Source organism: Plecotus auritus (genome assembly GCF_963455305.1).
Source record: "Plecotus auritus genome assembly, chromosome: 5".
In the NCBI taxonomy this organism is placed as follows: Eukaryota; Metazoa; Chordata; class Mammalia; order Chiroptera; family Vespertilionidae; genus Plecotus; species Plecotus auritus.
This window is the reverse complement of record NC_137776.1, coordinates 142629796-142751691: the sequence shown is the minus strand read 5'-3', so window position 1 is coordinate 142751691 and position 121896 is coordinate 142629796. Positions and strand designations below refer to the sequence as shown.

General features: G+C 40.2%; 1 protein-coding gene across 1 annotated transcript; it reads right to left on the bottom strand.

Annotated features, from left to right (window-relative positions):
- Nucleotides 1-17161: 17161 nt before the first annotated feature.
- Nucleotides 17162-84094, bottom strand: GDA (guanine deaminase; the record flags this gene model as incomplete). Its single annotated transcript, XM_080669396.1, has 14 exons — nucleotides 17162-17232; nucleotides 18431-18458; nucleotides 19622-19749; nucleotides 23374-23520; nucleotides 29801-29868; nucleotides 32167-32264; nucleotides 34011-34118; nucleotides 36709-36816; nucleotides 37991-38018; nucleotides 39644-39749; nucleotides 42118-42205; nucleotides 50443-50614; nucleotides 53712-53800; nucleotides 83972-84094. 14 exons carry the CDS (start codon nucleotides 84092-84094, stop codon nucleotides 17162-17164), a joined length of 1362 nt encoding a protein of 453 aa, XP_080525522.1.
- Nucleotides 84095-121896: the final 37802 nt, after the last annotated feature.

Sequence of the window (121896 nt, the reverse complement as noted above, 5' to 3'; positions counted from 1 at the left end):
AAATGATTTGTCAACTAAAAACCATTATAAAAATATTTGTTATTAAATGCCCATTACAAATTGCTCTCAAGTTTCTGTAAGAAGGGGATAAGTAAGAACTTGCAGGAAAATTGAGAAAAATAAATGGGGGAAATTGTGAAGATATGGACAAGTCACAAAGCCCTTTAAGTATTTAATAACCACCTGTTAGACTCTCTGTTTACAATAGGTGCTGAATAAATATTATTGACAATAAGCAAAACTGAATTCTTAATGAAAATTCCCCCCAAAGTGAGAAAAAAAATTATATTTTAATTTAAGGACCCAGACATTTGTTCATCATTTCTATGTAAATATGTTAGCAGAGAAAATGCAAACTTCCCTATATTATTTCTATATTTTATTAAAGGAGCAAATGAAAAAAAACTCAGTAACTGCCCCCCTCCCTCCCATTCCCCACAAAAAAATGGAAGCTCCAATAGAACAGGGATTTTGTCTGTTTTATTCACTGACGTATCCCCTGTGTCTAAACCAGCAGTGGGCAAACTAAGGCCCGCAGCCGGATCCAGCCCGTTCGGCTGTTCTATCCGGCCCGCGGAGCCGAAAGAGCCGAGGGTTCTCTTGTTCTCCCCTCTGCTCCTTCACCAGCAGCAGTGTTAACATGGCAACGTCGGGAAATACGGCCGCAGCTCCTTCTTCTGAGTGGGCAGATTTATATCCGCCCATTCAGTAGAAGGATCAACCTCTCAATCTTCCAGAGGCTCCTTGTAATGCCCGCGGACGCGTCCCCGACATCACCCTGGGAATGCGTAGACACGTTATCGTGGTGATGTAGGGAGACACGCCCCTGGAGAGCACAGTATCAGAGCATTAGCTAAAAAGGAGACCAACAACACTGTTCCCACTGAAGTTGCTGTTTTAAAGACCAAAAACCTTTCAACCCAGTCTACATTGCCATCTACATCTACGTCCTGGGCATAATTTGGAAGTTGCACTAAAGAAAATGTTTAATTTACTGTTTACACATTTTGTTCTTTTCTATTTGTTTTAGTTTTAAATTATTTTATTATATTTAAGTTTAATTTGAAAGGCTTTTGTACCTTTCCTTTGTTAGGCAATTTTATTTTGCCTTTGCCATCTTCAGTATAAGGTATGTTATTGTGCTATGATTCCTCCATTTTTTGAAGTTTCAAATTATAATAATTAGCGTTTACATTCTTCTTGTTAAAATGTTTGAAATGAATAAAACTATTGAAATTAAAAAAAAAAAGACCGTACCCTTTTATGTAATGATGTTTACTTTGAATTTATATTAGTTCACACAAACACTCCATCCATGCTTTTGTTCCGGCCCTCCGGTCCAGTTTAAGAACCCATTGTGGCCCTCAAGTCAAAAAGTTTGCCCACTCCTGGTCTAAACCCAATGTCTGGCACAGAGCAAGTGCTCTATCTATCTATCTATCTATCTATCTATCTATCTATCTGTATAACTAGATCACTGCTGTAAGCTGGGGGCTAGTTTCCACAGATAATTTACCTTTAGGAGACTCACTAACAAGGTCCATGCTTGCCATTCCAATGAGAAAGAAGTCTTTTGTTTGTACATATAAGACCCTGTGCCTCAGTGATTAAGGTTTCTACTTAAAAGTTTTGAATGAAGCTGGTCTCCCTCCCAGGAGGGTAAGGCTATGCAACTCACACAGACTTTTGGCCTTTAAGTATATGGTCTCCCACCAGCAGAAGGAGAATTACAAGATCAAGTGTTTCTTGTTTTAAGCGAATTTATTTTAAAAGGCTCATTTGTATAAGTTATCTCAGGTGATTAGCTCAAATCACAATAAAACAGGCAAATGATACTACCTCCATTTTGTGCAAAATGAGAACTACAGGAGGAAAGTGATTAAAGAGTAGTAATGGGGGTGGGGCTGGGGGAATAAAATTATAGTTGGGTCCTTGTCCTTAGACCTACTTATCCCACCACGATGTATGCATGCAGTCATAATAGTTTGCTCATTAGTTGTTTTTCTATGGAAATACGTTTACATATAAAAAACAAACAATTACTTGGACTAAGTCAAAGCACCTTCAATTGAACATAGATATTACAAAAATGTATTCAAATGGCATAATTTTTGTCTTGGGTTTCTGGGTAGTTGCCTCATCTTCACTTCCACCCTCCCAGCCCCCCTTCCCCGCCCCCAAGTGTGCTTGAACACAGCTTTGTCACTAGTGTCTGGTTTCTTAAAGCTAAGCTCTCATTACCACCTATTTTTATTCTTTGGGAAAACTGTTTTCTGACTTCTTGTCATAAATTTAAGGATTAACTTTATTTCCTATTTCCTGCACTTCTAAGCAAATTACGGTAGTAATAAATGCACAGAAATTAAAGGCTATGAACCAAAAGTAAAAAGGCTGTGGAATCTTATTTTGAAGGAATTTCATTTCAAAAGCATGCCCTCTGCCGGAATAGTGGTGGCATGACATCTGGAGAGAAAATTAGGAAGAACTGTGCAGTTCATTAACTGTGCAGTTGAATGTCCAATCTGACACCCAAGGGCTTTATTATCATGTAACGACCAAAGAGCATAGGTCGTGCTGCCTGTTCCAATGAACTTCGATCACATAGTCCAGAAAATGCAGTTCAGGAATAAGATAAGAACACACTACTGAGTTCTCTGTGCATGTAAAATTCCACCTTAGACAGAAATTTTGTTTCATAAATTATTTATGACAACACTTTAGAAGCAAATAAAAAAATCACCTCTTTAAAACAAAAATTTAAAAACAGGAATTGCAGTAGTGAATATATAGAAAAATTTCCTCTCTCTACCCTGCCTGGCAAACTCCTATTTGTTTCTCAGGACCCAGCTCAACTATCATATTTTCTTTAAGCTTAGTCATATTCTCTACAGAGGATTAGCCATGTTCTTTTCTTGGCAATTATGCAAGAAAAAGAAATAAAAGGCATCCAGTTTATAAAGAAAGAAGTAAAACTATCACATTTTGTAGAAGATATAATCTTGCCTATAAAAAAATCTTAATAGATACATATAGAAAATAAAAGCAAAAAACAAACAAAAAAGAAATACATACACACAAAAAAACTATTAGAACTAATCAACAAGTTCAGCAAGTTTCAAGATACAAGATCAATATGCAAAATATAGTTGTATTGTTACTTATTAGCAATGAATGATCTAAAAATAAAGAAAATGATTACATTTACAATAACACTAAGACAATAAAATGCACAGAAATAAATTTAACATGTTCATAGATTAGAAGACTTAATATTACGATGGCAATACTTTCCAAATTAATCTATAGAGTCAATACAATCCTCATCAAAATCCTAGCTGCCTTTTCTACAGAAATTGACAAACTGATCTGAAAATTGATATGGAAATTCAAGGGACCCAAAAGAGCTCAAAAATCTTGCAAAAAAAGAACAATGTTGGAGGACTCAGACTTTGTGGTTTCAAAACCTACTACAAAACTACAATAATGAAGACAGTTTGGTCCTAAAATAAGGGTAGACAAAAAGATCAGTGGAATAGGATTGAGAATCCAGTAATAAACCCTCACATTTCTTGTTAACTGATTTTTGACAAGGGTACTGAGACTGTTCAATGGAGAAAGGATAGTTTCTTCAACAAATGGTACTGGGGCAATCGAATAACCCCCTGCAAAAGAACAAAGTTAGACCTATCTTATACCATATACAAAAATTAACTCAAAATGGATCCTGGACTATAATAAAAGTGCTCAAACTATAAAACTTAGAAAACATAGAAGTAAAATTTTTTTTACCTTGATTAGGCAATGGCTTCTTTGATATAACACCAAAAGTACATATGATAATAGAAAAAAATAAATAGTACTTCATCAAGATTAATTTTTTTTTTTTTTGTATTTTAAAGGACACCATTAAGAAAGAGTGAGAAGAGACATAGAAGTATAGAACAGACTGTCGAATTTCAGAGGGAAGGCAGGGGTGGGTGGGTAGGTGGGTGGGTGGGTGTGTAGAAAGAGATCAACCAAAGAACTTTTGTATGCATTTTTGCATAACCCGTGGACACTGACAATGTGGTGGTGAAGTCTGGGGTAGGAGGTTGGAGTGGGCTAGATGGGGTCAATGCAGGAAAAAGTGGGACATATGTAATACTTTCAACAATAAGATTTAAAAATAAAAAAGAGTGAGAAGACAACCCTCAGAATGGGAGAAAATATTTGCAAATCATAAGGGACTTGTATATAGAATATATAAATAACCCTTACAACTCAACAATGAAAAGATAACCAATTTTAAAATGGGCAAAATATTTCAATAAAAATTTCAGAGCTTGTTTTTTGTTTGTTTGTTTTTTCACAAATCCAGATGATGTTCTATTAAAGACATATTAAGCAAGGAGTTTAAATTTTGGAAACAAGTCTATCCACAGCCATAGAGTTGGGTTTTTTACTGGTCAACAAGAAAATAGATTCAGGAATTCCTGAAAGCATGAAGCTTCACCCAAGGGGATGTACGTGACTCAATGGGCTTTGAGTTTGGTTTCATTAAGGTTAGCAATTTTCAGCCATGAGCCTTTCCCACCCACAGAGTTGACCTTGAAATTTTGTTGGTGACAAATTTTCCCATAAGACTTCAAGGGTTACTGTCCTGCTAACTGGGCTCTTGGCCAGCTTGAAGTGAATTTTGACCAGGAAGCAGAAATAATCAATCTTTCAATGGAAAATTTCTAAAGAAAGACTAGCCATTTCATGGTTCTATTTTTGGGAAGGGGCACTATAAAATATTCCTTGACTCAGCCAAGTCATGAAAATTCTTTTGACGTCCTTCATGTATAGGATATCCTATGAAGGATTTCTGAACATTAAGACTTTCAGTGCAAGCTCTCAGAAAATCATGTTAACATATTCATGTCTGCCCTACTTACAAGCAAGATGGCATTAAATAGATGGGTGAAGTGCTTTCCAACAGGCCCTGTGCAAAGATTGTATTCACTGAGTTGACGTGAAAGCAGTTGTTTGAAGTGCAGAATGTATTTTCCCAGAGAAAATTCCTCAGGTGACCGCCTCATCGTGGTTAGCAGGGGACTTTCCCAATTTCAGCACTGATAGTCCTACATCCCAGAACACCCTTCATTCCGGAAAGCCAACAGTCCTGGCAAACTGAGACAGCTGGTCACCCTACTTATTTCTGATAGTTATGCTTCCAGATTAGTTGATGGAAGAAGCCCTTGGTATAGCTGAAACTTAGTCCTGATCATGGCGAAGTTCCGAATCATGGATAAGATAAGATAAAGTGCGGTGATGTACTTGAGAATTTCAGAGCTGATGAAGGAAAAGCCAGGACCGTGAGATGGCAGTATCACACAACATGCTTATTGGGCTGCAAGAGAGAATACGTCCCTCACAGCAGGAGACCTTCCAGAGGCAGCAGTCTGGGGCCTTCACCCAGAAGAGGAAGAGGGCCAGGGAGGCCTCAGGGGAAAAAAGAATTGGGGAAGGCGGTATGTGTCCAGGCCATGTCATGCAGCAGCAAGGTAGGGAGTCTATGGGTCAGAGAGCTCCAAAGGGCAGCAGCCGTTTGGGGGCTTCTATAGTTACGGAGCTTATCTCATGTATGGCCAGTAGTTGTTGCATACAGTTTCATGAGGTATGCAAAGCAGGCAGGCTCTAGATTGCTAAGAAATCTGTTTATTTGGGCTATACATAAACCAATCGGATGTGTAAGAATTTAAGTTTGTGGTGCTGGTGGACTTCAGGCTTTACAAAAGCCTAAATATACGAACCAATATGCAGACCTACCTCACCATTGGCCCATTTGTATAGCATATGCATCTGGCTTCCCAACCGTGGGTATCCGAACATCCACCTGGGAGAACAAGGATGTTCCTCTGCAGCTGGCCTTCTGCCTCGCCCTTTCCTCATTCTGGTTCTTCCTTCTTCAAACACCAGTGAGGAGTGTCTCCTGTGATCTGGGGAGAAAGATCCAGCATAAAGTTGAAGGAGAGGGTGGTGACGAGGGAAATAGAGTTACCGGTGGATCAGGAGTGCTGAAGTAAAATAATAAGACGGGCTGGGGCAGGAAGAATGAACCAGGGCAGGACATTTGATGTGAGGTACAAAAATGTTGTCCTAGGCATGAGAGGAACTATAATGGGGCCTGTAAGTCAGGCCCCGCCTGCACCGTAGAGATGAGCATTGTAAACTGTTTTTATCTTTATCCAGACTGTCTCCACATCCAACCCCCACCTTTTTTAAAAATCCTCACCTGAGGATATTTTCCCCATTGATTTTCAGACGGAGTGGAAGGGTGGGAGGAGAGGGGAGAGAGACAGAGAGAAACATCCATGTGAGAGAGACACATTGATTGATTGCCTCCTACACACACCCTGGCCAGGGCCAGGGATTGAACCCGCAATCGAGGTACGTGCCATTGACTGGGAATTGAACCCACATCCCTTCTGTCCGAGGGCCAACACTTTAACCACTTAGCAGCACCGGCCAGGGCTAGCTCCCTTATTTATGTGCAGGAATACTCCACTCCGTGGTGTCGGTGGGATGTGGTTCCTCAATGCTCACGAAGGAAACTCAGGATGAACTCTTTCTACTTCATGCCCCTTGAAGAGGTAGGGGCACATGATGCAGGGTGGCCCATCAGATGCACAGGAACCAAAACTGAAGGGCACTTACAGTCATGCATCCTGATGGTGTTCCACAATGGCGATGGCGCCCGCCGTGTTCAGCATTCGGTGAGCTACTAGAAGCGTCAGCAAGGCCTTGAAGAGACTGTTTCTACAGCTCACGTTGGATGGGGCCTGATTTCTGGGCCTGATCCTCCAGCCTCTATGATGAGTGCTTAATGTCATGGCCTCTTCTTGACCCAGAAGTTGTAAATTTCTATGTCTCCAGGCCAACCCAGATCTCTCCTTAAAGTCTTAGGCAAATCAGGTAATTTTTTCCCCCTAAAGACAAATTCTTTCCAGGATTATCAATCCTCTAAATGTAATGAACAGTTTCCATCACAATAAGTAAATAGTATAGGTACCAAACTCTTTTGATGGACAGAAATAAAAACATGAATTAGCAAATATAAAAACATTTTTATTGACCTGCAGATACAGTAATTTTAGAAATGCAAAATAGTTGACACTGTTTTCAATTATTGTCAGAGCAAGATGTTCGCAACATTCATATAATTAGATAGAGTGGCATTGTTAATGACTCTTCAGATAGGTACAAATTTAGTCACACACTTTAAAAGTTGCAGAGACAAATCAATTTAATTTGTTTTATTCATTTTCTGGGTTTAGCATTAAGCCATACCCCAATAGAATAAAACTACCAGATGTGCTATAATTTACATTTTTGCACACAGTATACTTTCTGAGCCTGCCTGTACATCATTATTTAGTATTGTGATCGTGTCCATTGTTTCTTAGACAGGAGGGCATTAGTCACATTTATTATCAGCTGAATGGTTTGACTCAAAGGGCAAAAATAAATCACACTCAACCTGAACAATTAAATATCACACTTTTAAACTGTGGCCTGTTTAGGTTGCAAAAGACACTTGGTCCTAGCTACCTTAACTATCCCTCCTTTCCAGGAGAACACAATGTCAGAAACATTGGGAAGTGTGGCTCCACATTCTCTCTACTGTTAAATTAGTAGGTTTGGAGGATTATGGTCACATCTGATTAGCAGTGGGATATGTATAATTTGTGTGTGATCTCTAACGAATGGCTTATATGTGATCATAAAAACAAAACTCTGCAGAAATGTGTCAGTTGCAAACCAAAGAGAAGCCCCCAAATTTTGGTTCAGTTGGAGGCTCAAATCATAGGGTATTCACTGCTGCCAACTAGCAGTTCAAACAATAAAAAAACATATAAAGTAAAATTCAGGAACCTCTCTGCCTGCCCTCCTTCCTCAGAGTAAGCCAATGCTGTATATATTCAGTATGTGCTATATTTGCTGTGGGAAGAAAGCACACGGGGAGAAGTGAGCCAGGCTGGAGAGTGGGTCTGCAGCGTCTGGGACTCCCAGCCACACCACCAACGCCTGAGGGAAGAGCTAGAGAAAACACGTGGTGCCCAAATGTGGAGAAAGCTGTGTTCCATTGGCATCTAGCAATGGACCAAGGGGTGGGAAAGTGGCTTTCCCAGAACCTAGTGGAGAGGCCCTGGAAGCCCCTCTAAGCATGTTTCTCCAGCACCCTCTACTGATAAAGTTTAGGATTGAGCCAGACAGAGGAAGAATCTGTAATTAAAGGGCCAGGTTACATTTTCACAGATCAGACAACGAAGTGTGAATTTGAAGTTGACAGGCAATTACTTGATAATTGCCATAACACTGTACATATTTATCCATCTGTTAGAGTTATGTATTGGACTTGGAAAAACATCTCAAAGCAAAGTGGCTTGAAATAACCACTAGATGGTGCACTGGATAAACATTCTCTCCATCTTGCTGGACTGCTTGCAATCTTACCTGGTACTCCAAAAATGGCAATTTTATATCTTGTACAAAAGGCCAGTTTTATTCACTTTGAAATAATTGTATTTATCCTAGAATTTTAATTACATGGAATTATGTTATATTTTAATTTAATTAATCACTTTCTAATGATCTCGTTGTCCCAGAATGAAATGAGCTGCTTCAAATAAGTTCCTCATCAATGGAGGTATGCAAGCAGAGGCTGGAAAATCAGTTGGCAGGGACAAGCTGGGGACAGGATGACACTTTATCTCTAAGTGCGTTTACATGTATTTTCTAATTTTCTTACATAAGCAGAGTACATTTACTTGCTTAAACATCTCACTCTCCTAGTATGTCCTGGGACTCTGCCATCAGCGACTCCTCCCTAGTACCTTTACTGAAGGGAAGTGAGAACCGAGAGCGGAGGGCCCCGGGGTCCAGGAGGATGCCAAGTTCAAGTCATAGGTGCCCCTATGTGTGTGGAGAATAGAGCCTCAGAGAAGACTTGGGGTTGAGGAAGCGGCCAAATGCCTGGTGAAATGATAGTTGTTTCTTTGTTTATCATTCATTCATTTAAGAACAAAACAACAGTGTATAACCTGTTTCTAAAGAATTCAGTCATCATAGGGGGAAAAGGCTGGAGAAGATTTTAGTCTGGGCTCTTTGATTTGCAAGTGACAGAAACAAAGTTGGCAGTAGCTTAAGACAACATAGGATATTGAGTTAGCCCACAGAGTGGCAGAGTGGCAGGAACTACAGCAGCCTTGGGATCCCCAGTCGGAGCAGGGAGCCACCCTGCCCAAGAGCTCTTCGGTCTGTCTCTAGTCTCTGGGGAGAAGCTGTGCAGTGTTTGCTAATGAGCTATCTGCCCCATGAACAGGTAAATGACCCATGTTGCACAGGAGGCTCACAGTTTCTGGACTCAGCCAGTGCCACAACTTCTCTCTTCAGCAGTTCACACCTGTGATCACACCTGGTCCTTGTCATCACCAGGATGGGCCTCTTTACTACACTCTACCTGTGCCCTTACCAAGGTATCTATTCATAATACAGATTCATGGGCCCAAGTCCAGACTTTGAATCAACATACTGGGGACCCTGATGGTCACTAGACTTGTCCATCTCAACCTTATCTTACCTTTTTCAGAGGTCAAGTTCTTTATGCTGAATGCTGTCCAGAATACACTTTTGAGAGTCTTCACAATAAAAGTAAATTCCTATTCTTCTTCTCAGCTTAGATGTCAATTCCTCTGAGAAATATTCACCATTATCCTTTGCCCTCTGTTCTTCTCACTCACAATATACCCAACACACCCCAGCTTTTCTCTCTGAGCCCCCTTAGGTCTCTGTACATTTGTCCTGAATTTAATGTATTGATTTGTCTGCATAGTCCCCCCACACCTACCATCCCAGACTGAGTTTCTCAAAGGATGAATGTTGTTTTTAACCCTCAAAGCTGGCCTGTGCCTGGTATCTCATGTGCACTTAATAATCACTTGAATGAATATGGTTTAAAATTTATCAACCTCATGATTAGTTAATGAAAATTACTTAATTGACTATGATTTATGCTTTCTGCATGTATGGATTTCTATCTTTTTAAAAAAGCAACTAATTTCAAGTATTCAATTTTACCAACATGTGAAAAGCATGAGAACAGCTGTGTACATTTCAGGGTAGCCTGATTGATTGAAATTTCTTTTAGAATCAATTATGCCATGTTAAATGGTCCACAGCACCACAAATGACATTAAATGAAGCTTTTATATGCATTTAGGTTGATCTCTTTCTTATTTTACTTGGGTGGTAATTTTATACAGAACATGATTTTGTGCATGTTTCTACATAATGGGGTTTCTTCCTCCTGTAAGTTACTCTAAATAATCACCAGGATGTGCAAGAGATTGCACAATTGTCCTGGACATTATATATATATGTGTATATATATGTATATGTATATGTATATGTATATACACACACACATATATATGTATATATGTGTATATGTGTATTTATGTATATATGTATATATGTATATATGTATATATGTATATATGTATATATATATATCACTGAGCTTAAAATAACAACTACCCCAAACAACCTAAATTCCATAGCTTCTCTTTTACACCCATACTACTTTACTCATGAAGACCATACCTGTTATCATACATATAAGATTTCCTGGATGCATAGCATGCTATTGCATTGAGCCAAGACATGTTCATGATACTGAAGGGTTTATTGTTGTTATATAAATTAATCCAGAATACATAATTTGCCAGGCCTGATTCCTCTTTCATTGTTCTGCCAGCAAGAAAGTTTTTATGAATTAAAGAAGTGCATTCACTGCTTTTTCTGAGCCTCTTAATTTATCCTTGGAGATAACAAAAGCCCCTCATGTCATTATCTATGTGCTTCAGTCAAGGTTTTCAAAGTACTTTCCAAACACAAAGACATCCCTATCTTTGTTCCCCAACTCAGGTATGGATGGAATCAATTTTTTCAGGAAGAAAAAGAAAAACAAAACACCAAAGCTGTTTGAAGTCTTTCAAGTGCTCCAGGAAGCACATTTAGAAAAAACAAAACAAAACACAAGAGTAAAACTCTTCCTTGGGTTATTCATTTGGGGGCTGTAGCTTCATTTGACAGCAGGAAAGGCAAGTCTGACTTGGAGAGACGGCCCAAGATTAAAAGGGCAGAAATTAATTTCACAGTGAAGCTACAAGTGTCAGATTTCAAGCAAGTGTAAGAGAACTTCTTGTTATGTGACTAAAGAATAATCCTTCTAGGGCCTTTATTTCTCTTACATCAGATTTTACTGCTATCAATCTAATTTGCGGTAGGGCTGAAGATGGGGAAACCGACGTTTGCTTCATTTCCCATAGGGATGGGCAGAATCTAGGCAATTGAAGGGGGTCCAAGTGGCCTGAGAAAAACTCCATGCCATCTGTTTATATCTTATCACTTTTTACATCGAGGCCAAAATAATAATAATAATAATAATAATAATAATAATAATAATAGTGTGTTGTCATTTTTCTGAGTTACCACTGAAAATTTTCCCAACAGAGGTTTTGCTATAGAGAATGTTTTTATAGTGACCTTCCTTCCTACCTAAGATATAGACTCAACTAATATAGAAGCATGAAAAAATATGTAAGTATGACAAATTTAATGTAATTTTACCATGATGGTGTAGGCAGACTTGATGGTAAAAGCACATGAGTGTGAATTAGTGAAAAATAAAATTAATTACACGTTAAAATAATGTTCTATCACATTAAAGAACAGAGAATTCTTCACTTATCCCATTTTAAAATATGATTTAAAAAAAAACCCTGCTCCTGTTGGTGACAACTACTTGTGAGTCCTGTGTCTTTAACTGAGTGGCTTCCCCAATGGAGCCTTAAAACACCCTACCACTGGCCTTGTTTTATGTCTAAACTTTACTTTATTTAAATATTGGATTTAGTACCATGCAGTAATTTGCATGTATCTATTAATTACCTATTACAGAACTCAGAGCGCCTACAATGTGTAAATGAGGCACACATTTTGCAAGATTATGCACATAAAGATTCTCTTCTAGGTATTTTAACTAAGATATTCTTTAGGAGGAAGAAAAAAAAGGGTGCTTAGTAAGTGCTTATAACATTGAGGGTGAATTTATAGACCAAATATAGACTCTCTTATGCTTCATGTTATAAATAAAAAATAATGAACATAATAGTGCCCCCCCAATCAGATTTAATCCTTACAGGATAATTTTATATACAGAGAGATTTGTAGCATCACATGATTAAGGTTCTAAAAACTAGACTGATAAAAATACATTTAAAATTATTTTTGCTTCTGTTTAGTGTGTATTCGTTTAAACAATAACTGCTCTATGGTGAGCACTCACTTTGTCCCCGGTGCTATCTCAAGTTCTGGCTGTGGATTCGTTTATTTGGTCCTAATGACTCTAAGGCAGGCATGCATGTCCTGCCCAAATCACAGGATGGAGGCACAGAGACTGAGCGCATAAGCTCAAGGACACTGGAAACTGCTTCTGCGCAGGTTCAAGAAACCAAACATAATTAAACAGAACAAAAATAATTAAACAGATAAAATATAAAAGAATAGGACAGAACAGAATAAAAGAGTGCAGAAAATAGCCCAGGCCATCAGAGATAGGAAAATTGTTATTTTTGAGATTTTTGTTTTAAATACACATGTATGTGTGAACTAATTCTTTTTTTTTGTTGTCGTTATTAATCCTCACCCAAGGATATTTTTCCATTGATTTTTAGATAGAAGATATAGTGGAAAGGAGGGAGGGATAGGAGAAAAAGAGAGAGAGAGAGAGAGAGAGAGAGAGAGATGTGAGAGAGACGCATTGATTGGTTGCCTCCTGCACACATCCGGGCTAGGACCAGGGATCAGACCTGCAACCCAGCTATGTACCCTTGACCAGGAATCAAACCCGGGACCCTTTGGTAGATGGGCTGATGCTCTAATCACTGAGCAACACTGGCCAGGGCATGTGAACTAATTCTCGATGTTTAAAGCATTCTCGCTCTGGGTTGTGGCTTAAAATATATATATAATATTAACTATGCTGAAATCAAAAGCAGTAGCATTATGATTCTAAAGCGCTAAACATTAGACTTTAATTTTTAAAAGCTATCTACTAGTATAGTGATTATCGTAGGTTGGGAGACATATGTTAGCCTAAGGCTAAATATTCTGTTCTGGTTTTTAAAATTCATGTTAAAAGAAGAAAAACATTGTAAGATTAATCCCCTTCTATCAGATTGATAGAACTCACAACAAGAAAATAATGTAAACACAAAATCGCATTTATTTTTTTTTAAAGCACAAAGGAGCTCACTCTGCACATAAACAATAAGCAAACCACACAAATTTTGAGGAAAATGTCCCCAAGAATACATACATATATATATATTTATTCTTCAGAGCAGCGAGCAGGAATTTGACAACAATGTGAAGTGGTTTTCAATAAAGAATGCTTTCTGACAGGTTTTGAGGAGGAAATGGACAGGTAAATTCTGCCACATAACATCCGGTACTCAGTCTCTTGATCCCCAAGGATGGTGAAAGCCACCTTGGGATTTATATTTAGCTTCATCATTACTCTGTTCAACGTTTGCATTTCACTAAATCTGGGCCAGAACTAACCCCTCAATGCTTGCACCCGCACACTCAGGGCTGTGGGAGTAAAAGGGAGGAGATCCTGGGCATGAAAACACACATGGGGACCAATGCCAGGGTTTCATAATGGTGAATATTCATTTGTGCACCTCTTTCCATGATTTTCCTGTAAGGACATGAAAGTGTCTCAGTGTTCTAAATCATACCTAAAATGGCTAGCTTGATTGGAAACTGCAAATGTCTCTTGTAAGCCTTCAGAAAAAAAAAAAAGAAAAAATTCACAATAATGCATGCCATTTAAAACTTATGGTAAGACTTTGGACATGACACATTTATTAGTCCCCCTTTTCACAACTCAGAACACGCTTATTAAACATGTGAATGTTTCTGGCATCATCATCAGCTTTAAAATGTGGACAACAATGAAACGATGTCCAAGAGGCTACAGAAGCATCTGATGCTGCATCTCTTCCATGTGTAAGACAGACCGGATCCAACATGCCTTCCAGCTTGCCCTTAAGGCTTTCTGAGATGCTTCTGAGATGAAAAGATTCAAAGTAGGAAGAATGTGGAAAGGAGTGAAGATTCAAAATACATCCCTGGACCTCACACCCATTGTTTCCTCTCTGACATCTCAGCTTTAGCTGCCAACAGGAATATGGAAGGCACACTTCACAATCAGCAAAGCACCCAGGAGTGTTTCCCCACCGCCTTCCTTTCTTAACTGTGCAGAACTCTCATGGAAGTAAAACGGAGAGTCAATGGGGTTTGACGCTCATGGTACCAATTTAGAAAGACCTCCTACTGCCATGAAGGGAGCTTATTCCAAGGTATCCTCCTAGATTCTCAAACCTTTGACAATTGAATCAGAGGAAAAGCTGGGAGAATAAATGAGGGAGCTGAGCCTCCTCGTCCTCAGTTCACAAAGAGTAGGACAACCTCTCGTGCCCTCCTCCACGTTTCACTCTCTTTTGAAAATTAAATTCATCTTAGCTGATTAGCCTGCTTTTGTGTTCTAATTGCAAAAATATTCTTTTAAATGTATGGCAGTCAATCCTACTGGATATGTTTTGGCCTCTTAAAGTGCATTCCATTAAAAACACCACAAAACCTGAGGCAAAAGAGTGTAGGGGGGCTGATTAGAAGTTTTAATTCTTTCCTGTCAGAGAGCAAAATATTCAGACACGAAGTAACAAATAGAATTGGCTGGGGATACTGTCTCCCCACAATTCAGGAAGCCAACCCACATTAGGCAAAGGCCACATTTCAAAGTGCAGAACATCTGAGCCCATGTATGGCTAAGGCCTGAAGTACTGCAAAAGCATATGCACCATTCAGGAACACGGCACTTGGAGGATAAAGCTCGTAAGTTCTAAGTGATGTAGGAAGATCAAAGCACGTGTAACATTTCAGTACATTCTATATTTATTAGACAAGATATTCAGGTCTTAACATACTATCAGGGCTAAACTTAACATTTGACAAAGTGGTTGTATATGGCCGTTCTTCCTGCTTCTGACACTACACTTATTTATATTTACTGCATATGAACCCTAAATCTAAACGAAAACTGATGGTCAACCTCAAAATGTACACCCTTGAGGAAGGTAAAAGTATAGGATCTTGCAAAGGCTGGGGACAGCTGCTGCCTGTTCGTGAATCTTGAACAGCTCATCCGAATTCTTAAGCCCACTCATGTGGGTTAGACACCAGGTAATCGAGTTCCTGTGGCCCGGATTAAGAGAGCAGAAAACGCATGCTGGCACTGTAGAGAAATGGGGAGAAGTCTGGTGGGCCATCTTTGACATGGCTCAGGAATTCTGGAAATACAGTTACTGAGACTAGAAGTTAGATTTACTGAGTTATTTAATATCCAAAAAAAATAAATAAAAATCTGTCACTGAAAAAATCAGACTAAATATTTGTAGTCAAGCATAATCAAATCTAAAAGTGCTTCCACAAAGGAAAAAAACAACAACAACAATAACTGGGCAAATTACTGCTGAGTAAGTATTTATTCTCATAATTATATGAGAATAAAAATTATATGCAAGAGGGAGAATTTTGTCCTTAGTTCTCTATATATGGAGTTACCTCTATGGCATAAAGTTCTCTATTATAAGGTATTAATAAGTGCTATGAAATATTAAGAAAATCTACTCCTTTTCCTTGTTGTTTATATTATTTGGAATTAAAGGAGAAAAACATAGTATTTAAATAGCATTGACATCAATACTTGTAAAGGATTTATCATAGTCATAATTTGTTTTTAATTTTAGGTTATGGGAAAGTACACTAATTAGTTAGGAGGCATAAAAATACTCTTTGCTTAATCTTCTTAGGTGTCTGGTACAAATTAAGTCCTATTAATATAAACATTATATGGGATGTCTACATATTTTTCATTATACTAAAATTCCAATGTCCTAAAATTCTTAGGAATTAAAAGTATAATAGGATAAAATTGGGAAAATAGAGTGCTTGTGATATACAAGGTTTAAAGATTTTTAATGATGTTTTTTAAGAGGATTTGCCTTCATTTAAAAGTTCTAACAGACTGATCTGAGTATGAAATTGCCAGCTACTACGGCATAGTCCTTGGGGAGACTAGGCCATTGCAATGAAACCCTTCCTTTCAGTATTGACAGCTAGTGAGTGCCCAGCACTTGTCCCAATTTATGAAGACTTCAGTCTACACAACAGCGGAGTATGGAATTTGTTTCTCTTCTAATAAAACTGAAGTAGTAACAGCATCACACAGTTATATGTTAAGGTGACTTAAAGTACACAAAAATACAACTATTTATGCCACGTAGTTGTGTGAATACTATTCCTAAGAGACTTTAAATCTTTACTACCCAACTTCTGTCAAACACTTTGAAGCACAGAACTATATTAAGAAAGCACGTGGCATTCAATTTCTGACAATTCATCCCCAAAGAAGGCAAAGCACAACAATAACAAGTCTCTGAAATGCAAATTCCATTAAGTGCAAATTTCCAGAACACAAAGTCAACCTAGAAACACGTTTTAAATCTCAACGAGTTCTCTTTTTAAATTAATAAGCTCAGTATATAATTTTCAAGCAATCTGAAATGATTTTCCAATGTTTGTCTGTAGTCTAACTTTTTCTCCCTCATAAAAATATATTCACTGGTTCATTTTCCATATCTAATTTTCATATTTACTAGCTCAAAATATCGAACCTCACAGGAATATCTTTCCTCTTCACATTTCCAAATATTAGGTAGATTTTACTTAAATCTCATAATAAGAACACCACTAGTCATAACATTCTCTTATATTTAAGCTTAAAGTAAATCTCAACAGCTCAAAAGGGATACATTTTGAATCCTCCCAACCAGAGATTTGAGAATTAGTGCATCTTCCTTCGATTTGTCAAGTGAGCACTGTAAGTAAGCACACAAAGAGACAGTCATCCCAAGAACAAGGTACTATTTTTTGATGTTCTAACTCCGCCTGGGCACCAGGAGGCGCAGAACCACGCTACCAGGAGAACTTGGAGACGCCGAGGGTCTTAGACTGAGCTTGAAAAGGGAACCACCTGCTTTCCGCCCACATAAACCTCCTCAATATTCCGGTCATCTCCTGAAAGAAAAATCATGGAACCGTTTTGTGTCAATTAGTATTTTTAAAATGTATACGGAGTGTCCCCCCAAAATGTATACAACACTTGCACAGCTGAGAGCTCAATTGATGTTTCTTTCTTTTCAGATTTAACCCATTGGAATATATAATTATTCAAAGTGTACATACATTTTTGGGGATACCCTGTATATATATTTTTGTTGTTGAGAATATTAAAGATGTCCCCCATTTCCCCCCCTCTTTGTCCCCTCCACCCAGCACCTGCCCCACCCTAGGCCTTCACCACACTATGTCTGTGTCCATGGGCTATGCATATACAGTATATATATAAGTTACTTGGTTAATCTCTTCCCGTCCCACTCCCCTCTGAAATAAGTATTTTAATTGCCCCTGGGAGAGATTTAAAAGCAAAACACACTTCTAAAAGAGAACATAAAAAAGACGGCCTTTGTTTCTCTCAGATGGTTTAAAATACAGACAGGGGGACATGACCAATAGAAGATTCTGCATTTAATTTGAGGACTGGGGTCTGAAATCTGCCCCTAAGGCAGAAATCACATAAAGTTGAAGTGACCCCTATCACTGTCCTTTCAGCTGAAGTGAGTGGTTTGCCTTTCTAGCCCCAAATGTAAAGGAAGTGCTTAGCTTTACACCCCAGAATCACTTAGCGTGGTGAGGTGAAGGACCTGCAAGAACTGAGCTCCACAAGGAATACAACCGGTGTCTCTCCCATCCCAAGTTCACGCAGGGCTCAGAGCACACTCCACGGAGTGGGAGGTAGAGTAGAATCTTGTACATTATTGATTTTCCTCCCTCAGTAAGTACAATGGAATGTGAGTATGTGAAGAAGCATGTGTGAAAAGATTCCACCACATCCTTATCATGAATACAACCTGGTAGGGCAGCCTCGGAATAGAGAATGAGTGTAGGAGGAGGATGCATGATCAGCCATCCCCTGGGCCTGCCACTCCTCAGATTAGGGTTTATGACTGTATGTTCTAGAGGAGCATGCCAATTTCACATTGTGTCTTTAAATATTGTGCCATAAATGGACTCCATGCTGAAAAATGTTTTTAAAAAAAGCAAAGCAAATGATCACACACAGGGTTTTACATGTGGTATCATAAATGCAGAGAGTCATACCCAAGATAGAGACAAAGAAAGATTTTATTTAGCACAGAGACATATTTCTACTTACCTAGATAGAGAAACTTCTGGATAAAAGCCTAAAATGGAAAATAAAGGTAATAATAAGAAATAGTCATTTTTGTGCATTTAGAAAAGCAAATTCATAGTCAGTAGAGGGTTGGCAAAACCCAGAAATATAAATTCATTTCTCAATGGTAAAATCTACTTTTATTAATGAAAAAGAAGTGGTCTTTTGCTTAAAAAAAAAATACTGGCTATTAACAAATGTTTATCTATTGCCTGAAAGTTCTTGGTATATAAAACCATGGAACCTTTAGAACAAAAGTGTTACATAAATTAATTTAATGAAATAATGCAAATAGTTTAAGACATGTATAAGAAAAATGATTAAATGAATAGGGCTGAGCCCTATTCCAAGAAATCCATTCTAATAAAAGAACAAAAGAATAAATAATATAAAAATAACAATCAACCTGAAATAACCCAGCATCTTTCTTCTAAAAATCCCCTATATGTTATATTTACATATTTACTTTGCTAAGTAAATATGTAAATATTTATAAATTTATAAAGGGTAATTAATGTTTTTAGAAAAACTCATTATCTTATAACTAATTGTTATTAAAGTAAGAAGAACCAGTTTATTTTCTATATAGGGAAACATTTTATAATAAAAGGAACAAAGTAATAAAACTCATTTTCTTATAATTGAGAAAATCAATGTAGCATTGTGGTCAATCAACAGACTCTGGAAGTCATGAAGTCCTGGGCTTGAATCCCAACTCTGTCAACTAATTACTAATTACCAGCCATGGATCCTTAGATAAATCACTTAACCTCCCTTAAGCCTCGCTGCCCCACAGATTACATGGCAATATAAATAGTATCTACCTCTCATAAGAGTTGTTTTGATCATTAAATAAAAGTTACATATGCAAGTGCTTAATGCTATACCATCTAGCACCTAGCAAATGTATTCAATAAGTGCTAGCTATATTATGGCTTCTTATAGCCCAAACCATAAAAATATACAAATATATTCAAAATACAAATATTCTATTAGTACCATCATTGCTAACATTATTGTCATGAAATTATGTAAACTTTTAAAAATCTAACTTCCCCTCTTTAGAGTCTCTTGTATTCCATTAAAATGTTTGTTTCTATTTTGTTTTCTGCAAGGAAGCTTCTGTGATTACTTCAGGAAATAGATGCCTTTTGATTAACTTTTTTTACTTACGTCAGAAGTATCACCAAAATCCCCACAAAACAGGTCAATGGGAGAATCAGATGCTTTGGGATTGATCAAGAGGGCATCAAATTCCTTGCCCACTTCAAAGTTTCCAATTTCTTTATCAAGCCCCAGGGCTACAGGGTGGAATAAATTAATAAATAGTTAGTATTTTGAGCCATCAGACCATGCCAATGTCCCAGTTTGCAAGGACAGAGTCAGCCAACATGTCACTAGAAAAAAAATTAATATCTTAATAGTGAAGCATAAAAACTCTCTCATTCCAACAGATCACAAGACTTGGACTTACAGAAATCCGAGTAAGCACAGGGAAAGCAAATCTGAGAATAAAAAGTTCCCTTCATCACCATAATCATAATTCTGATAGTGTCTCTCTATTTTAGCTCTATCAGTGCACGTTGTAGTCCAGCTGGTCTAGGACTTTCATTCATCCCTCCAAAAAACGAGGCACTTGACAAAATATCTTTTTTCTTTTTGCCTCCTAGTCTCCCCCACAACATTCATATCCCTGTCCTTTTGGATCTTTTCATTTTATGAAATAGCTGACAAGATCTATTTTCATGGCAGTGAAATAAACCTAAAATAAATAAAAAATAATTATCCTTTTGCACATTAGCCAATGCAGGCATATCCATCATAAGTTCCTTAGTTTAAATCCTTGGAAGAGAAAAAAATCACTTCTGAAAGTAAACAGATGCTCATGACTTAAAAGTCTCAATCCTTTTAAAAGTAGACCAATTTCTTTGCAACTTCAACAATTTTCTGGTTGCCAGAAAAGAATGGTTTTCTAAAACAGGGCATAGGTTGATATGTCTATTAATTAGATCCACCTCATGGCTAGAATTCATGTTCCATGTGTGTTAGACGACAAAGAACATCTCTTTCACTAACATGATTTAGTTTCACAAGATGGGGGTAGTTGACTTTCCTGGTCAATGAAGGTATTGGATCTTGAGCTCAGGAAAATCTATAATTTGAGAAAGGTGTGCACTGAGGTATCAAATGGAAGCATGCATAAAGGGAAGGTCAACTGGAGTGCAGCACTTTTATTTGAATTCTTACATGTGTTTTTTTCTATTCTTCCACTGTCAGGATATGTCCAATGTGAAAATACTGGATGGCATGTCCCTGTTAGACAATATCTGATACATTATATTTCTACTAGAGGCCCAGTGCACAAATTCATGCACAGGTGGGATCCCTCAGCCTGACCTGCAATCGGGGCCAATCGGGGCCATCTTGCCCAGTCTTGATCAGGACCAATCAGGGCCGGCTGGCCAGGGGAAGAGACTGAGGGAGGTTGGCTGTGGGAGCATACTGACCACCGGGGGGGGGGGGGGGGGGGCTCCTGCATTGAGCGTCTGCCTCCTGGTGGTCAGTATGCATCATAGCAACTGGTACAATTGGTCATTTGGCCAACCAGTCGTTAACAGTCGCTTAGGCTTTTATATATATAGATGGATGTATGGATATGTATGGGCAATGCGCTAATCACTGAGTTAGAAACCCTACTTATTCTGAAAAGGTTATTTAAAGGGCACCTCTTTTATTCTTAGAAAAGAAAGATTTTTTTTTTCTAAAATTCTTATAGGAAGACAAGGGAGCAAAAATAATTAGAAATGTTAAAAGCAGTTAGGTAACTTCTATTAATAGTGTGGAGAAGGACTGAATGTAATAGAAAAAAATCACTGGAAATTCTCTCCTCCTTCATTCATGTGCCCTCGACAAAGAAACATGACAAACATGTTTTTAATAACTGTATTCAACATAAACTTGTGTGTTTAAAAGACCAGATAACCAGGTTCATTTGCCAGAGTCTGATAATATATATAAACTAACTGAGCCATTTATTGGAACCTGGAGAGTTCAGGCATGAACTAACCAAAGAAGACATAATTGCTTTTGGTGGATTTGTAAATGGACCTAGTTAACATCATTGCAATAAGGCCCCACTGGGCTGGTAAACACCTCAAATGTATTTCAGGAAATACAGTTTCGCTGCCTTTAGAGTGCATGTTGGCTCTGGGAAGGGGATTTATGCAACATCTTGAATATAAAGGTCGTGGCAAGCCAGGAAGATGCCACACTTTAAATAGGAATCCATTCATCTTGTTTCACTCTGACTCTTATAGAGACACAAGTTAAGGAGAAGAAATTCCATAACAGTAAGCCCTGCAGCCAAGAAAATGGATTTGGAAGCTATACAACAAGGCAGAAATGAGTTGGTAAGCAACCTAGGCTGGCTTGATCAGACAGAAAGAATCGTGATGAAGCAACTCACAGAGAGCCTAGAAGAAAATAGAAAGGCACAATTTAAATACAACTCATTTGCACCATGAAAATAAGATGATTGACCAATTGCTTGAACTCGGATGCACAAACACAGTGAGGGTGGGGGTGAGGAGCGCCACACTTGTTAAAAGAATGGTGACTTAGAACATGGAACGTCACATGAAATGCTAAGACTTTGAAATGCAAGGAGCATGTCCTCTACTTGGTTTTCTTGAAAGGTTCTTATGGCATTCATCATAGCCCCAAGCATTCACAGAAGAGCCAGCAAGTTTCTCTTCACAGCACAGTCTTGGTTTTCATCATCCTCCATTTTTAAGACCCAGATTAGCTATATGTAAATCTACACATATATCTATATTTGTCTTGATATTTATGTTGTTATTTCTCACAAGCAACCTAAGGTTTCATGCTATGTTCACTATCATTCATCTAGAATACACCATAATGCTAAAGTGACTGAAAGCAATACAATTACCAATTTCTATTTTTTCCCACAAAAATAGTTACATGTGAGAACTGAGAAAAGCTGGTGAACAATATTTGCATATCAACCCACTATATTTCAACATCTCTCTTCACTTAAAGAGACTTGGGTAATTACTGTACTTAATTACATAAAGAATGCATACCCTAAGCTGGGATTTACACGGAAGGTATCACAGTGAAAGGATGAGAGCCTATACTCTGGCATCAGATTTTGGATTCAAATCATGGCATAGCTTGAGAGCTGTGTAAGCTTCCACCAGGTACCTTGTTGATTAAATAGAGTTAATAACAGTGGTTGGAGGTAAATAACAACATACGTAACGCATGTTGCATAGTGCCTACCACACAGTAAGAGCTCTTTGCTATTATTTTTATTTTTTAAATATATTTTTATTGATTTTAGAGAGGAAGGAAGAGGGAGAGAGAGATAGAAACATCAGTGATGAGAGAGAATGATTGATTGTCTGCCTCCCACACACCCCATACTGGGGATTGAGCCCGCAACCCATGTGCCCTGATAGGGAATCGAACCGTGAGCTCCTGGTTCTTAGGTCAACACTCAACCATTGAGCCACACTGGCCAGGCATATTTTTACTATTAGTATTATTCTCATCATATTCATTTGGGCAATAGAGTGTAGTACTTGACTCAATGGAAAAACTGATTATTTTAAAGAACTTGTATGCATGTGACCAATGCAAATAAATCCATTAAAATAATTAATATGATAACTGTGTATTAAACATCTCTTCTGGGAAAGAAAGGGAGCATCCTGAAAGAATTATCCTCCATCACTTGCTTGAACATGGACTTATTTGCTAAGTTTGAGGTATGCTATGTGAGATGCAACCGTCATGAATATTGGATGCCTGCTGATGCCACTATCATGTACCTTCATAATGCATCCAAGGACACAGATTGGAATGGTTGTACATTGTTAGAGGAAAAAAAGGGTTATTACCTTGGCTGCCTCCGAGAGTCGCTAGTCTGAATACCTCTTTGAGGGTGAGGCTTTTCTCATTTTCCTTAGTAATTACAAGGGTATTGGAAACCATCACTGCTCTTCTGATCGCATCAAGAATGGAAGGTGAATAACCACCAGCCACATCTATGATAGATAAAATAAAGCCAGAACAGCAACCTTATGAGATAAAGGGAATATTAAGTATATAAGGTTGAATTTTTAAATTTTATTTTTCAATTACATTTTATAGTCAACGTTATTTTGTATTGGTTTCAGGTGTACAGCATACGATACTATACATTACAAAGTGCTACCCCCGATATTTCAAGTACCCACCTGGCACCACACATAGTTATTACAATACTAGTGGCTCAGTGCATGAAATTCGTGCATGGAAGAGGGGTGTTGCTCCTCAGTTCAGCCTGCACCCTTGCCAATCAGGGACCCTTTGAAGGATGTCCTACTGCCGGTTTACAGGGATCAGTCCTAAACTGGCAGTCAGACATCCTTCTCGCAATCTGGGACTGCTGGCTCCTAACCGCTCACCTGCCTGCCTGCCTGCCTGATTGCCCCTAACCACTCTGCCTGCCGGCCTGCTCGCCCCCAACTGCCCCCTGCCACCGGACTGCTCACCCCCAAATGCCCCCCTCCGTCAGCCTGATCACCCCCAACTTCCCCCCATGCCAGTGTGCTCGCCCCCAACTGCCTCCCCTGCCAGCCTGCTCACCCTCAACTGCCACCCTGCTGGCCTGCTCACTCCAAACTGCCCCTCCCCCGCTGTCCTGATCACCTCCAACTGACCCCCACTAATGGCCTGCTTACCCCCAACTGACCCCCCTGCTGGTCTGCTTACCCCCAACGGCCCCGCCCCACACCAGCCTGATCACCCCCAACTGCCATCCCATCCTGGCCTGATCACCCCCAACTGCCCTCCCTTCTTGGCCTCTAACCACCTCTACTTCGGTCCCGCCACCATGGCTTTGTCCAGAAGAACGTCGGGAAGGTCTCCTGGAAGGTTTCCCAGTCTAATTAGCATATTACACTTTTATTAGTATAGATTATTGACTACATTCCCTATGTTGTACTTTACAGCCCATCACTATTTGGTAACAACCAGCTATTAATAGGTAAAGTGTTTTGTTTGTTTTAGTGACAGATATTGAGTCTTTAATATACTTCAAAGAAAAGATCTATACACCCAGACTAGACATAGACTAACATGCAAAGGAATTAAAAACCTGTAATTAGTGTCAAATGTGCACCTGCATTAGTTTCCTAGGGTTTCTGAAACAAGTTACCACAAATTTGGTGGCACAGGACAGCAGGAATTTATTCTCTCACAGCTTTGGAGGGTCAAAGTCTTACATCAAAGTGTTCACAGGGCCATGATGTCTATAAAGGTTCCGAGAAGAATCTTCCCTTGCTTCCCTCAGTTTCTGGCGGCTCCTGGCAGTCCTTGGCTTGTGGCAGTGTAACTCCAATACCTGGCTCCACCTTCATCTGTGTCTTCCATCTGTGTCTTTAAGTGTCTCTCATTTTCTCTTATAAGACACCCATCATTGGATTTAGGGAACAATTTATTGAGAAAACTTTGAGAGCTGTCGTCTTATTATGTTGCTGCCTTACAGGATGACTTAATCATCCTATACTCTGCTGGTTGTTATGTTAATAAAGTTCCAACAAAGGAACAATATTGTGCAGATCAAAAACGAAACCCTGGACTATATAAACCATGGTATTTTAATCAAACTTTTCTTCCAGGGATTTCCATTGTGATAGTAACTTCCTGATCTCTGCCCAGCTGGGTGAGCTCAGTGGCTTCTCCTCCCTGAAACTCATTAGTGCAGGTAGAATCCCCACCTTATCATATAATGAGAGGCCATGTGATGGCGTGAAAAGAGAGACAATGAACACATTTTGCAGACCTGGTTTTAGACTGTGGATCTGGAACTTTTTTGTTTTGTTGACCTCTGGTCAGTTACTTAGTACCTGTGAACCTCCATTTTCTCAGAAAATAGAAATAATATCATCTATTTTGACAGTTGCTGGAAAAATCCAATTGAGTAACATAATTGCTAGGGAATGAGGACTTAAGGGTAGAATATGCATGGGAAAATGGTGGAGAAAAATGGATGCATTTTGTCAGAAATCTATTCCCAACCCATGCCCCTCTATGGTCATGATAAAGAATGGCATTGTTATTTGTTTACCAGAGTCAGCATAAGGACCAATATTTATAAGAAGACTCTAAACAAACCATAAAAGAGTAAAAATTTGAGCCAGAGGGCAATGAAAAGATAAAAGGAAATGATTTTATATGTGTGTGTTAACTTCTTATGCATTCATTCATTTATTGACAGTCACTTACTGAGCATCTTCTATGTGTACAAGTACTCATAAATGAAACTGATGGGCTCCATATGAGCTTACCAGCTAGTGGAGGAGGAAGAAAAGAGACAAATAAACAAACAAGTATTAAGTATAAATTGTGTTCAGTTAGTGACAGAGAAGATGGAGGTGGAAAGCTCATGTAGACAGAATGGTCAGAGAAGACCTCTTCAGGGTAATTTAAACTAATACAGAAAGGAGAAGAACTAAGCCATGTAAAGAGAGGTATAAAGGGCATTCCAGGCAGAGGAACAGAATGCACAAGGATTGTTTTGGTAGAGGGAGTGAGATTCATAAAGGGAACTTAAAGATAGCCCATGTAGGGAGGTGAGAGTGTTGGGAGAAGAGGCTGGGAGATGGATGGGTGTCAAACATGCAGAGCTTTGTTGCCTTGTAATGAGTTTTGCACATTTAAAATCTCTCTGAAGGGTGGTAAGGAGGAGGTGAAATGGCCATATTTTTCATTGAGATTCTTTTGAAAAGAGAAGACTGGATTAGCCCAGGATGAATGAGATGGATTAGGAAGCTAGTGCAAAAGTTCAGGCCAGAAACGATGGTAGCTTGCATTAGGGATTGGTGGCTGATATGGAAAAAGAGTATAGATTCAGAGGCTGTAAAGGAGTCATGAGGTTAGACATTGTACTGGCTTAGACATGGGGGAGAGGTGAGGGAGAAGAAGGTCTCAAAGACGGTGCCCAAGTTTCCACTTTGAGAAACTGAATTTTCTGAAAAGGAGAACTATTTAAAATAACCAGGCTTAAATGTATTTTGGGATATAATGAACTTTGGAGGATCTATGAGGAGGGGGTCAAAGAAAAAAGAGAAACTAAGCAACTGAAAATACAGGTTTGGAATTCAAAGAGAAATCTGAGCTGGATATAAAACTCTGAGTGATTTACACACATGTAATCATATAAAGCCATAGTTGTGAATGAAGTCTCTTAAGAAGAAAGCATAAAGTCAAAAGAGGAGATAGCCTAGGACTGAGCCTTGAATGGCCACGGAGAGGAGAAAGGACCTTCAGAGAAGATAAGGGCTGGCGAGAGAGGAAGAAGGGAAATGAGAACAGTGCGGTTCCACTGAATCCGATATAGGACTGTTTGGACAAAGGAGAGAGTAGTCAACTATGGCAAATGCTGCTCAGAAATCCAGTATAATAAGTACAGAGTGGTGTCCTTTGGAGTTGGCAGCAAGAGATCACAGGAGTAATAGCTCAAGGGAGAAAGGACAAGGATCATTACCATGGATGGTGGGGCAAAAAGCCAGCCTGAAGTGGGTGGAGGAATGGAAGAGTGCCTAGAAAATGGTAGTGGTGTGGGTCCCCACTCTTCGAAGAAGTTTCGCTTTGAAGGGGAATAGAGAGGTGGGGTAGGAGCCAGAGGCGGGTGTCTGATTAAAAGAGAGGTGTTTTGTGTGTGTGTGTGTGTGTGTGTGTGTGTGTGTGTGTGTTTGTGTGTGTGTGTGTGTTTTCATTTCATCACTTAGAAGATACTAGAGAATATGTGTGTGCTGTTAGGAATGGTCCAGTAGTGAGGAGATAATGATGATGCAGGAGCGTTAGTGGTCAAAGGAATTAATTTATTGAGATACTGGGAGAGGGAGAGAATACAAACACACCTCAGGGTATTTTAAGTTTTGCCTTAAATTGAAGGAGGGACTTTATGGAGGATGGGCTGTTATGAGTAAAGTGGTATAAACACTCTTGTACAACTCTTTTTGCAAACATGCATGTGCATGTCTCTAGCGTAAATTCCAAAATGGAATTACTAGGTCATATGTAGATTTATATTTAACTTTTTAAGAAACTGCCAAAGAGTTCTCCAAAGTGGTTGTGCATTCACCCTCCCTCCAGCTGTGTATGAGAGTCTACATGCTTCTTATTCTTTTTTTTTCTTTTCAGTTTAAAAATTTCCTTTTCCATCACAACTTGTGGTCTTTTCATAGTGCCATGTCTTCTTGTACTCCAAGGATGATGGTAATGTTCTGAAATTTCTTCTGGATCCTGAAGTAAATCATTTGCAGAAATATGCTCATCCTTTTATTCTTTTTGATACTGTTTTCTCTTGCTTTGCAATATGTTCATTAAGCTTCCTATGAGTTTCCTCTAATATGGAGCAAGTCAGCACCTGCCTACACTTGATACAGATACAGTGAATGACCTGCTTTTGGAACTGCTCTCTGTCAATGATATCAGTTTAAATAATATTCTAAAGTCTACAAATGAAGTGCAAATTCATACACAAAAGTCACATTTAGGAAAAAGTGGAGCATAGAGTGGCTACTACAGCAGAGATGATGTGAAATGCATTCTCCAACTTAATAAGCAAATACATCACATTTAAGCAAACATTTGGTCAATATACCAACATTGCTCTTTCCCTTGTAAGCCAATCTTTATTGACTAGTACGTGTCAGATTTTTTTCATTTAAGCCTCAAAATAAGCTTGTAAGATAGATATCATTATGATTGTTGTTATTGTTACAGAAATTAGAAATTGAAGCGTTAGAACATTAATTTGTTCAATGTTTTACAGCTAATAAGTGACAGTGAGACCTTTACCTAATTGTTCTAAGCTATTGCTACACAATCAAAAGCCAAGAACTAGAAGTTAGGTGATGAATTAAACTCATAGAGACCAAACTCTCAGAAAATCTGAAAGCAAATACCTACCTTATTTTGCATGTCTGCTAAATTTTTAATTAATTGACTATACTATGTAACGAAAACTTGTGGCTATTTTTTCCTTATCTATTAGAGCTTTTCTGTTAAGGTAAAACAGCCAGTTTCCTGCCTTAGCACCTGTGACTATATCCAGGTATTACATGATCTCAGCGATTCAAGGCTTAAATTAGAATTTTTTTTAAAAAAACCAATTTTTTTTAATTCATGTAAAATTAAGGAAAACTTCTACATTAGCATACCTATTTAAAATATTAATAAATCTCTTTGTGTTATTGTGTGTCTTACCAAGAAATTGCTTGGTATAAAGCTTACTGAGACTTGAGTTATTCCTGACCATCATTGTCAACAAGCAAACATTCTCATGCGCTTGAATATCAGGAGGACAAGTGCATCAAGAATGGAAATAAGCCCTTGTGTCCTACACCCACTTAAAAAGAAATTTATGTCCTAGCTGGTTTGGCTCAGCAGATAGAGCGCTGACCTCTCATCATTGATGTTTCTATCTCTCCCTCTCCCTTCCTCTCTGAAATCAATAAAAAATATATTTTTTAAAAATTTAGTTCATTTACACACAATAGTAAAAGGTTCACAGTTGATACGCCTGGACATTTGGGTCTGACGCATGCTTTCAAAGTTAGTAGCACTGCACAAAATCAGGAAAAAAATAATTAAAAAAGAGGCACCCTTAATTTATCAGCCACCGAGAATGTCCTTCAGCCGAGCAAGCATCGGACTGCCTGTGAGAATGGAATCTCATTTTGTTAAATACTGCTTACAAGGAAAGCAAGATCTTAACATAACATAACTCAGAGTTCTAGACGCAGGCATGAATTGAGTCTGCGCTTGCTATGGCAAGGCCAGGTAATTTTCTTTTGAGACAGTATTTGTGATGGCACATTTATTGAAAACTAAAAACATACAAATGCAAACTTTTAAAGCCTTGCCAGAGGAACAAAACAAAAGAGAAAAAAATCAAGGACTTCTTTGAATGAATCTCTAAAACACTAGAGAAGGACCTATCCTTTAGAGCAAGCATGTCAAACTCAAAGGCTAACACGGGCCAAATAAATGAGGCATGTGGGCCATGGGCCACGAGTTTGACATGCTTGCTTTAGAGCCTCTGACAGTAAATGCAGAGAATAGCTTTCAGAAGCTTAGTGACATCAAAATGTCTTCCTTTGCATGTATCTTCTCACTGCTTCCAATCTCACTATTTTATTAGCTCAAGATATTGTTACCAGAAAAATAAAACTAATTTTTTAACATGGAAATGCAATCTGAAAATTAGTCACATTAGAAAGTTATGCACTTAAGCAACCACTTAGCCATGGCCCCAAATGGTGCACTACTAACCTGTGCCCAGCCCTATTTTCACATCGTGTTTCAGCACTTCTAGCACATTGAGTAAGCCGCTGGTGAGCCTGCAGAGAGAGGAAACTGTCAGAACCAGGAGACCTACGTGGGCCCAACAAGAGAAGCACCCCAACAATAGTGATGGAGATGTCACTGAAACTTGTGTTCTCCGTCACATCAGCTCTAATGCTGACACACACACATTCATCAGATCAGAACAGCTGAGTCCTGGATAAAAACAGACCAAAGGAGCTTAACTCCTGGCACAGAGGTTACTAGTAATCTTAGGAGGGTACAAAGAAGCAAGAGCAAAAACAGGGAGCAGGGGAGCATTTACAAGGAAAAATAAATGAAGAAATGAAATCTTGCAATTAGTCCAAAAGTCTTACCGGTCTTTAATATTTTTTTAACCAACCCATCCTCCTATGTTAGGAAGTAGAAATGATAAAGCTTTGTCTTTCCTCTCCGTCTCAGATAATTTGTTACCCTGAATGAGTAGTGACTTTCAAGATGAAAGAAAGGGAGTATAACTGGAAAAGGGGGTGCGGGCTGGTGAGTCCAGGCCTGCCAGTTCAAATGAGGCCACTGAGGACAGCAGAAACTAGGAGAGATGGTTCCTGTGCTGAATTCTGGACCTCGTGGCCCAAGCTTAATAGATATGCACCTTTCTAGAGAAACGAAGGAAAACTAAAGTGGTACTTAGAAGTCTGAGAAGATGCAAAGGTCAAAGTGGTCTGCTCAAAGACACACATGATTATAATTTTCAAAGCCGCAATGTACACGCAATAAAACTCTCAAAGTTGTTGGAGAAAGAATAACAGTGGCCATGTAAATAGAAATGTATCCGTAAAGAAATTTAACTTCAGACCTTAATTTGGATCACATTTTAGTTTAGATGTTGTGTAACTAACGGATAGGGTGTTAAACCCTTCCCCTCTCTGGCCACTAGATCACAATTATGATCACTAAGCTGTATATGGGCAGAATTCCCTATCATGTGTTACCACTCGATGTCTCAAAACTGGAAGCCTCTGGAACCTCTCAGAACATTCTAGAAATAAATTGCTATGTTTCTTGTACCTTCCCATGCTGCCACTGACATAAGTATTTCATTCACGAGGTCCCTAGACTTCTAACTGGCACTTCCAACTCTTTGCTGAGGGCTCTCTTCAGCCAGTAGAGCCTGCTCTGCCCTGGTTTGGGGAAGGTCAGAAATGCCAGGAAATCAATGCCTCTTCACCCCACCCAGCGGTGCCCCAACAATAACTGATGGGTGTTTGGGTATAACCACCTAGGTCCCCCACCCCTTGGGCAGAATGACTTGGAGGTCTGCTTTGGACACGGACTTCCTGGGATTTCCAGAAGGGTTAGACTCCGGGAGCCCATGCAGGGAACTTGGTTAATGGTGCACTCTTTGCTGACTTCCTTCTCTTCTCTGTCTTACCCCCGTAAAGGTGTTTCCTGAGATCACCTCCCCAATAAGATGCTTGTATATGAATCCTCATCTCATGGTCTACTTCTGCAAGAACTCAAAACAAGAGAACACAAAGTAACCCTCGAAAAGATGAAAATCCACCCTACATGCCTCTAAAAGGAAGCAGCTCTGTTCTGGGTTAACTAATAAACAGAATGGAGAGTGCCTTCCTGTATCTAATCCTGGACCACGAATTCTTAACCTAGCATCCATGGGTCAGCATCATGGGATCTATGAATTACCTGAAATTAGGTGCAGCTTGTTTATATCTCTGGACTTTTTTTTTTTTCTGAAGATACAGGCCATAACTTTCATCTGATTTACTTGTGAATATATAACCTTTCAAAACATTAAGAACCAGTTATAAATAAAGCTTTTGCATTCTGGTGAACTATAATAGAGCAAGGTCGCTCTCACGTGAACTGGCATCCTGCCCAATCCAGCAGGTGACATACACCGTATGTAGGGTGTTGATTTCCAGTAGCACTGCATCATTTCTACTAGCGTGAGTGTTTCTAGCAGTTTGCACAACACAGAGTAATGGGAAGTGAGCAGCTCTCCCTGGAACACCTGCTGGAGTATGTGCCCTTTCAGGCCCTGCTGTCAGTTCTGAATGCTATTGGTTCTGAACTCTTTCTGTTGTATTTCCACTTTCCTGTTTTGCACAAACTCAGAAATTTTAAGAGATGTGGTGCTCTTCAAAGACATACTCTGCAAAAAATGCCCTGTTAAGTGCTTATTTTCTCCGCAGACGCAAAGGTAAGCGCCTATCTAGTTCCCGTCCCAATCAAACATAACTATAGAAGGGAGATACTGAAGGAATGACTCAGAAAACAAAGACTGCTGTTTTGCAACTCAAATGTTCATAATCTATCAATCATTGCCTACTTACGATAAGTTAGAATTGGGACAATGTGCGATCGCTGCTCCTCGTTCCCTGAAAACATCCAGTTCTTCTGCAGAAAGGTAGCAGCCATGTGCCATCACTGTCTGGAAAGAAGAGTGTCCTGTGTGGCGTTTACCACTTAAAAATACTTCAGTTAGTCCTCACTCACAACAAGACAGTATAGGCACAGAGAGAAGCTGTGACATCTAGACCTGCTCGCATGTTCATGAAGATGTCTGCAAGCATCTTCACAAGAACATTTATGATTACCTGTCTGTATAAAATCACTCAGTACAAATCACATCTCAAAAAGGCCTGTAAAGACATTGGATTACAAAAGTTTCAGCACATGTGTAGATCTTATCATTTTCTTTCTTTCTTTTTTTAATCTATAAAATAAGGAGGGTTGATCCATGTCATCTACAGCATAGAACACCCATCCAGTTTGAAGATATTGTGATTCCTTCATCTCCACTTTAGAAAATAATCAAGTTACTTTCTTTTCTAAATCTAGTGGGCGTCTGGTGGGGCTGTGTTTGTTCCTATTCTAATCAGAGCTTTCTAGAAGTAGGCTTTCCTTTCTCAGCACATGGAAGCTGTGGGAGTGATCCTGGAAGGAGTTGTTCTTTAATTCTGCCCCAAGTTAGATATAGGAACAATGGACTTGACACATAACCAAACACACTTTCGTTATTTCATCACCTATATTTTACATTTTCATAAAAATTAAGAAATGTAATATCTTATACGCATGAATTAGAAGGTAAAATTGATCCAAGAAAGCAGGCACGTAAGAGACTTCTCTTCATTTTCAGGCTTGGTAATATTTGTGGGTTTTCCTGAATAAGGCTTTACTCCTTCAAAATTCCTTTGTCCTCAGTACAAAAACTGTATCTGATTAGCTTTCTTCTTTAGGAAGCATGGTTTGGTGGCCACATAATTATTATTAAAATATAATTTTCGTAACCTCTGTGCAAAGCAAAGGAACATGCAAATTGAAGGTTAATGTATTAATCATATGGAAATATATGTTATGGAGGATGAAGATTAAGGTGCAGCATGTATAAGATTTATGCAGAATATTAGCCTTTCAAATTAGTCATAGCCACATTTCTGTTCACCAAGTCCCTAAGAATTTATTTGCTACCATAGTTAAGGCCAAGGCCAAGGGGTATCTTGTTTTAATGAGGTCTCTGCTCACTCACATTAATTTTAATTAACTTAAAATGGTTTAATTATAAAAACAATACACATTCATAAAAGCAATCTTAAAGTGTTTAAAAATACAAAGTAAAAAGTCCTTCTGCTTTCTCCCTCTGGGAGAATAACCTTTAACATTCAATATGTGTCTTCCACTCAATTTTTCTAGGTAAGCACGTATTCACACATATACACACAGAAATCAATCTTGTAAGCCTGTGTGCCTCATTCTTTGTGAATGTTGGATAAAATTATAATTATGTAAATTCTATCATCTAAACAATCCCCCATGAGAACCATTTTTTAATTTTCATATGTAATTAACATCCCTATTCATATTTCTTGCAGAATGGATCCTCAGATATGGTCTGCTAACTCAAAGAAATGTACAGTTATATTCTAATAAATACTGACAAAATGTCCTTGGACCAAATGACATTCCCACCCTCAATGAAGCCTTTAGATTTATTTACCAGGATGAGAGTTCAGGCCCATTTTTAACTATACACACACACATATATGCATGCTCTGAGCTTTACTCTAGGCTGGAAAATGCACACATCATAGAAGACTGAAGAGCGCTACTGAGATCTTAGATTTAGATATATAGGCCCTATTTGACACAGATCATGTCATGAAATGCAACTTACCTTATTTGTCAGAAGATTGTTTTTATCATACACATCTGTATAGTTTTTATAACTGGGGTATAAGTTTTCCACAGCTTTAACTTCATCAGGATTTTCACTTATATGGCTCTACAAGAAAAGAGATAATATTTTCAATTTTTAAGGTAAAATGTCACTAGAAATTATACTTCCTACCCCAAAATGTTATGGATGGTTTCTAACTTGTCTATGTGAGGGGCCACATAGAAAGACAATAAAGACTGTACATGTGTTTTATTTAAAGCAATCATGTGACAAAGAAACTATGAATATGTAATTACACAAGCATATAAGGTTCTAACCCATGTAATGTTCCAACAAGGTCTTTTCAAATTCCAAACTATAATAAGAACAAACAAAAATAAAAAGTATTCCTTAAAGAGAGTTAACAGCCTAGCTATTTGTGGCCATCTATTTCTTCTGCTGTTGTCCTTTAAGAAAAGAGGCCATCAATAGGACAGATGGCATCTTTCACTCACAAGAAAACTGGATTTGAATAAATAGAGCTGAATTTTAGGACAAGTTCTGACCCTAGTCATGGGTCTTAGGGTGAGTCAGTTCTTTTATTTAGGCCTCCATTTCCTCATCTCTCAAATAAAAGGGTTTGGCTGGATAAGCAATTTTCCAACTTCTTTTAGCTTTGGCCATGTTATTCTGATAAAATTCATCGAAATCCAGCATGTAAAAGGCATAAACAAGTTGCCTCTCAGAATGAAGCAGGGTAGGGACTCTGGGACTCTGTTTCCATTCTGTCCCCTTTTTGGGCTTCCAGAATGAGTTCTTCTGCAGAAAACAATTTGAAAATAACAGAGCTAGACAATCCTGCAGTCACCAAGAAAGAGCCCGTGAAGACTCACATGCAAGCAAAAAAAGTGAGTCTCAGCTCCCACACCAGCCTCTCTCCAGGTACCACAAAGCAGGAGAGCACGTGAAGGGTTTCAGAAACAAACCTACCCCTAGCCCAACACAAAAGTCATTTCAGGCCAACTGGTGGTGACTATATATTATGGGAAATAACTCATGAGCAAGCTACCACTTCCAAGAATAGCAATGCCATTTCCCTTTCTCCACGAGCATAGCCAAATAAATCATAGAAAAAAACAGCAATATTCTAAAAAACAGTCTCCCACCTATGGGATGAACTCTATCCTTGTCCTTGAGGAAAGCCCAGGCCACTGAAGAAATGCAAGGGCACCAGAAGAAAGGACAACCAGATGATTTGTGTCATTTTGATAAACTTGAGTAGATAGACATACAGACAGACATACACCCCAAGCAAGGATATACTTGCTTTTGCTGTGTGTTGATGGGGTTCAGTATATACTGCCCCAAAATATGGCATCTTGGCATATTGAAAAATGCCATATTAAGGTAAAGGAGTTTGATAACGGCCGAAGCAGGACGGTCACTCAGATGCTTCTCTCACCCTTCCTTCCCCGAAACAGGTCATAAAACCCACATGTGAGAGGAGCCTGCCTACACCTGGAGGAAAAAGAGCAACCTTATCTCTAATGACAAAGGGGGCCAAGAAGAAGCTGAACAAACAGGGCTTGCTAAGTTTCCTACACTGAGCCCATATCCCTTCCCTATCATATTCCTCCACAACCGTGCATTCTTCATCAAACCTGTAATGTTAAAAAATACTCAGGTCTAACCATTTCTCTGGGTTTTCATTTCCTATGAAGGGTCCTGTGTCATGTAAAACTTACATTAAATACATTTGCATTCTTTCCTCCTGTTAATCTATCTTTGCATTTAGTTTTCAAACCCAAACAGGAACTCCAAGAAGGTTGAAGAAAAACATTTCCCTCCCCTACAACTGTGGAATTAAATCAAAAATTCAAATATCCCAGGCTGCAAACCACCCCCCCCCCAACCCACCTACATACACACAAACAAACAAACAGAAAAAGAATGGGGAAAGATGAGAATGGTGAATGAGACCTATTAAGATAAACCTTAAAAAAAAAAAAAAAAAAAAAAGAACCACCACCCTCCACCCTAAAACTGATAAAGAATCAATGTGTTACCTTTCCCCTGACTGGCCCTTTGTTATAAGATAGTCAGCTCTTACCAGGGGAAATTTTAGTGCAGTATATAATGAAGCTTGGATGGAGGAAGGCGAGTTCCCAACTTCCAATTTTAACCCAGCTGGAAGCTTTAAAACGTGTTTTATTCCTAAGTTGCACCTGCTTAATGACAAAGTAATATATACTTTTTTTGTTCCTTGTTTTAAATTAAGAAACTTGGAACAAAGGGGCTTTTAAATGCATTTTGTAAGGTGGAAATGAGGTTCTTATTCCTTCTTAAATAATAGGTGGTTCCTTCAAAAATGAAGGGCTCGAATGCTGAGAAAGCATCAAATGAAAGAGAAGCAGAAAAGAAATGCATTAAATGTATCCTACAGACAACAGGGGGCCAGTCTGCCTTAGATCTTGCTGGATTACTTATGATAGCCTCATCTCTGCAAGCCTGATCAGAGATGATTGAGAGGAAATGGAACTTCCGGTTTCTTAGCTGAAAAATTAAAGAATTAGATTTAGGTGACGTCTGTAAGGACCTTCCCTGTCCCATAACTGCTACATCTCTAGATCTCAGTAGAATTAGAGATTGCCAGAATGCAGGATAATGAGAAGCCTCGCAGGTCTGGCAGAAGCACAAACAAGAGAAAAATACCCACCTGAATGTGCAAATCGCGGGTCTTCGCGATGTTTCCAAGTTCGGCCAGCATCGTCTCAGAGCAGGAAAGGGCAAAACGTGGTGTCACTATGGGCTTCACTCTAGAATACTGAAAATAGTAAAAACCAGTGGATAAGGAAACTATTGATACCCTGAATGTGTAGCATACCCTGAATGCATATCTTACATCTGGGTAATTTTATGTCTTGATATTTGGGGACAGTCCTCCTTTCTAGGAATGGGTGGAAGTGCTGGGTTCATGGAAATGGCTCATGGCTGAGGACACAGAATATATTTTGTAGCACCAAGTTCAATGGAAGAAGAGCTTGTCCCAAATGATAGCCACCCCTGCTCCACATCCACAGCAGGACTCTGCTGAGGCCTGCACTGGTGGCCTCCATCAAGAGAAATGAGAGGCAGAAGAACTTCTAAAGGAGAGATCTGGGAAACTAGAAGGGAGGCAGTGGCCTATTCCCCTTTCTATGTGCTGGCCATGGCATCCCCAAGGACTGTTCTGTAGCAGAACTGGCTCTGATGTCACCTGAAGTGAGGGTCTGAGGAGGGAAGAACTTATAGAGGGATGGAGAGAATAAGTACCCACAAGACTCCACCGAAGTCTCCCAAGATTAGATGGAAAGAAATTCCGAGGTTCCCTGTGGTTTCCAATCAGACCTCAAAAGATGGGAAGGGAAGGAAGGGTCTGCAATTTAAGAGATGGCACCAGGGAACCACGAGCCAGCCTGCTGGAGATGGAGGCAGAAAACAGCACTGCCTCTCTAGGCTCACCAACGCCAGGGCCTACAAAGGGGAGTGCCTGGCTGAGTGCCCGCAGGCCATGTGACATGCCACACATACAAATGTGGACCAAGGCAGCCTGTGGCAGGGGCATCCGGGCTGGACACCACCTGTGTTTCAGATCAGATCCAACAGGCCACCGCCATGATCAGCACAGCCAGCAAACATCACGCTTCACTTTCCAGTTGCCACCAATCTGTCCACAGCCATGGAGCCCACCCCCACCTTCCCACAGATCAGCCCAGTGAAATTAGACGGTCCCAAAGGAGAGGAAGAGAAAACCACCAAGAAAGCAAAAAATGCTTGACCTCACTGAGCTGAGTTGACAGGTCCTCTGTGAAAACAACTTGAGGTTCTAGGAAAATACTTCTGCATGCATGGGGAGAAGCCAAATGCACACAGATCATTCTCTGCCAAACAACTTAACAATGAATCCTACGACTAAGACAAAGGCAATCAAAAAACAAGCTGGGAACAAGTTTACTTACGTTCCTTTGGAGCATTTCTGACACGAATCTGAAATAAGGCAACAAATGGGAAGTTAGAAAATTTAGGCATTTTCAAAAAATTTTTTAAAAAGAGGTAAACACAAAATTTCCATGTCCCATTTTCCATGCAAACACTCTAACACTGCACACGTTTCACCACACTAATTAAAGATGAACAAGAAGTAATTACTCTGCTTTCTCATTTGCAGAGATGGAGTGCAAAGTCACAGAGAAATGCAATGTTATCATCTAACGTCAACTGGGCTGTTCATGAGTATTCCCACGGCACTCAAGCCATTCTACCAACTTAAGTTCAGGTTGGGGGAATACTGCAAAATGTGATGCTCCAGGGATGTTAACATCCCTAAATCCTATGCACTGGAGGCATTTAGAAGCTATGGGGCTCTCTATTCCTAATTTCCCTAAAGTGGAAGCTACTTGCTTACACAATATCACCCTTTATTTCCACTGGGATTCTGGAGTAAGGTAGAAGACAAAGGTTGTGAAACAGGTGGTGATGGGGGTGGCGATCTTACCAATTGTATCTGCAGGGATGGTGGTATCTGCATGACCCATAAAATGATTAATTCTGCCCTGGCTGGGAATATTTATCAGCTAAGCTTCCTGTCTTCTGGAAGTCCTTTTTCCTTTGTTTCAGAATAAAATGTGAATTAAGGTTTACTATGACCACAAACACACATTCATAGAAAAGTTGAGCTGATGGCCAATGCTAAGGCGAAGGTACACGCTTCCTTTTCTCTGGGGCAGGTAGCAGCTCCTGAGCCTCCCTTTTCAGAGGATACACTTTAGGTAAAAGAGGTCTGGGGAATCAAGAAAAGTTGGACTTCTAAAATTTGCATTGGGATATGTTTGGTCTTGGGAAGATTTAAATCTAAAGAAATTTCTTCTATGTATATCTCTTGGGTGTTGAGTGTCATAAAACACAATTCCTTGTCAAATCCTCAAGGCACCATGAAAAAGCCATTAAAGAAATGCAGAAAAAGTACTTATAGGATCAGTAGAATATGCCAATGTAAGATAAAGAGTTCAAACCCGTGTTGCTCAAGAGTCAACTGTAACTTAAGGAGCAGGCCACACACACACTTAAAGCAAGTCCAACATACAGGAGAAGACCAGATCTATAATAAAGGAGAGGGAGAGTGTAAATCATTCACTTCAAAAAAGAATCCCTCATTTTACAAAGGGGCTTATCCTAGGACTCCTATAACAAGTTCCCGCCCAGCTGCCATGGCTCAGTGGTTGAGTGTTGACCTATGAACCAGGAGGTCACCATTCAATTCCCAGTTAGGGCACATGCCCGGGTTGCAGGCTTGGATTCTGCAGGAGGCAGCCAATCAATGAGTCTCTCTCATCACCTCTGTTTCCATCCCTCCTTTCCTCTCTGAAATCAATAAAAATATATTTTAAAAAAACACACACAAGTTCCAAGAAGCTTTAAGATATAATTTAGTATACAAAAATAGTATGGAATGCAATGGTTTCCTTAGGACCAGATCAATTTCATAAAGTTGGGCAAACCCACACTGGAACATGTGCACATCCCGCCTGGTTCAGAGAGGTTTTCTCTCTCCATCTCCAACTCCATCAGTGCAGCAGAAGGACCACTCACAAGACAAATCAAGATGAACATACCTCTCTGTTTCCTCGATTGATTCCTCAGTGGTTTCCTTGTATTCTGGAACAGTGTCATTCATATCCATGCAGACTTTGCCCACAAATGCCCGCTGCCCAAATTTATCTGTGAGGCACACAGAAAAAGAACCTAAAGTCATGTGTCTTTCCCACACAGGACCTTCTCTGAGCCTTTCAAAAACATGTTTAGATTAAAATCATTATGAAAACTAGGTGAGAATATGAAAGATTACCGATTAAGAACAATAACAACAACAAAACCCCCCTAAGTTCTATAAGTAGTAAATATTCTTCCACCCATCACATCAACCACCCCCTCCCCAACTCCCACTTCTAGGCTGGCCAGGTAATAACTGGGTGTTTTTACTTATTACTCAGTTTTTTTCTTTGCTTACACAGTTTGCCTATATTTTTACTCAAGTCCTAACTATCCTTGTTCCCATTTTATTGCCTGGAAAAGAGAGGGCAGCCTCCGATCTGGTGTAACACTATTCGACCTTGCCACCTTGTTTCTTGTCTCTTCCTTCTCCTTTCTCCAGGCTCCCAATCTCCCTTCTGTCTTCTACTCTACCACTGTCCTGCGGATGGAGTCCTTCTCTATACTCTCCCTCTGTTCTACAGAAAAAGCAGCAGCATCTAGTGATAAGGAAAGGGCACTGGAGTTAGACAGAATTGTTGGATTTGACTCCTTATTCCAAGATAGTGGATATTATTTGCTTAAGGTCTAAACCTATATGTGTCCAGTGTCCTCTGCTATGTGCAGGGTTAGAAGGAATATATCTAGTAATATATATAAAGTGCCTGGCACATGCTTAGAAAAGATATTGCCACTATTCTTAACTGTAGCTTTGCCAATATTATTATCTGTAAAATTTTATTTAGTCCTACTAGCAGCTCTCAACACTAAAGAACCTAGTCTAGTTAGAGGTTCTAGGAAGTCTATTTCAGCTAGGAAGTTGACTCTACATTGGGCAATGTTCATTTTTCTTAAAATGTCTCCACCTGTCATAAGAATCTCACAGAAATCTTTCTGCCTTTCTGTTTCCCTGTAATTCATTTTAATAACTGGCCATTAGATTGTTCTTTCTTAAAACAGCGCCTTGATCACATACCTCACCTGGCATCAAAACCTTCTTTGATTTTTTGATGCATATTCAAATCTCTCCACAGTCTGAATCCTCCCATTCGCCCAACCCCCTCTCCCACGCACTTCCCAGTCCTCGTGTAATGAATCCTGTCCTCCAGTTCAGCTACTCTGTTCCATGCTTCCAGTGTCACTATACACATTCCTGTCTTCATGCCTTTGTTCATGTTATTTTCCCTGTCTGAAGGACATTTTCTCTTTCCCCATCTTATTTTCCCTTTAAAGCCAAGTTTAAGACTCCCTTCCCTTCCATGAAGTCTTCCCAGATGTTCAGTTCTGGATTCTCTCTGTCTCCTCCCAAATGGCAATAGTTATTTTCAGCAGCATCTTTTAGGCCTTTGACATCAATGACCTAGTCTGCAAGCAGTAGCATCAGCATATCAGCCAACACCATTTACTAGCACCTGCTATGTGCTGGGCACTGTGATGGATACAAGTTTCAGAATCATCGACCTAAATCAAGTTTCCTCTCTCCTTACTAGCTATGTGAGTTGGGCATGTTTCATAGCCTCTCTGAGCATCAGTTTATCCATCTGTAACATGGGAACATAATAACTACCTTGGAAGGCTGTCTGCAACTGAGCTGACATAATCCATGTAGAGTGCTTTGCACAATGCAAGCGTCTTAATAAGAGCACTACAGCTCGGCTAGCATGGCTTAGTGGTTGAGAATCGACCTATGAATCAGGAGGTCATGGTTCAATTCCTGGCCAGGGAACATGACTGGGTTGCAGGCTCGATCCCCAGTGTGGGGTGTGGAGGAGGCAGCCGATCAATGACTCTCTCCCGTCATTGATATTTCTCTCTCTCTCTCTCTCTCTCTCTCTCTCTCTCTCTCTCTCTCTCTCTCTTCCTCTCTGAAATCAATAAAAAATATTTTTAAAAAGTGCACTACAGCTGTTCCTAAAGTTACTGATCAATGTGTGTAGTTATTAATCAATTAATCCTATCTGGCTCTTGTGTTCCCAGCAATTTGCACAGTGCCCTAAGTCTAACCAACAGCCAAGATATATGTCTGCTGATTATAATAAACTGTTGCCATTACTAGAATTAATAAACCTGCTCCAAAAAGCCCTAAGCTAATACATAAAATTCAGACCTATACACATCATTCTGGAACCAAAAACCATAAGTGAATAATCAAATTACCTAAATAATAAAAAACATCCAGGGGCCACAGTAATACAAAGACACCTAATTACTTGCAAGGAATGCAATGTCAAATTTTAGTAATTAAAAGGCAAGATTGCACATAAGTTTAACTCCCTGCCAGACATGGTTTGGCTGGCTTTGCTGGATGTACCCATAAAGTGTGCCTTCATCTCCTCACCTGTAATTTCCGCAAGGAGCAGGGATGAGTCAGTGTAAATTGTTGTAAAGTAACAAGCTGTGGTTGTTCCATTCTTCAGTGTTCTCCTCTAAAAATACACCACAAAAACCATAAGTCGCATGTGCCAAGAAAGTCACGTGGCTATACAGATGAAAATAGAATTCTAGGTCCCAATTTTAAAATGTTTTTATTTAAAGATATGCCACCTCGATATGAAATACAGTTCACATAAATGGCAAAGGTACTGATATTCCAAAAGTGTGAGCTGGAGGAGAACTTGATATTTTTGATTTCCTAGATTCATAGTTCTGTGTTGCAGAATTCATTAAATAGGATGCTAATTAATTCCTTATCTTTTAGGTTTGGCTGAGCATATGCAAACTTATTGCATCTGGGAGTGAATAAAGGATATTTTTCTGTCTATTACAGGGTAAAATAATTTAGCCAGACTTCTCATTCAAGCTGGCAGATCGGTCACATGCATCTCTTTCTCTTCCTTAGCGAATTTCCACTAAAATAACAGTAAAAGAGTACAAAATTTATTCACCATCAAGAGGAACATAAGAAGAGACATGAACAGAAAAAAACATTTCAACATCTCCTTGGAACACAAAGAATATGGAAGAGAACCTGAAAGTAACTTAGGAAGAGAGAGAGAAAGAGAGAGAGAGAGAGAGAGAGAGAGAGAGAGAGAGAGAGAGAGAGAGAGGCATGTGGTTGTTAACAGGGAATTGGTTCCAAGTCCGTCTACAGAAGACTAAGCCCTGGGAGGACCCTTCTTCTTCCTGTTGAAATCAGCCCATCACCCCTAACCTGCTCCTTGCAGGAGAGATTTACTCTTTGTAGAAACTGAGTAGTATTTGGAGTATGTAAGCCCCAAAGGACAAGGCAAGGCATAGTCTGAAAAGAAGAGGTTGAAGAGAAAATCTGGCTGATATCCAGGGGCCCTTAGTCAGCTTGCTAGAATGCCACACGCATTACTACCACCACTCCTGGCATGACTGAAGGACTCTTCCCTAGCGAAGATGAGTGGCTCTACAAGAAAGATGTCCTCACAATGACATGTGGGGCCCACAATTGAAAAGGCTATTTACTTCTTTCACTGTTCATCTTAAACTGAAGTTCACTAGTCAACAAGAGCTACCTCCACCCAGAGCTTCCGATCGACATGTTAGGGCATCACAGTTAAATGTGAAAGTATCAAACCAAGATGGCGGCATAGGTAAGCACCTAAACTTCTGCCTCACACAACAATTTCAAAACTACAACTAAAAGACAGAACGGACACCATCCAGAACCACAGGAAAGCTGGCTGAGTGAAAATTCTACAACTAGAAGGAAAGAGAAAAGCTCACAGAGAATTGGACATACGGCAAAGGGTCTTTGTGCGCGCAGAGAAGAAGGGCGGCTGAGAGCCTGGCTGACTTTCTCTGGCGGAAGGGGGAAGGAAGCCCCCGACCACACTGAACCCCAGTTCTGACTGCACTGAACCCCAGTTCCAGGCGAGCCCCTGGGGACCCATGCTCTTGTGGGGGGAATTTGGACTCTTGGGCGGAGACTCGGGAGCCAGGGAAGGCAGAGGTCTGAAGGTGCGCATGTGCCAGTGTGCACAAAGGCTGTGGAGGTTGCCACAGGCTTTCCCTAGTGGAAGGGAGTCAGAAGCTACTGACTGCACTGAGCCCCAGTTCTGACTGCACTGAACCCCAGTTCCAGGCGAGCCCCTGGGGACCCACACTCTTGTGAGGGGAATCTGGACTCTCGGGCGGAGACTCGGGAGCCGGGGAAGGCAGAGGTCTGAAGGCGCGCACATGCGCGCAAGGGCAAGGCTGACGGGAAGCCAAGACTGTCTGCTCCGCCCTGAGACTCCACCCCATCCAAGCTGAGCACAGAGGCTATTGCAATTTGGCAAGTCTAATCCTATAAGGCTGTCTCCAGCACCGAACTTCTCCCAGCATAGACACAGCTGATCCTTACAGCCAACTGGCCTGGAGGTCAATTCCTCCCAGTGATACCAACAACAATCAAGACTTCATTACAACAAGGCTGTACACACAGTCCACAAAGGGGTGCACCAAGAGTGTCCACCTCAGGTTAACTGGGGAGGCCGACCCACTGGGCCATATAGGAAACCTAGCACACAAATCTACCCTACCAACTCAGGGAAGCAGTGAAAATGCGGCGTCAAAGAAACAGATCACAAACGAAAGAAATGGAGGAAAACAAACGACTGGATATAGAATTCAAAACCACGGTTATAAGGCTTTTCAAGAATATCCTAGAAAAGGCCAATAAATATAACGAGACCCTCGAAGATATGAAAAAGGACCAACTAGAAATCAAACATACACTGACTGAAATAAAAAATATTATACAGAGACCCAACAACAGACTAGAGGAACACAAGAATCAAGTCAAAGAATTGAAATACAAAGAAGCAAAAAACACTCAACCGAAAAAGCAAAAAGAAAAAAAAATCCAAAAAGTTGAAGATAGTGTAAGAAGACTCTGGGACAACTTCAAGCGTACCAACATCAGAATTATGGGGGTGCCAGAAGAAGAGAGAGAGCAAGATACTGAAAACCTATTTGAAGAAATAATGACCGAAAACTTCCCCCACCTGGTGAAAGAAATAGACTTACAAGTCCAGGAAGTGCACAGAATCCCAAACAAAAGGAATCCAAAGAGGACTACACCAAGACACATCATAATTAAAATGCCAAGAGCAAAAGACAAAGAGAGAATATTAAAAGCAGCAAGAGAAAAACAGTTAATTACCTACAAGAGAGCACCCATACGACTGTCAGCTGATTTCTCAACAGAAACTATGCAGACCAGACGGGAGTGGCAAGAAATTTTCAATGTGATGAATAGCAAGAACCTACAACCAAGATTACTCTACCCAGCAAAGCTATCATTCAGAATTGAAGGGCAGATAAAGAGCTTCACAGATAAGAAAAAGCTAAAGGAGTTCATCAACACCAAACCAGTATTATATGAAATGCTGAAAGGTAGTCTTAAAGAAGAGGAAGAAGAAAAAAGTAAAGATAAAAACTATGAACAACAAATACATATCTATCAACAAGTGAACCTAAAAATCAAGTGAATTAAAAACCTGAGGGACAGAATAATCTGGTGAATATAATAGAATCAGGGGCATAGAAAGGGAGTGGACTGATAATTCTCAGGGGTAAAGGGGTATGGGGGGGTTCATGAAGAGACTGGACAAAAATCATACACCTATGGATGAGGACAGTGGCGGGGAGGTAAGGGCAGAAGGTGGGGTGGGAACCGGGTGGAGGGGAGCTATGGAGGGGGGGGGGAGGAGAAACAATTGTAATAATCTGAATAAAGATTTATTTAAAAAAAATAAAGAAAAAAATGTGAATGTATGGCCCAGCTGGCGTGGCTCAGTGGTTGAGTGGCAACTTATGAACCAGGAGGTCGTGGTTCAATTTCCATTCAGGGCATGTGCCCAGGTTGTGGGCTCCATCCCCAGTAGGAGCTTGCAGGAGGCAGCCAATAATGATTCTCTCTCATCATGATGTTTCTATCTCCCTCTCCCTTCCTCTCTGTAATCAATAAAAAAAAAAATCTATATTTATAAAAGGCTAAGTGACCATCGCATCTGAAACAACCGAATGGACGACCGAACAGGCTGTGTGGGTTAGTGAGGGGAGACCAAACGACCGAGCAGCAGGCTGCTTGGGGCGACCAGGCTGGCGGGGGGGGGGGGGGGGGAGGGCAGTGAGTGGCAACTAGGCCAGCAGAGGGGGGCAGTGAGGGCTGATCAGGTTGTGGGGGGGCCAGTTGGGGTTGACCATGCTGGCAGGTGGTGCAGTAATGGGTGACCAGGCCAGCGGGGAGGGGGGCACTAAGGGGCGACTAGGCCGGCGAGGAGGGGGGGAGTTGGGGGTGCCCAGGCCAGCAGGGGGGCAGTTAGGTGCGATCAGGCAGGCAGGAAGGAGAGCAGTTAGGAGCCAATGGTCCTGGATTGTGAGTCAGACATCCCCCGAGGGGTCCCAGATTGGAAAGGGTGCAGGCTGGGCTGAGGAGACCCCCCCATGCACGAATTTCGTGCACCGGGCCTCTAGTTTTAAAATAAATAAATAGGTAGATAGATAGATAGATAAATGAGAATGTATGTTCAAAGTTTAACAGACTCTGGAGGAGAGCTGCTATGAAAAGGAGAAGGGGGAGAGAAAGTCTGGAAAAAATAATGGAGGAAACAGTCAGAAGGAAGCTTGACTAAAAACAAAAACAAAAAACTATGATTACGTTCAGAAAGAATTAAAGAAGATAATCGCATCTACAAGACAAGAACAGAATGCTATGAAAATAAAAGAATAAGAGCTCTCCAAAAGTAAACATTTTATAAGTGAAATTTGGAAGTCAATAGAAGGGTTGTAGGGTAAATTAAAAGAAAACCCCTCGGGAAAAAAAATACTTTGAACTTAAATAATAAGGAAGAACATACCCTATATCCCAAACAGCAGTCTCTATTCTGAGTCAGCCAAATGTTGAAGAAAGCAAATGAGAGCCAAGTGACATCGTTGGTTAGTTCCAAAGGTCAAGAGAATTTGAAAAGTTGGATTTTTTTATGTCAGTCTTTTCAAATTTTAAGACACTTTGCATATGAATAAAATACATCTGGCTGCTAATAGAGGATGATTAGAGCCTGTCAGCTAAAGACGAGGATGAGCCCTCTATCAGAATCACAAGTCCAGGGGAAGAGCTAGTACCAGAGACATCAAATTCAACCTCCAGCAACTCTGAAAGTGTCTGGATTCAGTGCACTCAGTAAATATTTACTGAATGAACACCCGAGGAAGCTGAATTACTAAGCAACAAGAGACATAAAATCAATTTCCTATATAATAAAAGGTTAATATGCAAATTGTCCCCTCGACTGGGAGTTCGACCAGGAGTTTGACCAGGGGGCAGGGTCGGCCAGCCAACCTCCCACATCCCTTCCCCCTGGGCCGTGCACACATTCGTGCACCAGGCCTCAAGTTCTTAGATAAATAGAATAGGACATGGTGTCCTTGCAAGAGGACAGGCTATAATAACAGCAGAGTGAATGAAGGACTTGCAAAATTAGACCACGTGTTCTTTAAGAGCATATACAGGAGCGTTAACATTTTTCTAATAGGAGTTACCAAAACGAAGAGTAGATTGCAGGGAAGAATATACTCAGAGAGAAAGAGAGAGAAATAAATTTCCCAAATTAGAAGAAAGACAGTAGTTCTCACACTGAATAAACTATGTATGAAAGATAATGAACTGAAAAAAAAATCTATAAGTGAAATTTCAGAACATCCTGAAGGCCAGCAAATTAGCCAGAATAGAAAGATAATCAGATTGACATCATCACATTAGATGCTGATGGGAAAATCATTTCAAGTAGAATTCTCTCTACAGCAAAAGTGCATCATCATTCAAGAGTCAGAAGAAAGTAAAACCATTTTTGGTAATTCAAGGATTTGGAATGTTTATCACCCACTTTATTAAAAAGGGATTCCAAGAAAATAAAAAAATGAATCCAAAAGAAAGACAGGGGATCCAAATAGCAAAAAAAAAAAAAAAAAAAGTGAAGTTCATTTTTAAATTAAGTGCTGATGTTGAAAAATTATAAACTGGAATGAAATTAAAATAAAATTTAAAATAGCAAATTTAAAAGTTAAAACTTATTTTAAATTAAGTGCACGTGGTAAAAAAATAAACTGAAACAAAAATCTCAGGTGATATATCACAGAACATGGTGAGGAGGGTATAACATGAAGAAGGGAAGGGTCTGTAAGATTCTTGCCTTGTATAGAGGAAAATGCTAGAAGACTTGTTTAACACTTTTAACAACTTAGTCTAATAGAGATGTAAAAAATGTCATGTCAACAGAGAAAACACAATCTTTAAAAAAATGTACAGATAACTATAAAAATTAACCTTTTGTTGGGTCATAAAAAATAATGAATCACTTTTCAAGAAAAGTAATCATACAAATTATATTCGCTAACCAGAGTAACGTGAAACTCAAAATTAAAACAGAAGTATTAGCAAACATTTTCTAAATTCTCAAAATTTTAATCACTTTTCTAAAATCTGGACTTGAAGGTGGAATCAAAGTCGAAAATTTCAGTTATTTAGCAATGAGGACAATGGAAATATTACCTATGGATGTAAAAAAAAAAAAAGAAAAAAACGAACAACTCTATGGTGCAAAACTGTGGTCTTGATTGCCAATTTGTTGAAGTATAGAACTGTTTTCTGAAGGAGAGAATAAAAAAACAAAAATGTCTGGATTCTATTCCTGGATACTGCCTTAGCACCCCGATACATTGCCAGGGGCAGTCTTCAGCCCAAGGACAGACTCTAGTTAACAAATCTGAACTTTCTTAGCCATAACCTTGGCTCATGCAATTCTCAAAGTGTGTGGGCCTGCTCATAATCAGAAATATTGGATGTGTGAACTGCAAATACCTGTTGAGAATAATACCTATCCTGTACTCACTGGCATCAAATTCTTACTCAAATCCCTGATTTAAGAAATAAGTCTATGGCCATACCACCCTGAACATGCCCAATCTTGTCTGATTTAAGAAATAAAATTTATGGAGTATGGCCTGGAGGGAGTATCTAAAACTACATGTTCTAGATACTCCCTCCAAACATAAAAGATGTACATATCTGGATTTTTTTTTTACCTTGACAGTATATATTTTGACATCAGAGCATGTAACTATATTGGAATATTTCTCTTAAATGTCAGTATGATAAATAGATATGCTTTACCTTAACAACTGTGTTTTTTTAATCATATAGTATAAAATTCAAAATTGATTTTTCTCTCTGGGTTACCTAGACATTTAAAGCCAAATTTGTGACAAACTCTAACAAATGCATGGATCCCCATGGCAGACATTTACCTCTTGGTTTTATTTTATTTTTCCTCTCCCCTTTTTTCCTTTGCCATGCTTTTGTGACTCATTTTCTTCTGTTGGATACTATGCAATTTTAAGATATCTCAAACCCTTTTTAGAACAATGCAAGGTATAAATAAATTTTGAAAATAAAAAGCTTTGGTGTGGTTAACACAATTCATTAACACAATGCAGCTCCATACACAACTTTAGTCCTCAGTTTTTCTGGTGTCATGAGGATGCATGCTAAATATGAAAACTCACATTTACACTGAATTTATAATGAAGTGAGGCAGGTGTATAAATGATAGCACTTGCTTTATTCTTCAAAGCTTGAGTGACACAAAACCAGGAAACTGGCAGGATAACTGGGTAGTATTTAAGGCTTACAATATTGCCATCATCACATAGCCATCACTTTAGGAGAAAATCCAGCAAAAATGCAGGATTATTTAGAGTGTACTGAATGATTAGAGGCAGTGGTCAGATAAGGAGGTATGTGCAGCTTTATTTCGCAACTGCAGAAGCTGTTTCTGGCTGCTAAGTGGGTTGGGCATAGGGTTGGGGCAGAAAGATGGGAAACGATTTTCTTGAGAGAGTGAAAGGAAGGGTATTTTTGGAGTCTTCAACATACAGTCCGCACACACTACAGCCACTGTTCAATGACTGAACTAGCCCCATAGTTCCCTCTAGTGGTGTTAATGCTCATCACAATCCCATATGCCCAGTAAAGGGACCATCCTATTTTTCCTCCTTGCAAAGTTACCAAAATAGCATGACACCCTTCTAACTGCAGTTTAAATTTTTAATTTTTAATTGCCTTGGGTATTTTTTAAAGCAAACACATAGAATGCTTTCCATCTGTCAGGTACTATTCTAAGAACCTTACAAATATTAACTGGCTTAATTATCATAACAATCCAGTGAAATAGATTCTCTCTCTCTCTCTCTCTCTCTCTCTCTCTCTCTCTCTCTCTCTCTCTCACACACACACACACACACACACACACAAACACACACACACACAGAGATGGGGAAGATGAGCTGCAGAACTTTCCAAAGGTTACTCAGCTATTCTATAGGGTCCCCAGAACCCTATAGAATTAGCAGGAGTAAGGGAACACACATATGTATTCAACCCAAATTTAGTGAAGTAACACACAAAAAGTAAAACATGGAGAGTGATGAGAGCCCATCCAATTGGGGAATCTGGGAATCTGAACTGAAGTTTGCTCTTTGCTAGTAACTAGCTGTGTAGATGAGGTGGTCACAAACTCACTGGGCTGTGAAAGAACTAAAATAAACCTCTGTAGCCCATTCTAGCCTTACCTGCCTGTGTTTTATGCTTAAAACATGCTCCCAAGAAATGGATGTTTCTACAGGTGACCAAACATCATAGCCCGGCACTTACGACAACTCTGGTATATACTTCTTCAGCGAAGTCCAAGTTCTGGAACTTGAGTTCTGTAGGAAACGTGTACTTGGTCAGCCACTGCAGAAGCGGCAGGTCTACGTTACTCCCAGCAAAGGAATACTGAGAGGCATGGATGTGTGTATCAACCAGCCCAGGCATGAAGAACTCACTGGAAATAAAGATGAGAGAAAAAGAATGTAATAGCATCTTTTGTCATTTTCCATATGTTTAAATCATGTTTTCTCTTGGCCATGATTGAACTGTTCATCCCACATCCATTTAGAGCTGATGCAAACAGATGACTGAATTCATCAAGTATTTAGAGATCAAGATAGAAAAGCGAAGCTCTGCTAGGAGAGAGCTAGCTCCTACGTTGAAATGACGGGTGTGAGGTTAATCACAGATGATGAAGGGAGGAAGAAGCCGAGGAGAGGGCCCTGAACACAAAGGACAGGTGTCAGAGAAACTGCTGGACAGATGCAGAGCTTGCTTTGAAAATATTTGGTAGTGAATGTTGCAATGGTAATGTAGGGGAGGAGAGAGAAAGCCACATTTTGTTTTCCACTAGGAGAAGTCCAAGCATGCTCTGAAGGTAGCAGAGATAAAAGAAGTAAAGGAGATAATTCAGGGTGCAAAGTCTTCCGAGGCGACAGAACACCAGAGACTTATTGCATCAGAAATGTGATTTTCATCCAGAAAAAGCTAACAATCCTTTTCAGGAAACAGGAAGCATTGTGGAAGGCTTAGTAATAGAAGCATTCACATAATCAAGGTCTAGTCCAGGACTTATATTACAGACATTTGTACGTGCTAGAGTGTGGTATGTGAGATTAGAGGTCACAGAGCCCCAAAGGAAGCTCAGGGATGCCAAGGTCATTTTTGGACGTGCAGTTTGTTAGTGGTCCAGCCAGGATTAGAACTCAGTTCTCTACCGCAGACCTTACTTATAGCTAAATCATAGCCATCAAAAGTCAAGCTGCAGGCAAAGCAGAGATGGGACTTAGAAGGTGAAGCAGAAAAGGTGAAAAGCTGTCCTTTCTTCTTTCCTCTTTTCACTTGACTTAATCACTGTCATAATTCCCTTAGAAAATCTCTACTTCCACCAGAAAAGAACATCAATTTCATATTTCAAACCTGTAGTGCAGGCCAGGCTGTCTCAGAACCGAAGGAAAAAGAACAATGTGTGCCCTACATACGCTTATTGAAACATTCACCTGTCTTCTAACCAAGTGGAAAACCTTAATAAAAGCGTTAGAATTAAAACATACAACTGTCTGTCTATAAAGGCCTGAGTTACTCAATCTCTTTGAACAACATCGTTAACCTGCTCTGGGAGCACAGAGCTGTTCGAAAACCACTCTTTTCTTGCACACAAAAAATACAAGGATATGAAACCAACAACATCCTGTCTTTATTTAAAATTTTGGCATTTTGTTCATCACGGATTTTTTTTGCATTAATTTTGATTTTTTTTAAATATTGCATTAAACTGTTACTTATATTGATTACTGAGTTTTTGCCTACCCCACCCCCCATAAATTCTGTGCCCAGGGTAAGTGCCTCACTCGTCTCACCCTAATCTTGGCCCTGCCAACCACTCTATGGTCCGTGGCCACAATCTGAACCACTCCTATCAAGGCGCTGCTCAGAGTTGCAATTTTCATTTAAAAAAAAATACACATTGTGCTGAGATAGACCTGTAGATACACAGAATCTATGAAACAGAAGATCAGAGACAGCATCTTCGGTGGTATTTTAATACTGACTTAAAAAAATTCAAACGCATATATCTTACGTGTTTAATATGTAAATCACTTTGCATTTTATATATGATTTTTCTTCAAAGACTTCAGTCATCCCCTAAAGTTTAACTTTTTTTCTTACCTTACCTCTTATTGGTGTTTTGTGCTTAGAGGTTCCTTTGCATCTTCATTTTTTTTTTATGATTTAATTCCAAAAGCAGCCTCATAAGGAGGGACTAAAAATGTGATGACCCACAAATGTGTTCGCCCCCTCCCCATCCTCCAATCACTTCACCATCCTCTCACCCCCTCCCAGCCTCCATCTTACCCACTCCCACGATTTCTTCTAACCTCTCATTCCCAAGGCACGCAAGCCTTGTTCCTCAACATTTATTCTCATGAAAATCTAGCAACAGGAAGAAGATGGTAACAGCAGAAGTCACTGGAATTATCTCCATGCTCACCGGATTCATCTCTATGCCCACTGCAAGCATGCAGGCCAACAGGGAGGCAGCAGAGAGAGAGAAGGAGGTAGGAGATGTGAGTATGAATGCAAATGTAACAAAACTTTATGGCCAGTTACCTCCGTCTCTCTGGACTGTCCCTCTGCCTTAAAGCCTTAGGGGTAACACAATTCACAGATCTGCTGCAGGGGACACTGTGGCCTAGGACAAGCCTTTTGCTAACAGCCTAGGAATCAAGCTCAGAGAAAGGAAGTGGCTTGCATTACAGTGAACAGCCACAAGCTGTAGCATGAAGATTCACACCACGTGTTCTAATTCCTACTTCAGTGTTCTTCTCATTACATTACTCTAAAGTCACTTTCCAAGTTAAGATGTTTTTAGAATGAAAATGATTTTGATTCACTTGGGAACTTTCACTGACTTTGGAAATATATGTGGCCTGAAACAAAATTAAATCGTTGAGTTAAAAAAGAAAAAGTATCTCCAAATCAAGTAGGCTACGTAGAATGTGGCCAATCACAAGAAACACGTTTTGAACAAATTACTTAAAACTACTAAAAATAATTGGAATATGAAATCGCAGCTCAAATGCATTTTTAGAGCTAGACCTTCCTTGACCATGCTGTCAGAGTTATTGCTCCCCAAATCTCCCTCTATCCTCCCAACAATGATCTCTATCATGCTCTTTCTTTATTTCCTTTACAGAAGGCTCACAAGCTAGCACTGCCATGCTTCCGTATCTGTGCACTTGTTTATGGTCTGTGTTCCCCAGGGGCTGTAAAGGGCTGTAAACCCTGCGAGGACAAGGACTTTATAGACTATTTTCACCTTCAAATCCCATTTCTTGCACATACTAAGCTCAACAAATATGTGCCAAAGAAGTAAATGAAAGATGGCAGCCTCCAGTAGTCAAAGTTTCTGTCCCTGTTCTCTACTTACCTCCCCTTCCCACCTCAACCTTAAAAAAATAAAAACGCCTCTTTGTCTCTCAAGGCAGTTTTCTTATCATTTGAACGAATTAATGGCATCCACAAAAGGGAAGAAGTTGGCTATGACTTACTGTTGGCTCAGTTCTCTTATCTCACACGGCTTGAAGCCCCATTCTTTGGCCAGCTTTTCTTGTTGAGATGCTTCTTCTAAAAACACTATCTTTAAAAGAAAGAAAGGAAAGAATTACAAATTAATGAAACATCATTTGTCACTACTAAATATCTAAATCTTTTAAAAAGAGACTATACTATAGCTGAGTTAATTTCAAAAGGTAGTTGATACCAAATGGGCTTGAGTTTAGAGGCAAAATGGCAGGTGTTTGCCTTTGCTTGCCCAAAGAAGTAAATTGCATGGTATTTCTTCTTCTCTACCATTCTACAGATATAAGTATGGCTTCAAAATTCTAATTTAAAGATACAGAGTACGAAAAATGGCTAATTGGGCCCTGGCTGGTGTGGTTCCATTGCTTGAGTGCCCCCCAATGCACCAAAGGTGGCTGGTTCAATTCCTGGTCAGGACACATAGTCAGGTTGTGAGTTTGATCCCAGTTGTAGGCAACAGATCGATGTCTCTCCCTCACATTGATGTTTCTTCTCTCTCTCTCTCTCTCTCTCTCTCTCTCTCTCTCTCTCTCTCTCTCTCTCTCTCCCTCCCCCCCCGACCCTTCCTCTATAAAATCAATAAAAAAGTTAAAAAAAAATACCGAATTGATATTTTATTCTTTCCCAGACCTGAAAATGATTACAGAAAACAATTGTTTATAGAAGGTATACCTCATTACAGATGACTGAAAGATTTTTGTTAGGATATTGTGGGAAACGAAAGTCCAGAGTACCCTAGTAGTGTATCATTGGGAAATTTATTAACACTGAATATAACTGCTCATAATTGCCTGACAATTGAGTCTTAGCATGAACTATGTTGTTCTGATACTAGATGTCTGCTATGTTCTTCTAGTACTGTGTTTGAGACACAAAAAGAGTGATCTTTTGTGTTACACTTATAAGGTCTGAAGCCCATGAGCCACAGCTGGGAAACCTCAATGGATCTCTTAGTTTTGCAAACGGCGGGTAACACCAGCACATACTTCACAAGGCTATTGTGAGGCCTAAATATGAACATTTAAGCAAACAAGTTAGCACATCCTTGGAACATGTTAAATTTTAGAAACATGATACCTATTGTTGATCATTTTTCAAGTATAGTGTGATTGCTTTCTCTATAAAAATGGATTACAAAGCAAGAAAGGACAAGGGACAATGAAACATATATGCAGGGAATACCCTGTTTCATTTTTAAATGTAATATTGTGAGAAAAAAACATTTCATGGAACATGAAATACTAAAAAAAACACACCTATAGATAAAATGCATCTAGTTAATTAGAAGCAAGGCAATATATGGCAAAAAATTTTGTTTATGGAACTGAAAATAAACTTCTGTATTCATTGAAGATATCCTTTTTTAAAAAATTAGAATATTTTTAGAAAAGAAATGAAGATGTAATTCCTACAAATAAGGAAAAGTAATTTGATGATTCAAAAAATACACTAGAATAAATAAATATCAAAGCAGATACATAATTAATGAAAATAGCTAACAAAGAACAGATAATATCTGTGCTAGGTAAAGAGCCCTAGAGCATGGAAAAGAATGGACCATAAAAACAGAATTTGTTAATATGTCTCAGACTGATTTACCATTAAAGCAATCAATCAATAATAAAATATTTGTAAAACACTGTATTCCCACATTTAAAAATATATTTGAGATAAATGTTTTTGAGAAAAATATAAATCATCAAAATTTATTCTGGAGAGATAGGAAAACTGAATGTACCAATAGCTTTAGAAAAATCTGATAAAGTTTTACTAACTCTTTAGGAAATCATATGGTTCAGAACAAATGCATATGTAACTTTAAATTTTCTAGCAGCCACACTAAATATGTGAGACAGAACAGGTAAAATTAATTTTAATGATATGTTTTATTAAACAACATAGATGGCCATGATAAAAGATTACCATGTCAAATTGAAATCAATATAAAATTATTCATTTTATTTGGGGGGTATTCCAGCTTTAAATTCCCAGGTGTATTTTGCATTTAAAGTATATTTCAACTGAGTTGCTAAATTTTCATGAGAAATATTTTATATATTTAGATTTTATGTAATTTACAAAAAGTAGACTCACATAAATAGGTTGTTCCAAAAACACTTAAAAGTTTTTCAAAACTGAGATGAGTATCACTTTTTAAATGTAAAATTAAATTAAAAATTAAAATAAGAAATAAAAAAGTTAGTTCATTGATCTTCCTAGCCACATTTCAAGTGCTTAATACACTGCATTGGACAGCACTCATTCAGAGAATTTCTTAGCCAAGTTTTTTCCAGCTAACAAAGAAAGATAATGTCTGTGCTAGGTAAAGAGCCCCAGAGTGTGGAAAAGAATGGACCTCTATTTTTACAAAGCTAGCATAATCCTCATAACAAAACCTGACAAAGCACATGCAACACATACGTAAACACATACATACAAACAGAGAGGGAAAATTACAAGCCAATGCCATTTGTTATTTGATAATATGGGTGCAAAAATAATCTCAATGATATATTGGCAATAAAAAGCAAAAGTATATTAAAATAATAATTCAGCATGTCTGCATCATGTAAGCCTCAATTATTCTGACCAAGCAAGACACATCTTCTACCAAGGTATAACAGATTTTTAGTAGTTAGGCAAGAACCCAACTCCTTAAAGACTGTTGGAATAGCCCTAACTGGTTTGGCATGATGGGGTCTCTCTTTTCCGCGTCCAGCACACGTAGAGGGGCTGGGGATTGAGGAAATATGAAAGAAAGAGACAAGACAACAAAATGGAAGGGAAAAGCTGGGAACCGGGTGGACCGCTGTCCTCTTCTGAGGGAGAGACAGTGACCCATAGCCCATAGAGCATGTTTATTTTATACCCCCAAATACCAGGAAGTTTCACCAAAAGTCAAGACAAAGGAGATTATTTGCATTCTTGAGTAGGCCCGAGCATTCCTGGTGCTTGACTGGATTTACATATCAAAAACTCTCTACCAGACACCTGGGCTGAAATGAAGGTCAAGCTGATAACACCCTTGCCTTTTTGGCAAAGCATGTTCCCAGGGCGTGGCTTTGCCTGTCGCCTTGGGTTCAGCTGACAATAATTAAAGAATGCCTATGTGCCTTCCCAGGCTCTCTCTACAGTTTGGCTCTGTGGATAGAGCGTTGGCCTGTGGACTGAAGGGTCCCGGGTTTGATTCCGTCCAAGGGTACATGCCCGGGGTTGTGGGCTCAATCCCCAGTAGGGGGCATGCAGAAGGCAACCAATCAATGATTCTCTGTCATCATTGATGTTTCTCTCTCTCTCCCTCTCCCTTCCTCTCTCTCTCTATAAAAAAAAAAAAAAAAGACTGCTGGCATAAACCCACCCACCCTCTTTACTGTTATCTTCAGTTGACACTCAAGCTGGAATTTCACCTGCTCCTCGCAAATACACCAGGGATCTTGATCTGTATCATCATTTTCATTAAAGTTCTGTGTTCCTTGTCCCTGACTGAGCTCCCTCCCACCCCTCTCCACTTATCAAAACCCTTCACTGCAACCTCTTGTTACTACCCCTCCATAAGCACCAAACTCTTCTATCCGTTCAGTATGTGCTCTGAGTTCCTCCCTCCTAGTAGCTGGGGCTCTACCCCAAGGACATGGCTTCCCCTGTGCTTCTCAAATGGCAGGTATTCAGACATCAGGCTCAGGCAATGAGTTTGATGCCTTTGTTACCCACCAAGGCCATTTCCAAACCATTTTTCCTTCAGCTTCTTGTAAACAAAGAAGGATCCTCTAAGACCTGCCCCTTTCAGCTTTCAAGAACATCTTTCCTCTCTTTTGTTGTTCTTCTTTACCAACCTTTCTCTCATTGTTCAAATCTGTTGATGCCTGCCTCACACTCTTTCTTTCCACTCCACACCCTGCTCTTTCTTCCTTATATCAACCTGGACAAGCCTTTTGAAACCATGGCCAGCTACTTCCATGAATTCATCTTCAGTCATTTGTTCATGAACAAATGAAGTTCATGAACTTCACATGATAACTGCTCTACCTCTAAAACTCCCAAATCACAATTTCTTATTTTACCTATGTGTTATTTCAACTACTCCAACCAATCCTCCATCTTTTTAAGGCAATCTCCCTTTACCTTCTCCCCTCCACTTTTCCTCAGTTCATCAGCGGTCTTCTTTCACCATTTTCCTTGTCCAGCTTAGATTCTACTATGTATCATTTTGTACTGCTTATGAATTTTAGTTAACCTACCCCTGGCACAAGTTCAACCCTAAATCAACACAACTGCCCCCTCTTCTGGGTTGCATGCACATGGTAAATGGAATATCCACTCATCAAGCTCAAATGTGCTACTACCAATGCCTGTGCCTGGCACCCTAAGATATTTCTTTAGCACTGTGGTCTTTACTTTCAATAAAATTTACAGGAGACCTAATTGCTTATCTGCTGACGGATTATTAAAAATATTTTTGATGATAGATTAATATATTATTTTTATCAAATAACTCAGGAGTTCAAAGAATTGAGAGATATTGCTCCTCCCATCACCATCTACTTGATTTGTGTGCAAATAATTCTGAGCACTTTCTCCTGTAAAAATAGAAAAATTAGAAAAAAATGATGGTGCTCATATTTCATTCATTCTATGAAGTAACACTCATCTATAGATATATTTATGTGGTTGGAGTAAAAAACAGCCTTTTAATTTCACATTTAACAAATTGCCTTTCAACATGTGTAATATATATTTTAAAACTTCCTTTAGGTCCCAGGAAGTTTTAAACATTTAAATTTACAAGCACAAATTTTATTTTACTGGTTGGTCAATAAAAGACGTTCAAGTGTAAAACTAGATTTCATTAGCACAACCCTGTAAGGAAAGTAGAATAGAATTAGTAATTCAAGGGACTACATAGCATTTTAGATCTTTAAGGAGCAGCTAGCTTATGATTCTTAGAAAACAGGTTAAAGTAGATATCAAATCACTATACTTTCATTCCATCAGACACATTAGAAAATAATGTCACAGTGTCCATCAATAGATGAAGAGATAAAGAAGTGGAGGGGGCCGGGGAGAGAGAGAGAAACACCAATGTAAGAAAGAAACATTGATTGGTTGCCTCCAGCATGCTCCCTGACTGGCAGAGAGCAAACCCGCCCTTGACTGGGACTCAAACCTATGACCGTTTGGTGCACTGTCCGATGCTCTAATCACTGAGAAACACTGGCCAGGGTTTGAGATTTATTTTTAAGAAACCTCTAAAAATGTTTTGGAAAACAAATATGGCAAAACTACAATGGCAACGGGTCTTTCAACCTGGAGTTACCTGGGTTTATGTGGCCCTTCATTCACTTATTCAAGCATTCACCTTTAAAAGTGCCTATTATGGCCATGGTCTCCTCTTCACAGCCAGAGACTAGGGGGACTGGCAAGCACATACAGCAGTCATTAAAAAAACAAATTTCATAAAATCATAAAGTCATAGATGGTGCCAGCTGTCAGAAACCTTTCCATCTGACCCCTTTGGTTTCCAGATGAGGAAATTAAATCCCTTCTGTTAAGCCATGCCTCCAAACGTTCTCTTACTTGAAACTGGGACTATTTAGGATGAGCAATAACGAGAATGTCAAGAATACTAAAGCCAAAAGCAGATGAGTAATGACTATCAGCTAAAGAAAAAAATATCTGCAAGATAAAGGCTTCAAACACCAGATGGCCAATCTGGGCAAGAGGCTTGTTGCTATGGAACAGAGTAAACTGCTCTTCAGGCCATTGTGAAATAGCTCGGCCATCCAACAAAATAAGGTAAGATATATTGCAACCCATTACACAAAATCCACTCTTAGGCACTGTGATGGGAGATAAAATCAGATAAAAATATGTGGCCTCAAGATTTCTGAAATTTTGGACACAGATGAAAATTGCCATATTAGCTCAATTCACCTCAAACAGATTAATGGAAAAGAAAGATGAAGTGAGATTGCCTTAAAAAAAAAAAAAAAGTCAGCCTATCAAGGTAGAATCAAGCAAATTCATGTTACAATGTCACCAAAGGGAAGCATGAGGTACTTAGATGTTCAGGTCCAAGATTCCTATTTCACAGGTAAGGAAAGGGACCAGGTAATGTGAATTGGCCAAGGTCACAGAGCAGGCCAGGACTATCTGCTGGACTTGACCCATCTTCTCAGAGATTCTTCCACATCTCTATGCCTGCTTCTCTAACAGTATAAACCAACCTCTGATGCAGGCTCCTCATAAGATGCATGCAAATTGAGACTGCATAATTTGTGGCTTATGCTAGTGTTCCTAGGAAGCATTATTTTAATTTATGATTGTTTGCAACTTGTAATAAATTTCAACAATTTTTTCCTTTAAATTCAAGGCATGATAAAATACTCTTAGAAAAGTACAAATTCTGGCAGCCTTACAAGCCCCACTTTGCTGTAGAAAACATATATTTTTGATAGATAAAACAATAACTTTAGTATTTTTCTGACCTCTATTGAAGACATCACCAATGACTCATTGGTATTTAGTAACTTTTTATTAGAAAAATAAGGCAACATGTTCCAAAATGATGTCTGGTAATAAAAATACTTAAATGTACTTACTCTCTTCAAGACACTGCCCTATACACTTTACATGTATTAACTCATTTAAACCTCGCAAGACCCCTTAGAGGTACATACTATTACTAGCCCCATTTTCAGATAAGAAAATGGAGGCACAGAAAGGTTAAGTACCTTGTCCAAGATTATACAGCTGGTAGGTGGTAAATCTAGAATTTAAACCACTGTTGGCCTCCAGGCTGGGGACAATTAATGCTACATTTTAAAGAACTGTCTTTCATACAAAAATAAATAAATAAAACAGCCCTCTCCTTCCTTTATTTTATTTTTTTATAAAATATTTCTTGGTGCTTTTCCTTTTCCTTCTCTTCCCTTAATATAGCTCAGACTGGTGGGCCTGATGAGGCCAGGAATGTAAAGGTAGTCAGGTCTAAGGGGGTGATTAAGGCTGAGAAGGCTGATAGGTCCAGGGGAACTGGGCTGGGGAAGTGGAGAGTCAAATACAGAATAAGTGGGCAGGGATGTGGCTGAGGAGATAGCCACCAGGGTCAGGAGACTGATTACATATGGGGTACTAAGCAAATATTTTAATATATTGTGGATAATGAGAGCCAGGCTTCTCAGAAGGGAGTTACAAATATGGAGTGCTAGAAAAAAATCTATGTTATTGAATTTAAATGAAAGGTATTTGTGTCAACTCGTGGCTTTTTATTTATGTAGATCAATTATACATAGATATATGAACCAGGAGGTCTCAGTTTGATTTTACATCAGAGCACATGCCAGGGTTACAGGCTCAATCCCCAGTGGGGGCTTGCAGGAGGTAGCAGATTGATGATCTCATCTTTGATGTTTCTAGCCCTTTTTCTCTCTCCCTTCCTCTCTCTAAAATCAATAAAAACATATTTTTTTAAATGAGCATTTGGCATCATTTAATAAATTTTTCATGTGAAAATAATCAATGACTATTAAAACTAGTGGGTGAAAATTCATTGAGCAACAGGATATTTATGTAATTTCAAATTCTCTCTCCATAAAATTTTATTTTATAGAGTAAAATAGGAACTTTATGGTAGAGAAACCTGGTAAATACTACTCTAATCAAGTGAACAAAGTTAACATCAAGAGTAATGGAATAAATTGTGTGCCTGCTAATAGAATGCCCTGAGAAGAACACAGAATCACTTCTGTGATACTCAGGCCAAAAAAAAAAAAAAAAAAAAAAAAAGCATAAACTGCATCTAACCATGATAAAACACAAGGCAAACCCAAATTGAGAGACATTATTTTTTTTTAATTAATCTTTATTGTTGAGATTATTACAGATGTTCCTCTTTTTTCTTCCCATAGCTCCCTTGCACCCAGTTCCCACCCCACTCCAGGTCTTCGACACCCTATTGTCTGTATCCATAGGTAATGCGTACATGCATATAAGATCTTTGTCTAATCTCTTCCCGCACCCTCCATACACTCCCTTCCCTCTGAGAATCATCAGTCTGTTCCATTTCCATGCCCCTGATTCTATTCCATTCACCAGTTTATTCTGTTCATCAGATTTTTTATTCGTTTGATTTTTAGATTTACTTGTTGATTGATATGTATTTGTTATCACTTTGTTGTTCATATTTTTTATCTTTACCTTTTTTTTCTTCCTCTTCTTAAAGAATAACCTTCAGCATTTCATATAATACTTGTTTGATGGTGATGAACTCTTTTAGCATTTTCTTATCTGTGAAGCTCTTTATCTGCCCTTCAATTCTGAATGATAGCTTTGCTGGGTAGAGTAATCTTGGTTGTAGGTTCTTGCTATTCATCACCTTGAATATTTCTTGCCACTGCCTTGTGGCCTGAATAGTTTCTGTTGAGAAATCAGCTAACAGTTGTATGGGCACTCCCTTGTAGGTAACTGTTTTTCTCTTGCTGCTTTTAAGATTCTCTCTTTGTCTTTTGCCCTTGGCATTTTAATTATGGTGGGTATTGGTGTGGTCCTCTCTGGATTCTTCTTGTTTGGGGTTCTCTATGCTTCCTGGACTTGTAAGTCTATTTCTTTCACCAGGTAGGGGAAGTTTTCTGTCATTATTTCTTCTAATAGGTTTTCAGTATCTTTCTCTCTCTCTCCTGACACCCCCATAATTTGACTGTTGGTACACTTGAAGTTGTCCCAGAAGCTCCTTACACTATCTACATATTTTTGGATTCTTTTTTTTTTTTTTTTTTTTTTTGCTCTTCTGGTTGGGTATTTTTTGCTTCCTCATATTTCAAATCATTGATTTGATTCTCAGGATCCTCTAATCTACTGTTGAATCCTTATATATTATTCTTTATTTCAGTCAGTGTATGCTTAATTTCTGATTGGTCCTTTTCTTTTTTTTTTTTTTTTTTGGCATTCTCACTAAGATCCTTGAAAGTCTTACTAAGTTTCTTGGAGGTTTCTAGAAGATTCTTGAGTAACCTTATAACCGTGGTTTTGAACTCTGTATCCAGTAGTTGGCTTTCTTACATTTCTTTCATTTGTGACACGTTTCTTTGTCTCTGCATTTTGGCTGCTTCCCTGTGTTTGTTTCTATGTATTGGGTAACTGCTAAGTCTCCTTGAGTTGATAGAGTGGCCTTGTGTAGTAGGTGTCTTCTAGGGCCCAGTGGCTCAGCCTCCCCAATCACCTGAGGTGGATGCTCTTGGCGCACCCCTTTGTGGGCTGTGTGCAGAGTTTTGTTGTAGTTGAGCCTTGATTGCTGTTGGTGTCACTGGGAGGAATTGACCTCCAGGCCAATTGGCTGTTGGGGACCAGCTCTGACTACAGTGGGAGAGCTGCTATGCACAGACACCCTTATGGAACAGGACTTGCTTCAGTGGGGCTTTGGTGCTCACTGAGTCTGCCCCTTGAGTGTGCCGCTTATGGATGTGAAGCATTGTAATCTGGTATGGTCTCACAGTGAGCACTGGTATACTGGCTCTTGGGTTTCCAGGAAGGTGCAAGGTCAGCCACTGCCTGGGGCCATCCAGCAGGAGCTACAGAGAGATCTGCAGATTCCTCCTCTTTGTATCAGGTTTAGAAGTGACCAGGCGAGGCCCAGCTGTGAAGCAAGGCAGGTTGTGCCTGTTTTGGGGCCTTTTATTGACAGGTTTGGGGCTCCCAGACCCAGCTGCAGCTTGTTTGACAGTTTTTTAGCCTGAGAAAGGACAGACCATTCATATGCAAAAGCTGCTTGGGTGGGGGTGTAAATTGGGAGGGGGCGGGGTCTCAGGGAATCACCAGGGCAGAGCAAACAGAAATGGCTGCCAATCAGCCCTACACTGGGGAGGTCCCAGCATGGGAACAATGACCACTGCGAACACCTCCAGCATTCCTGCCCTGCTGCCAGACAGTCCAGTTTCTCCCCATATGTGTCTGGGTCCCTGAGAGCCTCGCCTGGCACTGGAACTCAGAGGAAGTGGGAGCTTGTAAATTCAGTTCATGGTGCTGGCCTTTTAAGAAGGGCAGCTGGGTCTCCAGCAGGCTGTGTGTCACTCAGCCCCAATCTGCACTGGTTTTCACAGTCCGTAGTTCTTAAGGCCCGTAGGGACTTCTTTCCCCAGCTCTGGGACTCTGGGCTGGGGGTCTGGGACTCCTTGCTCCTCCAGGCGGCCTTCAAAGAGGCAATCTCCCTCCAGATTAAAAAAGTGGCACACCCGGGTGCCAGATCAGCCTGTTCCGTGCCTCTGCACCTTCTACCAGTCTCAGTGTGCTTTCTTCTATACTTCTCTAGTTGTAGTACTTCCACTCAGCCAGCTTTCCCGAGGTTCTGGATGATAGTTGTTCTGTATTTTAGTTGTAATTTTGATGTAGTTGTGGGAGGCAAGTACAGGCGTTTACCTATGCTGCCATCTGGGTTCTCTTGAGAGACATTCTTAAAACAAGATAAAATCTATCCGGTATTCTTGAAAATTATCCAGGGCATGGAAGACAAAGAAAGACCTATTCTAGATGGAAGACAATTCATGAAGCATCACAAGAAAATGAAACTTGTGGTGTGATTCTGGAGGGGATCCTGAACCAGAAAGGGGAAGAAAGCTAAGCAATAAGGACAATATTGGGCCAATGGGCAAAGTTTGAATGGATCTGTGGGTTATGTGGTGGAATTGCATCGGTGTTAATTTCCTGATCTAGATGATTGTACGTGATTATGTAAGACAGCATCATTGTGGGGGTTTTTAAGAAATACACATCAAAGTATTTAAACTGGAACAGCATGTCTGTACTTTCTCAATTAGTTCAGAAAAAAAACCTGTGTGTATTTACATATGCATATCTACATATGTCTGGAAAGAGTGCAGAAGAATGAGGAAGCAAATGTGGTAAATGTTAACTGTGGGGGAAATATATGAGAGTTATTTATACAATCTTTGTAACTTTTTAATAATTCTGCAGTGGTTTCAAAAAAATTTTTTTACTACAAAACTTATTTTATATGGTAACCAGAGTGGTATTTTAGGAGACAACTGCTGACATCGTGTGCTTTGATTTCAGAAAGGCATCTGATGGCACCAGAAAATTAACTTTATTGGACAAGCTCAAAAAAAGGCATGCTGGATGAAAACAGAGATGCAGAGATTCATATCTGGTTGTTTATTCCTACTCTCAAAAAGGTGATAACAGGACAAGAGAAGCATGGCTGGAGAACTCTAGAGACCCATCACCGAGCTCTGCCCAAGCCCTGTCTTATTAACAGGTTAGGTGTGAAATGGACAACACTTTGGAAGGGACCACTTGCTCCTTCGATAGCAAAATCCAGTTTTACAAACACATCCCCAAAGTAAGACTAACAAGATGAAGCTTAAAAGGAATGTAAATAAAATCTCACATTTACATTTAAAAAAAAATCTAATGCATAAGGTAAAGTAAGATGTATGAGGCTCTAAATTAATGGTATGGAATAATTGCCCATAAAACAGATTCTAACTAAGGTCAAATTTGTAGAAATATGGAGTCCCTGTTTTGCATGTGTCTGATACACATAAATTTCAGATGCCACAGTTTAGTTAAGTAACACCAGTCCCTTAACAACATGGTTCACGTATCAGTTACGATGGACTGTTAACTTTGAGTGACTGTATAAAGTACAAATGTGGCTTCTAGCTCTTCAGCCCACCACTTATTACACACATGATAGATGTACGTAGTGACCAGTGGCCAACCAGGTCACTTCTTCTGAAGTCTGTGATCATTGGTCACCGGGCATCTGTTACTCAGCTCACACACAGTGGAGCATGTGGTTGTGTTGCCTCCTCACTTCCCAGCGATAAACTCATGTGACATTTTACAGAAATGAACAGTCGGAAGAGTGAGCTGCTTAGTGAAGCACGGCAAAGAACTGAAAAGTGATGACATGAGAAGTAAAATTTGAACATAACATAAATGGAGCTATAGAAGAAATAGTTGGCCATGGAACATTGACATAGCCACCATTCAAGAAACTAGATCTACATCCAGTGAAACTTCACAGAGGTGAACTCATTGACATAAAAGATAATAGTGATTGAAGATATCTCAGAAGTGACACCAGCAAAAAAGGAAACATCTCCCATTAAAAGAACTCTTGGCACAGTATCTTAGAGATATTTCACAACACTGAGAGTTCAAAGGACGAAATGTTGGAAGCGGATTCACATTTATAAAGCAGGAGAAGAATGTGCCAAGGCAAACAAAAGGTGCTCACTCTATATTATAAGTTACATGATGAAAAGAAAAAGGCAAGCACTGTTCAAACTACTTTTGTTTTTTTAATAAAGAAATGAACACTTTAATTCTCTGTTTCTAATGTTTTAGATTACAGTATACTAAATGAACACTAGTTTCACTATTTTTTAATTTCTCCATGTATTTAGATCTGAAAGAGAAATTTTAATGTTTTAACAGAAGTTTCTAAAGGTGTCAGAATAATTGCAATTTTCCCAATGATTGTTATGATTACAAGCATGCCTCATTTTATTGCACTTCATTTTATTGGGCTTCATAGATGTTGCATTTTTTACATATTAAGGGCAATCCCTTCCATCAGCAAAAGGTTTATAATTTCCTTCATTGGGACATTCACTTTATTGTGGTCATCTGGAACCAAACCTGTAATATCTCCCAAGTATGATTGTACCTTGCAAGATTTCAATTTTCATGGTCATTTTATAAAATATATTTTTATTGATTTCAGAGGACAAGGGAGAGGGAGAAAGATAGAAACATCAACGATGAGAGAATCATTGATTGGCTGCTTCCTATACTCCACACACTGGGGATTGAGCCCGAAACCTGGGTATGTGCCCTGACCGAGAATCGAACCATGTCCTCCTGGTTCATAGGTCGATCAACCACTGAGTCGCTCTGGCCAGGCTTCACGGTCATTTCTTTCAGTCCTGCACTGCTGTGCAAAGAGAGGACTGCTTTGTCATGTCCTTTCAGGCTTAGATTGAGATAAAGAACTAGTTACTGATTTTCAGTTGTGGAGGGATGTACTGAATTGAAATGTTTTACAGGAAGGTGACTAAGATGTGGGAAAATCCTGAAATCAAAACTTCAGAGGAGTTTCTGAGTAGAACTGACATTATTTTGTCTAAAGAAGAAAGAAGTCAAGATTACCACTGTTGCAAATAATGAAAAAGCATCACCTAAAAGTGCCATTCTAGAGCAGTGGAACTAGCTTCAATAATGGAATACTCAGCAATAGGATTTTCAATTTCATGAATAAAAGAAGCTTCTAACAATTGATATAAATGGAATTCAGTGACTCACAACATAGTGAGCGCCTCATAGTTGGAAGTGCCAGGCAGAGGCTGACTGGCCATCTGTCAGGGATGTAGTAAAATTAATTCCTATTCAGGGTGAAGGGGAGGCTCCATCCACAACTCACATCCCAAGCACCAATGTGGTGGCTTTAAAATATGTCCACAAATTCTTTGACATTCCTCTCTTCAAAAGGTGGGCTCTAGTTCCCTCCCCCAACCTTGAGGTGGGCCAAACTTAGCGATGTGCTTGGAACGAAGGGTTCACATGCTGTGACTTCTAAGGCTAGTTTAGGAGAATGCTTTCCACCGCCAGGCACATCATGGGGGCACTCAAGTAGCAGCCGCGGGAGAAGTTCTCATGGGAGAAACCAAAGATTGCTGCCAACAACTGTGAGCACCAGCTTACAGTCATGTGAATGAACTTGAATGTTGTAGGTGGATCTCTCAGCCCCACTCAAGCCTTCAGATGACTGCAATGGCTGCTGTAACAAATCACCACAAAATGAATAATTGGAAGAGTGAGAAAATGAGGCAAATCTTTATGTACTGATATGAAACCATGTCCAAGATGTATTAATTTATATATATATATATATATATATATATAGTATAAAATCTCCTTTGCATACAACTACTCAAAAATCTAGTTATTGAGCTCTAAAAAAGATCTGTGATAGATGAGCTTTTTTCCTTTCTCAGTTTTCATGTCTATTCTTTGATTTTTGCTGTATCCTTTACATAGTACAAGGAGAGTCATTCTTGCCAACCTAAGTTCTATAATCTTTAAAATTAATATATACAAATGTCCCCCTCCTACACACACACACACACAAGCTACTGCACTTGATTCATTTCAAGAGCTCAGGGAAAATTATGTGTTTTCATGAGCATAGCATTCATTAGTCAAACCCTGGGGGTCCAGTCCAACTTTCTTGTCCTGTTTTTATGGCAACCAGAGATTGGCGTTTGATGTCATATTTCCTAATGTTAAAGAGAAAAAAATCTATGCTTCATTCTGTGTGTCTGATTTACAATTCATCTCTCTTCATTCCTTTGGTCACTGGGACACAGCTGTGAGAAGAAGCTACTTTGATAGCAGCACATCTTCACTTGCCCATCAATTTTCCAAGAACTATTACAACTTTTTATAAAAATGCTGTTTGGGTTGTTTTTCAACTATTTCATGGGAGTTACCAGGGATACAACAAAGATAAGAAATTGCTGAGCTGCTGATGCTGCCAGGCCAGTTGAGCTTGCTGGCTGGTTAAGTGACACTGACCATTACACCCACGGGCAGGATCACCTCCATGAAAACTGCAAGCATCTCCCAGGGTCATCTGTGAAGGTCACACCTCTGCATGCCAAGGGCCTGTGGCAGGATGCATGCCAATCAAATCCTTGCATACAGAGGAGGGGAGGAGAAATTCCAAAATTTGATAGGAAGTCGCTTAAAATATGCTTCTTAAAATATACGTACCCCAAAAGCAGGGACTTCTACATTTAAAAAGACAAAAGAACCCTGGCTGGTGTTGCCCAGTAGGTTGGGCGTGGTCCCATGGACTGAAAGGTTGCTGGTTCGACTCCCAGTCAGGGCACATGCCCAGGTTTAAGCCTCAATCCCTGGCAGGGAGGGTGCAAGAGACACTTGATTAATGCTTCATTCTTGCATCCATGTTTCTCTCTCTCCTTTTCCCTTCCTCTCTCTAAAAATCAATAAAAATATTTTTAAAAGGACAAAAGAAGCGTAACAACAAATTCATAAACCTTGATTGGATTCTGTTTTTTGTTTGAGCTATAAAGAAGTGATAGGAACAGTTGGGAAAATCTGAACATGGATTATGGATCATGAAAGGATATTGGGAAATTATTGTTAATTTCTGAAGTGTGATAATGATATTGTGGTTATGTAGGAAGGTGCCCTTAGTCTAGCAGATGCAAGCTAAAGAAACTCATGATGTCTTCACTTAACCTCAATTGTTTCAATAAAAACAGAGAGAATTAGTAAATGTGAAAAAAAAAAAAAGCATGCTTCTTGGCTTACATGTTCAGTAATGTATTTCAACTGCTAACAGCCCAAGACAGTACAGATTGTTTAAATGTGCATCGTATGCTATCAAACTGCTAAGGATTCAGCTAAATGTGTAAGAAGTAATCCTCATCTTCCAAGTGTTTATTTTCCAGCTGAGGGAATAAAATTTACATATAGGAAACTGAAGACAATGCGTGGTGACATGTTTCTCTAATGGCCAAATTGGCACTACAGACGAAGCTGGAAAACTCCAGAGAAGGAAGAACATTTCTAGAGAAGACTAGAAAAATCAGTTGTCTTGTCTTGTTTTGTTTCATTGTTTTGAGGAGGTGATGAATAAGGTATATACTGGGGTGAAAAAGGGGGAAGGGTGTTCAGGATGTGAAAAAAAAAAAAAAAAGAGATGGAGAAGCCCAAAACATGAAAAAATGTAAACTGGTGTGTGGTTCTATTGTCATAATTGTCACATCATTTCCTTTCCACATCTTTTCTTCCTACTGTCCTCGCACTCTATCTACCCAATGACATAGCATGTTTGAAGCATCCAATACTATCTAGATTATACTTATAGTTTTTTAATTTTTATTCTAATTCCAGTGGCATATCTAGAATTAGTCTTGTTTTTCTTCTTCCTACAGAGAAAGAAAAAAATGAATTATTGCACAGGCCCCCATTCATATAGATGAGGGGTGTAGTTTTCCTCCTTAATATGAGTCATTTATATGTTGCTTTTTTAGCCGGATTAAAGTTGCTGGTACAGTCATCCGCCCAGCAAGGAGGAAGAGGATGAGGTTTTCTCAAATCCTTGGAGAAGGCAGAGTCCAGAAGTGATTCCCTAGAACCAAACTGCATTTTTGAATTCAGAAAACATCTGGTTCTATTGTCTTATCTGGCTGTGTTTGTTTTAATTTCAAAATAATCTCAAATTTATTGAAGAATTATGCCTTCCCTATTTGAACTTAATAAAATGAAAAGAGCTTCACTCTGACTAAATAACAAGACTTCCAGTGAGATGCTAAATTATACTTCTGAGATAAGATAGTAAAATAATTTTTAAGGAGGCTGCAACTCATTTTAATTTGGGTACATGTAGGTTGCCAGTACTTCGGCTTCCACTCAGATATTTGCAAATGGTCAATACCAGCATGCTTACATAACTTTGACCAGTGCCAATGTTTGTACAAAAGTCCTTACCTGGGGAAATAAACATAAGTAATGTATTTGTATTTTACTACTGTTGAAGGCACTTTATTATCCATATGATTGTCTACGGTCACTCTCTGCAGGTCCTTATCTTCCTCCCATTCCAAAACAAAGCCAATCGCCACCCTCTCTCTCCACCCCTGTAAGTCTTCCTAAGGTCAACAATAATGGCCACTGTTGATCTTTCTGGCTTCACTTGTTTCTTCAACCCCCTCCTTTTCCATCTTCAGCAATATCCCACACCTGTTCCTAGTTCCTCTTCCTTGCTGGGTCTTTGCACAAGCCTTCCCCTCATCTTTTTCTGCCTAGTCAACTCCCATTTAACCTTCAGACTCAGCTCAAATAGCATTTATCTCCTCAAGATAAGCCATGACCTCTGGTCCCATACTTCCATAGCGCTCTGCACTTTTCCTGTTTTAGAAATTATATACATACTGATGCTTATTTGACTATTGACTCCGAGTGAGAATAAGGCAGGACCTGCACCTTTTTTGCTCACCATTTATCCCTAACTTGTGGAAGGTTTTGGTCCTTCTCAGCTATTATCAGTTCTTACGAACGCTAAGCACACTGTGACACAGGACGAGAGAGTCCACACCGAGCTGGAGCTTAAGGAGGTTCACAAGCCCCCACCAGGCTAGGCTTCTGTGCTTTGCATTTCAAAAAAGGGTCAGGGCATCCATGAGACCATCCTACAAATGGCAGGAGGAACGCGACTTCTAGGGTAAATAACACAGAGGAAAAATCTGCCCCACCCTGTGAAGACCTTAACAACGTAACTTGTTGTGTGCACCCTCACACATATTGGCCACAACCAGTTGGGGATGTTGATTAGCTCCCTCCTGAAAACTCTGCCAGGACCACCTGTGCCCCACAGGGAATAGCGTACAGAGCACAGCAGTCCATTCTGTCCATTCAGACGCATTTAGTGAATGCCGCCTTTGTGCTAAAGCACTAAGCGCCGCGAGGGACAGGAGATGGGCCGTAAGAGCTATTGTTTATGGAGGCTCTACCATGTTCCAGGACTGAAAATTATAAGTGGCAATTCACAAAGAACAGTTTCAGTAAATTGCCATTTTATGAAGATGTGAACACATAACAAACCATAATATAAACACCAAAGGGAGTAAGCAGGCCTTTATAATCTACATTCTTCCAGATCCTCAACATAGTCCATGATAAAGGCATTTGAGAACTTTCTGAGGTCTCAGAATTCCAATAAAATCTACTCTTCCCGGGTTCCTAATCATTCAGTAGGACATGAAACTAACAGCAGCACCCAGTAACCAAATAAGTTGTATTCAGCTCCATATTAGAAAAACCCAGAGTTCTTACTCTAATAATTGGTTATTTGGGAGATATTTTTTTTTTTTAGCAAACTATACATTTTGCTGACTCCTAAAGTGAATTTTTCCCACCTGGTTACCTGTGGTGAAAAAAATCCAAGCACCATTTATCTAACATGTATTCATCTGAGTAACCACCATGTGCTAAGAGTTATGGGTCTGAAAGTGATAAAGTTGTAGCCCCTGCCTTAAAAGGTAGGTTAAAGGGAAGACTCATGAGATAAAGTAAGAGCCATAAAGAGGTGCCAAGCAGAAAGTGGGGCACAAAGGAGCCAGGACTTAGCTCTGCCTGTCAACAGAGGGGCTGGCGTGATGTCAGTAATGACCTCATTGAGAAAGGGACACTTAAATGGTCTTGCAAGGTATTAATCCAGAAGTTGAAAGGTGCAGGAGGAACAAAGACAAAGACATAAAGGCATAAACAATATAAAAGGCTAGGCAAGCGGTCAGCAAGGCCAGGCCTGGATTTATCCCCCCTAGGTAAGCAATAAAGAGCCATAAAAAGATTTTAAAGAATAAATTAGTTTTAAAAACTTGTACACAGATGTTCATGTCAGCACTGTTGACAACAGGCAAAGGTGGAAATCATTCAAATGTCCATGAACTAAGGAATAGAGCTCTCACATACTGCAATATGGATACACCTTGAAAACATTATCCTAAATGAAAAAAAATAGGCATAAAAGATCACATATTGGATATGTCCATTTGCATGATTTACATTGAGAATAGGCAAATTTATAGAGGCAGAAAGCAAATTAGTGGTTGCTGAGGGGTGGCAGTGGGAGGAAGAATAGGGAATGACTGCTTCATGGTTAATGGGTTGTCCTTTGGGTTGATAAGCATATTCTGGAATCAGATAGTGGTCATGGTTACACAACTTCATTAATGTAATAAATGACACTAAATTGCACACTTTCCAGGGGTGAGTTTTATGTTAAGTTATAAAAGTAAAACAAGAACAAAACTAACAATACAAAAAGTTACAAAGTGGAAAGTAAAAATTCTTTTCCACATCCCCAACCCTGAAGTTTTACTTGGGTTTTGAATTTTAATATGGCTTTTCAGAAATGTGTCTTATATGTGCATGGAGGGGGCTGAATGGTCATAGCATACACTTTTGCTGTCAGTTTAACTTGTTTGGGAATCTCAGCATTTTGAAATTCCTACATCATGTGTAAGCCTAGAAGAATTCACTTGAAGTTAGAATCACCTTGTAACTGCTTTAGCTTTCAAAGATTTTATTTTTAAACTCATGAATCAATAGCTTGCTAACAAGTTTGGATTTTCAGGTGGGTTTACTGAGGAAGGTTCACTCTGTCAAGGTAGTTTTTAAAAACCAATAACACAGAGAAGAGAAAGAGCTCTGTGACTATAGAGACAGGTCCCATGTGGTGCCAACCAAGCAGGATCATACCAGGAAGATGTGACAGGTATTTATTGGGAAATGGCTTCAGTTGTATTAATGCATAGATCACTAATTCATAGGGAAGATTAGCATTTCATATGCAGAGGCACCAACTTCAATAGTCAAAAGGCTTTGAGAAACAGATCTCAATTAGAAGTTAAATTTAAAGTTAATGTAACTAATGTGACATCGTCAACTAAACAATGTTTTCACAAAGGAAAGGGTGTGGCTTTTAAAAAGGTAGGAAACAATGTCATGCATGAAGTAAGATCTTGTGGGAGAAGATTAACATTAATTGCTCAAGTTCAGAAAATGCATCAGAAGAGATGAATTTGTCCTTCACTTTAATCTTAAGGATTGAATCCCTATTAACAATTGAAGTAAGGGAAGCTACTGTAACTCGGCTATTTGACTATCTGAAAACAAAGAGCTACAGGATGGTTTCAGGAGAGAGAAAATTCATTCAATGTATAGTCATCAGATATTATTTCCAGGGTTAATATTAACACTCTGAGCCTCAATTTTCTTGTCCATAAATAAGGAGAACAGTTCCACTTCATAAAGCAATCGGGAGAATTGGGCTTTGCAAAGCACTCAGCACAGGACCTAGCACATAACAAGTGTCCAATACATGTTCACTGTCATCATCAGTGTGGCTCCTGTCTCCAAGTTTATAACCCAGTGACATAGGCAAGAAGCCACATGCAATGCAAGAAGATGACGTATACGCAAAATTTATTTTCTTTTTATTCATGTTATAGTATCCGAACGCACAGCTGCTTAATATAAGAGATGTGCTACTAATATTTTAACTAATCAAACTTTTAAAATCATAATTTAAATGTACCAGGGAACGTTTTTAAAGGTTACCATTGTAGTTGAGTGACCAGTTGAGACTTTATCTTGTACTTTGTTCTTTTAGTGCCTTGGATGCACCAGGAAAGAATGAAACATTGTTCTTCTCTAGAGGGGAAGCCAAATATTAAGACCAGTGTGACCACACGGGTCTGTACGAGTTGTTCTAGAACAAGCTGAGCCTAAGGGTACAGAGTTGCCACTGAGCTGGCCTTGGTGACGGCCATATCCAGCCTGGACAGGACAGAGTAGTAATGGCAGACAGATGGCTGGGATCAGCACCCCGTTGCAGCATCATGTGGCCACAAAGGACAAGGGCAGCCATGGCCACCATGGCCTTAGAGCTGCACACGTGAAGCTCCCCCTTAAAAACAGAAAGGAAGTTCCTCCAGGGCAGCAGTGTTGTCTTGTTCCCCAACAACATGCTCTAGCCCCAGAACAAGAACAAGGACCTGGGATATCATAAACATTGAATCACTGTCTGGAAAGGAATGAACACTTAGATCATAAAAGGCTCTGGGAATCCTGGTGGAGAAGAAGGAAAGAAAAGAGAAATCCCAAAGTGACTGATATTGGACTTTCCATTAATGTTGTGGGTATGGCTCAAACTGATTCTCTTAAAATTTTCGAAATAGAAAAAAAAAAGTGACATGATTAGCTCCCGAATGGGTAGATCAACACAGTTCTGGTATATTAATCACTGAAGCCATTTATACAAAAGATGGACGAGAATGCTGTACAGGTGAAATAGTCCTACTGTAAGTACAAGAGTAAATGATCCGAGGGTTTGACAATTTGAGGTCATTTACTCTTTTTTGAGGTCTGATGAAAGCTATGAGCACCTCATAGAAAAATCCATATGCAGACAATGCAACAATTAAAGGAGGTAGCAAGGAGATTAATAGATGACTGGTTAACAGAATAAGAAGAATCTGAGGTCCCTTTTGAATCTATCTCTATTGGTGGGATCCTCAAACTTTTTAAACAGGGGGCCAGTTCACTGTCCCTCAGACCGTTGGAGGGCCGGACTATAGTTAAAAAAAAAACTATGAACAAATTCCTATGCGCACTGCGGGCCTGGGACGAGTCGGCTGCTAAGCAGGACAGGCAGCGGCACCTGGCAGGCCGGATAAAAGTCCTTGGCAGGCCACATGTGGCCCGCGGGCCATAGTTTGAGGATCCCTGGAACAAAATAGGTCCAGAGGCGTGCATGCATGGAACAGACTACACAGACAAACATATCTCAGAGGGAAGGATGTGTGCGTGGGGGGGGGGGGGGGGGGAGAAGAGAGATTAACCAAAGAATTTATATGCATATATGCATAACCCATGGACACAGACAGTAGTGCAGTGAAGGCCTGGGGTGGGGCAGGAGCTGGGTGGAGGAGAGTAAAGGGAGGAAAAAAATGGGAGACATCTGCAATATTGTCAACAATAAAAATAAATTTAAAAAAATCCCTTCTTACCAACTGTTTTGTGAAGTGAATGTATATCCTTTCTTAATCAGTTTTGTAAATTCAGATATATGAAAATCACTTAGATTAGTTTGAGAGCCACTATTTTTTGCATTGTTTGAGAAAGCCTGGGATTGTGGGATGGCTGTAGGTTGGGAGTATTTCTAGACTTTGAGTTGTATGAGTGCTGAGAACCCAGATGTAAAAATAGCTTTATTGACAAGAGCACATCAAACAGGGCTGAGGGAAAAGATCAAGAAAAAGGTGACACAGCTTCAGTGGGGAAGAACCAGGAGGTGACTAATAGGACTGGTAGGAACCTGAGACTTGGCTGCAAGTGAAGATGGCTTTCTTTGTCTAGGATTCAAAGGCACAGCAAGGAAGAGGCAGAGCTGAGACAGTTAAGTGCTCAGGTGGCTGAAATGGTAACCAGAGACTTTAAATAAAATCTGGAGAGATAATAAATGCTGGAGAGGAAACATCTAAATTCAAATCCCAACTCTATTCCTTCCTGGCTGAAAAAGCACTGGGCACGCTATTAACAATTTCTCTGGAAAGAATATGTTCCTTATAATTGTAACCACTGATGGAGTACAGCCCTTTACCCAGTGACACTGAGCATTTGGCTTTAAGTGGTAAATCATAATACACTGTGAATGGAATGTGTTGTGATCTCATCATTGGCCACAGAATCCAGTTCTTTAACTTGTTAAGCACACAGCAAAGAGTAGGTATTCAGTATTTGTAGAATGAATGCTTTAAAGGCATTACATCCCTAATGGAGTACAAAAAAAAAAAAAAAAAAGTAATTGCCCATTTCTGTGTTTTGACATAAAACAATATCTCTTAACAGTAACATAATTTTGCCCTAGCTGGTTTTGTTCAGTGGATAGAGCATTGGCCTGCAGACTGAATGGTTCCAGGTTCGATTCTGGTCAAGGGCACATTCCCAGGTTCCAGGCTCAATCCTCATTAGGGGGCCATGCAGGAGGCAGCTAATCAATGATTCTTTCTCATTAATGATGTTTCTATCTCTTTCTCCCTCTCCCTTCTTCTCTGATATCAATAAAGAGATATATTTTTTGAAAGTAATGTAATTTTAAAACCAGAATAGATTTAATCAACATAATTAACAACTTCTAAACATCTGCATTTTGTGTACTAGAAATCACTTTGAGACAAGATATAATTACATGCAATGTTTTACTTTCTAAAGTATGTGCAAATTTGTTTTAAAATATTCTCAACAAAGATTAAGACAAATTGTTCAACAGTTTCTATAATTTTGTGGAGCATTCATTCATTTAACATTTATTGAGTCCCTACACTATTTACAAGGCCCAAGCCTGCTAAGACGTAAGTAAATATTTCCTACTTTTCTTCTTATGTCATGTGAATAGGAACTTATAATTAATTTGGATGAAAATATATACAAATAAGGTACACGGTCAGCAAATGTATATAAGTAGTCTATAAGAAAAATGACAATAAGAGAGACATTTAGAGGAGGAGAAGTCATTTTGGGGTAGGGAAGTAGTAAATAGACTTTGGAGAGGGTACTTGAATTGAGCTTTAAAGAATGAACTTAGGCACAAGCAAAATGAAAGATAAGACAAGCAGACTTAAAACTGGCACAACTTCTAGGAAGAGAAGAGCATTTCCCACCGATGTAAATGGATTTAAAATTATTGAGTAATCTCTCGTTAAGTTCCTCAACATCCTCAAAGTTGGATTATTAGTAAAGGCATGTGCTTCTGCATTTTACACGCAACACAAAACAGTGGCACTCCAGGCTTTTGCCAAAGAGAACTACTCAGGCTCCTGCCTCTCGGTGTTCATCAAAACTCCATCGACAGGACTACTCTTAGGAGGAGTGCTGAAGGACACATGGTTCTGCCCTGCCTGTGACATCCTAAAGTCTATCTCCAAAAAGGGAACCCTCTCTCCAATTGACCCAGTGATCCCACTTCTAGGAATATAGCCCCAAAATAAAAATACCAATCAGAAAGGATATATGCACCCCTATGTTGATAGCAGTGAAATTTACAATAGCTAAGATTTGGAAACAGCCTAAGTGACCATCAGCAGATGAGTGGATTGGAAAACTGTGGTACATCTGCACAATGGAATACTACGCTGCTTTAAAAAGGAAGGAACTCCTACCATTTGCAACAGCATGGATGGACCTGGAGAGAATTATGCTAAGCAAAATAAGCCAGTCAGAGAAAGAAAAGTGTCACATGATCTCACTCATTTGTGGAATATAATGAACAGCATAAACTGATGAACAAAAATAGATCCAAAGACATAGCAGCATCGAACAAACTGTCAAACCTCAGAGGGAAGGCAGAGGAGGACAGGCAGGGGGTAGAGAGCAACCAATGAACTTGCGTGTATAGATGCATAACCAATGGACACAGACAATAGGAGGGTGAAGGCCTGGGCTGGGGGTGTGGGCAGGCTGGGAGAGGTCAATGGGGAGGCGGGGAAGGGGACATATGTAATACTTTCAACAATAAAGATTTAAAAAATAATAATAATAAAGTCTATTTCCAGGTCTTTTCAGATCAGCCAAGACCTAGGTACTTGGATCACCTCCCATTGCCCCTCCCCATAGCCTCAGCCCTACAGAATAGATATATGGACCCCTACTTTTTGTCACATCTTCAGTTCAAGTCATAGGTGCTCAAAAGAGGTGACCTTACAAAACTCTACCTTGAGTAGGAAAGTTGGTAAACATAATTATAAGACACAGTGTCTATCTAGGAGAAATTCCAGTCTGAATGCAGCATCAAGAATAGATGTGTTCTTCTTGAGCAGTTGCTTTTAGTACAGATATTGTTAACTAGGTAACACATATCCCTTTATCAGCTGGCACAATGAATTAAAAAATTTTTTTAATTGATTTGAGAAAGAGAGAAAGGGAGAGAGAGGGGGGGGGGAGAGAGAGAGAGAGGAGAGAGAGAGATATTAATTTGGTATTCCACCCATCCATGCATTCATTGGTTGATTCTTGTATGTGTCCTGACCAGGGATGGAACCTAAAACCTTTGGCATATGAGGAAGACACTCTAACCAACTGGGCTACCTGGCCAGGGCCCACCATGCATTTTAAATATAATTCCTAGCTTTGTTTCATGTCAACAGTTGAATTTTTCTTCTCCCTGTAAATGTATAAAAGCATCACTATCTGCCTATGCTCTTTGGAACTGTCTTACTTCCTTTCTACAGAAACATGCATGACTGATTGGTTTTATTTTCTTGCAGGTGAGGGAAGTCCAGCTGGTCTTTATTCCTAAATCATCAGATCAATGCCTGTGAGTGGGCATGCCATAAGCCTGCAAGAGATACTGCCCATCTCTGCAACTGTCAGAGCCTTCAGGCAGCAGCCATGTGTCAGATACACCAGCACTTCGGCTGCCTGCAGCCACAGCACCAGATCAATCAGGGCTGCCAAGAAATTCCAGAAATCAACAGACAACTTTATACAAATGGAAGGGCAGCAAACTCCAGCCATGCCAGCAATGTTTCTTCAAAGCCTCAAAGAAGTGTAATTGTGCTTTTTAACTACCTCTCTGGAATTAGAAATGTCTGTTTTGTTCCACATCTCTCATGAATGTCTTTGTATTATACATCACATTCCATGTCCTTTCCTGACCACCTATTTTGTGTCAAAACAGTAAGACAATGTTGAGGGGCCCTTACACAATGGAGTTTCAGCCCTTCTCATGACAGGAGGCAGCAGGGGCTGCTGGAAAGAGCAGGGGCCTTGGGATAAGACAGACATGGGTGTGAATCTTGGCTTTGCCACTTACTCCCTATGACTACAGCCAAGTCAGAGAACTCTCTAAGCCTCCATTTCCTCATTTGTAAAGCAGGGATGATGATGATGATGATGATGATGATGATGATGATGATGATGATATCTAATCTAGAGTTGTCAGTGTACAAAGAATCTGGCTGAATATCTGACACACAGTATGACAATTAATGTCACCTTCTCTCCAGTTGTCCTCCCGTTTTTTGAGAACTTTAAATCAATTCAGTGAGTGAGAACATTCTATTAAGCTAAGTATAATCAAAGGCAAAAATGAAATAATTACTTCAGTGAAAGAAATAACAACAATGGCCAATATTTGTTGAGCAACTATTATGCACCAAGTGCTTTACACACATTATCTCATTTGCCTCACAACTCCTTCATGGTGCTATTATTGTACACATTTTATAAATAAGGATGCTGAGATTCAGACATGAAATAAACTAGTCAGAGAAAAAGACAAGTACCATATGATCTCACTAATAAGTGGAACCTAGTGAACAAAACAAATAGGCATGGATACATGGAACAGACTGACAACTGTCAGAGGGGAGAGGGATGGGGGATTGGATGGAAAAAGGTGAAGAGATTAACTGAAAAACATATATACATAACAGATAAACGCAGACAACAGTGTGGTGATAGCCAGAGGGAAAGGAGGTGGGGTTAGGTGGAGGTGAACAGTGGCAGCAGCAGCTCTGCTCCTCACGTGAGGGCATCAAAAAGAGAAAGGACTTCTCTTCCCACATCTGTATCTATTGATTAGGGAGAGAAATGTTTCCCAGAAGCCTTGAGCCAACTTCCTGCATGTCAGAACGTCATCCTGGCCACCCTGAGCTACCAGGAAGCTGGGAAAAGAAGTATCCGGCAAATGATATTATGATGACCAAGACTGGCTTACCCCATGATGTATCTGTGAGCCAAGTATATTACAAGCAGATCAAAGTCAGACGTGTTAATAGGAAGGAGGGGTTATAGCTATTGAATGGGTAGCCAACAGTTCCTGCCATGAGCATTTTGAACAAAACCATCTGCCTTCTGGAAAGTAGGAATTTACAAGATAATAACATGATATTTGGGCATGAACACATGTTTCTAATGACAGCAAAGCTCTGATTCGGCAGTTTCAGAAGGGAGGGCTTAGCCCAGATTCCCTCTTCAAGTTCACAGCATATTCTGGGGTCCTGAGCTTGGCAAGGAAGATGGGTCTTCACTTGCCTAAGCAGAAGGAAAGGATGATTCAGAACCACTAAGATGTGTGATTTACACTGTGAGAACTGGCAATGCAAGTTGGTGATGCATTGTCAGGTGAAATACAACTCTTGCTCCTCCCAACAGCTTCAGGAAATAAAGAACATTTCCTCATTCCCTTCACCAGACCCTTTTCTACATGTCCAAGTCCGGTGTGTTCTCAATGTCCAGTTCAATTTTGGCTTCCTTCATCAAGCTTTTTCTATCACTAGCCAATCTGCATCCCATCATACAACTGAAGACATTCACAAATATCTTTCCAACCCTATCATCAAATCCAGGTGACTTGACATAAATATCTACCAATTTTGTTCACTTATCTCCATCTAAATTGCTGATAATAACTGCTGGTGTTTATTGGGCATATGCTATATGTAAGGCCTTAATCTATGTACTTTACAACTATTAACTCATTTAATCTTTTCAACGACCCTATGAGGTAGACTATAGAAATATTTTATACATAAGATTACTTGGAAATAAATTGTTGGTTTTTTTAAAAATATCTTTTATTGACTTTTTACAGAGAGGAAGGGAGAGGGAGAGAGAGTTAGAAACATCGATGAGAGAGAAATACCAATCAGCTGCCTCCTGCACATCCCCTACTGGGGATGTGCCCGCAACCAAGGTACATGCCCTTGACAGGAATCGAACCCGGGACCCTTGAGTCCGCAGGCAGACGCTCTATCCACTGAGCAAAACCGTCCAGGGTGGAAATAAATTGTTAATAACTTGATCAAATCCACATAAGTTGTAAGTGAGCAGGTAAACAGTAAAGACCGAACTTGAACCAGGTCTCTGTTTCTCCACAGGACTTTCTCCTGCTACCCCAGGACATTACCTCCAAAATGATTCCCTTTCTTGCTCTTGCCTCCATGTAAGCGTTCATTAAAAGGCCAAAACCTTCCCCGGCAGGTGTGGCTCAGTGGCTGAGCGTCGACCTATGAACCAGGAGGTCACAGTTCAATTCCCCATTGGGGCACATGCCCGGATTGCAGGCTCGAGCCCCACTGTGGGGAGTGCAGGAGGCAGCCGATCAATGATTCTCTCTCATCATTGATGTTTCTATCCCTCTCTCTCTCTCTCCCTCTCCCTTCCTCTATGAAATCAATAAAAATATTTTAAAAGACCAAAAGCATCTTTATGTATCTTTAAAGTCAACCTGACCCTGTTGCATGTGGAATTAGGCAGTTTAGTAATATTTGAGCACACAGTGTTTCACAATTAAATATCTGCAAACGAATTATAGAGGCTGGGTCTTTCTTTTGAAAAGCTACATGTCACTTGAGTTGAAAAACTAACTCTGAATTCAAAATGCCCAATACTAAAATATTGACTAGAGAATTAATTTTAATTAACCTAATTTTGAATGAGCTTTAATTAACTCACCAAAAGTAGTGAGTCATTGCCATTCTCTGGGCCAAAATGAATTTATATGAAATAAGAAATGAGGTCTAGAAAGGAGAGAGAGAGGAACAGAAGAAGTCACATCCCCTCTCTCTGAGATGCTACCCCAGACCTGAGCTCGAAGTGGAGAACTAAGCTCCCAAGACCTGACACAAGTGATTCCATCACACAACCTACATACTGTGGGTACCCAGCATGTAATCCAGCCATGACCTGGTTGGAACCTCCTGGGCCCTTTGTTGGATCACCACTTCCTGGGGCCCCCTCCAGGCCTACAGATTCCGATTCTCAGAGGATGATGCCCAGGACCCAGCACTGTAACAAGCACCCCTCGATGGCTCTGATTCATCCCACGGTTTGAGAACAGCTTTCAGAGCTCATTAAAAATGTAAAGACCATGGTGATTCCTCATATTTACTTCATGGAAATATAATTTTTAAGTAAATAAGGTATTTATGCCAGCAACTCTGAAGGAGAGGCATTCGCACTTTGAAAATGAGGGAAATCGAGTCTTGACACATTATCTATGGCATATTATCCCTGTATGCAGTCAGAAATCAACTGCTTTGTACTTAGGAGCAGAGCTGTGAACAGTTACCAATTCAGTGATTGGGGCATTTTATACCACAAATTGAAGCCACTTGATGAACTCACCTTTGCATTCAACTCCTAGTTAATGTTATCTTGTGGGGAAATGGCGTTTTTTCTAAATTTATTACTTCAGTATGTTCCGTAGTTAGGATAGACTTCCTGACTCAACTGCTAATTGCATTTTCAGGACTTTTATTCTTCTTCTGTACAAAACCTAGCAAAGGTAACTTTTTTAAAATAAATTACTTTCTTTTCTTATTCCTCTCCACTGGTTAGACTCAGTCCTCACACTCACTCTCGTGCCTGCTACCCTACCAATTAAAATTCAGGATATGGGAAATTAATTTAAAAAAGAATCCTAAGAGTTGACCAGCACCTTGTGGTTAGGCAAACTCCTCTGGCCTTTCCCCAGCTTAGCAGTCTCTTTTCATTGGCTTCCTGGGACTTTTCTTGAGCCTAAGGGTTCCCTGAAACTTTGGGGGTAAAGTACTCAAGGCAATAACTCATCAGTCTGGGGGTTTATGGGAATCTTCCCATTCGGAGGGGCTCTGAGAGTTCAATCACCTTGGAAATATAAGAGCAGGCTCCCTCAATACGCACAGAGAATATTATTTTAAAGCACCATACGAAAACAGGGTCTAGTTATCCCCAAATGTAAGAGAGATTATTTAAAACTCTCACTGACTTGAAAGAATCTTTAGACAGGAATAGCATCTTCAAGCTGACAAGTCATAATACCTGTACTTTTGCTAAACAAACTCGTGGGGGAAAGCTCAAAAATATCCCATCCCCAGCTTAGTTTTTTTCTTCTAAACAAATGGAATGCCTTTCACTCATCAAACTGGCCAGGCCACTACAGTGAGCACCGATGAATATGGAACAGTAAATATTAGACATCAAGTTACCCATGTTGTCTGTAGAAATCTGATTTTGGGAAAGGAAGTGTGGAAGATACACTGGTAGAAGACATTTTGCACCTTAAAATGGAACTGCTTGCTTCCATGCAAATGGCTCTAGGTGTGTGTTGAGGGAGTTGGGGTGGATAATTTCTCGCAGACTATCCTTTTAAGATTCCAAGTTTAGTTTGAGTCATTAGTAAGTATACTGTCTGTTGAATGATCACATGAATGAAATTAGTACTTTGCTTATTCTATGCACTGAGAGGACTAAAGAACACTGATCAAATTTCCCCTCTGTTACTCCTTTCACAAGACATTTACAAAGCGCCTAGCCTATGCCAGGCACCTGATAAACAAGGTTCTACTCTAGTAAAACTCTCTTAGGATTTGCGAGGGCACAGCCTCGCTCCCCCTTCCTCGACAGCCTGGACGGCTGCCGCACCAATGGCTCCCGGCTCTGAGACACCTGTTTGGCTTCTAGGAACACGCTACTCCCTGCGGCCAGGATTCTTCCGGCTTCCCCCGCAGCCAAGCCCTCAAGTTCAACTCTGGAGCTGGCACTCGCTCTGCACCGAGTGAGCTCTGGGCTCGCAGGACACCGCGCGCGCGATTCCTTCCACCCGCCCGCCCGTCCCCGACCCCCGCCCGCTTACTTTGCCGCTGTCGCTCACTCCGAGGAGGTGATCCCGCAGCACCTCCACGGGACAGGTCCAGGTGGAGTGGACAAACGTCCCTCGGAAGATGTGCGCCAGCGGCGGCATCGGGGCGGCACACATGTCAGCGGGCGAGCGCAGCGCGGGGTCCGCGGGCCAAGAGGAGCGCACCAGGCAGAGGCGCGGCGAGGGCTCCCGAGGCTGTGGGCGGCTGCTGAACCCGCACGGGCTCCTGCTTCGTCCTGTCCCCCGCTTTTCTGGAGATCACCTGCCCCCTGCAGGCCGCGCCCAGGGGCTGGCTCCCTGTCTTTTCTATACCAATGGGATTTTCCTCCCTGGAGTTGGCTCCCTGCTCCCGTGGGTGTGGTCTTTCCCTCCTCCACTGCGTTAGTTTTTGATATATTAACTCTTTGAGTTTCCAGAATCACGGCTCACACTGCAGTTCTTTGGATCCGTAGTGGCTGTCACCTACCCAGGGGGCAGGAGATGAAGGAAGGAGCTGGAGGAGTCAGGATTCCAGCCCCGGACCTCGAATTGGTCACTAAAAGTGCTTTTGCTCTTTGTCCCCCAACCTCCTCCACCTTTCTTTAGTTGGCACACCTGGAGTTGCACCTGCCTGTTTTCTCTCTCCTTTAGACTCTTAGGGCTGTTTGTGGCCAAACCTTGGACTCTTCAACCTGTAGCACCCACACACTCTGACCTGGCACAAGTTCAGACACGGATGAAAGGTCAATTAGAGCGGCCAACCTTACAGACAAGTTTCATTTTCAGCTTCTGGCAGTGGCAGAATTTGTCCTAACCCGATGGTCTGGAAGCATGTCATACAGAACTGCTAGGAGCACTCCCCCCCCACCCCCCCCCCCACACACACACACTGGAGGTTAATCTGGACCCCTAAGTACCTCTCTTCATTTTGAGGCCAATATTTTAGTCCTTCTGTCCATCCACAGACAATTACAATTCTACTTTTTCTCATACCTAAGTTAATCTCTTTGATTTATTTGCAGTTGTGCAAAGGGGAGAAAATAAATACTCTAGCCAACTAGCTAGGAATGGCAGTGTGGCATGGCCTGGTGGGAAAAGTGCTGGGTAAGGAATCGGGAGACTATGGTCAATGAGGTGGGCCTCAGCATCCTTATCGTCGTCCTTTGTGAAAATGGAGCTTGGACTGGGTGCTGCTAAGAATGCTTCTAGGTCCATATTCCTTTCCCACACCACACCCACACAGTTCTTCACTAAGTTCCTCCAAGAAAACCAGCTGGTTTCTATCAGGGCCTTTGCACATGCTGCTCCTTCCACCCCTCATGCCTCTCTCACATGGCCAGCTCTTCTCGTTACTGGTTTACTTCAGTTGTCAGCTCTTAAAGTAACCTTCCCCCACCACCAAGCTAGTAGCAAATCCCTGCCCTTGAAGTTTCTATTCCATAGTCCATCCTACATCTGCCATTGCATTGATTATATCCATCATCATGTATTTTATGTTATTTATTTATTTGTTTGTTTGTTTATTCATTTATTTATGTTTCCCTTCCCCCAACACACACACACACACACACACACACACACACACACACAGTAATGGAAATACCAGTAGATTAGGGGTCTTGTGCCTAGAACAGTGCCTGGTGTTGCATACCTAGTTATTGAATAAATGAAGAAATGGTTTTCCTGGGAGCAGAACAATAACCTGAGATAAGTATCCGGTTTTGGTGCCTACCTAAAGAATGAACGTTCCATTGCAGTGCACGAGCAGGCTTTCTCTGAATTGCTGCTTTTATAATGTAGGGCTAGCTTATATGAATGATTTATTATTTTCTAAGTGCCTTCATTCCCCCTAATATCTAGGATGACCAACTCATTCCAGTTATGGGAGACTTTCCTGGTTTTAGCACAGAAAGTCTAGAAACCAGAACACTCCTCAGTCCCAGGTCCACCAAGGAGGTTGGTCTCCCTGCCAAAGACTCAAATTAGGAAGCCCTGAATCTTGCCTTGTGGAGACATTAGCGCTCTCTCCCTGTCACTTTCTCCTGATCCTGGAGACCACACTCCCTCCTGGCAGTCCCAACAGCCAGAACACTGAAAACATCCTCTTGATCTAGGCCTCAGAAAGAATACCCACAAACCTCAGAAAGAAAAGTGAAGATAGTGTCTGGCTGTTATTGTAAAAAAAAAAAAAAAAAAGAAAGAAAAAAGAAATCATGTAAATGCTCCTAATAGATGTGTTGGTCTCCTAAAACAGATACAGCTAGTATATTTCTAATGAAAGCCACCTCAATATCCAATAATTGAGACTAGTGAATTTGAATGTATTTGCTCAGTAGGATATTATGCAGTTATTAAAAACAATTAGGGGAAATATGTAGGCATCTGGGAATTATATATAATAAAGTTTTAAGTTTTTTTAAAGGTATTTATGCTTGGTTACAATCATGAAACACCTATAGGCATAATGTCTAGACTTGAAAAAGTATAGAGAACAGTGACTATCGTCTTATTGGGGTAATGGAATTGCTAGGGAATTTTGTTCTGATGTTTACTGATTTTGCTGTCTGTGGCTCATGGTATGAGTAATTATAGTGTAGATTGAAATGAAGTTCATCTTAAACAGAAGGAATGGCCACAGGCCTCCCGGTGACATGGCATTTGTGTTCCTCAGGTAAGTGCACAGTTCTGCTCCCATTCACAGCCCAGTTGTAGACCGCTTGCTCAGGATCCAGCACCCTCAGCTCAGCCACACATCAGGAAATCTGGACAACTCTCATCCCTTCTCCACCTGTAGTCAGAGACTCCTTTAAATTGTTGGTCCTCCTGCAACTGTGAAGCCCATCCTGGTCTCCCCGGGAACATGTTCTCAAGGTCACTGAGGTCTGGAGGAAAAGGAGTTGCAGAGCTTTTATAGTCACCTTTGAAACATAGCCCAAACACATGGCAAGCCAGCTTCTGGTTAAGGTGGTTATCCTGACAGGGCAAAGTATGCAACAAATGGGCATTTATTGTGCCTCCAAAGTCTCAAGGAATCGCAGTTCCTATCCTCCAGTGCTTTCTACAGCCCATGTTTAAATCCATGCAGTATTAGAACTGGGAGTCTTAGAAATTATTATTTAATGTGCATTTCACTGCTTTTCTCTAGTATTATCATTCCCTGTCAGCAATGGCTCCTTTCAGCCCCCACCTACTCAGTTTCTCAAAAGGAAAGCCACCAATGGAGTGTACTTTCAGGGTCCAACCCCCACATTTCACTTCCTTCCAAAGAAAAGAGACTCTCCTTCATATGGCTGCTTCTTCCGGCTCTTCCTCCTCCTCTCCCACATACTATGCATCTGCTTGGCTCATGTTCCCTCCGCCTTCCATGGTGCTGGCCTCATTTTACTACCTACTTTCCCCTGATCAAATCCTTCAGCTTAATTGCTCACTCCCAACCCCCTCCAGGAAATCTTTATCCTCCCTCTCTCTCTCCGGTGTTAGGTGCTTCTCCTTTATTAGTCTGCCTCCCCAGAAGATTGTGGTCTCCTAAAGGACCAAGGCTCTCCCTTTTTCCCCCTTTTGTTCTCTGTATCCCCTAACACAGTGCCTGGCCAAGAGAAGCTGCTCAAGAGATTTATATAAATGCTGAATTTAAAGAGATGGCTCTATCGCTTATAGTTTAGTGCTTAAAAAAAAAAAAATAAAGGGCTATAGTAAGTGTGTTAATGGTGAGATTTTTATTGGGACTAGAATTTAAGAAAGAGTTTTAGCCCTGGGCCAGGGTGGCTCGGTTGGTTGAGCAAAGTCCCATGCACCAGAAGGTCAGCAGTTCCATTTCCTATCAGGGCACATGCCCAGGTTGTGGGTTCCATCTCCAGTAGGGGGCGTGCAGGAGGCAGCTGATGCATCTTTCTCTCTCTTTCTCTCTCTCTCTAAAAATCAATAAAACCATATTTTTAAAAAAGAAAGCTTTTTCTTGATTTAGTCTTCCAACATTTTATTATGAAAAATTTCAAACATACAGAAAAGTTGAAAAGCTTCATTTCTTAAGACCACATTCGTCCCTACTTCAAATGGAAACAGTGATCTCAAAACTCCCCAACTACTAGGTGGGACAAATATATTCTGAAACTCTAATTGTTGAGGCAAAGGACAGGACCATAGTATGATCAGTTTTGACATTTTGGTCACCTTATTGGTGTAATTATACCAGCAGCTGATCAATCTCTCCTGCTAGATAGAATCTGACCTGTTTTAAAAGGCTTTCTCTTCTTCTATCTCATTTTGAGCCACACAACAACCCTATAAAGTAGGAAGAGGATGTACTTTAATCATTACAGAGATGGGGAAACTGAGGTTCCGGGGCATTGGCTTGCCTATCCACTTAGTACAGGATGGGCCTGGGTCTTGACTGCAGTTATTTTCACACATTGTTTCCCCATAATAGACAGCGAAGAATTTTACATTCAGTTTTTCCATGACTCACTTGGTCATTGTGGGTTGTCATCTACAACTTCCACATTGTACATGGTTTTCCAACCATTGTCAGTGACAGACCGACCCACCCTGAAGTAAAACCAAAGCAGGAATAAAACTAGGGCCTCAAGGAGATAAGCAATCCAATCGGCATAGGTTAGTGAAATGATCCAGTGAAAGTAACGCGTGTTTTCATGAGGCACAGGGAATAAAGGGCAGGCGGCTTAAATGAGAAGCCACTTTCCTCTCCCATCCAGGAAAAAGTTGTCGTTGCACAGTGAAGTAGATGACTGCCTATTTTATTTATTCTTTTTGTGTAGCTAAATCTATCCGTTTCCATGGTGCTCCATGTTCACCATGGAAACTGACAAGCTCGTTATGCTTTAAGGGGAAAAAAGGCACACCAAAAATCTGAGATGGAATAAATGCATTCCTTTTAAAATTGTGTTCTTCTGAGTAGGAAGCCTTGATGGAGAGCAAATCATAATTATCTCAATTTTCTAGTTCTTAAGTGAGAATGCAGGTTTGCATACCCATCAAAGGAGTACTCTTGTCCCCCCCTCCCCAAATTACTTTATCTTTATAGCAGTAGTTATGTCTGTGGGTGCCTCACTTCTGCATTTACTAGCAGCATTTACTAGCAATAGAGAGATGGCTCACTCCTCACTTAGCCAATTTGGATGATCTGTAGTGCTAGTCCCTATATATCTTATTCTGTTTGCTCATGCAACCAATATTTCTTGGAAATCTACAGTATGACAGGCATTATGCTAAGCACTGTGTATACGACAATGTACGAAACAGATGTTGTCCTACCCATATGCAACTTACGCTAATCATCCCTGTCACCTCTAGGAGTGGAATTAATAGTTTTCATAGTATTAGCATAACATTTCCCTAGCATGATTGGAGAATAGCATATTATCATATATACTGCATATCAAATTTGGATATGAATAAAAGGCACTTAAGATTAGAGCTAAAGTGACACATATTGGTAACAATGCAGATGTGATTTTTTTATCATTGTTTTAAAGAGGTCTATATTTTTAAATAGCTATTTTATTTTGTAAAATTGTTATGTTCATTTTAAATGATTTGAATATTTTTTAAAAAATACTCATATCTCACAACCCAGACCTATCATCACCATTAACATCCTGGAGGTTTTCTTAGAAAAGTTCAAATATAAAAAAGACAAAAGATGAGAGACTAGAGGTTTGTAGAGGGAAAAGTAAGCTAGAAAAAAAGCTGCTTCTACTTTGTAGAATAGCTACTAAATTTGGAGAAAATTGGGAAAAGACATATGTTTTACCTGAATTTTAATGAATAAAGGAGAACTTCAAAACAAGAGAATTGAATTTCAACTTGAACTAGGTTTTATGCCCGGCTGATGCAGGAAGATTTTTTTTTTTTTTTGCTAGAAAGCTTTCAGTACCATGTAAGTGCTGTCTCCATCACTACTCTTACTGCTGATCCTTAGAATCAGGTAGCACCTTAGCTCTGACAGCAAGCTCAAAGCAAATACTATAGACCTGGTGTTACTTTATCTACATTTCTACCCTAAAATGGGTAATAAAGATATCCCACATTTAACACCAAAGGATAAGCACTAGATAGAATCAATATCTATGGGTTTCTATTCCAGCTCAGCCTCTAGCTAATGATACCTTGGGAGAGTCATTCCACCTCTTCAGACCTTGGTTTCTTCATTTGTAAAATGGGAGATCACATACTAACACTGGTTCCATACTTATTTACTCCCCAAAACTCATTTTATTTCTCCTTCTCAGACCTTAAATTTTATTTTATTTTATTTTTTTATATTGTAACAGCATTTTTCAAGTGGCAGATTATGGGATAGTTGCAGATTTTTAAAAAATATGTTTTTATTGATTTCAGAGAGAAAGGGAGAGGGAGAGAGAATCATTAAGTAGCTGCCTCCTGCACACTCGCTACGGGGGATCGAGCCTCAACCAGGGCATATGCCCTTGACCTAAATCGAACCTGGGACCTTTAAGTCTGCAGGCTGACGCTCTATCTACTGAGCCAAACCAGCTAGGGCTCAGACCTTTTAAAACATTTTATCTATAAAGAAGACAAGATAGATGCCCCATATAAGTTGTTGCATAAATTACCCCATTTTCATTAATGAAAGACCAAATTAACTACCTTCCACAGCTTCTGATCAACATGAACTGTCTAGTATTATCATGTTGAATTAACATAATTCAAACCAAAAGCAGAGCTACCATTTTACTTAGTTCATGCAATCTATCTCATGTTGGACAAGTGTTAGTAATAGCTTAAGAAATATAGTTTTGAATTTGTTGGAGTAGGGAATCATTAACATGACTTCACACATTTCTGGGAATTAGTCCATTTTTCTGCTTTGAACTAGAAGAGTTTACTTTATACATATCCAACATGCCACATTGACAATTGAGACGTAGAGAATGAAATCCTATTTACGTGCTAATTCTTGGGACAACAAGGAAGGGTTGGTTTTTCTCACAGGTGTCCATGCACAGCTCAAGTGGCTTGACCTGACAGTGGTTCCCAAGTTGGGAAGAGGCTCAGCTCAACTAATGATGTGATAGGCTATATACTAAGAGGTGCTGCATGCATGTTAGTCCATGCTCCTAGAAGCCATGCCCAATTTGGGCTTCTACCCCAGCAGAAAACCAACCATTACAATTCTTAGAAAAGCAACACAATTAGTGTCCCTTTGGATAGGTGTGTATTTCATATGGAAATTAAAAACTAACTGAAAATCAAGTTGTGACAAAAAAAAATGATGCTTATAAAGAAAATAAAAGATTTTTGAGAAATTCATATAGACTTATTTGAATATATAAAATTAAACTTACTTGGGAAACTATAAATGAATTTCAAAAATTCCTTCCTCTCTGAATATTTCTAAAGGGATGATTTTTAATATTATGTATATATGTATATATATAAAGGAACTTTCCATATATGGAAGACTCTTTCATATGAAAAGCAAAAGACACTAATTATAAATCTAGCCCAAATGGGAGGGGAAAAGCATAAAAAAGAAGCAATTTTTGTTGTTGCTTTTATAAATTTGGTTTGTTTTTTTCAGAATTCTTTATGCAAGGGCACATAATAGAGACTCAGTAAATAGTAGATGAATTAATCTCAGATTATATACTCTAATATCCCAATTCAGACTTACTCATTTCCTTCCTCAAGCATTAAAATTGCCATAGTGTATGCCCAGCCAGTGTGCTCAGCAGTTGAGCATCTGCCCATGAGCCAGGAGGTCATGGTTCGATTCCCATTCAGGGCAAATGCCCAGGTTTCGGGCTTGATTCCCAGTAGGGGGCATACAGGTAGCAGCCAATAGATGATGTTCCTCTCTCATCAATATTTCTATCTTTCTCTCCTTCTCCCTTCCTCTCTCTAAATAAATAATAATATTAAAATTGCCATAGTGTACATAATACTATTATATGTTGTGAAATGAAGAAAATGTAACTTGAGTTTGGGGTACGTAAAGACTTTAAGTTGAAAGTGGCAAAAAAGCAGCCCAAACTCCAGCTTCATCTTGACTACATTAGGCAATACATTTTTTTAAATGGTAGAATACATTAAATTACATTTTTAATAATGTTTTTCATTATTGATTAAGGTATTACATATGTGTCCTTATTGCCCCATTGCCCCCCCCCTCCCTATCTCCCCACTCATGCCCTCACCCCCCTGTTGTCTATGTACATTGGTTAGGCTTATATGCATGCATACAAGTCCTTTGGTTGATCTCTCCACCTTATCCCCACCCTCCCCTACCTTCCCTCTGAGGTTTGACGGTCTGATCGATGCTTCTCTGTCTCTGGATCTGTTTTTGTTCATCAGTTTATGTTGTTCATTATATTCCATAAATGAGTGAGATCATGTGATATTTATCTTTCTCTGACAGGCTTATTTCGCTTAGTATAATGCTCTCTGGTTCCATTCATGCTGTTGCAAATGGTAAGAATTCCTTCTTTTTTACTGCAGCATAGTATAGATGTGTAGATTGTGCAGATGTACCACCATTTTTTAATCCACTCATCTGCTGATGGGCACTTACACTGTTTCCAAATCTTAGCTATGGTAAATTGTGCCGCTATGAACATAGGGGTGCATATATCCTTTCTGATTGGTGTTTCTTGTTTCTTTGTATATATTCCTAGAAGTGGGATCACTGGGTCAAATTGGAGTTCCATTTTTAATTTTTTGAGGAAACTCCTTACTCCATACTCCATACTGTCTTCCACAGTGGCTGCACCAGTCTGCATTCCTTTTTCTGCATGAGGGTTCCTTTTTCTACGCATCCTCACAAGCACTTGTTGTTTGTTGATGATAGCCATTCTAACAAGTGTGAGATGGTACTGCATTATTCTTTTGATTTGCATATCTCAGATGATTAGTGACTTTGAGCATGTTTTCATATGTCTCTTGGCCTTCCTATGTCTTCTTTCGAAAAGTATCTATTTAGGCTCATTGCCCATTTTTTTATTGGGTTATCTTTTAGGCAATACATTTTGATGTAGAGCTTCAATCAGCTCTGAAATTCTCCATACACAGTGTCATGTCTCCATACACAACTGTTCCTCCAAGATTTTTATAAAATTTGTCTGATGCCTTGTTGAAGTCAATATATACCACACCTTCTGTTACTAATTTTATTGCTTAAAAATAGAATATTTCCTCTCAAATTGTAAAAATGTATTATTTCTATAAAATAGTATTTTAGTAATCTTTATCTGTCATGTGGGCCCCTTGATAATAGTTTTTATAATGCTCATCCAAACACTAAATTGGGGCTTGGTGAGGACAGAAATACTAGTTTACTCATCCTTTCCCCCTCAGGTGAAGATAGGAGAGCAAAGTGATTAAGGGCCAGGAATTCAAAATCAGACAAAGCTGGACTGAATTCTGGATCTACCATGTATGACTACACAATCTTGTGTTTATGGCTTCATCTTAAATCTCACTTTCTCAAGACAGAAATACCAATATCCACTCTGTTTCACTATCAGAATGAACTGAAATATGATACATACAAAAGTAGGTTTACAGTTGTGAGTACATGACTGCTACCAGGCAAAACTGTTAAGCAGAAGTTCCTCTACTCTTGATATATCTCACAGATGTTAATTTGTGACATATATACCCTCTTGTACCCACTTCTTTCCCGATAGATTTTTTAAAAATATTTTTTTATTGATTTCAGAGAGGAAGGGAAAGCAAGAGCAAGAGAGAAACATCAATGATGAGCAGGAATCATTGATCGGCTGCCTCCTGCACACCCCCTACTGGGGATCGAGCCTGTAACCCGAGCATGTGCCCTTGACCGGAATCGAACCCGGGACCCTTGAGTCCACAGGCCAACGCTCTATCCACTGAGCCAAACCAGCCAGGGCCCAATAGATTTTTGAGGCAGGATTTATGCATGCTTACAAACCTTTAATAAAAACCAAGTGTCTCCCTAGAGCACAGTATGTTTTATGGAGAGTTTTCAGAAATATACATTTGGGTCTCATAATCATCCAGGGAGATAAGCAGGGCAGACATAGGACTTTGCATTTTACAGATGGAAACAAACATTAAATGCCATGTCTAAAATCACAGCATTGGTTCTCTAAGACCCTCAGACTTTTGGCAATTAGTTCAAAGCTATTTCCATCACTCTATTTGATCTTTTATTTGAGCAAATACCAGCCAAAAACTGGTTTTACCCCTATTTGCCAAGCCCCTTCCCTTTCCTTTTCATTTATTCCCCTTTTCATGGTCTTCCTGCTCCCCATTATATCAATTGTTTCCAATCTTAGGAAGTAAAGAGAGAATCTAATCGGTTCGTATGCAGTAAATGAAAAACACAGAGTTCAATGTGTCACCCAAAGGGCCAAATTCCTAAGCATTGAATAAAACTTAATGCATTATATGGTGACTATTTTGGACCCCATTCATAGAGTTACAGTAGTACAATTTCTAGTATTGTTTGGGAGAATACTTCTAGGAAGGCAGTTAGTGTAAGAAGAAATGAGGTAGCTTTCCTAATTCTCCTTAAATTGTAACCAGAGTGAAGATCTATTCTGACCATAGGAAGTCAAGATGATGGAAGGTCTGGAGTTTAAAAACAAGTGACCAGGGAATAATTTCCATGTGGGCTAAGGTCACTTGGCTAATCTAAAAGCAAACATTCTCAGCTCGACATTCCCAAAGAACAATGTTTGTGTACATAAGGGATGTCCAAGCAGTACCTAGACTATACACTTTGCTGATTTTTAAAATAGGAAAGAATTAATCTAAAGTAGCTGAAATTCTGGAACCTGCAAATCAATAGATGATAGGGATTGAGGCCAGAAAAAAAAAAAAAAAAGAAAGCTCAGAGATTGCTTCCTAAACAGAAATTACTTCTTGTTATCAGAGATGAATAGTTCCCTGAAATTATCACACAGGGTACATGGAGCTGCCTCCTTTTCTTCCTCAGTTACACTTTGTCCTTGAAAATGGTGGACCCCATATGATAATGAGGTACAAGTATCCAGAGCTGCCCTACAAAATTGGGTATTGTAAGCCAGAGGCACAAATGTGGACCATTAGGTCAGGTTGAGGATAGGGTGGAGGGAGGTGAGATGACTACATGGGTCCAGCAGAACCATCAATGGCCTGGGAGTCTCTTGGTATGTTTGGACGACTGGGTCCCTATGGGATATTCTTGGAGTGGTATTATTTACATTAATCTACATCCTCTTGCTTGGTTTTGGAGATTGTCAAAATAATATAGCCATAAAAGTACACTGATATTGCCGCACACGTCATTTACCATCAAATTGGGCAAGAGAAGAAAGGTGCCAAACACATTCTTTCCTTTCTCTGTTGTATAATGCTGTCTGTCACAGCAATTCCATCATTTCTACCTCACTTAATATGAGTAGTTGTTTTAAAATTATCATTATTAATATTACAATTAGCAAAGAGATTGACAATGTAAAGCAAGTTTTCAGAAGAATGAAGAGAAATCCATCCAACACACTCCCACTCTACCACATTCCACTGAGGCAGAATAAGAAGAAGCTAGGAAAACTCCTCAGCAGGTGGAATGGGGAAACTGAGACAGATAGCTGAACAAACTGGCCAAGCAATTTACAGCCAGATACAGAGAGTCGCCAGGATGGGAAGCCCAGGTGCCTAGCGAAGGGTAAAACTGGCATGGGACCTCACCCCCAGGGTGGCCTTTCCTCCCCTGGCACACATACAGTTTAGATGCTCCTGACCTTTTCTCCCTAGAGATAACATCTAAGCCTCAGTTGTATCAGCAAAACCAGGCAGGCAACCCCAGGACCAGCTTCAATTACTAATGACCCCCTGCCCTGATACCGACCCATCAGTGGAGACCATGACCCTGAAAGGAACACCTGGAAAAGCTGATGAATATTTTATTGAGATCCTCCTTGAAGATCTCCCCTAAATTCCTTCAAGACCAAGGATCTAGCTCCCTCTTCCTCTCCGGATCACCCCCACACCTTTTCCTTCCCCTTTTGCTTCCCCCACAGGTTTGCATCTCCTAAACAAGGGGTGGAGAACCTTTTTCCTGCCAAGGTCCTTTTTGGTATTTATAACATCTTTCACTTAGTATAATTCACTTGCTCATAGACTTATTGAATTTTGAGTCCTGCCTAAGGTTGCCTTGGCAGGGCCAGACCAAATGATTTCTCAGGCCTTATATGGGCCCACGGGCTGGACATTCTATACCTCTGTCCTAAACTCTAAGGGACCCCAGGAGGCTTGCAACCAGGGAGCAATGGGCAGCAGCAGCTTGTCCCAAATTAACCCTGAACCTGTCCCCAACTCCCCCTTTTTTCTGACTCTCTAGTGGCGGACAGCAGCTCCACTTGGCTCACTTCTTTCCCATACTTTCTAGAGAGCCAAAGCAGCCCCACCTAGGCTCTCTCCTGCTGCTGCTCTATCCTAAGCCCTTCCTTGTTTCACTGTCCCCAGCTTCAATAAACATACTCTCAAAATCACCTGGACTCATGATGTGAAATCTTTCCTGCACGAAGTCAAGAACTCACACACTGGCAGGCCACCCCGAGGCAGACTCGCTCTAGGCCGAGTCCCCATTCTGGTAACACCACCATTCCAGTATCTGAGCCCCTTATTTAAGAGAACATGGAATGGTGAATAAACACACTTGCCATTTTTCATGCACTTAGTTACAGACACAGCTTTGTAAATGCATCAAGGATAATATAGCAGTGATAGGCATGTACAGAAGCAGCCATACAACTCTCATTCATCTTACCCATTTATTGCTACGCCAGTTACATTCATGTCCTTCTAGTAGAAAATGATTTCCTATTTAAATCCCCTTTCTAAGAGGATGTGGGTATCGAATAATAAAAACCCAGTAAACCTCTAAAAAGGAAAATCTGGAAGTGTCTGACTCAAGTAAAACCAAGCAAAACAGTGGATATAATTGTGATAGGACTCAAAGTCCTCTGTGACAAATGGTTTACAGTCACACATAGATAAGGAAAATAATATGCAGACCAAGACTAAAGATAAACAGATACATAAAAACCTCTTTTGGAGGAAATGACTTCCAAGGTCATCAGCTGAGAGTGACAATACCTCATTTTTGCATAGAACAGGAGAGCTGAGGAGGCCTGTCTCATGCACCATTCATTTGACCCTTACAATGACAGTGTAGGCAGATAACCTGAAAGAATGTCCAAGGACTAACCTGAAAGGAAAGAACAACTAAACCTGCAGACATGTTGTAGATTCTTTCAGGAAAGATTTACTTTCATACTGTTTTTGTTTTTTTGTTTATTTTTCCATCATCCAATTTAAATTTTTAAAAAATTGGTTTTGATTCAACCTGGTTCAAATGCTTAAAAAGAAAGGTATAATTTCTACTCCACTCTAAGTAGCCCATGAAATATAAAGTGTCATGCAGTTTTTAAAAGATCAGGCTAAGTCAGACATAAATAAAGGGAAACGTAGGATACAACAAATTTCCCAATGATCTTGAACCATGCAGATGGCCATTTTATATTTTTAGGGTCACAGAGAATTTTTTTTATTCTGGGATGTTTCCTAGGAATTACTTTTTTTAGAAATATATTTTTATTGATTTCAGAGAGGAAGGGAGAGGGAGAGAGAGATAGAAACATCAATGATGATAGTCATTGATTGGCTGCCTCCTGCATGCCCCACACTGGGGATCAAGCCCATAACCCAGGCATGTGATCTGACCGGGAATTGAACCGTGACCTTCTGGTTCACAGGCTGACACTCAACAACTGAGCTATACCTGCCGGGCTCCTAGGAGTGACTTTGTATGTTTTCCTTAAACTGATCTATGGCAGGCTGACAGTTTGCTCAAAAAGACACCCAAATAGTCTTAGAAAATGTCAGGCAGTTACAGGACAAACTTGAAATAGGGAGCAAAAAACTAACCAGTTCCTCAATATCCCTTTATACTTTTTTGTAAACCTCATTTCTAACTTGTTCTAACTGGACAAGACTTAAGGCTAAGATGCCTCTTGTCTGACACAACAAGTCATAACTACTACTCAACAATGGCAAGTTTGTGAGTCACCAACATTTATTAGTCAGCACAGTGTCTGGAGTAGAGCAGATACTCAAAAAAATGTTTGTTGAATAGATGGATAGATGGATGAGTAATGTAGGTACTGAAGAGCCCAATAAAAGAAATATTGCTTCTTTCAGGCAGTTTAACAAAATCCAGGAAACCAGGGTCATCATACTCCAAAAGGCCCCTGCCTTTATTAAAAAACAAAACAAACAAACAAACAAAAACCAAAAAAAAAAAAAAACACCACACACACACATTTTTTTTAATCCAACCTAATCACATGAGTTCTTAAAAGCAGAGAACATTTCCTTGAAGAGATTAGACTCAGAAGGAGATGTGAATGTAGAAGAGAGGTTAGACAAATATGATTTGAGGAGTCGGTCCAGTTCTGCTGGTGTTGAAGATGGAGGAAGAGATCCATGTCCAAGGAATGAGAGCAGCCCTAGAAGCTGGAAACAGATTTTCTCCTAGAAAGAAATGCAACCCTACCAACATCTTCATTTTAGCCTGGTGAGACCCGTGCCAGACTTCTGATCTATAGAACCATAGCATAATACATTTGTTTTAAGCCACACACACACACACACACACACACACACACACACACACACACACACAAAATATTTCTGAACCAACCCTATACTTTCCTCATTCTTTGAAAAGCTGTATCCAGCCGAGCCAGAGTGGCTCAGTGGTGGTTGAGTGTCGACTATGAACTAGGAGGTCACAGGTTCAATTCCCGGTCAGAGCATATGTCTGGGTTGTGGGCTCAATCCCCATTAGGGGGCGTGCAGGAGTCAGCCAATCAATGATTTTCATTATTGATGTTTCTCTCACTTTCCCTCTCCCTTCTTCTCTGAAATCAATAAAAATGTTTTTTTTAAAAGAAGAGAAAAGTTGTATCTGTTATATATAACTTTTTTTTCTCCTCTAAGTAACTTTCGTTGAGGATCAGACTTTGGGTAAGATGGGGACAAAGTTGGAAATTTTTAGTGACTAGGAAACATAAAAATAGAGTTAATTCAATTCAAGAAGCCAGAGAAACCTAAATGTTCTCAATCTAAGACATTACCTACCTTGAAATATCTCTCCCACCTTCACCCCAAGCCGCCCTAATGTTCATAATTCTGCCATTAACCTGATGGTAAGTCTTGTTATTGAATGTGTTGATAAATATTTCTATCAGAAAGCACTAAAATAGTTTTCATTTGTTCTAAAAAAGATAATAACTATAACAATAAAAGGGTAATATGCTCATTAGACCGGACGTCTTCTGGACATTATTCTGGACTTCCTTCCTGACAAAGCTGGGGCTAAAGGGAAATCAGCCCGGGTACCGGGTGCCTGCCAGTGGCTGGAGGAGGGAAGCCCAGGTCCCGGGTGCCAGAAGGAAGCCAGTGCCAACAGCCAGGGATAGGAAGGCCTACTCTTGCACAAATTTTCGTGCATCGGGCCTCTAGTTTTATTATATAAGAGTTACAACCTTGCTCATCAGTGGTTTCCAAGTAAGAGTGATCACCAGAACCATATGAGAGCTTTAAAATGCACATATTCTTTGCTCCTGTCTACAGAGATCCTGGGGAGATATCCACATACATATATTTTAAGTTTTCTGCAGTGATTCTGATGATCACCAGATTTGAGAAACACTACCCTTAATTATTGTTTACTAAGTACCAATCTGCCTGAGTGCAACAAGTCCTTCTTAGTGTGTTATTTATACTAGTTACCATGAATGCTATCATTAGTGAATACTTATTTGAGTAAAATTTTGTGTTGCCGAAACCGGTTTGGCTCAATGGATAGAGCGTCGGCCTGCGGACTGAAGAGTCCCGGGTTCGATTCCGGTCAAGGGCATGTACGTTGGTTGCGGGCACATCCCCAGTGGGAAGTGTGCAGGAGGCAGCTGATCGATGTTTCTCTCTCATCGATGTTTCTAGCTCTCTATCCCTCTCCCTTCCTCTCTGTAAAATATCAATAAAATATATTTAAAAAAAAAAAAGAAAATTCAGGTTTCCTTCGTTTTTAAAAATAATTTCAAGCATAATCTCTCTCTCTCTCTCTCTCTCTCTCTCTCTCTCTCTCTGTCTGTCTTCCTCTCTCTCTCTGTCTTCCTCTCTCTCTCTCTCTCTCTCTCTCTCTGTCTAAGTTGTTTATCCACAATAAATAGAATATCAAATGTTAAATAAAGAACATAACATCATCATTCACTTAATGGAGGAGTGGCCAGCGGCCTACATAAAAATTATGAAAAATAACCTGTGATAGTATGTTAGTGTTTGTATTTGTATAAGACATGTTTTTCTTAAAAAGAGAAAAAGTATATGTGTGTGTTTGTGCGTGCACTCAGAAAGTGCAGGTGAGATGAGGAAACGTAGGTGCAGAGAAATGAATGCTCAGAGGTACAGGATTCAAGGGGATGGTGCCAGGATTCAAACCCAGGGGTCTGAGTCTAAACTGAATGCTCTCACTACTTCACTGCCCCTAGCCCTATGCCTGTGGGACATGTAAAGTCAGAAGTGAAATAGGCAGCAGACATTCAGGTCTGAAGATTAGGATAGCAACCTGGGCTCCAAATAGAAATGTGGCATTTATCAGCAAATGGAAGTGAAACCATGGGCGTGGGTGAGATTTCCAGGACAGTATTCGTAATGAAAGTATTTGTATTTGAAATAAAATGAAGACAGATCTGAGGAATTTCAACACATAAGGAATAGATAGAGGGAAAAAGAGCAACTTGCAACCCCAAAGATTAAGTAGGAGAAAAACTAACGAAGTAGGTGTTTTATGCAAGTCCATGGAAGAGAATGTTTCAAGGAGAGAACTGTCAACAGAGTCAAAGGCTGCTTGCTACAAATCAAGACATAAGGGGGACTCAAGATTCTTCAGTTTTAGAAGTGAGAAGGTAATTGATGATGTTGCCCAAAGTGGTCTCAGTGATGTCATGGGACACACGCCACACTGCAGCGAGTTGAGGTGTGAGAGGTGGAGATAACAAGTGAATACAAGCCTTTCAGGAAGTTTGTCTATGGCGAACTAGAGACTGGGTCCAAGAGAGGGTTTTTCAGGGATGCATAAGAGCAGAATAACACAATGATTAAAATATAATCTTCTAATCAGACAGAGTTTGGTTTGAATGCCTACGTCGGCACAACATACTGCATAGTCTTAGCTGGTGCTTCCCATTTCTGAGCTTCAGTTCCCTCATCTGCATAATATGGAAAGCATCATCAACCTTTAAAAGAGTTTTAAAAACTAAGTTCGTAGATTTAAAAGCCTTTAGTTCCATATCCGGTATAGACTAAATGCTTAGTAAATGGGAATTGCCATTTTATTAATTCTATTCATATATCCTTGAAAAGGATGTTGAAAGGCCTGTGATTGAAATAAGAAACTGAAGATGCGGGAAAGAAGGCTCATTGTAGAGTGTAGTCCCTAAGGAGGCAGGGGAAGCTGAGATCCAGAGCACAGGTGGAGGAATTGCTACAGAAAAGAGTGTGGCTTGGTGGGTGCTAAAGTAGGTAAGTTTGTAGATTCAGTGGAGCAAAGTAGAGTCATTTTTCTGCCTGGTGCCTTCTGTTTTCTGAATGATGCAAGGGTGGAGGTCATGTGTTAAGGGGCAGGAGGTAGAAGCATAGGCTTGAAAAAAGCAGAAAATTCTTTAAATATCCACCATTGAGATCCCAGGAATCTACCTGGAGGTTGCTAATAAACATGATGGGCCTTACAAAACATGTTAGGGAATTTTAATCATGACTCCACGCCCAATACTATGGTGTGTCACATAGTTCATATTAAAAATGCCATGGTTTATGTTTATTGTATCACTTGATTTGTTTCTCACCTACAATGCGGATTGACCAAAACCAACAAAAGACCCCACTGCTTCAAAACAGCCTCTCATATCATTCACTTGCATAAAGATGCCATTTTGCTTAGAGTTTTTAAAAGATGGTGCACATCTTTGACAAAAGTATTGCTGTTACTCATAACTATTGATATGACTCATTGATAAGTGTGCTTATACCACTCTTTAATAGCACTGGCAAAGAGAGAGAAGCAAGCAAGCAGCTTTTCAAAAACATTAAGCTGCTGTTCTTGCACATGAGATATACAAGATTGAGGCTTCACTTCGAATACAATACACTTAATTGTGAGGGTCAAACTAAAGGCTGTGATTCTACAATCAACACGGAAATTTATGACTCCTTTTGTTAATCTTTACAATATCGTTTAAAAACCTGTATCTTTGCTGCAGAAAAGTGGGAAAATATCCAACTTTCACAGTGGGAAAACATCCCACAATCTGTCACAAAAATACTATTGATTGGCTCTTTATGCTTATTTTGGTTGATAAAGTTTGTATCTTTTTTAAAAAATATTTTTTTATTGATTTCAGAGAGGAAGGGCGAGGAAGAGAGAGATAGAAATATCAGTGATGAGAGAGAATCATTGATTGGCTGCCTCCTGCATGCCTCACACTGGGGATTGAGCCTGCAACCTGGCATGTGCCCTGACCAGGAATTCAACCATGACCTCCTGGTTCATAGGTCAATGCTCAACAACTGAGCGACACCAGCCTCAAGCCTTCATTACCAAAATAAAATAATGAAATTTGATTAGAAGTAATCAAATGGAGAGAAATTATTTTTCAGATCAAGCACTTGAAGAAAAGGATATTTATTCTTCTCTTCCTTGTTACAACAACAATACATGTTAAGTATAAAAAACATATAAAAAGAATAAGCTATATTTCCATCATAGTGAAAGAATTGGTTCACATTTTGTTGTATATGTTTCTAAAACTTTTTCTAAGCATTTCCATATATTAATGTTTTCAACAAAAGAGATCATGCTATTTTGAAAACTTTTTGACTTGATAATGTACATTTAAGAATATCTTCAATGTTATTAAGTAACCTGCAATTTTTGTATTAACTGTCATATTAATTTCTAATATTTAGAATATAAATTCTTTATTACTAAATATTATTTCATCCACTATTTTATTGTTGTTGATGCTATAAATTACAATAGGATAAATGTTTTATAGAGAATTCTTTTTATATAACTACTAGAAGCCCGATGCACGAAGATTGGTGCTAGAATGGGCTTTCCTTTCCCTGGCTGCCAGCACAGCCTTTCCACTCCAGCCCAGCCCCTTTCTGCTCAGGCCTGGGAGCCGCCTCTTTCCGCTCCAGCCCCACCTTCCCATGCTGCCCAGAGGCCCTAAAAGACCAGGGGTGGGGCAGAACACATGCATCATCGCCATGGCGACGACACAAGCATCCCGCCCCCCTCACTCAGTGCCTGTGTATGCAAATTAACCACCATCTTTGTTGGGTTAATTTGCATATCACTCCTGATTGGCTGGTGGCGTAGCAGAGGTAGAGCCAATTTACATGTTTGTCTATTATTAGGTAAGATTATTTTACAATGGAATGGCTATAAAAAAGAAGGAAATCTTACCTTTTGTGACAGCATGGATGGATCTGGAGAATATTATGCTAAGTAAAATAAGTCAGTCTCAGATTTGATTTCACTTGTATGTTCGAATCTAATGAACAAAATAAACTAACAAACAAAATAGAAACAGACTCATAGATATATGTAGAGAACAGACTGAGACCCAGCTGTTCCTCTTAAAAGGCCAGCACCATGAACTGAATTTACAAGCTCCCACTTCCTCTGAGCTCCAGTGCCAGGCGAGGCTCTGGGGAACCCAGACACATATGGGGAGAAACTGGACTGTCTGGCAGCAGGGAAGGAATGCTGGGGTGGCTTTCTTCCATATGTAGGTGCTCCCAGCTGTCACTGTTCCCATGCTGGGACCTCCTCAGTGCAGGGCTGACTGGCAGCCATTTCTGTTTGCTCCACCCTGGTGATTCCCTAAAGACCCCACCCCACCCAATTCACAACCACACCCAAGTTGTGCACAGTGGCTTTTGCATATGAATGGTTTGTCCTATCTCAGGCTAAAAAACTGTCAAACAAGCTGCAGCTGGGTCAGGGAGCCCCAAACCTGTCAATAAAAGGCCCCAAAACAGGCACAGCCTGCCTTGCTTTACAGCTGGGCCTCGTCTGGACACTTCTAAACCTAATACAAAGAGGAGGAATCTGCAGATCTCTCTGTAGCTTCTGCTGGATGGCCCCAGGCAGCGGCTGACTGCACCTCCCTGGAGACCCAAGAGCCAGTGTACCCAGTGGTCAGTGTGAGACCACACCAGATTACAACTCTTCACATCCGTAAGCGACACACTCAAGAGGCAGACTCAGTGAGCACCAAAGCCCCAGTGAAGCAAGTCCTGCTCCATAAGGGTGTCTCCTGCATAGCAACTCTCCCACAGTAGTCGCATCTGGTCCCCCACAGCCAATTGGCCTGGAGGTCAATTCCTCCCAGTGACACCAACAGCAATCAAGGCTCAACTACAACAAAACTCTGCACACAGCCCACAAAGGAGTGCGCCAAGAGTGTCCACCTCAGGTGATTGGGGAGGCTGAGCCATTGGGCCCTAGAAGACACCTACTACACAAGGCCACTCTATCAACTCAAGGAGACTTAGCAGCTACCCAATACATAGAAACAAACACAGGGAAGCAGCCAAAATGCAGAGACAAAGAAATGTGTCACAAATGAAAGAAATGGAAGAAAGCAAACTACTGGATATAGAGTACAAAACCACGGTTATAAGGTTACTCAAAAATCTCATAGAAACCTCCAAGGAACTTAGTGAGACTTTCAAGGATCTTAGTGAGAATGCCAAAAAAAAAAAAAAAAAAAAAAAAGGAAAAGGACCAATCAGAATTAAGCATACACTGACTAAAATAAAGAATAATATACAGGGATTCAACAGTAGATTAGAGGATCCCGAGAATCAAATCAATGATTTGAAATATGAGGAAGCAAAAAACACCCAACCAGAAAAGCAAAAAGAAAAAAGAATGCAAAAATATGAAGATAGTGTAAGGAGCCTCTGGGACAACTTCAAGCGTACCAACAGCCAAATTTGGGGGGTGCCAGAAGAAGAGAGAGAGAAAGATACTGAAAACCTATTTGAAGAAATAATTGCAGAAAACTTGCCCTACCTGGTGAAAGAAGTAGACTTACAAGTCCAGGAAGCATAGAGAACCCCAAACAAGAGGAATCCAAAGAGGACCACACCAAGACACATCATAATTAAAATGCCAAGGGCAAAAGACAAAGACAGAATCTTAAAAGCAGCAAGAGAAAAACAGTTAGTTATCTACAAGGGAGTGCCCATATAACTGTCAGCTGATTTCTCAACAGAAACTATGCAGGCCAGAAGGCAGTGGCAAGAAATATTCAAGGTGATGAATAGCAAGAACCTACAACCAAGATTACTCTACCCAGCAAAGCTATCACTTAGAAGAGTAAGAAGAAGAAAAGGTAAAGATAAAAAATATGAACAACAAAGTGACAACAAATACATATCTATCAACAAGTGAATCTAAAAATCAAATGAATAAAAAATCTGATGAACAGAATAAACTGGTGAATGGAATAGAATCAGGGGCATGGAAATGGAACAGACTGATGATTCTCAGAGGGAAGGAAGTGATTGGGGTGGGGGTGCAGGAAGAGATTAGACAAAGATCTTATATGCATGTATGCATTACCTATGGACACAGACAATAGGGTGGCAAGGGCCTGGGGTGGGGTGGAACCAGGTGGAGGGGAGCTATAGGAGGAAAAAAAGAGGGACATCTGTAATAATCTCAACAATAAAGATTAATTTTTTTAGAATGGGCATTTAAGCATTTCTCAGTGGCTTGAAATTATTAACATTTATAAGAATACCTCATTGCTATAGACTCTGATTATCTATAGGGGTGATTAGTAGATAACTTTTTTTTTTTTTTTTAATATATTTTATTGATTTTTTACAGAGAGGAAGGAAGAGGGATAGAGAGTTAGAAACATCGATGAGAGAGAAACATCGATCAGCTGCCTCCTGCACACCTCCCACTGGGGATGTGCCCGCAACCAAGTTACGTGCCCTTGACCGGAATCGAACCTGGGACCCTTCAGTCCGCAGGCTGACGCTCTATCCACTGAGCCAAACCGGTTTTGGCAGTAGATAACTTTTTAGTATGAGCAATTTAGTTTCAGCAAAACAGCATCTTCAGTCATGTTAATGCAACTAATTTAAATTTTATTGGTTTTGCAATTTGATTGGTATTTAATTTGTAATGTTGTTTGACTTTATGGTTATATAAAAATATAGGCATAAAAGAACATATTTAGTACATATTTAAGGTTCATATAATAAAAACAATTTATGTCAACACCGTGGATCCACAGGAGTTATTTTCCATAACAGGGATCATCACTAAAAGTTCATTACTCAAGAAACACTGAATTAGATTAACTCTAAAATCTGTTAGTCCTAAAATGATAGCATCGGAAAGTGGGCATTCAGAACAAAGGGACTGTAACCAAGCCTATGTCAGTTAGAGCCTGGGCTCTTTCTGTTATTTACTAACAATGTGGCTTTGGGCAAGTCGTTTAAACCCCTCAGACACTGGGACTTAACTGAAAACTTAGGATAAAGTGTTACCTCTTAAGGTTCTGCTGTTGGTATGGTACTAGCACACAATAAATAGTAGCCCTTACTGCCATCTGTGGAGGTCACCTCACTTCCCTTTTCCCCATTTTCTACCAGTTCAGCCTGGTGGGGCTATGATTCACATTTGTATAAGTTTCTGATTTTGTTAAATTCACATCATATTCAAGGTCAATAACTTAAGATAACTGCCTATATTTTAAGAACTTGTACTATTATTTTAAATATGATCTAATGAACAAAATATAGCACCATTAGGTACATAGGTTCTACATATAGAAGGTGAATCTCAGCTTGGAAATACTTTAGACTGAATTAATTCTATTTCTTAAATGCAAATAAAAGACAAATGTTTTTTTCTAGTACATTAAACTATAATTAGAGTTTTCCTTAATTCTGTCTGACCTCCCTCAGGACTAGCCCAAGTTTATAAATCAAGCAGACTGAGAAGCCTATGTTCAATTCATTTCCTCTTAATCTGGGTTCACATCACAATCTATGCACTGCAGGAGCAAATCCTCGAATCATTAGATTGAAACTAACCTGAGACTTTCAGACACAGGCATTTGTCTTAGCTGGAGTAGGCAATAATTGAAAGGAGTTTTGTAGACACAGAGACATTAAGGAGGCATTGGAAAGAAAGGTGCAAAGGAACACATTTTCCCCGAGAGTCCTCCAAACTGTCCCCTAGAATCCCAGGAGCTTTTGTCCATCTGGAACATTTAGCTTTACATTCTGAGGACACAAGGTACTCTTTCTAGACTAGAGAAATAAACATGTATAATGTCTCATGGACAGCAATGAGTGTCCCAATGCTTAGTCCTCTTAGGAGCTCACGGTGGAAAACCACTGGCATTGGTGAAAGGCCTCTCTTCAGGAAAAGGTTATTAGGGAGTAGCAGGGGAGCACTTTCCTGTAGAAAGGTGTACTCAGAGCCATTAGAACTGGTTAACTGAGGGCATTTGGACTTTCCCTTGCAGAGACAAAGTGGAAGGCATGCTGTGCCATGATCACTTTTGGCCACCATCTCTCAGAGTTGGCTTCCAGCTTCATGAGTTTCAGTCCAGCGTGAGTGATGCCAGCCAAACGAGAGGAGAATTTTTATATTCTTTTAAATCCATCAAATGCAACCAGCTTCAACTAGAGTCTCAAGTACCACCAGATTAATTGGGAATATTTGGTCAGACAGTGAGTGGTACAGGTATGGTAATTAGCAGGACATTGGAGTGAGAGTGCATCAGTCTAAATTCCAGCTCAGCTGCTAAGAAGCTCAGGGACTTGGGTAAATGATTTAACCTTCACTCAGCCTCCATTTCCTCCCTCATAAAATGTGGGTCAAAATGCCTATATGGTTATTTTTCTTGGAATTAAATATCATACCAACAAAGAGCTAAAACAGGGTTAATACACAATAATTATTCATTTCTCTGTTCCTGCCCTTCTGTCTCCTCCAATCTCTTTTCCACTCTCTTTCTCTCTCCCTATCATTCTCCACCTCTCTCTTTCGCAATATAAACCTGGTATATTTAGGCAGACAAAGTGAGAAAGATACTCCTGAAAGAAGAAATGCCATTGTACAAGGCATAGATTCATTAGAATGTCTTTCATGACAAAGCAAAGCTGGAATGCGTAAGAAAAGGGAGTTGAGGATGGGGAGGTAGGATGAGACAAGACTGTAAAGGGCATGGTTTGTGATGCTGAGGAGGTTAGATATGAGAGGTGATAGAAACCATCTGAAATTTTTAAGCAAAAGAGCGAAACTATTATGTCTGGGATTTAAAAAATAACTGTGTTGACTGTGAGGAACATGGGTTAGAGCAGAATGTCTGAAGGCAAGGAGGCCACCTTGGAGGCCTTTGCTATATTCGGGTTCCAAAGATGAGGCAGATTTGGATGGCTGAGCTTTTTCTTAATTTTAATCATAGACAGGCCAGATATTCTGCCCACTTCTGTCCAATGAAAGACTCCTTAAAATGAGGATAGGATCAATTATTTTATTCCAGTGACCAAAGTGTGCTGCAAGTGAGGAAATGGAGCAAATACAAAAACTGGGATGTTGGAAAGGGTGTGGCAGACATTGTTGGTTAGCAACCCAACAGACATTCTTCCCCTCTCATGCAGGTTTCTCTGGGTCTGGGCCCTGGTCAGGGCTCATGCAGGAGGCAACCAATCCATGTGTCTCTCTCACATGGATATTTCTCTCTGTCTTTCCCTCTCTTTTCCACTCTCTCTAAAAATTTTTTTTCAAATAATAAAACTAGTGTTTGAAAGACAATAATATGTACTGACATTGAAAGGAGACAATGATGTCTTTTCACTTAATTGTTAAAATTCCCCATCTATATCCTGCCCACATGATTCTCAACTAATAATTTCACTCCATATCAGCAAAGCATACAGAGTGCTGTAATCCACATGTGTGTTATTTTGTTGCACTTGCCCACAAACTATAATTAGCAGATATCTTTTTCCAAGATCAAGTCAAACATTTTTGAGTTTTTTTCTTGCTTACAGAAAATTCAGGAGCAAACAGCTTTGAAAAACTTTTAAAAAAGAGACATAAAAAAACAAACCACATTCTATCTTATATCACGTTTTGACTTTGAATTTATCATGTTTTCTAATTCTTTTTAAATCATGTCTGAAATGGGTGTGACTTGAAGCAAAGAATCTATCCATCATAATACCAACACCAAAGAAAACACATCAAAGAAGATGACTGCAAGGGATGGCCTTCTAAGAATAGAACGTTAAAAAGGGACTCATTGGATTTAAAGACATGAAGTTTGTTAGTGGCCTTAGCAAGAGTCATTTCATTATTGGTGACTGCAGAAGCACAACTGCAGTGGTTTAAAAAATTGTGGCACCTCCATACACTGAATCACTTGAAACATACTGAGGTGCATTTGCAAGTACTAAGTTAGAAATATGTCTGAGAAAAGCCACCAAACAACATGAATAGCATGATTTTATATTTGCAACAGTAAAAATATTAGCTGTAGGTATAGATATAGATAGTCTTATTTAAATATTTGTAAATCTATGACAGAACAGTCAATAAAACAACAATATAAGCATATTAGTTATAAACACCTGGAAGAACTGAACGTAGTTACTACTAAGAAACAAGGGACTGCTCTTCCTATATAATAAAAGGCTGATATGCAAATTGACAGAACAGCAGAACAACCGGTTGCTATGACATGCTCTGACCACCTGGGGGCAGACGCTCAATGCAGGAGCTGCCCCCTGGTGGTCAATGACATTCCCACAGGGGAAGCACAGCAGGGATGGCAGGAGCCTCTCCCGCCTCCGCTGCAGGCAGGCCGTAAGGAGCAAGGAGTCCCAGATTGCGAGAGCCCTGGACTGCAAGAGGTATGTCTGACTGCTGGCTTAGGCCTGATCCCCAGGCAGACATCTTCTGAGGGGTCCTGGACTGCTAGAGGACACAGGCCGGGCTGAGGGATCCCCCTCCCCCAGTGCACAAATGCCATGCACCAGGCCTCTAGTATTCTAATAAGCCTCTTGGTACCATTTGATTTTCTAACTATTCTTGTATCTTACTTAGATATTAAAATGTTTAAATTGTTTCCTACAGTTTAAGTCCAGTTTTTGCATGTACCCTATGCTTCTTCTTACTTTCACGTCAAACTTTCAAGAAGAACAGTCTATGGCTGCTGTCTCTCTCCTCATTTCCCATTCATTCCCCAACCTGTAGCAAACAGGCTCTACTCTCCCTGCTACTCCACAGAAGCCTCTTTCATTAAGGCCATCACCAGTGCCCTCCTAATTCCTCAATCCAGTGGACACTTTTCAGTCATCATTTCACCTGAAACTCTTTGGTATCTGATACTTACCTTCATTGTTTCTTTGCCTTCTTTGTATGATAATACCAATTTCTGGCTCACCTCTGATTGCTTCTGTCAATCTCCATTTTTTTCTTGTTGTCCTTTAAAAGTCAGCATCCCCAGACACTTGTGCTCTGCCTTTTTTTTTTTTTTTTTTTTAAATCCTCACCCAAGGATATCTTTAGAGAGAGAGGGGAAGACAGAGAGAAGTTGCCTCCTGCATGCGCCCTGACCAGGGCCCAGGTACATGCCCTTAACTGCAATCGAACCTGAGACCCTTTGGTCCACAGGCCAATGCTCTATCCACGGAGCCAAAATGGCTAGGGCCTGTGCTCTGCCTTTTTCTCATTCTCCCTGGGCATGTATTTATGTATCACATGAATGCTGATTCTATCTCCAATCCACACTCTGTACTCGTGATCTATTTATACAAGAGCCTACTGGATTTCTCCACCTGGATGTCCAATAGACACATTCAATGCAATAATTCTCAAGTTAAATTTATACCATCTTGCCGAAACCGGTTTGGCTCAGTGGATAGAGCGTCGGCCTGCGGACTGAAGGGTCCCGGGTTCGATTCCGGTCAAGGGCATGTACCTTGGTTGCGGGCACATCCTCAGTGGGAGGTGTGCAGGAGGCAGCTGATCGATGTTTCTCTCTCATCGATGTTTCTGGCTCTCTATCCCTCTCCCTTCCTCTCTGTGAAATATCAATAAAATATATTTAAAAAAAAAAATTTATACCATCTTCCCCCAAATCTACTCTTTCTCCTGATATCTATACCTTGGTTAATAGCACCAATATAGTCCCAGTCATATAAACTAGAAACCCACCTCTCCATTTACCCATACTCCAAACTTACATCAATCAAATCCTACCTTTGCCACCTTATAAATATCTTGATTCTTTTCAACCCTTCCCTGTCACCTCCAAATGGATAACTAAGAGGGTCTTGGCGCTGAGGTAAATGTGCATCAACCCAATAGTCTAAGAAAATGAACCATGTCCGATTCCTAGGAAAAAGCGAAGTTCCAGCTACTAGGAAAGCAAGTATAAATGCCAAAATCAAAGGATCAGAGAAAGTCCTGGAACCCAAAGTTCAGAGAGAGGAAAAGAAAATCAGAGGGAAACCAAGTTGGGAATGAAGATTCCAAGAAGGCAGGAGGTGAGGTTAGACCTTAATTAAGCAACAGAGAAGAAGAAGAAAAGGGCATCCTGAGCACCTGGTGAGATGCTTAGCTTCCCTTTAAGGACTGACAGAAACATGGTACATATTTATAATGTTAGGATGAGTTCTGATGAGCTAACATCCACAGAACAGTCTTCTCATTTCTCTCTTTTCCATCCCCTCTCTCACTGTTTTATTTCAACTCTTTATAATTTTTCTTTTGGACTACTGAAATAACACCCTTACCAGCACCCCTTCTTCTCATCTCATGCCATCTCACATACTGCCACCAAAGTCTCCTTTGATATATACAAATCTGATAATTTCCATGAACGTAATTCCTTAGTGCTGATATTTCAGTTATCCATTTCCTTAGTGATGTAAAACAACAGCCATTTATTTTATCACAGCTTTAAAACCAGGACTGGGCATGGAGAGGAAATACTTTTTTTTCTTATCTAGGGTCATTTTTTGTGGCTACAGTCATCTAACAGTTCAACTGGAAATCCAAGATTACTGGATCTCAGCTCACGTGGCTAGAAAAGTTGGGACCTGGCTAGGCATCTCTCCATATGGTGTCTCCATCAGGATAACTGGACCTCTTTACATGGTGATCAGGATGTTAAGAAGGTGCATTTAAAGAGGATATGCTCCAAGGTGCTTATCAAGCCTCTGCTTGCATTAATATGCTAATGTTCAATTCATAAAAGCAAGTCACATGGCAATGTCCAAAGTCAATGTGAGAAGGGATAACCTAAGGATGTGAATGCTGAGAGATGTGGTTCATTGGAGGCTACCAATTTAACAGTCTACCACAGATGTGCATCACTTACCAAAACTGTATTTAAACTTACAGGCCCTAACCTCCCTCCCTAACCTTATCTCTCCCTACTCTTCCCTCTGACTTCACCCTTTATCCATAATAATAATAATAACGCTTACAACTCACTTAGTATGTACCAGACACTGTCCTAATAACAGTTATTATTTTCGTAACAACCCAATCAATAGGTGAGTAAAATGAAGCATAGTTATTAAATACAGTTGCAGATGCAGAGACTGAGGCACCAAGAGGTTAAATAACTTGCCCCAGGTCCCTTAAATAGTAAGTGAGAGAGGCACTTCAGAGTCCACATTCCTCAACATTGTTTTATATGGCCTCTCTGGAACAATGTTCAGAACATCCTGTACTATCTTTAGCTGACATCTGGAATGCTCTATTTCTGCTGTTCTGCAGGAAAATGTCCGTTCATCCTCCAATATCACCATGTGAGATGAAGACTTCCTGTCTCCCCCCAGGTAGATCTAGATCAGGGGTGGGCAAACTTTTTGACTTGAGGGCCACAATAGGTTCTTAAACTAGACCGGAGGGCCGGAACAAAAGCATGGATGGAGTGTTCGTGTGAACTAATATAAATTCAAAGTAAACATCATTACATAAAAGGGTATGGTCTTTTTTTTTATTTCAATAGTTTTATTCATTTCAAACATTTTAACAAGAAGAATGTAAACACTAATTATTATAATTTGAAACTTAAAAAAATGGAGGAATCATAGCACAATAACATACCTTATATTGAAGATGGCAAAGGCAAAATAAAATTGCCTAACAAAGGAAAGGTACAAAAGCCTTTCAAATTAAACTTAAATATAATAAAATAATTTAAAACTAAAACAAATAGAAAAGAACAAAATGCGTAAACAGTAAATTAAACATTTTCTTTAGTGCAACTTCCAAATTATGCCCGGGACGTAGATGTAGATGGCAATGTAGACTGGGTTGAAAGGTTTTTGGTCTTTAAAACATCAGCTTCAGTGGGAACAGTGTTGTTGGTCTCCTTTTTAGCTAATGCTCTGATACTGTGCTCTCCAGGGGCGTGTCTCCCTACATCACCAGGATAACGTGTCTACGCATTCCCAGGGTGATGTCGGGGGACGCGTCCGGTCCGCGGGCATTACAAGGAGCCTCTGGAAGATTGAGAGGTTGTTCCTTCTACTGAATGGGCGGATATAAATCTGCCCACTCAGAAGAAGGAGCTGCGGCAGTGTTTCCCGACGTTGCCATGTTAACACTGCTGCTGGTGAAGGAGCAGAGGGGAGACAAGAGAACCCTCCGCTCTTTCGGCTCCGCGGGCCGGATAGAACAGCCAAACGGGCAGGATCCGGCCCTCGGGCCATAGTTTGCCCACGGCTGATGCTATCTTATCTACTTCCACTGCCCACCTACACCCATTGAAACAATTATCATCTTGTATTGTTTCTATTTATTTGCATGCTTCTTTTTCATAATGGGCATAAGGAGAGAGGAAAGAAGAGTTCTCAAAATACAGATTCCTAGGTCATCCTCAATGATTTTGATACTTTGAGAACCACTGACCTAGACCAAAGATTGGTGAATTTTTCAGGGCCAGATAGTAAATACTTTATGCTGTATGGGTCATATAGTCTCCTTCGTAACTACTCAACTTTGCCATTGTAGCAAGAAATCAGCTGTAGACAATACATAAATAAATGAGCATGGCTGTGTTTCAATACAACTTTATGGATACTGAAATTTCATATAGTTTTCTTGTGCCTAGTGTTATTCTTCTTTTAATTTTTTTTCAGGCATTTAAAATATAAAAAATAGCCCTGGCCAGGTGGCTCAGTTGTTTGGAGCATTGTCTCACACACCAAAAGGCTGTGGGTTGGATTCCAGGTGGGAACAACTGATCGATGGTTCTCTTTCACATAGATGTTTCTCTCTCTCTCTCTCTCTCTCTCTCTCTCTCTCTCTCTCTCTCCAAAAAATCAATAAAAACATATTCTCAGGTGAGGATTAATATATATAATTATATATATATATATTATATTCTTATTCTTAGCTCACAGGTCATATAAAAATAGGGAGCAGGCTAGATTTGGCCTTCGTGCCATAATTTATGACCTCAGCCCTAGACTGTCTTTTGTGTTGTCTTCTTAATATTTAGTAAGTTCTAAATAAGTATTTGTTAAGTGAGTGAATTGATGAATAAATGAAAATAACTATTAACTGAATTCATTGTTTCATATGATATAGTCATTTTATTTTAAAAACGGTGCCTTTTTTTCCTTTGGACAAATCTTGAGGTCTGATTCCTCATCAGCAAAATAAAGTGCTAGAATCTGTAAGCAGTTTTCAAATTATGCTCCATTAACCCTACAGGTTTTCATATGTGTATTATGATGCAGAGTAAGGATCCAGCTAATTGTGGAGGAGATAGTTGGTGGGCATCAGGGACCCCTATGCCGACATCAACTAGAACAGCTTTACTGTTATTTTTTTCTATATCTGGTTCCTAAAAAGGAGTTTATTTGGAAACAAAAGTTTTTCCATTATTTTATTATGGAACTGCTAGCTAGTATAATTGATGTAATTAGAAAAGAGAATAAAATAAGAAAAATATAAATTAAAAGGAAGTGTCTAAGTTATCTTTATTCGCAGCAGAGAGAAAGGGAGAGGGAGGGGGGGAGAGAGAGAGAGAAGAGAGAGAGAGAGAGAGAGAGAGAGAGAGAGAGAGAGAGAGAGAGAGAGAGAGAGAGAGAGAGAATCAATGATGAGAGAGAATCACTGATTGGCTGTCTCCTGCACGACCCCTACTGGGGATCAAGCCTGAAACCCAGGCATATGCCCTGACCAGGAATCGAACCTTGACCTACTACTAGCTCAAAGATCTACCCTCAACCACTAAGCCATACCAGACGGGTCTCTCCCACTTCTTTACACCAGCCAGATTGTGGACCTGCTTTCTGAAACTCAAGACACCTTCTTGGGCATGGGAGAAAAGCCTAATTTTGACAATAGCAAAGCAGCAGAAAGGAATCAAGGTCTCTGATGACAGCAGCTTCATCAAGCCAAACTTGGGACTGCTTGTCTTGGGATACTGTCTTCATGAGAGAGAAGTAAATTTCTACCTTTACTTAATTGTTGGCATGTGTGAGTTTGTGTCATTCATAGCTGCAGCTAACCCTAACTGATTCAGGAAGGATGGCGAGGTGACTGGGGAGCAGGGCAGGGCCAGGGGTGGGCAAACTTTTTGACTCGAGGGCCACAATGGGTTCTTAAACTGGACCGGAGGGCCGGAACAAAAGCATGGATGGAGTGTTTGTGTGAACTAATATAAATTCAAAGTAAAGGAGCGGAGGGGAGAGCAAGAGAACCGGATAGAACAGCCGGATCCAGCCCGCGGGCCATAGTTTGCCCACGGCTGCCCTAGACTCTTTATTACTGAGTCCATTTTGCAGTTTAAAAACATGCCAGAGTAGAAACCATATAAAGTCTTTATAAAGAATATTATCCCAGCCCTAACCAGTTTGGCTCAGTGGATAGAGCGTTGGCCTGCAGACTGAAGGGTCCCAGGTTCAATTCTGGTCAAGAGCACATACCTGGATTGTGGGCTCGGTCCCCAGTAGGGGGCATGCAGGAGGCAACTGATCAATGATTCTTGCTGATCATTGATGTTTCTATCGCTCTCTCCCTCTCCCTTCCTCTCTGAAATCAATAAAAATATATATTTTTAAAGAAGAATATTGCCCTAACCGGTTTGGCTCAGTGGATAGAGTGTCGACCTGCGGACTCAAGGGTCCCAGGTTCGATTCCAGTCAAGGGCATGTACCTTGGTTGCAGGCACATCCCCAGTAGGAGGTGTGCAGGAGGCAGTTGATTGATGTTTCTCTCTTATCGATGTTTCTAACTTTCTAGCCCTCTCCTTTCCTCTCTGTAAAAAATCAATAAAATATATTTAAATAAAAAGAATATTATCCCGGTTTCAGGATATTTTATTCATTCAACAAGCCAAAAAGCCTACATGACCAAATGATTTCTTATAGAGTATTCTGACTCTGTGAATCTATGAGAAAAACAGGGTGTGTGTTGCACAAAGAAAGGAGAATGTTCATTTTAGCACACCTCAGTCTCAGTTGGATTTTTCCTAATTATATTCTGAGGCGGAGGCTTGTTATGCCATCATAAATTAAGTTGTTTTTTACTGGATCGGTTCCTAGCTGGAGTCATTCCAGTGCCCTACTAGGAGAAGCAGCTATCTTATTTAACTTATGGTGCTTGGCAAGACGCCAAACATCAACAAGAACCCAGAAACATTCTCAATCAGAAGGCATGATACATTGCAATGATGTCAATAATCCCTCTGCTTTCAATTTTGATTTATTGATGTTGTTTCGGAGAGACAAAGAAAAGGAAGTAAATTTGGCAACACCGTCCAGGATGTGAGGAGCAGGACACTGATGTGGCTTGGGCCAGGCTGCTCTACAGTAGGTCACTTCGGCATGTTCATTATTTTAAATGGAAGTTACTGAGAAACGGCCAGTGCAGAAAGGACACTGTGACCATCCTTTGTCTGTCAGCAGAAAATACATCGCGTGCAAAGTGCCCTCCTTGCACTGGGAAGTAGAGTGACATTCTATGGCCAGAGATAGGGAATTCAGGGCCAAGATATAAACAAAGTCTGTTTACATTCTTCACTATTTAAGTACCCAAGCCTAAGGTTTTTTGTCTTATTAGTTCTTCACCAATTTATAGTTTATTTGTCTAAAATGTGCAAAAGCTGCTTGCTTTGGACATTTCCTTTAGTCCCATATCTACGAGATCTCTGTATGTATGAATTAAATGTATTTTTCCTCCAGTTAATCTGTTTTAATTATAAGACCAGCCAAAGGACTTGGGTAGTTTTTTTTTTATTGTTAGCTAAAGATGATATTTAGGTGGTGGCTTGGGCCATCTTGGGGATGATATATATATATATATATATATATATATATATATATATATATATATATATATATGGATATTGCTGTATCATCTGTTTATTGCTGTATAACACACTACCTCATAACACAGTTACTGTATGTAGAACAATCCTATCTAATAAAGAGGGAATATGCTAATTGACCATCACTCCATCACAAAGATGGCTGCACCCACAGCTGAAGCCAAGTTCCCATAAGGAGCCTTAACGAACAATCAGCAGGGACCTGAGGCTACACCCTCCCCCACCCCTGTAGGCTTGACAGGGGACCTCAGGCTGCTCCCCCCACCCCAGTGCCAGGCTGGGGGACCTCAGGCCGCACCCCCCACCAGGTGGGGCTTGACAGGGGACTTCAGGCCGCGCTCCCCACCCCAGCACCAGGCCAGGGGACCTCAGACTGCACCCCCCGCCCCAGCACCGGGCCAGGGGACCTGAGGCTGTGCCCCCCTGCCTGGCTGGGCTTGACAGGGGACCTCAGGCCATACCCTTCACCCAGTGGGGCTTGACAGGGGACCTCAAGGTGCACCCCCAGTGCTGGGTCAGGGGAACTCAGGCCGTGCCCTCCACCCCATCACCAGGCCAGGAGACCTCAGCCCGCACACACCGCGCAGCGGGGCTTGATGGGGGACCTCAGGCTGTGCCCCCCCCACCCCGCCCCAGCACTGGGCCAGGGGACCTGAGGCTGCGCCCCCCTGCCTGGCTGGGCTTGACAGGGGACCTCAGGCTGTGCCCCCCACATGGCGGGGCTTGACAGGGGACCTCAAGGTGCACCCCAGTGCTGGGTTGGGGGAACTCAGGCCGTGCCCTCCACCCCAGCACCAATCTGGGGGACCTCAGACCGCACCCCCCGCCCGGCGGGGCTTGACCCGGGGGACCTGAGGCTGTGCCCCCTCGCCTGGAGAGGCTTGACGGGGGACCTCAGGCCATGCCCCCCACCCAGGGGGACTTGACAGGGGACCTCAGACCATGTCTCCCACCTGGTGGGGCTTGACAGGGGACCTCAAGGCATACCCCCTGCCCTGGCCTGTGCTGGGGGACCTCAGGCCATGCCCCCCGTCCTGGTGCTGGGCCAGGGGACCTTGGGCTACCTCCCCTGCCCGGCAGGGCTTGACAAGGGTGGGACTGGCCAGGTCTGGATCTAGCCCAATGGGGGCGGGGGCCGGCCGGGTCTGGGTCTCACGCGATTTTGAGGCTCATATGGGTGGGCGGGGACTTGACTCTGGGTCCCATGTTGCGCCCCAGACTCAACAGGAGGAAGGTTTTCATATACATTTTAGTAATTTTCTTTCATCTCTGACACTTCTATTATAGAGAAAGGGCAAATAGCAATATTAAATTATTTACTCTAATTAATCCCCTCTTAATGTGCACGAATTTCGTGCACCGGGCCACTAGTGCTTTAATATTTTTCAAGTTCTGTGAGACAGGAACTTGGGCAAGGCTCACCTGGGTAGTCTTTTGTTCCCTGTAGATTTTTAACTCAACTAGTTTGGGCTCAAGGGTCCAAATAAATAATTATTTTATATGTATACTAGAGGCCCAGTGCATGAAATTCATGCACTGGGGGGGGGGGGTCCCTCAGCCCAGCCTGCACCTTCTCCAATCTGGGACCCCTCGGGGGATGTCTCACTGTGGGATCGGGCCTAAACCGGCAGTTGGGTATCCCTCTCACAATCAGGACTGCTGGCTCCCAACAGCTCACCTGCCTGCCTGATTGCCCCTAACCGCTTCTGCCTGCCAGCCTGATCACCCCCTAACTACTCCTCTGCCAGCCTGATCAATGCCTAACTGCTCCCCGGCCAGTCCAATTGCCTCTAACTGCCCTACCCTGCCAGCCCGATTGCCCCGAACTGTCCTCTTCTGCAGGCCTGGTCCCCCCCAACTACCCTCCCCTGCAGGCCCAGTTGCCCCCAACTGCCCTCCACTGCCGACCTGGTCACCCCTAACTGCCCTCCCCTGCAGGCCTGGTCATCCCTAACTGCCCTCCCCTGCTGGCCTGATTGCCCACAATTGCCCTCCCCTGCCAGCCATCTTGTGGTGGCCATCTTGTGACCACATGGGGGTGGCCATCTTTTGACCACATGGGGGCAGCCATCTTGTGCGTGGGTATGATGGTCAATTTGCATATTACCTCTTTATTATATAGGATATTCAATTATATATTTTTTAAAACAATGAAAAGATAAGCCATTTTTAGAAATAGATAGTTATAGGAGGGAGAAAAGAGACATGAAAGAGAGAACAGGAATAGAAGAAATTTTTTTTTTTAGAAAGAGAGGAAGGGAGAGGGGTTGAGAGAGAAACATCAATGGAAGAGAGAAACATCGATCAGTTGCCTCCTGCATGCACAATAGAACCCACAACCTGAGTATGTGCCCTCACTTGGATTTGAACCAGTGACCTGTGGGTGTACTGGATGATGCTCAACCAACTGAGCCATACCAACCAGGGGCAAAACAAACAAACCAAAGAATAAACTGTAAGGAAAAGTTTTTTAAAATAGGGCAATCAGTTCAATGTGAACATTTATGTAATGATATTGATGAGCTATTATCAATTTGTTTGCATGTGATAGTGATGGTGTTGTGGGTATGTTAAAAAAGAGAGTTCTTATTTCAGGAGATAGATACTGAAATATTTATACAGAAAATTATATGATGTTCAGGATTTACTTCAAAATCATCTCAGTGAAGGAAGAATTGAGGGAATGTAGGTAAAAGAGACTTAACCATATATTAATTTTTAAAGCTAAGTGATGAATACATTAGGTTCATTAAACTACTGTGTCTACTTTTTTTTGTTTTTTTTTTTGTTAATGGACCGTTGGGTTGTTTCCACTTTTTTTTTTTGTTTGTTTGAAGTATTACAAATAGTAGTACATATGTCTCCTTTTTTTTTTTTTTCCCCATTGACCTCCCCCCGGCCTCCCCTACCCCCCAGTACATGCCTTTACCTGCCCCCCCAGACCCTAGTGTCTTGTATCCATTGGTTTTGCTTATATGCATGCGTACAAGTCCTTCGGTTGATCTCTTACAGCCCCACCCCGCTTAACCTCCCCTGCCTTCCCGCTGTAGTTTGACAGTCTGTCCAATGCTTCTTTGCCTCTGTATCTATTTTTCCCCATTTCTTTCCTTTAAAAAATCTTGCCTCTGCAGACTAGAAATAAACATATAATAACAAAAAATGTTTGAGTCCCAATTTCAATGTCCAACAGTTCTGAGTCCCCATTTCAATGTCAAATAGTTCCTTATGTGTACATGTCAGCAATGATATCTGGATGGTGGGCACATGGTGGCAATGCAGGTCCGACCCTCTCTGGTTTGGTCCTAGGCAACCTGCTGCGACGCACAGCTGCTGACTGCTAGCGTGGCAAGGCGTCATCAGCGTCTTCCATTTCTGGACTGTTTCTCCTCTTGTCTTCGTGGTTGGAGCAGACCTGTCAATTCCTCTCTGTTGCAGGAATCCACATGGTCTTGGAGTTGTTTTCTGAAAATATACAAACATATTCTCGACCAAAAATAATAAAGGAATCTTTTCTATATAATTGATTTGGGATCCTTTTTATTTTTGCCCAAACGATTTTCCTTTGTCTTATTTAGACACTATGTGTGTTTTTCATGGGTGTCTTGCTGTTAGCATTACAAATGAAAATTAATTTTGTAAAGTAAAAATTTTCTAGATGTAATTTACTTATAGGATATTTTTCCTTACATGATATTACCCTAATATCCTCCCTTTTTTGATTAATGGAGGCTTTTGTAAATTTTATAATGCAGTCTTGATAACTTTAAATTTTAATTTTTTGCACAAAAATATGACTGCTTTAGTTTCATTGCATGTTCAGGAATTTTACCATGAGATGAACTACCAGTAGAAATTTTAGTTACCACTTTAGGAACAGCTTTTTGTCCAGTACAATTAAATTTTCTTGAATATTCACTTATTTCAATTAGCCTATTTAAATTGATCTGAAAACTCGATTATTATTTTACTGTCAAATTTAATACTCTACCAACAATCTTAGTTTACCCTGTAAATATTAGTGGAAAGGATTATTTGCATTCTTGAGTAGGCTCTGAGCATTCCTGGTGCTAGGCTGGATTTAGATATAGGGCAGCTGCTGTCGGCCAAGTCTCTGTCTGGGTCCCAATCTGAGCTGGGCCAATACTCTGTCTACTTTTATGTCATATTTGAAATTTCCTAAAATAAAAAAATTTAAATATCAATATTCATTTAGGAGTTAGATGAAACATAACTGGTCGAATCAGAATTCTATAAGCTTCTCTTTTTACTACAATCTTTTCTCTAAATAATCAGATCAGCTTCTTGGTTAGCACAACTTATGCATCTTGGTATACTTTGGTCTTTGCACAAAGACTAGAATATAGCAGTCCCTTGACAAATGTTTATTGAATGGCAATAACCACTTTTAGCATTAATAGCACTCTATTACTCTCATCAAATTTGTTTAGTCACCTGTAAGTT